Below are 144,179 nucleotides of genomic sequence, written 5' to 3' on the forward strand. Positions count from 1 at the left end.
AAATCCCTTTTCGAACCAGAGAGAGCCCCAATTGCAGCAAATAGGACCCCTGTTCCATTTCTTCCCAGTTTAGAAGACAAAGTTTATATTGTTGTCATGAACTTTGTGCGCATCTTTCCTTCATGGAAAGATTATACCGCAGACACAGAACAATTTCCAGTCTTCCTCCGCAACTTATGTGTAAGTAATGTACTAATGTTATTCATGGTCATTACTGTATATGTTTCTGCTGATAGAAGACACAAGATTTCATTCTTTTAAATGGGCGAGGACCAAACTGGATTGTGAAGACGAGCAAGGGTTGGTTGCGCTTTTCAAGCACTCGTTGATGAAGTATCGTTCCTACCTGAGGCAAGAGCACTTCGATGGCTAGCCTCTAAATGAAATTTCTGTAAAGTCTCCGATGCTACATTTATCCGACGGTGACTAGAATAATCTTGTTACACATTGGTCTCAGCTGCAGCGTAAGGTACTATCTATGATATCACATCACAATTTGTACTACATTTCTGCAATTGCCTTAATGACTCACTTGTACGTAAATAGTTAGCACAAGCACATTCATTCTCAAGGGACCACAGAATCTCGCAACTATATTGCACACTGCATTGCTCTTGTGAGTACCTCTTGCCCTGTTATACTTACTTTCATAACTGTTTGATTATGTAGCATCACTGCACATGTTAGCCTCGTTATGGTCCATTTGGTGGACACTATAAGATGTGTATGGACTCTTACATAAATTTAGAATCAACCCAATGCTTTTGAAGAGGTTTAGCTCTTCAGTACTCTTGTAAGGACTGAACGTCGTCTATCACTGCGATTACATTAACAGCTACTCCCTCCATCCCATAATATAAGAATGTTTGTAAGTACACCAGTGTTCAAAACACTCTTGTATTATGGGAAGAGGGATTGGTTCATTATGTAGCATTCTGCATCTTATCTCCCTTGCCCACCATTTACTAAAAAAGATCAGATCTATATTTAATCTTACCAAAAATTAGAATACATAGACAATGCCAGTGCAGAAGTGTAGCCCATTGCTCTTGTCAGTACATTTTGTCCTGTAATGCTTGTACTTCCAGGGATTGGTAGTTGATTATGTAGCATCAATCTACATCTTATCTTCATTATCCTCTATCCCTTCTGGTATTATCATATCTATAGTTACTCTCTACACAATGTAGAGTACAGGCAATGCTTATGAAGAAGATTCTGTGCTGAAATTCTTGAGTTATCCTTCCCTTGAAATGGAGAAGGGCATTACAAAGACAGTGTTAACTGTTAATGTAAATCAGTCCTTCTAAAGCCTTTATCCTCAACTCCTGTTTAATTTGCTCATACTCCCTCTCGTTTACTGCTGTTTAGTTTGTTGTTTCTACCAAAATGCATGTTCGCAAGAACCGTAAGTTCTAAGTTTTACTTGTAAAACCAAATTCCTTATTCATAGCATGCACATTACTCAATACTCCCTATATGTATGCTTGTTTTTGTGGATCTATAATCCAGTGTGTGGTGAAGCAGCCCATGTTTGCACCTTGTCATCTCCTGTTTTTATCTTACTGATGTGGTTGATGATATGAACAACATGCCATGCACATTAACCAAAATAGATACAATGATCTTCTTTGCCCTTCATCTATGCTTGTTATGTTGACATGGTAATCCAGTAGTGTGGTGAAGCTCCCCGCATTATGAACAATGCCAAATTATGCTATGATATTTTGAACTTACTCTTTATTTTCTAATTTGAAATTGGATGGAATTGACAACACAGTTATCATCTTTAATTATACACGTGCAAAACCTGTCATCTCTCTGCTTTTGTTTCAGGGTGATATGCCTGATGGCATGCACAAGTCTGCTGAAGGTTGTGCGACAAAACCAACATATATTGCAGCAAAGAAGGCAAAACATCTTGAAGACAACGAGACAACCCCAAAGTCTTGTCTTGATGCAGTGTTCAAGTTACTTGAGACTAGCAGTCAGACAAGCTCATAGAATTCGTTGTCTGAATCAGTTCAACTTCTTCAATCCCATGTTCTAGCAGAAAGGCATTCTACAACTCAACTTCGACTTGAAGTCCTATCTATAAGAAAGATTGCAGAGAACGCCAATGAGAACCTCATCTCTAAACAGCTACACCTGGAAGCTATGACCAACATGCTAGGCCGGTCTCACAGCCTTGCTCAGCAGCTTGTGCAGCAGTTCCCGCGCAAGGCTAACCTTTCTTGAACTGTCTTGGAAGTGGTCTTGGTTCAGTATTATTTTCTTACACTGCAATGGTGCCTAGTTTTTGTAATCTGCTTCTTCGTTGCGCTTTATGATCACTGGTGGCGAACTTCGATGCCCAGTGGATGTAATATACCATAAATCCTTTATTGTATAGTGTAGGTTTATTCTTAGTTACTATGCCGTAATTTCTTTATTGTATAGAGTAGGTTTGTTCTTAATTCCTACTAGTTACTACCATCATTCACTATTTGAAAAAAACAGATGTAGTCGACCGGGCCGAAACATTCGCCTCTAATGGGCATGGTGTTTAGCGGGCCACAATTGGGTTGGCCTGCATCTTTCTTGGGCCCGAATGATTGGGGCCTTCACACTTTGTGTGAGGCCCACAACTTACACCGGGCTATATTTTAGTTGGGCCTTTTGTGGACCTAGCGCTTAGTTTAGCCCAGGTAGCGTTGGGCCATTAACATGCTGAATATTGTACTGGCCTGTTATGACCCGGATGAAACCATGGGCCTTTAGCAGGCCGAAATGCATATTGGGCCTCAATTTTCACTAGTCATCGATGGGCCTTCAACAGGCTGAAATGTAGACCGGGCCTTTTTGGGCCCAGTTATATCACGGGCAGTTACCAGGCCGAAACATATCTCGGGCCTTAGTTGGCCCACTGATATCATCGGCCTTTAAGAGGTCGAAAGCTTAGTACAGACATCAATGGGACGAATTATGCGGCAGGCCTTTAACAAGCCCAAAGTCACGTTGGGCTTAACTGTTGCCACCTTTATCACGGGCCATTAGTGGGCCCGATGTCCCGTCGGACCATATATGGCACATGGGCAGCATGGGCCTTCCCAGGCCGAAAGTCACACTGGGCTGAAATGGGCCCATGTCTACATCGGGCCTCTAATAGTTCGAAAGTCACTGGGCTGTAATTGGGCCCAAATATTCGGCGAACAATTAACTGGCCAGATCTGGCTTCGGGCCGTAAATGGGCCTTTATTAAGCAGGTCGTTATTCGGCTGGCCCACTTGTACCTGAGTAAGTACTATGGGCCTTTGACTGGGCCGACCTTTTTAACCTATATGGGCCTCTGTTGAGCCGTGCCACGTGTCGACGTATCATAGGCGCTTTGGGTCCAATGAGTGGATGACATCTATCCCAACGGTGAGCCGACACGTGTTTCCTCCAGCCAATGATGATTTTACACGTGGAAAATCCCCATTGGTCGGGGCTGTTAACGGGTTATCAGATCCAAAACCGAACCCGATAGCTTAACGGCATTCCGTTTCGGTGGATGCCACATGTCGGTCACCCTTGACGAAAGCACTTCTATGACGCACGATATATCGTCATGGAAGTGGACACTTTCGTGATGATAATTTTGATAATGTCATGGAACACTTCTACGACAGCACAGGTATGACTATCTTTATTCTGTCATAAGTTTGTCATGGATGTACATGCATGACCGAAAAAGTGACCTACTGTGACAAACATGTATCATCACTGAAGTGTATTTTTTTGTAGTGATGCAGGCCATGTACCCAAAGAGCCCACACGTCAGTGGAAGAATGGCGCGGTGACCTACGTCAGAGTCGAGGGCGCCACTCACTGCACGCCCGGCTGAACACGCCTCCTTGCCGCATTCAAACGCCTCCATGAAACCCGCTCGTGTGGAAGTAGAGAAACCCACTCTTGACACACGTCCGTTCATGACCGGGCCGGAATTAAACGCAACGCCAGCCGAGCTCCTCCCGTCGGCCGTCTATTTAATCTCCTATTTAAACGAGGCCAAACGCCAGCCAAGAATCACACACCTCTGTCGCTCCCCTATCTCCTCCTTCACCATTTTGTGCACTCTTACATTGGCTTATGAAGAGTAGTTATTCCGCACAAGCCATTTCTCTAGGTTTGTATCTCTCTCTCTCACACACACGTAGGTGGGGGATGTGCACAAAGAGAAGAGGTGCATGCACGGCGCACGTACTCCCGTCTCTTTCCCAACCATACCCGCGCGGGTACACGGTCGAGCTCATTTCTGTATGAAAAGGCATCCCACTTGGTAATTTGACCATGTACTGGTTGTCCACTTGGTGGAGGGAAATTGTCTACCACGGGTGAACAAACAAATTGCGACTTGACACGTTATGTTAAAAAAGAGGCAAACCATGTGGGGCCTACCTTAGAGGCAAGGCTCTATACACTGGAGTACTTTTGATGTGTCCCGTCAACTCGCAGAACAAGGAGAAGCTTGCTTAGTATGCCGTCTCCCCCGCCCATGGGCGCGGTGGCTCAGAGGATGAGGTGAAGCTTGCTTACTAGTAGTAGTACTATACGCCTTACGCCCGCTCCCTCACCCACGCGCGCGGTGGCTTGCGTTACGAGGAGAAATTTTTACTACTCCCTCCGTTTACTCCTCGTCCCTACTACCTTGGTTAGAGAGATTATCATATTGTTTGGAATATATATGTCCTTTAGTACTCCCTCCATTTACTTATACAAGGCCACTATAAAAATACATTTTGCATCTATACAAGGCCACAAATAGTAATTGAGACAAAAGTTACTACTCCCTCCTTTCCATTTTATGGCTCAATTTCAAAATCTCTCCAACCAAGGTAGACGGTGAGTGGTCGAATTAATTTCGTACTCCTAGTTTGCACAAGTAATTAGTACGCTCATTTTTTCTCAAGAAGTTATATTTACCGAGGCATTAATTAGAACGAATGCATGAATGACCACCAAATTTCCATGAACTTCTAGATGCATTGGTGAGTTTTCTCTTGACACTGCTTGCATCGGGTGATCTAACGCACCTCGAAAGCCAACATGTGATGGTACTACTACTAGTAGTAGAACTGAGACTTATAAAATGTAAAAACGATTTTTTTAGATGAGCCCTATAAACCCCTAGTGGGTACGTACTCCGTAAGATCATATTTTCCCAAAACTAAGTCACTCAACCTTTATTTGCTTGTTTCCCTTCCTGCCTCCTTGCCTCGAATAGACTATGCCAAACTCCCTTGCCTGCCATGCGGGAAAAGACCCGCCCTCGCCTTTTTTAGTCCGGGTTTGTATAGATGGATCATGCGAAGCAGCAAAAACCCAAGCTGTGTCTTGTACTCCTCCATCGATGCTCGCTTTCATGAATTCTGTACTTCCTGTCGCCGACATGTGGGACATATAGCAACCGGGTCGATGTTTCAAGCACCAAATAATAGTGTAGAACAGCAGGGGGGACGCACCCTAGTCGTACCGCCTAGGTAGTAGTAGTAATGAGCACTGAGACGTCAAATCACAATGCCGCACCTTCCCAGACGGACGAAGCAACTATTATTTCACACTTCGGTTCGCCATCATCTCAAACCACGTAGTATTGCTTCTACCTCAAGAGGGACATGCACATCGCCTTGGTACATCAACACACGTGGGACCGCATGACAGGCCATGCTCCCCCGCCGATCGCTTAGTAAAATCACCTCATTTTTACTACTATACTTCCTCCGTATCGGTTTACATGGCATGCACGTCGTTCTAGGTTGAGAATTTAACTGGCTATATATTTGATGAACAATATATGTTTAGAAACTACATCCACTTAATAATCCAATGATATACTTTTTGTGACATAGTAACTCATATTTAGTTAGTCAAATGGATGACCTGGAACTATGTGCAAGCCCTATAAACCGAGACACCTAAAAATCGAGACGGATAGGGTAGTTCAGTACGTATATTTTTAGATCAATATAGTCAGCATTCACCAAGGAGAAAAACCAAGTGGTAGGCTGCACCTGTCGTGTTGGCGTAGCAACTCAAGCAGGGTCAGTCCGCACACGAAATGGCAACACACTTAACAGGACCCCTTTGGCTGACATGTGGCTCATCCACCGTCTTGTTCCACGTGCGATGCACCAAATTACAGTTCAGAGTAGTGGTTGGAATTGGAGGCACCCCGGTCGTAGCGCCGCAGTAGTAGAAAATGAGCGATGAGGGTCAAAATCACAAAGCCCCACCTTTCCCGCATTAAGCTGGACGGACGAAGCAACCATCATTTCACTCTAGGGTGCAAGAGCATAAAGAAAAGAGAAAACCAATGATGTGTGCGGCAGCTACCTAGGGCACCCTAGGGTAGGGGTCTCCACTACAGATCATTTTTTTAAAGCGCCTCCACTACAAATCGGCTTCTCCCTCATCCTCTTGAAGAAAACCGATGATGCGTGCAACGGTAGGGTTTGTAGGAGTACTACTATGGCGTGCAGGGCCATGTCATAGTAAACGGGAGAGGGATTGAGTTCGAGTCGATGCCTTAAATATGTGTGGGTCGCTTGGTTTTAGGGGAATGAGGCAGCATTTTGGGTTCGGGGACTAGTGGAGATATAGTACGTACAAAAAATTGTGGACGTAGGTTCGACCGAAAGGCAATGATGCATGGGCCCTTCATTTTGATATACCCGGGGCCGCGTGAAATTTGCTACTCTACTTAAAACTAGTAAGGTACACATGCATTCATATATGCATGTTATAGATGTTCGTTTAGTTCTTATAGTTCATCTCATTCAAAATCAATTAGTTTTATAAAAATGTTAAGATTCATGGGGTTGTGCATTGTAAAGCATAAAGTAAAAAACAAATAATGGAAATTCATTTAGAAAAAATCAATTATGATACGGAAGATTCTAGAACAAAGGAGAAGTGCTTGTGTTTTGAGGTTTGTGCATTATGCTTTAGTTCAACCATGGAGTCTTCTAAATTGTACATGTGGGAGATCTGGTGGAATGTTGATGATATCCAACGGCTAGTAGTGCTCAGATTTGCCATCTCTGCACTGTCGGATTAGCTTCATCCAACAACCATCTTTCAAAGTTATTCGCACACTATATAGTTCGTGTGCCATAGTTGCATGTCTTGGAAAAAAGCTACTAGTGGGTTGTACTAGCTATTTAGGAATAGAAGATGTATACATGGAAGTTGTAGGGAAAGAGATGACATGGACTATCTGAATTCCTATGAGTAGGTATTGGAAAAGAGATGTCATTTGGTTCACATCATAGGAACTTTTCTATTGAATCTAGAAATGACATGTATCTCAATTCCTATGAGGAGGGATTAGAAAAGAGATGTAATTTGGTTCATATCATAGGAACTTTTCTATTGAATATACGCTAATGTTTATTTTACTTTGAAATTATGGGAGTATAGGAATCCATTCATTAGAACCAAGTGGATCTAAACCTATAGAAATGATATCATGTTTATTTCCTTTGAAATGTGGAGTATATGTATCTATTACTATGAACCAATTGGCTCTAAAGGAAAAAAATCCTATAAAAATCATATCATATAGAGTTCGTATGATATTCCTCCACACAAAAGGATTGTTGAAATTGCTGCAGGTCATACGATGGTCTTTCTTTGTACACTCCTCCCCCCATCTTTATAGTTACCTCTCGAAGATGAATGAAATGATATATACAGGGTATTTGATACGTCTCCAACGTAACTATAATTTTTGATTGCTCCATGCTATATTATCTTCTGTTTTGGACATTATTGGGCTTTATTATTCACTTTTATATTATTTTTGGGACTAACCAATTAACCGGAGGCCCAGCCCAGAGTTGCTGTTTTTTTGCCTATTTCAGAGTTTCGCAGAAAAAGAATATCAAACGGAGTCCAAACGGAATGAAACCTTCGGGAACGTGATTTTCGGAACGAACATGATCTAGGAGACTTGGACCCTACGTCAAGCAACCAACAGGGAAGCCACGGGGTAGGGGGCGCGCCTACCCCCCCCCCCAGGCACGCCCTCCACCCTCGTGGCCCCCCTGTTGCTCCACCGACGTACTCCTTCCTCCTATATATACTTATGTACCCCCAAACAATCAGAAACGGAGCCAAATACCTAATTCCACTGTCGTAACTTTCTGTATCCGCAAGATCCCATCTTGGGGCCTGTTCCGAAGCTCCGACGGAGGGGGCATCGATCATGGAGGGCTTCTACATCAACACCATAGCCCCTCCGATGATGTGTGAGTAGTTTACCTTAGACCTTCGGGTCCATAGTTATTAGCTAGATGGCTTCTTCTCTATTTTTGGATCTCAATACAATGTTCTCCTCCTCTCTCGTGGAGATCTATTCGATGTAATCTTCTTTCGCGGTGTGTTTGTTGAGACCGATGAATTGTGGGTTTATGATCAAGTTTATCTATCAACAATATTTGGATTTTCTGAATTCTTTTATGTATGATTGGTTATCTTTGCAAGTCTCTTCGAATTATCTGTTGGGTTTGGCCTACTAGATTGATCTTTCTTGCAATGGGAGAAGTGCTTAGCTTTGGGTTGGGGTTTTTATCATATTGCATGAATTTATCCCTCTACATCATGTCATCTTGCTTAAAGCGTTACTCTATTCTTATGAACTTAATACTCTAGATGCATGCTGGATAGCGGCCGATGTGTGGAGTAATAGTAGTAGATGTAGGCAGGAGTTGGTCTACTTGTTTCAGACGTGATGCCTATATACATGATCATACCTAGATATTCTCATAACTATGCTCCATTCTGTCAATTGCTCAACTGTAATTTGTTCACCCGCCGTAAAATACTTATGCTCTTGAGAGAAGACACTAGTGAAACCTATGGCCCCGGGGTCTATCTTCCATCATGTTAATCTTCCAATACTTAGTTATTTTCATTGCCTTTTATTTTACTTTGCATCCTTATCATAAAATACCAAAAATATTATCTTATCATATCTATCAGATCTCACTCTTGTAAGTGACCGTGTAGGGATTGACAACCCCTTATCACGTTGGTTGCGAGGATTGATTTGTTTTGTGTAGGTGCGAGGGACTCGCGCATAGCCTCCTACTGGATTGATACCTTGGTTCTCAAAAACTGAGGGAAATACTTATGCTACTTTGCTGCATCACCCTTTCCTCTTCAAGGGAAAACCAACGCAGTGCTCAAGAGGTAGCAGTATTCTACATGTGCAATTTGGTACATGAAAACTCGATAAAAGTTTGCGAGGTTCGAATTTTCAATAAAGCTATATGCACTGCATTTTGGAAGGGAGGGAGCATACGGCAGTTGCTAACACTCACGTGGAAGATGTGTGTGTAGGAGGAGTGGCTGTTATGTTAAATGATATGGAAAAATTGACATTGTCGGATGCCGATCTAACGGTTCTTACGGCGTTCGTCAGGAAAGGGCTTGTGGCGAACGTTTGTCGGATAATGATTTAGGGACACATGCATTGCATTGATACGTGCCCCTCTCTCTCTCACGCACACGCACCCTCACGAGTCATGACTCTCTCGAGTCCTCTCGCACCCACTGTCTATCTGCAGGTAGACATCACACACATATGTGCTCTTCACACCCTACCCTTAGAACTTCTAAAAAACAAAAGACGTCATGCACATTTTATTTTAGCTCACACGTCACACACTTATACTATTACTCTTGTGGCGAACGTTCTTTGGGCATAGTATATTGTACTCTCACGAAGAGAAGCGGTGCATGCACGCACTAGTTCTCTCACACCCACTTGCAGGTACACGTAGGAGCGCATTTTTTAAGCTGGTACAACAAAATCACTCCACTATATATATAAGGAGGAGCCTTAGCACTTGCTTTACTAGGTTTCCTCTCGTTCACTCTCTCATCCTCTCCAGATCTAAGCAAGACATAGGTGGCAACACTCTCTCTCAACTCACGGCTGGTCACAAATTCGGCCGGACAACCTCGACCGGGGCAGGGGTGTAGGTGCATCATTCACGCTATCGTCGGCGGCGAGGGAGGAGACCAACGGCTGCCCACGCGTCTCGATCAGTGGCCGTGCCATTCTCTCTGAGAGAGCGGCGGCTCGGGAGGGCCTCCGACCCCTTCTTCCTCCCTGCGGTATTGTGGCCAAGATGCGGCCTCCTGACGCCGTCTTTGCCACATGTCGATGACCCTCAGGTATATATTCCTTCGAAACCTTCCTTGCTCCACTGCCCCATCTCCCCACTTGGGTTCGTGTGGATATTTTTCTACTTCCGTCCACTATTCCAAAGCCACCTAGACTTTTACTATTATTAGAGGTAAAGCTAGTTCATATAGTCGACTCTAAGAGTTGGTTCAAACATGGACGAAAGTGGGAAAGTTGTAGCATGAATCTAGGACTTGGTTCTAAGAGGAAACAGGGGAAAGTAGTAGATACTGGCTACCCAACCGGTCTCTTGGTTGAAAAGATGAAGAAAGCGTGGTGGATGGTGAAGGGTGGGGGAAGTGGACCTATCTCTTGGTTGAAAAAGGAAAGAAAGTGACGGGTGTTGGGGGACAACGTAAATGAGAATGAGCAGGTCTAGATTTCCTGTGCTCACATAGGAAAATGTCGCCGAGGAGATAAAAAATGGGACAAATGCAGACATGCTGCCTAAGTGTTTGCCGCTCTCGGCAACCAAATCTGCCTCACTACTTTATGCCCTTGCTGTCCCTACGCCCATATCGCTATCGTTAATGTAAAATCACATGAAGCATTAAGCAATGCCACCTAATGTCACTATAAGTAATGGTCTAGTGCCGTCGATAAATTGAAGCAATGCCACCACCATTTTATGAAGTGCTTCCATCTTACTTTATTTCCCATGAATTGTGTTTTTGCAGTTACACTTAAATATCACACCGCTAACATTGCTTCATCCCAGTGGAACTGCACAAATTTGATTGACACATTTACTGACCATGTTTTACTCTCATGACAGTAATACTAATGGTATTGTTCTGCATGTTAATCTAGTGGCAGTGTTGATGTGATGTGATGCTACTTACTTAAGGACGCTTTCATACTGTCAATCTAGTGCCAATTATAACACAATAGATGTTGCTGTTAATCATATGCCACTGCAAATATATGTCATTGTTTAAATAACCATATTTCGTATTTGCGCAAACAGGGATGTCTGTCTCCATATCGTTTCGGGATGTCTGTCTCCGTATTGTTTCTATCCGTGCAATCAAAAGCACACACCTCAGTTTTAGTATAACTGCGCAAAATGAGATGGCTATCCCTCGTTTCCGTCGTCTAACCACCCGTCTTCCAGGTATTCCTACATTGGTATTACTAGGTAGAATGACCAACACAATATAAAAGAAGTTGATTCGTACGTTTTACTTCCTGGTTGCAGTGTAGGGACGAGCGAAAACAACTGCATCCTAGTCCGAAATGCACTTTCTACCAGTTCATCCATGGACCACGGACTAGCTGGCATGGCTGCACAATGGTTTTTTGGACAGGTGCGCGGACAAGAGGCATTATGGTCTGCTTATTTCTGCAAATAGCGGTGCTTAAATTTAGTGGAATGCACAAGACTTTCAGTTGGTCAGTACACTACATGGTTCAGTTCAGCATTCCAGCTGAGAACACAATTATAATTGGTTATTCTGGAATGAGAGAACCTAACCCTGGATGGTGGCAACAAGAAAAAACTAGAGTGAACTCCAGGAAATTTAAGCCTGCCGGGAGGCCCTTTGCTCAGAGAAGCCTTGCTTGGTTTTTCCTGATTTGTAAACCTTCTCACAAGTTTGTCTTTTGCTGTGAACTCGTATATGTTTGTTATGTTCTATGAATCATTTAGATGTATAAAATTGCTTAACTTATGCTTTTCAATTTTTTTATGAAGCCGAGTTTAATGTGAGTGTTCCACATGAACGTTGGACTAGTGTGTGAATGTTTGGAATTTACATTGTGGCCTCAGTTAACTGCATGAACCACTGTAACAAGATACATAGTTGCTTATATGTCAGACAACAGATCGTTGATTGTTAGCTGGTCGATAGCCTAGTGTTGAAGCGAGCTGAGCCAATGTGCCGTGTTTTGCACAACTGCTTACAAGTGGGTTAGCACCAACAATGTTTACAAGTACTTATGTATACGTCGGCGCACAGTTCTCGAACAAGTACTCCATTTCATCAAAACACACATTGCTCGTATGATAAACCATGACAACTTATGTCTTACCATGCAATTACCATGCAATATACTGCCTTCTAATTTGGTGGATGGTATTTGGGCCCACGCGCTGCATGGCTCGCATGTCGGTGAACAAAAGTAAAATGACATTCAGTAGAGGGAGACGTTTTGATTACCTAGGAGGAGCCAGAAGCGGTATTGTATCCACTGTACTAGTAGTAATTGTTTTTCTGGGTAGCTGTAGAATGTCTCCACTGTACTAGTAGTAATTGTTTCTCTGGGCCCAAGACAAAACAGCCCATCCACCCTAGTAAATAGTAAAATCAATTCAAAAGTCCATATGTTTACTGAATGAGAGGCACTACCCACACCCAGCACACTGCCCCCAAAACAACCTGGGTGTTCTTCTTCCTCCTCACTCCCACCCACCTCACATCAGCTCGCTCCACTCGTACCCCCAAATTCCTCACCTCACTCCTAAAGAAAACCCCAGCTCCCTTTCTTCCTCACTACTATAGAAAAACCCCAGCTCCCCTTCTTCTTCACTCACACTACAATGAGGCTCGTCATTCGTTACTCTGCTCAAATCCGTGAGCATGACGCGAAGCCCTCGAGGAAAATGGAGTCGGCTGACCCCAGCGGCAAGAAGATGAGGCTCCCGCCAGCGGCGACGCCTGTTGTAGATCCCGCACCCGTCAGCGCGGGGAGAAGCAGCGACCCCGCCCCCACTGGATCCCAGGAACCGGTAGAATCTCAGGTGGACCGCATCAGCGATCTACCGAACACCATCCTTGGGGAGATCATCTCGCTTCTCCCCACCAAGGATTGCTGCCGCACCCAAGTCCCCTCAATTCAGTGGCTCCCTCTATGGCGCGTCCTGCCCCTTAATCGTGACTCTCGTCAGCTATCTCTCTTCAATGATTTTGAAATCCCCAGAGCCATCATCTCCTCCCACCAGGGATCCGTTCAAAGCCTCTACATCCCGTCCAGCTACCTAAGAAAGCATACCATGCCCCGCATGGTGGATGCCTGGCTGAAATCCCCTGAATTCATAGAACTACAGCTGCTTGAGTTCTACTATTCCCCTGGAAATCGCCTACCAGATACCGAATGCCATCTACCTGTGCCCTCAGCACCGATGTCCATCTCGCAGTTTTCCTCCTCTCCACACCGCCACCTTTGCGCTGTGCGACCTACCAGACAGTCTGGTACTAAAACTTCGACTCCCATTTCTCACGAAACTTTCACTTGTGCGGGTTCGTATATCGGAGGCCTCATTACACAGCACCATCCACTCCAGTTGCCCTGCCCTGCAGTGCTTGGTGCTTGTTTTCACAGTTAGAATTTGTTGTCTCCAAATAAAGGTGCATAACCTTCTAAGAATTGGAATTTCTTTTGACGTAAGGCAGCTCATCATCCAACATTCCCTGTCACTACAAAGGTTGATCCTTGATTCTAGTTATTCACCATTGCAAATCACCGTCCTCTCTGTGCCTAAACTGGAGACCTTGGGTGTAATACATGATCTTTGTGCTCATTCCAATATGGTGTTTGGCTCCACAGTTCTTCAGGTACTTTATATTATCATCTACACTTGTAACCATAAGCTACATTTTAAATTTCTGTGCATAAGTTATATTTCATCTTGGAGTGCACATTTTGTACTAATATTATGTTCTATGCACAATGAAGAGTTTCTCCATGGATGGCCTATCAATGGTGCTGGATTCTATCAAGATCTTATATATCCAAATGAATAGTTTTGATCTGAACAAGATTATTGGCTTGCTGCAATGCTTTCCATGTCTGGAGAAGTTGTATATAAAGGTGATAATTTCACGCACATTGGAAGCCCGCATATAGTGTACTAGAATTAACCGTTCAGCTGTTGCTCTTTCGACACTCTTTTTTTAGACCTTGACTGTTTTCAATTTTCATGTCTATTTAGGCAACAGGACGAGGTAAGAAAGTTATAACCAATTGGTGGATTTGTAAGCATCGGGATTTTCTCACTTCTCATGAGATTCGATTAAAGACAATAATGCTAGAATGATATGTAGCCAACCATGCAAACACTAGATTTGTCACATTCTTCCTGCTGAATGTGAGGTTACTATTGTCCATCAGGCTTAAGTTTATCAGCAGCATGCTTTTGACGGATGGGTATGTGGAAGAGCAAAAAAGGAGTTTCAGGTGGGCAAAAGAGCTTCTAAACATGTCGGGCTTCTATTTACAACATATTGTGCTCCTAATCCAGTAAATTTTACGACCCAGGATGTTCATTCTATGGACCTGACCGATCCATTTGATTGTGACTTCTGAAAACAGTGATGGAATTAGATGTTGTTGCCTTTTTCAACCTTGGTTTTTTTGTAAACCTGGTGAACAATTAACCCTTGTGCTTTTGTATAGTTTGTAAGCTGGAGTTAGATGTTCTTCCCCTTTTCAAGTCGGCTGTGACTATCATATTTTCTTTGAAGCAAGGCAAATGGCGTGCCAGTCGTTTAATTTAGAGTGAACTATTGTAACAAGTAACAAATCCCAACCAAGGGAAATATCATCACTCTCGCTGGCTGCTTGAGCTCACTGTGCATTACAGAAGCCAAGTGATTAGCCCCCACTAGCACCCACAAACTTATTTCGAACTAGCACATCAAATGGGCTATAAATTTTCATAGGAAAGGCTGCATGACCGTGACAGATTTGGATTCTGATATTTTGGACCCGCGAGGAAATAGCCTATCCAAGGTGGTGTCGACTTACTAGCCAGTCAACAAACGATTCTGCCTACCAGCCGTTGGATTGACATCCAACATCTGTCGTGTATCTTCTATCTCTTGTCTTCTTCTTCCTCCAGCCACCGAAACCAAACCACCCCATCGGCTCTGCCTGCTCCCGCCTCCCATGGCTAGCTGCGCCTCCGCCACCCTACCATACGTACCCTCCAATGTTGGCCAGTCCATCCCTCTATTTCCCCACACGTCTTGTTATTCTCTGGCGATGTCAGCCCCAACACGCACCCGCACCCGAACCAGTCAACCCTCGTACTCCCCTCCTCCTGCGATTGGACCGGTGCATCTTCCATGTCTCCTGTTCATTTCGTCCGAGGCCTTGCCGTCGTCCTCCGCCTTGCAGCCTTGGTTCGCTCGTCGTGCGCGGTGCGCCGCCCTCTTGCGTTGTCAACGTCGTCAACAACCGAGAGGAACAAGGAGATGAATGTAGGTGGAGAGGATGACAGTAGGGTCCCATCAGCGTCATGGCAGTACGCAAGCAAGTGCCTCTATATTACAAGCCCAAAAATATGGTTCCTCCTAATGGTTGGACATCTGGGGCTCACGCCATTGTCAACGTAGTCAATAAACGAGAGAATTACACTACAAGCAGCTGACACCAGGGACACAGCATGTCACACAGTTTTTTTAGAAACAAGCAGTTGTTATTTATACTAGTTTTAGTGACGGATCAGGGTAACAACAGGGCTGTGCGGGGCCGTGGCCCATCTAGCCAGGGTTTTATTTATGTTTACCACATCATGAGCCCAGTTGTGTTTTTTTCTTGCTGAAAATGGCTAGCTCAGTTCTATTTTTTTAAGAAATACCCAAACGAGGCCTACTTGCTTTATCAGCCCTGCTGGGCTGCAAATCTTTCAAGACGAGGAGAGTTTCATTTGGTTTGCCCAGAAATGGGCTGTACATTTTTAAAACACATCAAACTGGGAATTAGTTTCAATTTTTTTTCATTACAAGATTTTAAATTCCATTGATTTTTATGTGTGGACAATTATTTGGATTTTATATTTATATAAATTATTTTTCAAAATAGTTTGAATGTGAATCGATATTTCGGGATTAAAAACAGTTGACAGCATGGAAATATGCAAAATTTCATATAATGTTTAACCGTGGCCACAATATGGGGTGTAATGCTAACAAAAAGAAGATGGGCTCCAAAAAAAATCTTAAGAATTAGCAAATGGGATGTACATTATTAGAAATAATGCACATGAGAGCAATGACTGTTGGATGTCCATCCAACGGCTGTTGTGCTTCTTTAATCTCTGCTCTTCCTGCTCCAGCCGCTCAAACAAGCGCCGGCAGGACTGCCTGCTCCCTTCTCCCGCGGCTGGCTATGCTGCCGCGTAGGCCTCACCGCCCCATGCTACCTCTTGAGCACTGCGTTCGTTTTCCCTTGAGGAGGAAAGGGTGGTGCAGTAAAGCAGCGGAAGTATTTCCCTCAGTTTTTGAGAACCAAGGTATCAATCTAGTAGGAGACCTTGCGCGACTTACCTCGTACCTACACAAACAAATAAGAACCTCGCAACCAACGCGATAAAGGGGTTGTCAATCCCTTCACGGCCACTTGCAAGCGTGAGATCTGATAGAGATGATAATAATAAGATAAGTATTTTTGGTATTTTTATGATATAGATTGAAAGTAAAGATTAAAAAATAAAATAGATTGGAAACTCGTATGATGGAAAATAGACCCGGAGGACATAGGTTTCACTAGTGGCTTCTCTCAAGATAGCATAAGTATTACGGTGGGTGAAAAAATTACCGTCGAGCAATTGATAGAAAAGCGAATAATTATGAGAATATCTAGGCATGATCATGTATATAGGCATCACATCCGTGACAAGTAGACCGACTCCTGCCTGCATCTACTACTATTACTCCACACATCGACCGCTATCCAGCATGCATCTAGAGTATTAAGTTCATAAGAACAGAGTAACGCCTTAAGCAAGATGACATGATGTAGAGGGATAACCTCATGAAATATGATATAAACCCCATATTTTTATCCTCAATGGGAACAATACAATACGTGTCGTTTCCCTTTCTGTCACTGGGATCGAGCACTGCAAGATTGAACCCAAAGCTAAGCACTTCTCCCATTGCAAGAAAGATCAATCTAGTAGGACAAACCAAACTGATAATTCAAAGAGACTTGCAAAGATAAACCAATCATACATAAAAGAATTCAGAGAAGATTCAAATAATCTTCATAGATAATCTGGATCATAAACCCACAATTTATCGGATCTTGAAAAACACACCGCAAAAAGAAGAGTTACATCGAATAGATCTCCAAGAGAATCGAGGAGAACTTTGTATTGAGATCCAAAGAGAGAGAAGAAGCCATCTAGCTACTAGCTATGGACCCGAAGGTCTGAGGTAAACTACTCACACATCATTGGAGGGGCCATGGAGTTGATGTAGAGGCCCTCCATGATCAATGCCCCCTCCGGCGGAGCTCTGAAAAAGGCCCCAAGATGGGATCTCTTGGGTACAGAAGGTTGCGGTTGTGGAAATAGGGTTTCGTGGTGCTCCTGGATGTTTGCGGGGTATGTGAACATATATAGGAGGAAGAAGTAGGTCGGTGGAGCTACGAGGGGCCCACGAGGGGGAGGGCGCGCCCAGGGGGGTAGGCGCGCCCCCTGCCTCGTGGCCGCCTCGTTCATTGCTTGACGTCCACTGCAAGTCCTATGGATCACGTTTGTTCCAAAAATCACATTCCCGAAGGTTTCATTCCATTTGGACTCCGTTTGATATTCCTTTTCTACGAAACACTGAAATAGGCAAAAAACAGCAATTTGGGCTGGGCCTCCGGTTAATAGGTTAGTCCCAAAAATAATATAAAAGTGTAAAATATAGACCATTAACATCCAAAACAGATAATATAATATCATGGAACAATAAAAATTATAGATACGTTGGAGACGTATCACCCCAACATACTCCCATCGCTGGCCTAGCCATCCCTCTACTCACCCACACCTGCTGTTATTCTCCGGAGACGACACACAATCTAGTAAACCCTCGTGCTCCTCCGCGTGGGAAACAACTGCTGAGTCTTCCCTGGCTCCGTGTCCTTCCCTTCCTAGGCCTCACCGACGTCCACCGCCCTGGTGCTCTCAGCACGGCCTGGTCAACGTGGTCAATGAACGACATCCATGGGAAATGGACTGTACATGGAGAGGCTGACAGCTGGGTCCACGGCCACACGCAAGGAAATGCCTCCTTATTACGTGCAAAGTAATGAATCCTCCACCTGACACCTAGGACCCATGGGAAGGGCTCCTGTATTTCGCGAAAAAAACGTCCCCCCGCTAACAGGTCGGACCCACCAGGTATATCTTCAAACGCAAGGAAATGCCTCCTTATTACGCACAAAAAAATGAATACCCCACTGCTAGCTAGGACCACCATAGTGGGTGGCTGATAGGTCGGACCCACCAGCTATATCTTCGCACGCAAGGAAGTGCCTCCTTATTACGCACAAAAAAATGAATACCCCCATGCTAGCTAGGACCCACCATAGTGGGTGGCTGACTTGTGGGCCTACTAAGTTGACGGGGACGGAGGCCTTTGTCAATTTAGTAAATATGAACGATTCTACCTCCAGTTACCGTACGATGTCCATCCAACGGCCATAGTGCTTCTTCAACCTCTAGTCTTCTTGCTCCAGCCGCCCAAAGCAGCGCCGGTCGTGCCACCTGCTCCTGCCTCCCGTGGCCGGCTGTGCTGCCGTAGAGGCCTTACCGCCCCCATACTACTCCCACTGCTGGCCAGGCCATCCCTCCACTCACCCACACCCCCTGTTATTCTGCGGCGACGACAGCCTCACACCACAGCCGTACTAGTGAACCCTCGTACTCCTCTCCGCGTGGCCATCCACTGTCGCGTCTTCCCCGGCTCTACGTCGTCCCCTTCCTAGGCCTCGCCGTCGTCCACCACCTTGGTGCTCTCGGCGCGGCATGGTCAATGTGGTCAACGACCGACTTCCATCAGAAGAGTACTGTACGTGGAGAGGCTGACAGCTGGGTCCACGGCCGCAGCTGGGTCCACGTCCACAGCCCAGTTTTTTTGTGATTTGCCACGTAAGTCGCTTTGTCAGGCCTGTTGGGCTGCAAATCTTTCAAGACGAGGAGAGCTTCATTCGGCTAGCCGATAAAATGGCCTATCAGTAATGAGAAATGGGTTGTACATTTTTAAAACACATCAAATCGGAAATTAGTTTCAAATTTCTTTTTTTTCATTTCAAGATTTTAAATTGCATTGATTTTTATGCATGGACAATTTGTTGGATTTTATATTGATATACATTTATTTTGAAAATCAGTTTGAATGTGACTCGAAATTTCGGGATTAAAAATAGTTCAGACCACACCGAAATATGCAAAATTTCGTATAATTTTTTAACCGTGGCCACAATATGGGATGTAATGCTAACAAAAAGAATATGGGCCCCAAAAAAACCTTAAGAATTAGCAAATGGGCTGTATATTATTAGAAATAATGGCAGATGGGTTGTATGCTGTTTTCCATAGATGGCTTTCCTAAAAAAAGGTTGACGCACAAGCAGTGACTGTTGGATGTCCATCCAACGACCGCCGTGCTTCTTCAATCTCTGCTCTTCCTGCTCGAGCCGCTCAACAAGCGCCGACGAGACTGCCTGCTCCCTCCTCCCCGCGGCTGGCTGTGCTGCCGCGCAGGCCTCACCGCCGGTCGGTGTTCTGGGAACGGGGGTCCCCAGACTTGCCTGCCTACGGCCCATGGCATGGCTCTGCGAGTGGGCCCGTATGGCCCACCTTCACCAGCAAGGACTCAAGACCCTCGCGAGGCAGATGACACAAGACCTCCTCAGGAGCGGCCTCACTGGGCTGGCTCATGATGGGTAGAGAGATCAAGGCCAGGCAAACCTCGTGAGGTTCCAATGACGTGAGCCATGACGACCGAGACCAGGCGGGTGCCAGGCGGGCGCCAGCAAGCACATTGTCCTTGTTTCCTCTTTGGTGCTAAGGAGACAAGTGCAGACGCAGAGTACCGAGGCGTCAAGCAAAGGTTTCCATATCGGTGCAATGAGACCAAGACCAGCAGGACGACAAGATGGAGGTCACCGTGGAGCCCAAGACGGCGTCACCACCCGAGCCTTTGGCAGGAGAAGACTACTTTTGTCAGGATAAGCTATATTAGTTGTCGCCTTTCAAATTGGCTGTTGTTGGCTCCCTTCCCGCTCAATATTTGGGGAGAGGACCAGGGCCTCTATAAATAGGACTAGCCACCACCATTGTTAAGGGGACAGAGATTCAACCCATCCATACACCCACCAAGCACAAGAACACGTCTCCTTAGGAGGCTATTCTTCCCCTTGTACTATTCATCCTCAGCCCAAGAGGCAATCCGCCGCCACCACACTGGAGTAGGGTATTACACCACAACGGTGGCCCGAACCAGTATAAACCTTGTGTCCCTTGTGTTGCGAGTTCGTCGAGTTAGTCCTTGAGACCTTAGCGAAGCTAGGACATGGATTGGTAGGGGGAGATCCCCGCACGCACCCAAGTGTTTGAACCTTCGGGGTTTTGCCGGAACCCATGATCCGACATTTGGCGTGCCAGGTATTGGGTCATCAGAGTTTTCCTTCTATAGGTTCGCGCTCCACCATCTTTGCGCCCATTCCCCATGGCTGGCGCCGCCCATCCGGCTGGATCTACGGATGCCCACAGTGGTGCTCGGGGGCTCCGAGTCCTTGCACCAGCCTTGCGGTAGGTGCAATGGCCACCCAAGTTCAAGCTGGAGATGCCGCCACGCTACGACGGCGCTGTGGACCCGACGACTTTCCTGCTGGCGTATGAGGAGGCCATCCTTAAGGCAGGGGTGACGACAAGGTCATGGCCAACTGGCTGCCTATGACCCTCACTGGCGCACCACGTGCCTGGCTGCTCAACCCTCCCGGATCCATGGTGGCATCTTGGGAGGAGTCACGCGGCCTTTTCACCGCACGCTACGCGGCGCCGGCGCACCACGCAGTTGCGGCCCTCCTCAGCGGCTCACAAGCACCACCCTCGGATCGTCACGTCAAGTCGTTCTTTCGCCAGAGTGGCGCCACTTCCAAGCGCTCGAGGGCTCCGCCGCGCCCGAAGCCGACCTCACCTTCGACTCAGGGGATCATCCCGCCTCCACCGTCGGCTCGGGTGCGCTCCCAATGCTTTGCATTTCCACCGTCTGCCACGTGTCCATCACCAAGATACTCATCGACGGCGGTGCCAGCCTGAACATGCTCTCCGTCAAGGCCTTCAGCCTTCTTCACGTACCGCTCGAGCGGCTCCGCCCTAGCAAGCCTTTCTCAGGGGTTGGTGGAGGCTCCGCCCGCTCCCTGGGGCAGATCCGCCTCCCATGACCTTCGGCACGTGCGACAACTACCGCACCGAGCTCATCGACTTCGACATCGCCCACATCGGCCTCCCGTACAACACCATCCTCGGGTACCCAGCCCTGGATCAGTTCATGGCGGCGACCCATCCAGCCTACAACCTCATGAAGATGCCGGGGAGAAAGGGTGTCCTCACCATCAAGGGGGACACCAAGGAAGCCTTGATGACGCCCAAGATCACCCTCAAGACCGCCGCAACAGCGCAGCCCGCCGACGTGGATACTTCCAAGGACAAGGGAGCCGCAGCAACCAAGAAGAAGCATATTTTAACTCAGGACAAGGGAGAAACCAAGCGAGTGCCAGTCGAGGAGGACGGGTCCTCAGGGGCAGCCTTTACCATAGGAGCCAACCTCGAGCCTGGTCAGGAGGAGGCATTGGTGAAGTTCTTGCATGCAAACAAGGAAGTGTTCACTTGGGAGCCCGATCAGCTGGTGGGGGTCCCAAGAGGGGTGATAGAGCACCACCTGAAGGTGTGCCCCAACGTACACCCCGTGAAGCAGAAGGCGAGGCGGCAGTCCACAGAGAAGCAAGCTTTCATCGTCCAAGAAACCCGCAAGTTGGAGGCTGCGGGTGTCATTCGCGAGGTCCGGTACCCCAAGTGGCTGGCAAACCCTGCCGTCGTCCCCAAGAAAGGCGGGAAGGAGCGGATGTGCGTCGACTTCACCAACCTCAACAAGGCCTGCCCTCAAGATCCGTTCCAGCTTCCGCGCATCGACCCGATCGTTGACTCCACTGCCGAGTACGACTTGCTGTGCTTCCTGGATGCATTTCAGGATATCACCAGATCAAGATGGCGGTAGAAGATGTGGAGAAGGCAGCCTTCCTGACCCCGTGTGGGGTGTACTGCTACACTTGCATGCCTTTCGGACTGCGCAACACAGGCGCAACCTTCCAGCAGCTCATGCACATCGCCTTGGGTCGGTAGCTCCGGAGGAACGCTGAAGCCTACGTCGACGACATCGTGGTGAAGTCTCGGGAGGTGAGGACCTTGATCCAAGACTTGGAGGAGACCTTTGAAAGCCTCCGCCAGGTGGACTTGCGGCTCAACCAGGAGAAGTGTGTGTTTGGCATCCCCTCCGGCAAGCTGCTGGGCTTCCTTGTGTCCCATAGGGGGATCGAGGCCAACCCAGAGAAGGTCAAGGCCATTGAACACATGAGTCCACCGCAAACCGTTAAGGAAATGCAGTAGCTTGCTGGACGGGTGACTACGTTGGGACGCTTTATTTCCAAGCTAGGGGAGCATGCCCTGCCCTTCTTCAAGCTGATGAAGAGGGAGGGACCATTCGAGTGGACCCTGGAGGCCGACCGAGCATTTCAAGACCTCAAGAGATACCTGACCAGCCCTCAAGTGATGGTGGTGCCGCGACCTCTCGAGTCCCTAGTGCTTTATCTTGCCGCCACTCCCTACTCCGCTAGCACGGCTCTAGTGGCGGTTCGGGAAGAACGCCAAGCCAAGGGCGTATCGCACCGAGCTATGCACCGAGCAGGGATGACGCAAGACTGGGAGGGCGCCACAAGGGCCGCAGCAGAGACAGCAGAGGATCAAGCTCAGCAGGACGACTCCCCTGAACCCACAAAGGCCCCGACAAGCGATAAAGCGTTGGGGGCTCCACCACTTCAGGAGGAACCCCAACTCCCGGAAGGTGCAAGCCTTTTCAGTGCTCCTACCCTCGTCGAGCACCCGGTATACTTCATCAGCACGGTGTTGCGGGATGCAAGAGCACGGTACCCCATGCCTTAGAAGCTCCTACTTGCATTCCTGGTGGCCTCGCGCAAGCTGTGGCACTACTTCCAAGGCCACCCCATCAAGGTCATCTCGGCCTACCCACTGGAGGGGGTTCTCAGGAGCCCCAACTCCGCCGGGAGGGCCGCCGAGTGGAACATTGAGCTGCAGGCATTTCAGTTGGAGTTCAGCACCACCAGGGTCATCAAGGGGCCGCGCTCGCCGATTTTGTGGCAGAATGGACGGACACCCCAGCGCTTGAAATAGGCAAGGACCGGTCCCTCTTGCCGAGAACCAAGGTGCACGATGGCTGGGTCATGTATTTCGATGGTGCCTTCGCGCGCCAAGGTGCAGGGGCTGGAGCAGTGCTCATCTCACCTACTCAGGACAAGCTCTACTACGTTGTGCATCTCTGCTTCCAGCAAGGCGAGAAGGTCTCCAACAACATCGCAGAATATGAAGGCCTCATAGTTGGCCTGAAGGCTGCGACAGCACTGGGGGTGAAGCACCTCACCGTTAGGTGCGACTCGCAGCTCCTTGTCAACTTCTCCAACAAGGTATACGAGGCGAAGGACAAGCACATGGAAGCATACCTCGTGGAGGTGCGCAAGATGGAGAAGCAATTCCTGGGCCTGGAGTTGCAGCACATGCCCTGTGGCACCAACAAGGAAGCTGACGACATCGCCAGAAGGGCATCCAAGCGACAGCCCCAAGAGCCTAGCATCTTTGGGGAGTGGCTCTTCAAGCCATCGGCAACACCACCGCTTTCAAGGATAGCACAGCCTCGGGAGGAGCTCCCGCAGCCACCTGCCACAGGAGCCCCAGCCTGTGGCCCAACTTTGGGAGCGTGTCTACTCTTGGCGCTTGAACCCCAGGAGGGGAGCTGGACCAAGGAACTCAGGGAATACCTGATGCAAGGGACGCTTCCAAAGAACGAGGAGGATGCGGAGCGTGTGTCCCGGCAAGCCACAACATACAGCATTTAGGACGGTGAGTTGTACAGGAAGCGGCCAAATAAAGTTTCATTGCGTTGCATCTCCAGGGAACAGGGGAAGGAGCTGCTAGCCGACATACACTACGGGGACTGTGGGCACTATTCGTCATCGTGAACTCTCATCAGCAAGGCATTCCATGGCGGATTCTACTGGCCTACGGTGCTCAACGACGCAGCTGAGTTGGTGAAGTCCTGTGAGGCCTGCCAATTCCATGCCAAGCAGATCCATCAGCCAGCTCAGGGCCTCCAGACCATTCCACTCTCGTGGCCGTTCGCAGTCTAGGGACTAGATATCCTGGGCCTGTTCCCTCGGGCGCCTTGGGGCTATCGATACATCTACGTCGCCATCGACAAGTTCACTAAGTGGGCGGAGGTGGAAGCCATCCACACCATCCCAGCTGGCTTTGCGGTCAAGTTCATCAAGGGTCTCGTGAGCCGTTTCAGGGTCCCGAACCGCATCATCACCGATAATGGTTTGCAGTTCACCAGTAATCTCTTCAAAATGTACTGTGCTAACCTTGGAACGCAGATCTGCTATGCTTCGGTAGCGCACCCCTGGAGCAATGGTCAAGCCGAACGCGCCAACACAGAGGTCTTGAGAGGCCTCATGACTAGGACCTTCAAGAAGAAGCTCAAAGCCTGCGGCAGGGGCTGGCACGACGAGCTCCAGTCCATGTTGTGGTCCATCCGCACCACCTCTTTCAAGCCAACGGGTGAGACCCCATTCTTCCTCATCTACGGAGTAGAAGCGGTTCTCCCTCACGAGGTCATGCATCGCTCCGCACGGGTCCTGGCGTTTGATGAGATGTAGCAGGATGCCACGCGGAGGATGGACCTCATGCTGGGGGAGGAACACCGCCGTGAAGCTGCACTGCGGGCGGCAAGGTACCAGCAGGCGCTGCGGAGGTACCACTGTCGTAGCATCCGCTCCAGCACGCTCAAGGTGGGTGACCTCATCCTGAGGCGGGTGCTCTCCAGGGAAGGGATGCATAAGCTCTCACCCATGTGGGAGGGCCCGTTCAAGGTCGTCCATGTCTCCAGGCCTGGCGCCGCGTGCCTGGAGACACAAGGCAAGGTACCCATCCAGAACGCCTGGAACATCCAGCACCTCCGAAAGTTCTACCCATGAAGCAAGGCCCAGCGCCTGTGAAGCAAGGCCCTGTGCCTATGAAGAATCGCCGCCCATGACACTCTCACGTAATAATGAGTGGGGTTGTACATGCCCCGGAGTCTCTGGAGTGCCTCCCTCGGGCCTCGGGGGCTCCCTCCCACGTCCAAGTGGCAGCACTTAGCTCCCCGCTGGTGAGAAGACTTGAAGACTAGACTAGGTGTCAGATGCGGCTTTTCATTTGCTTTCCATATTTGGCTCGCCTCTTTTAATTGAAGTTTGCTTCTGGTGTTCTTCACTGATTTGGTTCCGTCACCTTCTGCCTCCGTTTCCGTCTTCAGTTTAGCCTGTACTCTCTCTCTCTCGCATTCCTCGCGAGGTGGCTGGACGGGTGCCCTCGTGAGCATTTTTCCTTTTCTGCCTTTCTTCTGCTTTTCACGAGGCACCCTCGTTCGAGCCCACAAACTGGCGCAGCTCTCCTAATCCGTGCCCCATGGGTACCGCGATACGAAATGCTGGGTCAAGGCCGGCAGTGCCTGTGACCAAGGCTCAGGTGAATGATGAGCCTCTAAATGAAGTTTTTGCAGTTCCTAAGCGCCTACCAGGCCAAGGAGGCCTTGGCAGGCACCAGGAAGCAAGCTCCTTGTGAGGAGGAGGCTACTCCGACCAAGTCAAGCTAAGTTATCCCTACATAAAATGACGATGTTGTGACATAGCACCGGAACAACAAACATAGTTCGATACACGCCCCTCCAGGGCCCATTCTGGTTTCTTTTTGATGAAGGAAGGAAAGGAAGAACAAAATAAAAGCGATGCCTACACCTACAGCGGTCCATGGGGGGCAGGCTCCCGGCGTTGTCCTGAGCTCAGCCGGACCACTCCTCGCGCTTCACGGAGGCGCGACGACGAGACGACCCGCTACCACCTTCGAAGTGGGCGCAACGACGTGGCAGCCGATCGTAACCGCTGTTGCTGGAGCTGTCGCCGGAGGAAGAGCCACCGTAGCTGGACGATACGTGGTTGGCCCCAAGGGTGGGTTCGCCCTCATCCTCATCATGACCATCGCCAAGGCCGAGCACCTCCTCGCTGTCGTTGACCTCGGGGCAGCACCCGGCGCGGCGACCATCTTCCCCAAACACCCTCATGTAGAGGGTCGCGTCACCGTCATACCTGAAATGGAGGGTGCACCTCCTGACCAGGCCGCGCACGCGGGAAAACGTCTGCCTGCCATAGGCCAGGGCTATGTTGCTCGCGGCGGAGACCTTGACCGCGACCCAGGAAGCCCTGCTGCAACAGCCTTCCGCTTGCAGCCAAAGCCCGCCTGGACCTGGGGCTGGCAGCTTGTCGGCAAAGAAGCGCGGGAGCTGAAGCTAGTTGCTGGCCGGGTTCTTCGACCAGACGACGAACTCCGGCAGCACCTCCACCGAGTGGAACGCGACCGGGGAGGCCGCGCGACCACGACATGTCTCCCTTCATCAACAGGACTGCCATGACCGGAGCGGCCCCTGCCACTCGGAATGGCACCACCACGGCTGCGCGGGGCCGCAGGGGGGTCGCGGTGTCCTTGCAGGGACAGCCGCATCCATGCTTGGGCACCGGAGAGTCGGGCCCCTCGCGAGGGGCCTTCCCCTTCTCTGCGGCAGAGAACCTCTTCGGCGGCGCCATTGGTGTCGCAACTGGCGATGGAGCAAAGGGGGAGAAGCGAGCGGAATGGGAAGGGATGGGCGACGGGGGCTCTACACCCCTCCCCATTTATAGCAGTAGAAGGCCAACCAGCTCCCCCACGATCACAGGTAATGATGGTTTTTCCTTGCATGTCACAGGGACTTGTCAAGTTAGGTAGTTGCCAAGGCAGCGTGGGGAAGCGGAGACGCCCACGTCCGATCAACTGCCATGCGTTGACCCAGGACGCATGCTATTGGGGCCCGTGGCGCTCCGCACTTGCCCCTTGGCTTCGCCTCAAAGCCAAGCCCGAGCTGCCTGCCAGTCGGTGTTCTAGGAACGGGGGTCCCCAGACTTGCCTTCCTGCGGCCCACGGCATGGCTCTGCGAGCGGGCCCGTATGACACATCTTCACCACCAAGGACTCAATAGGGGCCAAGCCTCACGAGGCGGACGACACAAGACCTCCTTAGGAGCGGCCTCACCAGGCTGGCTCGCAAGGGGCGGAGAGATCAAGGCCATGCAAACCTCGTGAGGTTCCAATGACGTGAGCCATGACGATCGAGACCAGGCGGGCGCCAGCTAACACAGTGTCCTTGTTTCCTCTTTAGTGCTAAGGAGGCAAGCGCAGACGTAGAGTACCGAGGCGTCAAGCAAAGGTTTTTATTCGGTGCAACGAGACCAAGACCAGCAGGACGGCAAGATGAAGGTCACCGTGGAGCCCAAGATGGCGTCACCACCAGAGCCTTTGGCAGGCGAAGACTACTTTTACTAGGATAAGCTGTACAAGCTGTCCCCTTTCGAATTGGCCGTTGTTGGCTCCCTTCCCGCTCAATATTTGGGGAGAGGACCAGGGCCTCTATAAATAGGACTAGCGACCACCATAGTTAAGGGGACAGAGATTCAACCCACCCATACACCCACCAAGCACAAGAACACCTCTCCTTAGGAGGTTGTTCTTCCCCTTGTACTGTTCATCCTCAGCCGAAGAGGCATTCCACCAACACCACACTAGAGTAGGGTATTACACCACAACGGTGGCCCGAACCAGTATAAATCTGTTGTCCCTTGTGTTGCGAGTTCTTCGAGTTAGTCCTTGAGATCTTAGCGAAGCTAGGACGTGGATCGGTAGGGGGAGATCTTCACGCGCTCCCCAGTGTCCGAACCTCGAGGGTTTTGCTGGATCCCGTGACCCGACACCGCCCCACTGTACTCCCATCGGTGGCCTACCCACCCCTCTACTTACCCACACCTGTTCTTATTCTCCGGTGATGGCAGATGAACCAGTAAACCCTCGTACAGTCGTACTCCCCTCCGTGTGGGAAACAACTGTCGAGTCTTTGCTGGCTCTGTGTCGTTCCCTTCCTAGGCCTCGCCGCCGTCCACCGCCCCGGTGCTCTCGGCGCGGCCTGGTTAATGTGGTCAACGACCGACATGCATCTGAAGTGGACTGTACGTGGAGAGGTTGACAACTGGGTCCACGTCCGCACGCAAGGAAATGCCTCCTTATTACGCGCAAAATAATGATTCCTCCACCTGACATCTGGGACCCACCGAAAGGGCCTCTGTATTTCGCAAAAAAACATTACCTCTACTGATAGCTCGGACCCAGCAGCTATATCTTCGCACGCAAGGAAGTGCCTCCTTATTACGCACAAAAAAAATAAATACTCCCCCTGCTAGCTGGCACCTAGTTTAGTGGCAGGCTAACTTGTGGGCCTACTAAGTTGATAGGGAGGTAGGCCTTTGTCAGCTTAGTCAATATGCACGATTCCAGCTCCAGTGACCGTTCGATGTCCATCCAACGGCCGTAGTGCTTCTTGAACCTCTGGTCTTCTTGCTCTAGCCGCCCAAACCAGCGCCGGTCGTGCCTCGTGCTCCTACCTCCCGTGGCCGGCTGTGATGCAGCGGAGGCCTCACCGCCCCTACTACTCCAACCGCTGGCCAAGCCATCCCTCTACTCACCCACACCCCATGTTATTCAGTGGCGACGGCAGCCCCACACCGCAACGAACTAGTGAACCCTCACACTCCTCTACGCGTGGGCATCCATTGCCGTGCCTTCCCCGGCTCCATGTCATCCCCTTCCTAGGCCTCACCGTCATCCACCGCCCTGGTGCTCTCGGCGCGTCGTGGTCAACATGGTCAAGGAACGGCTTCCATCGGACATGGACTGTATGTGGAGAGGTTGACAGCTGGGTCCATGGCTGCAACAAGGAAGTGCCTCCTTATTACGCGCAAAATAATTATTCCTCCACCTGACAGCGGGGACCCACCGGACGGGCCACCGTATTTCGTGAAAAAAAACGTTTCCCCCTAACTGCTGGGACCCACCAGCTACATATTTCGCACACAAGGAAATGCATCCGGGAAAAAATGATTCCCCCCTGACCGCTGGGACCCACCAGCTACATCTTCGCACGCAAAGAATTGCCTGACAGTCGGGACCCACCTGGTCGAAGTGTACGTAGCGTTGTCATTCTGGTCATGAACGTGTACATACATACTGGTCGATGTAGAGGCGCGCATGTGTCATAGTAGAGGTGCGCATGTAGCATGTACACGTACGTACAGCTGCCAGTGTGCAAGAAAGAAAATATGGCCACGTACGTACATACGGGCGGGGTCTCGAATGCCTACTCGCGCATATGTATGGCCAGGGCTCGTGTACATGGCTGGGTCAGAACGGCGAAACTGCGTCATCGTCGTGTTCATGGGGAGCCAACCGGCTGGGTCGGAACGGAATGCATCGTTGTGTTCATCGGGAGGGCTTGGACGAAACAGTCAATGGAAACAAGGCCTGGCATACCATAGAATGGAGGAAACGGCCTTGTGTTCGACTGGCCACGTTCGAAACGGGATCCTGTTCATCGGGAGGGGTGTGGCGTACTGCAAAACGGAGGAAACGGACCTCCTACGGTCGAAACGGGGTCATGTTGATCGGGAGGGGTGTGGCGTATCGCAAAATGGAGGAAATAGACTCGTGTTTGAGCGCTACGGTCGAAACGGGGGTCCTGCTCATCGGGAGGGGTGTGGCGTACCGTAAAACAGGACTCCATGGGATACTATTCATCTCCACCGTTGACCCCCTCTAGACTCCACGGGCTACTATTCATCCACCGTCGACCTCCTCTAGCTTCCACCTGCGATTGTTCATCCACGGGCTCCTGTTCATCTAGCCTCCACCGCGCGCTACTCCACCGGCTACTGTTCAACCAGCCCTCTCCACGGGCTCCTGTTCAACCACCCCTCCACGGGCTACTGTTCATCCAGCCCTCCACCGTCTACTATTCATCCAGCCCTCCACGGGGTGGTCCTGCTCATCCAGCCCTCGACGGGGTCCTGTTCATCCAGCCCCAACCGGCTCGATCAATCGGGGTCCTGTTCATCTAGAGGCAACACCACGAGGCCCTGTTCATCCACCCCTACCGGGAACTGTTCATCCAACCCCCCCAGCAACGCTCACTGTTCATCCAGAGGCAGCATCGATCGACTTCAGTTAGCAGCAGTAGCGAAGGAATCGCTCGATCGGGTTCAGTTAACAGCCATTGATCGGTCACTTGGGTTCCGTAACGTGTAGCATGCAGTGCAATCGCTCGGGTTCAGTAGGCGAACGCCTCACTCGGGTTCAGTTAGAGCCCAACGCCTCGCACCCACGCGCGTGCGTGTATGAGAGATACATGCAACCTCCATGCATCGCTCGGCCCCGACCACCAACCGTAACCGGGAACACCCCGATATTTTCCTCACCCTTGCTTCTACTATGGTTTTTTCCGTCATGGACGGCCCAAAGAATGTCATGCAGCTATGTCTCCGCCCCGCCCAGGACGAAAAGCCCATTTTCTGTCATGATTTTTTGTCAAAGAAGTAGGAGCCCACCACATCTATGATGATACCGGGTTTTGTCACAATTATCGTCATAGAAGTGTCACAAGTATGACCGAAAAAATCTGTCCGTCCCAAAATGTCACGGATGTGTCTTTTTTTATAGTCTTGGTCCCCCTTCAATCCCGTATGCATCAATTTTTATGCTAGGTTGACGCTTCTGTCACTCTTGCCCTCCAATACATAGTCCTATCAACATAAAACTAACCCTATGGTGTGATCCACACGCGCGCTCATATGATGGGCACCAAAGGACAGCAACATAACCACAAGCAAATTAAACCAATCATAGGAATTCATCAATTACCGACAGGACAACGAAAATCTACTCAGACATCATAGGATGGCAACACATCATTGGATAATTGTCGGATTTCAGGTTCCGGCAAAACCCTTGAGGTTCGAACACTGGGGTGCGCACGAAGATCTCTCCCCCTCTCTAGCTCGCGCACATCATGATCTCACGGCCTAGCTCGACGGAGCGAAGGAACAAGAGACACAAGATTTATACTAGTTCGGGCCACCGTTGTGGTGTAATACCCTACTCCAGTGTGGTGTGGTGGATTGCCTCTTGGGCTGAGGATGAACAGTTACAAGGCAAGAACAGCCTCCTGAGGAGAGGTATTCTTGTGCTTGGCGAACTTGTGTGGTTGGGGATGATCTGAATGATCCGTGATCAGTTGCCTCCTACTGTGGTGGCTAGTCCTATTTATAGAGGCCCTAGTCCTCTTCCCAAATATTGAGCGGGAAGGGATCCCACAACGGCCAATTTTAAGGGAGACAACTAGTACAAGCTATCCCGACAAAAGTAGTCTTCGCTTGCCAAAGGCTCTGGTGGTGACGCCGTCTTGGGCTCCACGGTGACCTCTGCCCTGCCGTCCTACTAGTCTTGGTCTTGTTGCACCGATATGGAACCTTTTCTTGATGCCTCGGGACTCCTCGCCTGCGCTTACCTCTTTGGAATGAAAGAGGAAACAAGGACACTGCGCGCTAGCACCCGCCTGGTGCCCGCCTGGCTCCAGTCGTCATGGCTTGCATCACGGGAACCTCGCGAGGTGTCCCTTGCCTTGATCTCTCCACCCCTCGCGACCCAGCCTGGTGAGGCCGTCCCAAGGGGTCTTGCGTCGTCTGCTTCTCGAGGCTTGGCCCCTCGCGAGGGTCTTCAGTGTTTGCTGGTGAAGATGGGCCGTACAGGGCCGCTGGAGGAGCCACGCCACGGGCCGCAGGCAGGCAAGTCTAGGGACCCCCATTCCCAGGACGCCGACAGTAGCCCCCGGGCCCATGATGCGCTCGGACATGGCTTCGAGGCGAAGCCAAAGGGCAAGTGCGGGGCGCTGCGGGCCCCAACAGCCTACGGCCACGGTTGGCGCGTGGCGACTAATTGGACGTGGGCGTCTCCGCTTCCCCACGCATCCTCGGCAACTGCCTGTCTGACAAAAAGGCCGGTGTGGGCAATGCTTTCCTTCATTGCTTTTCGTTCGTCTTGCTCCAGATCCCCTCTCTCGCTCCTTGCTTCCGAAATCTTTAGATATGCTTCAACCCCTTCCGAGCTTTCGACCAATGGCGCCCCGAAAGGCCAAGGCCATCTCACCGCCTGCCTGGTACGAGCTAGCTCTGGACGCGCCCGGCATCTCGGAGAAGAACCTCGCTACCACGCGCCTGCTAACGGCGGGGGAGAACAACGAGAAGGGGAAGACCGAGCTTTGGGCTGGCTCCGCCGAGCTGGGGGCTTAGAAGAGCTCCTTCTACCCCTTCTTTATGAGCAGCATCATCGCGGGCCTGTTTCCCCCTTCTCCGACTTCTTCTACGATGTCCTCCGCCATTACAGGTTGCAGGCCCTCCATCTCCATCCCAACTCCATTCTTCTCTTGTCGATCTTTGCCTTCTACTGCGAGGCGTATGTCGGGGTGATGCCGTTCGTGGCATTGCTGCGCCACTTCTTCTTCCTCCGAATCAACGACGGTCACACCTTTGGGTGCGGCAACTTTGTCGTAGCTGGCAAGGCCAACGCGATCTCGACGGCTGGAAAGAAGGCCGATGGCTTCAGGAGCAAGTGGGTCATGATGGATGCCAAGAGTGTCCATCCGCGGTCGAGGCTGCCGACGGAGATGCCTCAGTCTATCGAGGGGTGGTCCCGCGCGAAGCTTACTCACGATCGGGCGAAGTCGGTGTTGGAGAAGATGACCGCTGACCTGAGGCCGGGCAACGTGAAGGTGACGAAGCTGATGAAGGCCATGCTCCTGAGAGAATTCCTGATGCTGCGGGTGGCTCCTCTCCAAGCGCGCTCGCGCCCCTTTTGGACGCTTGGGGACAAAGAAGACAAGCTTCGCTTGAGTCCGGAGGCCTTGTGTGAAGAGGAGCTGGCCGTGCCTCTCCACCTCTTGGTAGGGGACGACCAAGAGTATCTGCCGAGTGCCCATGTTCCCTTGTTCCTTCGGAAGGACAGGGCACAGGTTGTGGCTGCCATGCCCATCTTTGACGGGCGCAGCCTGGTGCCGCTGGCACCCCCTGGAGTTCCGGTGGCAACGGCGTCTTGGACGTGTCTTCTAGCAATTCTCGCAGGGATGGGGAGGAGGAGGAGGAGGGGGGCGAGGAGAGCGACTTGGAGGCAACCCCCGAGGGGATGGGGGAGACCTCCCCCTTGTGCAAGGCCGACATCCTCCGCACCCTGCCTGATGACGATGACGAGGCTAGCGTCCTCCTGGAGAGAGAGAGGAGCTGTCCGTGGTTCTGACTAGAGGCAGGTCGGCACTGATCTCCAGGGATGACGCTCCTGCCCTGACACTGCCTGGAGCTGCTTCCGGTCCGCCTGCTGCCCCTGCTTCTATCCCTGGAGCCCGCGTGCTTGCGCCTCAGGCCGCGACGCTCTCAGGCTTCAAGCTTAAGAACCGGAGGGACTACGCCGCGGTGGACCAGTAAGTGTTGTTGCCTTGCCTTGTTCTTGCTTCCGCTACTCGCCCTTGGCGCTTCTCCGTGGTGCAATTAGGTCGACGCCTGCGGCGAAGAAGAGGAAGGAGGACGAGGTGGTACTGCTCGAGCCCAGGTCGCCTCCTACGGCCGCACCCCTCTTCATGGATAAGGGCAGCGACGACGCTCATGCTTCTCCGGCCCGATCATCCTCGCGAGGCTTGGTGGAGCATCCTCGGGAGGAGTCAGCCCCCGTGGCCCCACTGGTTCCGGAGGTGCCAACGTCCGGCTTGGGCGTCGGGGTCCCCGAAGCTCAGGAGCTTCCGGCCTCCCAAGCATGGTGACGACGTCACCTCCTCCTCCTTCTGTCGCATTGATGCCTCCGGGTTCTTCCGCCTCTCCTGACATCCTGGAGCGCGCTCTTTCTGCGATGACCCTGCTGCGACAAGATCTTCAAGGCACCGACCATTGTCTGGTGGCCGGGCGCCTGGAGCCGATCTTTGGTTGGCTTCACTCCAATGTGTCCGTCCGGGCGATGCTAAGCAGGGCTGCTATGGACTCCGAGAAGGACAGGGAGGTCGCCGCCCGTGAGGTGGCGCTAAAGGATGTCGGGGCCGCCCAGGACTGTTGCCGGTCGCTGGAGGCCGAGCTGGAGACCGTGCGGAGGGAGCGCGCGAAAGAAGCCCGAGGATGCAAGGCGGAGGAGGAGAAGATGAAGGCTCAAGAGGATGCCGTCAGGGGTCGCGACACTGAGCTGGAGCAGTTGGCGAAGGCGCAGGAGACGGAGCACAGCCGGCTGAGGAGCTGGAGCAGAAGCTAAAGGCAGAGAAAGCCGACCTTGACATCAAGGCGAAGGTCCTGGCTGAGGACCGCAAGGCCTTCAAGCTCCTCGAGGAGAGCTCTCAGATGGCACTGCGGTCGCTCTACGAGAAGGGCTTGGATGAGCCGCTGGCCGCCAGCGACAAGGGCCCCACCCAGCTACTTCTTTATCTGGTTGATGTGCTTGAGGACGTCATGAGCGGTATCAAACCCATGGCGGAGGAAGAAGCCTGTGTTCTTTCCTCAGTCGTGATGACGCGCGTCTTTGGTCACCTCCATCTTCGCGATCCTGTCTCCTGCCTTGACGAGCTGCTGGAGCCTATGGATGACAAGCATTGCGCGGCCGCGGCCGTGGCCATGAAGGGTCAGGTGGAGGCCCTGCTGGAGATGTTTTGCGCCTTCGGTCCCACGCCGTCTGTCGGGTGGTAGGTGCGACATATGCCAACGGGTGGCTTATCATTGTGGGAGCCAGTAAGACGTCGTCGGCGCCTGGAAACGGGATGAGGCGAAGACATGCACACCGGCGAATCTTACCCAGCTTCGGGGCTCTCCGTGGAGATAACACCCCTACTGCTGCTCTGCGGGGTCTCCGCATGATCACTAGATGAAACAAGTAGCTACATGATGCTCCTTGAGCTGTTCGGCGAGAGGAGGAAGAAGGGCTCGGCTCGCTCTCTTAACCTCCCTATGTGGTGTCTAAAACTAGCAGGGATCCACCCTTTGCATGGGTGTCCCGGGGGGTTTATATAGGCCTACCCCCCAGGGGTCCAATGGTAATCCGGCTGGGCGTGGGGCCCAGCCGTCTGTGTCTACACTCGCCGGCTTCTGCGCCGGCTGCTGGGGCCCGCCGGCTGGTGGGTCCCGCCGGCTGCCGGCTCCTTGGTCGACAGGCAGTACCCACTGTCCAGGGCCCGGTCGGGGGATGGTTACTGTTGCCCAATCCTGGTGACGAGGGCTTCGCCGAGGTGGGCGTGGCTACAGTGCCGCCGTCCGGCGAGTGATCGTTGTAGCCTCACCGCGTCTTGTCTCCTTAATGGGGCATCTCCCTCGAGGGAGGTGGCAAGCCGGCTTTGTCTTGGGCTGACTGGGGGAGGCCTGGCCGCCTTCAGGTGTCTCTCTGCACTGGCGGCCCGTCGTGGATGACATCAGGGTCAACATGGCAACAGTGCCGCGCTGGACGGGCCATGGCCACCCGTACGGCGCACGGTGCCGGGCATGCTCCGGGATTCAGGGGTGGCAGGCTTTACTGTAGCCACGCCCTATCACATCGCCGTTTTGTGGATGCAGACTTCGAGGGTAGGATCTTGACCGCTTTGTGGCAGCCGGCCTCTTGGAGTCGGCCTTCTCGCGGCCGGCTTCTTGGAGCCGGCCCTCCCGCGACTTTCGTCATGAGGGCTGTAGTCGGGCCGCCTTCCGATAGTCGGCCGGGAAGACAGCTGGCAAGGGGAAGGCGGCCCCGCATCTTGGATTCTTGAGGTCCGGATCGGCTCGTAATTTTTTCAGAAGGGCCAGGGGATCCGGCTAGGCTACCTGTGGTCATTTACTCCGACAGTAGTCCCCGAAGCTGGTCGAGCTTCGAGGCTGACAAAGGGACGAGAAGCTTGGTCAGCTTCCTACCCTGAGGGTCTGGCTTTGCTTGTGTGCTCCGTCTTCGGAAAGCTCCGTTTCTCGTAGGCGGGAACGCGGGTCGCCCTGTGAGCTGACCGCGCGCCATACCGCGGGCCACGTGGCAAGGAAATCCTGCCAACGCACGCGCGCGACGGGACACCGCCACAAGCCCGGGCCTGCCACTCGTAGGACTCGGCCCGAGCGCGGATCTTCTGCGGCCCGCACGGACCGCTCGCCTTCCTGCAGCGGTTTTATTACGCCATCAGGGCACAATAATCGCGGGACGTGGGGGAGTGGGCGTAGTTGATCCCCATATTCCCCCACGCCATGCCTCCTCGGCTCCGCCGCGCGGGTCTATATGTAGGAGGAGGAGGGGGGCGGCAGAGGCTCGCACGCTCTCCCTCGCTCCGCCCCTTCTTGCCTTCCTTATTCTTCCCTTCGCCGCAGCAGTAACCCATTGCCGCGCCATTCCGTCGTCGGGCCTCTCGGTTCCTTTGGTCCCGCCGTAGTGGGGTCGTGCGCGTATCCGCCGTCGCTTCGACTTGCTCCCCGCCGCATCACTCCCATGGCGCTGTCGAGCTCGTGGGATGGCTCCAACGTCCACGAGGACCACGTCGAGTTCCTCCGCCGGACGCGGCACCTGCCGGGCGAGAACTTCGTGCGCGTTCATCGGGCGCCGGAGAGGGAGATCTCGCTGGCGCCGGAGGAGGGCGAGCGGGTGATCTTCCGCTCGCACTGCCTGCGCGGCTTCGGCCTCCCGGCGAGCGGATTCCTTCGAGCTTTCCTTGAATTCTACCACCTCCGGCTGCATCACCTCACGCCCAACGCGGTGATGCTGCTGTCGGCTTTCGTCACCCTGTGCGAGGGCTTTCTTGGGGTTCTCCCCACTCTCGAGCTCTGGGGGGAATTCTTCCAGAGCAAGCTCGGCACCGTCGTCGCGGGCGTGCCCGCCCCCTGCGGAGCCTTCATTGCCATGAGGCGGACGGGCGAGAACAATCCGTTCTCGTCCATCCCGCTGATCCAGTCGGTGAAGCTCTGGCAGAAGTCCTACTTTTATGTGAAGAACGTCGCCCAGCAAGGCGACTACGTCAGCCTGCCGGCTTACGTAGCCGGCCCACCGGCTGGGAGGCAACCTTCGTGGAGCTACCGGGCCAGGTCACTATCTCAGGCGTGGAACGCAGCCGTCTCCTGGCTTCGGGTGATGATCCAGTAGGAGGGCCTGACCGGAGCCGACTTGGTGGCCGCCTTCGTGGAGCGTCGAGTACTTCCGCTCCAAGGCCGGCCTCACATGATTTGCCAGATGAGCGGCCGCTTCGACCCGTGCCGGCTGAGCACCAGGGAGATGCCTCATGCAGAGGTGTCTTACATGGTGAACTACATCTCCAACTACAAGCTCGCCGAGGATTGGCGATACGGCAAGGGGCCGTATTCCCGCGACAACCCTTCGCCTGCCGTAAGTTTTTCTTCTTTTTCTTCGTTTTGTAGCCAGCCTCATGATAGCCGACCTCTGATCAGTTGGTTTGCCCTTAGTAGAACCCTCTTCTTTCACCGATGGCCGGGGCCGCAGAGGTAGAGCGCCAGCTCCTCCCTGACCGCACGGTGGACGACTTCGACGATCCGGACCTGGGAGCGGCCGCCATGGAAGATGCCATCATGGGGGAAGGCGACGAGGCAGGAGGCGCGGGGCCCGGATCCGGCTTCAAGGACTGGCCGGACGACGACGAGGTCAAAGCCGCCCCGCACCGCCAGCCGGCGCCTGATCATCAAGGCGCGGGCTCGTCTGCCGTGCCGGCTGCCCGTGGCGGCGCGCAGAAGAGCCGGGCCGCGTCGACCTTCTTCGGTAGCCGGCCGAAGAAATCCAAGGCTTCCATGGCGGCGACCAAGCGGGATGAGGCAGCCGCGAAGGCAGCCCGCTTCCGCAAGGCGGTGAAACAACCGCAGGTGAGCTTGACGTAAGTCGTCGAACGTCTTGTATATTATATATATATTTTTTTTGTTGTCCTTTTTGATTGAAGCCCTTCTAAACCTTTCTTTGCTTGCCGGACAGGGCACCGCTTTCCCTTGAGCGAGGTCCTGGCGGCTCCGTAGTCGGGCCGACTGGAGGGTCCTCAGGATCCCGTCGCGTGGATCCCCGCGCCGACCTCAGGGAGGCCACAAAGCGGAACGCACGGGAGGCGCGGGAGGAGCGGTGAGGCGGCTGAGCGAAGGACCGCCCATGCGGCGAAGGAGCGGGCCGATGCGGCGGCAAAGGCCCGGGCAGAGGCGGCAGCCGCAGAGACGGAGGCGGAGGCCTCGCGCAACCAGCCTCCGCAGCTCGTCGTTCCCCCCCGCGCCGTGGCCCCCGACATCCCCGTGCCCCCGTCGGAGGAGGTCGACCAAGACCCGCCGGTGATGGAGAGGAGGGAGGACCACGTGGTCTCCGTGGAGGGGGCGCCGCAGACGGCACCGACTGGAGCAGGCGAAAGCGGCCAATCAGCCGCGACGCCAGAGCAGCCGGCCGGGGGCGAGTCGGAGGTAGGAGCCGGCCTCGAGGTGTAGCCGACATTGTGCTGGCGCGCAGGGGGAGGCACCTCGGCGCCGGAGCCGCATCAAGCTGCGGGTGCCAGCCAGACGGTGGAGGCCCTGGAGGCGGCCAGCGTCAGCACGTCCGAGTGGACTCCCAGCGGGGGAACGGGCGAGCTGAACGCGGCGGCCCAGGTGGTCCGGAACCGGCTTCAAGCCCAAGCCGCCTCGCTGCAGCAATACACCCAAGAGTTCCTCGCGACGCGGGCCGTCATCCGGGTGAGTCTTCTGACCTTGGTTGTTTTGCTCTTTTGATCTCTTCTGTGCGGGCGCGTCAGCGCACCCACTGGGTGTAGTCCCCGAGTTCCGACTCAGCTGCTGCGCAGGCGGCATGGAACTTACTAGGTCCTGATAACTATCTTATTCTCACCTCCTGTCTGATCTTCCAAGAGTATCATAACCTCCATGCTGCTGCCTTCAACTCCCAGGCTCAGGAGCTGGGCCGGAGAACCGAAGACCTGACCAGCAGCCGGAGTGCGCGCTTTGTTTCGTTCATCTCCTATGGGGGCGCGTCATCGCACCCACTGGGTGTAGTCCCCGAGATTCGGGCCGACTGTTGAGCAGTCGGGTCAGATCTTCCTTGACGACTTCTTCCTTATTGATTTTCCTTTGTCTTCGTGCTTGTCGGAGCCAGTGCCGACTTGAGGGGGCGGCTCAGCAGGGCGCAGGCCGCCCTTCATGCCAAGGAAACCGAATACAACACCTTGGTCCTGGAGCATGACCGCCTGGCCAAGAAATTGGCCGACCAAGACGAGAGCCACAAGGCGGCCCTGAAGAAGGCGCAGGACAGCGAGGACGCCCTGAAGGCCGAGTTCGAGACTGAAGAGGCGGGCTGGGCTGAGACAAAGCAAGCACTGAACGAAGGCTTCGGTCGTATTGAGGATTTGATCGATGGTAAGCCGCCTTCCTCACTCCTTGCTTGCCCCTTGCCCCCTGATTTGTGTTCTGACTTGTGCTGCTTTTTCTTCTCTGCGTAGACTACTTTCCCGTCTACTCCGTCTTCGCCACCCAAACCATCGAGGCCCATCGCGAGGCGCACCGGCAGGCGGGGGCTGAAATCGCGCCGGATGCGAGCCGGACGCTTGAGGAGCAACTCTTGGCGGTCCAAGCCCGGCTGCAGCCGGCTCACTGTATGCTCCGCCGCCTCTAGTGCGCCGGGGCACAGGTGTTGGCCGCCCTCTGGCCAGGCGAGACGATTCCCCGCACCCCGAGTCGGACTGCCGACTGGCTGGAGGTTGCGGTGGGCCACTTCGGGGCCTGGAAGGCATCGGTGGCCCGGCTTAGGGCTGGGCGGGCGCTGGAGTTCTTCCGAGCCAGGTATCCGGGGCTGAACCTGGACTAGCTGCGCACCTGGCGGCTGGAGGCCGATGAGGAGCTGGAGGAGGTGCGGCCGGCTATCGCTCAGCGTGCTTCGACGATCACCGAGTGCACTGACATCAGTGTCTTTGCTCCTGAAATAAATGACGACGGGGTTGCCCAGCCGGAGGAGTGGTTCGGGCTGGACCCGGCGGCGGGTGAGGACTCAGCAAAGGAGATCGCCTCTAGTGATGAAGGCAAAGATGACGAAGGAGAGGAAGGCGAAGACGTTGAGCCGGCCGGTGAAGCGGACAACCAGCCTCAGCCTGACCGTGCCTCCAGCAACGAGGCGCGTGCAAGCGCGCCTTCTGCGGGAGGCGGTGATGATGCCGAGGTTCACCAGCCAGCCACTCCTCCAGCCGGCACTGCCATCTCCACTGACCTGCCCAACTCACCAGTCGCTCCCCTGGCTTAATCTGTCGTCCTTACTTTTCCTGTTTGTTACCCTTTGAACAATTTTTATTAAACTTGCGCAGTTCCACCCACTAGGGGTGTATTCGAACTATGTTGAATGCTGGCCTTTTGAAGGTCTTTTGTGTAAATATGATTGTGTGCGTGTTTGGTTTCCATTCACGTATGCTTTTTGTCCTTAGGCTGTTTCCTTTGCCGCCTTCCCCTTTTGGGGAGGCAAGTACTCGAGCTTTCTTAGATTGAAGTGAGGTGAATGGAAGCCGGCCGGCCGGCTACTCTGGTAGTCGGTCGGCGGTGGGAGAAAAACCGGCTTTTGTTATATTAGTCCGTTAGTCCCTAGCCGTTTTTCATGTGGGCGTCCTTTCCTGCCTTTAACTCTTGCCAGCCGGACAGCCGGTTCTTCGAACTGCGACTTTTGGCAAGAGAAGGCTTGGGTGCCGGCACACTACTTGTCTGACCGCGGGTAGGACTTCTAATATAACTCCAGGCGGCCAGTCCCCGGGCCGACTAGTCGAACCCGGTGCCGGACGAAAAAAGTAAATGTAATGACAAGGTCATAAGCATAATATTCTTCATTTATAGATAAAGATGGCAGTCCCCGAGCTCTCCTCGGGGGGCCTATTGTCTCATACTTAGTACAAAAGTTAGCGTGATACATACTGCATTTCAACTGTGAAATCTTCGGAGGAGGTTGGCGTTCCGTGGTCGTTCCGACTCCTTGCCAGAATCATATCTCTTGCATGCCTTCGGCTTCTGTGCGTCGATTAGGTAGTAGGAGTCGTTGCCTAAAGCTCTGCTGATGACGAAGTGGCCCTCCCAAGGGGCCGAGAGCTTGTGCTGGCCGGCTGTTCGCTGGATCAGCCGGAGCACAAGATCGCCCTCTTGGAAGGATCTTGGCTTGACCTTCCGGCTGTGGTAGCGGCGCAGGCCCTGCTGATAGATGGCGGACCGGCTGAGGGCTAATAGCCGGCCTTCCTCTAGCAGGTCGACACTGTCTTCTCGTGCTTCCTTGGCCTCCGCCTCCGTGTACATGGTTACCCGAGGCGAGTCGAACTCGATGTCGGTTGGGATGACCGCCTCGGCACCATACACGAGGAAGAAAGGAGTGAAGCCGGTTGACTTGTTTGGGGTAGTGCGCAGACTCCACAGGACGGCCGGCAGTTCATCGAGCCAGCAGCCGGCCGAACGCTCCAGTGGTACGACCAGTCGGGGCTTGATGCCGGCAAGGATGAGGCCGTTAGCTCGCTCGACCTGGCCGTTTGACTGCGGGTGGGCAGCAGACGCTAAGTCCAACCGGATGCCCTGCGTCGCACAGAAACGTGCTAAGGCTCCCTTGGCGAAATTCGTGCCGTTGTCGGTGATGATGCTGTGTGGCACGCCGTATCGAGTTGTTATATCTGCGATAAATGTCACGGCAGTCGGCCCATTCAGCTTCTTTATCGGCTTTGCCTCAATCCATTTGCTGAATTTGTCCACAGCGACAAGCAGATGTGTCATGCCGCCGCGCACCGTCTTGAATTGGCCCACCATGTCCAGTCCCCAAACGGCGAAGGGCCAAGTGAGGGGAGTGGTCTTGAGTGCAGAGGCCGGCATGTGTTGCTTGGATCTGAAGAGTTGGCACCCTTTGCAATGTTTGACTAACTCCTTGGTGTCATCCAAAGCAGTCGGCCAAAGGAAACCATGGCGGAAAGATTTGGCGACGAGTGATCTTGAGGCCGCATGGTGGCCGCATTCTCCTTGGTGGATGTCTCCGAGGATTGCAATGCCCTTCTCTTGCTCGAGACATCGCTGGAGGTCTCCAGTGACACTACGCTTGATGAGCTCTCTGTTGACGATTGTGTATGCTCCGACTCGGCGTTGGACTTGCCTTGCCTCTAATTCGTCAGCCGGCAGATCTTGGTTTATTAGGAAGTTGAGGATGGATTGAGCCCAAGATGGAGCTGCGACTTCTTCTATTGCCAACACGGCTACTGCGACCAGGGCAGGCGGGCTGGGTGCATTCTCCGGGCCGACTACCGCAGTCCCCGAGCCGGGCGTGGCGGTCCCCGGGTTGGGCATAACTATGGAAGTCCCCGAGCTGCCTACTGATGTCCCCGGGCCGACTATTGAAGTCCCCGGGTCACCCGCTTGGTTCTTCGAGCCGGACCCGGCTGCATCGGGGTCAGGCGGCACGAAGATGGAATCAGACTCTGGAGACGGCTTGATAGACGGCTTGAGGAGGCGTTGTAGAGAGACGCTGGTTGGTATTGCTTGCCGAGTGGAGCCTATTCGAGCCAGGGCATCAGCTGGCTCGTTGTCGGCTCGCGGTACGTGGAGGAACTCGCATCCTTCAAAATACCCACTGATCTGCTGGACGAGGAAGTGGTAGCTTGCCATATTTGCGTCCTTGGCATCCCAGTCGCCGGATGATTGCTGGACCACCAAGTCCGAGTCGCCATAACATAGGATCCGGCGAATGCCGAGCTCTTTGGCAAGCCGGAGCCCGTGTATGAGCGCCTCGTACTCGGCCACGTTGTTGGAGGCGGCAAAGTGAATTTGCAGTGTGTATCTGAGCTTGTCGCCTTTGGGAGAGGTGAGGATGACGCCGGCTCCCAAGCCGGTGCGCATCTTGGACCCATCGAAGTGCATGCGCCAGTGAGTGGAGTCGGGAGCTGGCGGTAGGTACTGGGTCTCGGCCCAGTCGACGAGGAAGTCGGCCAATGCTTGGGACTTGATGGCGGTGCGAGGCTGGTAGAAGATCGTGTAGGGGGCCAGCTCGATGGCCCATTTCGCCACCCGGCCGGATGCATCCCGGCTGCCTATGATCTCGGCCAGCGGGGCGGTGCATACCACCGTGATGGGATGCTCTTGGAAGTAGGGCTTCAGCTTCTTGGCGGCGAAGTACACTCCGTAGCACATCTTCTGGTAGTGCGGGTAGTTCTGCTTCGAGGTAGACAGCACCTCGCTCAAATAGTACATCGGCCTCTGGACCGGCTGGGCTCGGCCCTCTTCTGGGTGTTGGACTACGATGATGGTGCTGACCACCCGGCTGGTTGCGGCAATGTAGAGGAGCATGGGCTCTTTCTCAGTCGGCGCCGCCAGGACAGGCGGCGTGGCCAGCATCTTCTTTAGCTCGTGAAAAGCTTGGTCGGCTTGGTCATTCCACTCGAAGTGGTTGGTCTTCTTCATGAGGCGGTAGAGGGGAAGATCTTTCTCTCCGAGCCGGCTGATGAAGCGGTTCAGGGAGGCCAAGCATCCGGTAAACTTCTGGACGTCTCGAAGTTTGGTGGGAATCGCCATTCTCTCAATGGCCTTGATCTTTACTGGGTTGCATTCGATGCCGCATTCGGAGACCAGGAAGCCTAGGAGCTGGCCGGCTGGCACTCCGAACACGCATTTCTCGGGGTTGAGCTTGATTTGGAACCGACGCAGGTTCTCAAATGTTTCCTTGAGGTCTTCCAGCAAGGTGCCGCGCTTCTCCGTCTTCACCACAATGTCGTCTACGTAGACGTGGGCATTTCTGCCGAGCTGCTTGAGGAGGCACTTCTGCATGCAACGCTGAAAAGTGGCACCGGCATTTCTCAAGCCGAATGTCATAGTCAGGTAGCAGAAGGCTCCGAATGGCGTGATGAAGGCGGTCTTCAGGCGGTCTGCCGGATCTAACTTTATCTGGTGGTATCCTGAGTAAGCATCCAAGAAACTCAACAGCTCGCATCCGGCCGTGGAGTCTATCACTTGGTCAATCCTTGGCAGGGCAAAGGGATCTTTGGGGTAGGCCTTGTTGAGGCTCGTGTAGTCTATGCACATGCGCCACTTGTTGTTCTTCTTTAGCACGAGGATCGGGTTGGCGAGCCACTCTGGAAAGAAAACTTCCATAATGAAGCCGGCTGCCAGAAGTCGGGCTATCTCCTCTCCCACAATCCTTCTTTTCTCCTCCGACAGTCGGCGGAGGGGTTGTTTGACTGGCTTTGTGTCTTCTCGGATGTGTAGCTTGTGCTCGGCGAATTCCTTCGGAACACCCGACATGTCCTTGGGGGACCATGCAAAGATGTCCTGATTCTCGCGGAGGAAATCGGCGACCTCGCCTTCCTATTTGCTGTTTAGGTTTGCCCCAATGACGGCAAACCTTTCTGGGTGCTCGGGGTCAAGAGGTATCTTCTTCGTCTCCTTGGCCGGCTGGAAAGATCCTTGGGCATCATACTCCTTGGGATCAGGGGACAGGGCCGACTGTTTGCCGACCATGGCCACGACTCAGTCCAACATCTTCTTTTCTTCGGCAATCACAAGGGACTCGGCCAGCCGGCTGCTGGCTGCTGCCAACTCGGAGGACTTCTTGTAATCGCCGGCTTTGGTGATGACGCCCTTGGTGCTCGGCATCTTCATCTTGAGGTATGCATAGTGGGGAACTGCCATGAACCTGGCCAAGGCAGGTCGGCCAAGCAATGCATGGTAGGGGCTCTCCAGGTCCACCACTTCAAACCAGATCACTTCCCGGCGGAAATGCTCCTTTTCCCCAAAAAGTACATCAATCTTGATCTTGCCAATGGGGGCGAAGGACAGGCCGGGTATGATGCCATGGAACACAGTCCGAGTAGGCATGAGTTCCTTCGTCTTGACATTCAGCTTCTCCAGGGTGTCACGGTACAGGATGTTGATGCTGCTCCCGCCGTCTATCAGCACACAGGAGAAACGGGTGGCGCATCTATCCGTTGCAAGGGTGGCATCCAAAACCAACGCATAAGAGCCGGGAGATGGCATCACCTCTGGGTGGTCGGCCCGGCTCCAGCTGATAGGTTTTTCTGACCAGTGCATGTGCTCGGCGGGGTTGGCAGCGACCATGCTGACTTCTTGGTGCTCTCGGCATTTGCTCCACCGGTCTTCGGGCTGGCTTGTAAAGACGATATAAGAGGCATGCTCGTCGGGGAACTCATCGTGCATGGCTCCGACTGCAGGCCGAGCGGTCGGCGGCTGCGGAGCCGGAGGTGGCGGACCGGCAAGCGGAGGCGGCGCGAGCCCTTCGCCTTTGGAGATTCGGGTGAGCTAATGGCACTTCCGGGTTGTGTGGTTGGACGGCTTCGTGCCGCTGTGGAACTTGCATGGGGCGTGGAGAGTCTGCTCGTAGGAGAAGGCCAACTACCAAGCCGGCTTGCCGCCCCTCTGCTTCTTGGGTGCGGGCCGCCCTTCGGGCTGCTCGTCTTCGACTGTGGCCACCTGCCGACTAGTCGAGGGCGGCACAGGGCCCTTGCGCTTGTGGTCGTTCTGGTGTGGGCGTTGGCCGGAGTCCCCAGCCGGCGTCTTGGGTGCCGGGTTGAGTACTTTCCCGGACGCGTCTACCCAGAGTTCGGTCTTCATTGAGGAGTCGGCGATGGCGTACTTGTCTGCTATGACCAGAAGCTCGTTGATGGTAGTCGTCTCGTCGCAGAGGAGCTTGTGCTTTAGGAGGGTGCCTTCTCGGCACCCGGCAGTGAAGTATTCTATAGCTTGCACCTCGTGCACCCCTTTGCAAGAGTTGCGGAGCTCGGACCAATGCGTGAGGTAGTCGCAAGTGGACTCGGCGGGGCCTTGCCCGCACAAGGAGAGCTATCTGGGCTTGGGAGCCCGCTTGTAGGTGCTGGTGAAGTTGCGGACGAAGGCTTCTGTGAAGTCTAGCCAGTTGTTGAGGCTGTATGGCTTGAGGCTGTTGAGCCAGGTCCGCGCCGTGCCCTGCAGCATGAGGGGCACGTACTTCACGGCAACGCGCCTGTTTCCATTGGCTATGCTAACCGCCGTGGAGTAGTCGATCAACCAATCTTCCGGCTTCATGGAGCCGTTGTACTTGGGCGTGTCTCTTGGGAGCAAGAACCCTTTGGGGAAAGGCTCGTCATGGATGCGGGGGCCGAAGCAAGGCGGGCCGACATCGTCTTCTTCTTCCAGCGCCAGGGATCGCGCTAGGCGGTTGATCCGATGGCGGGCGTCGTTCTCGCCGACTCCTTCGCGGCGGCCTAGCCGGCCGCTGAGAGTTGGATGCGCAACAGGCGGTGGGGTGGGATATCTCTCCCCACGGGGCCGATGCGGAGGCGGGTTGCCCCGCCACTCCACGACCCGGGGATGGCCTTCTGCGTCTCGCTCGATGGAGATTCGGGTTCGGCTTCGGCTGGCATCCTGCTCTTTCTCGCGCCGCGCGCGGGCTTTGCCCGTGGTCGGCGTCCGGGACGTCGCGCCGTGATCTCGGCACGGGGGAGGGCTTTCCGCGCGGGCGTCGGCTTCGTGCCGCTGCGCGGCCGCATTGATTAGCTGCGGGATGCGTATGGACATGTGGGGGAGTTCTTCGGCCCCCAATCCATCTAGCTCGTCTACGGCCGCCTGGGCGGTGCGTAGGTTCTCGAGTGGAGTGGCGTAGACTGGGCGGTCGACTCCTAGCGTATCGGCAACGACAGCGCCGCGCTGTCTGAGAACGCCGGCCCGGCTGGGCCCACCTAGGGGCGGCATGCCAAAGGCGGCGCGATCGGCTTCGTGTCGGTTGGCCTCAATGAGGCGTCTCATGGAAGCCAGCTTCCGGCCCTCCGCGAGGAGGGCGAGGCAGCAAGCCTCCAGTGCTTCAGCGTCGGCATCGGCCGGGAGGGGGATGGACAAGTCGTGGACCGCCGCATGCGGGGCGTCGTGGGCGCTCTCGTCAGAGGCGCCGTCGTGGCCGATGACCATCACCTCGGTGGTGACAGCATCGCAGCCATCGCCCAGGGAAGTGGGTCATTGTAGACCGTGACATCGGTGGGGAAAGTGTCGAGTGAGGCCTTGTCGGAGTCGACAGGCATCGGATCGATGGAGCCAACCGACTCCAAGTCCACAGCAGGCTCGCCGGAGATGCGGAGTTGGCCGAGGAGGTTGACGAGGCGGTCGGTGCCCGCGTCGGAGGCGAGCTCGTTGGAGATGAGGGTCTTGTCAAGGAGATCCGCGAGGCCGCTCGCTGCACAGATGTTGGTGATGCCTTGCAGCGCGTCGTGGCAAGCGCCATCGGGCGTGCCGGGCTGGCTACGCTCGCTGGGGAGGAAGAGGGTTCCCGTCCAGAACAGGTCTCCGGACGATGGTGCACCTGGCCTCACGGTGGGCGCCAAATGTCGGGTGGTAGGTGTGACATATGCCAACGGGTGGCTTATCATTGTGGGAGCCAGTAAGACGTCGTCGATGCCTGGAAACGGGATGAGGCGAAGACATGCACGCCGGCGAATCTTACCCAGCTTCGGGGCTCTCCGTGGAGATAACACCCCTACTACTGCTCAGCGGGGTCTCCTCATGATCACTAGATGAAACAAGTAGCTACACGATGCTCCTTGAGCTGTTCAGCAAGAGGAGGAAGAAGGGCTCGGCTCGCTCTCTTCTCCTCCCTATGTGGTGTCTAAAACTAGCAGGGATCCACCCTTTGCATGGGTGTCCCAGGGGGTTTATATAGGCCTACCCCCCGGGGGTACAATTGTAATCCGGTTGGGCGTGGGGCCCAACCGTCTGTGTCTACACTCGCCGGCTTCTGTGCCGGCTGCTGGGACCCGCCGGCTGGTGGGTCCCGCCGGCTGCCGACTCCTTGGTCGACAGGCAGGCCCCACTATCCAGGGCCCGGTCGGGGGCTGGTTACTGTTGCCGAATCCTGGTGATGAGGGCTTCGCCGAGGTGGGCGTGGCTACAGTGCCGCCGTCCGGCGAGTGATCGCTGTAGCCTCACCGCGTCTCATCTCCTTAATGGGGCATCTCCCTCGAGGGAGGTGGCAACCCGGTTATGGAGAGCCGGCTTTGTCTTGGGCCGACTGGGGGAGGCCTGGCCGCCTTCGGGTGTCTCTCTGCCCGAAGGGGCCCACCGCCCGTGGGCCGCACTGCGCGGCCCATCGTGGATGACATCAGGGTCAATGTGGAAACAGTGCCGCGCCGGACGGTGCCAGGCGTGCTCCGGGATTCGGGGGTGGCAGGCTTTGCTATAGCCACACCCTGTCACATCGCCGTTATGTGGATGCAGACTTCGAGGGTACGATCTTGACCGCTTTGTCGGAGCCGGCCTGTTGGAATTGGCCTTCTCGCGGCCGGCTTCTTGGAGTCGTCCCTCCCGCGGCTTTCGTCATGAGGGCTGTAGTCGGGCCGCCTTCCGATAGTCGGGCGGGAAGACAGCCGGCAAGGGAAAGGCAGCCCCACATCTTGGATTCTTGAGGGCCGGATCGACTCGTAATTTTTTCACAAGGGCCAGGGGAGCCGGCTAGGCTACCCGTGGTCATTTACTCCGACACCGTCGGCCGGCAGTGCTACCGACCCCGCAACTCTGGCTGGTGGTGCAGGTGAAGGCGACGCCATTGAGGAAGAAGCATCCCTTGCAGATGATGGAGGTGTCCAGGGGTGACGGGATGACTTGCTGGCGGCTCCTTTCCTGTTTCTGCAATATGTACCATGCCTCATGGAGGCGTTAAACTCGCATTTCACTTCAGGAGAACAATGTGTCTTGTAATATTTGCTTTGAAATTTTGTGATTTCCTTTCCATTTGCTTTACGTTCTACATGGGCAGGGCCCGACCCTGCGCATACATCAGTCGTCATTGGGCCGTCCGGATCACCAGGATAGACCAAGGAGTGAGGGGCTACATGATCAGTTAGGCTCCTGAGTCGCGATGCTCAGGAGTCCCCCTTGACGTGCAAACAGCGTATAGAAAGGAGATCCGGGAGTAGGCCTAGTGTTCTACGTCGGCAGGGCCTGACCCCGCGCATACCTCATCCGCCATTGGGCCGTCCGAATCACCAAGACGGACCAAGGAGTGAGGGGCTACGTGATCAGTTAGGCTCCTGAGTCGCGATGCTCAGGAGCCCCCCTTGACGTTCAAACGACCTTCATACCTTGGCTCCGCTTGGGAGGGCACGCGACGACCAGGTCCGAGGGGCCTGGCAGGGCGGCGTATGCTTGGGCGTGGCCCGAGCGCAGCCCCCGTGCCCAGCCCCCTCGCGCGACTCTCCCAAACGGAGGTGTTGCGATGAGGCCACACACAGAGCTCGGAGGCTCTCTGAGGTTGATACGGGCGTGAGGCCGCCCTCAGTTGTTTATTAGCAGTGCGGAGCATAGCGCTTCCGCACTTGCACGAGCATAGCTGCTCCTCAGCGGTGTCGACTGCCAGCACGGAGCATGGTGCTTCCACTGGTACGTGGTAGGGGACTCCCTACTGCGGAGAGCCCGCGGGGCATGTACAGCCCCACCCTGACGCGTGGCTTGCATGGAAGGGCTAGAAGAGGTGTGTCTAGGCACTCGTGAGCCAGGGCGGGACTCACGAGGCCCTACCTCAAGGCGGGTTACGCCTGGTCTTGGTTCTTGATGGATGTGGTGTTCCTGCGAGATGGTTAGGCAACCTGCGCCGAATGAATTCCCTGAGGTTATCGCACGAGAAGGCCAAGCAACAACGACCCCAGGAGGTGACGTGAACGGGCCGGCCCGCCAGACAGAGCTCAGCCGTTGGATTTATCAACGCTGTGGGGACGGGCCCGAGCACAGACACCGTGCCTAGCCTTCTTATGCGAAGGACCCTAAAGAAAGACGGTCGACGCGTGGCTCCCGTGGTGGGTGACAATGAAGCAGGTGATAACCATAGATGGATTATGCATGAAAAGCAAACTAGCTCAAGTAAATGCAAGAACGGTACACGCCACTAGGTTGGACCCGAGCGGCTTGGGGATGATGCAGCCCGAGGGGCACCCCCAGCAGAGTAAGCTTAAGACATAAAAGGATACATGCCGCAGGGATGGACCCACGCGGCCTGGGAATGATGCAGCCCAGGTGGCGCTCCCAGCTAAATAAACTTGGAAAATGTCACCTGGTTGGGCTGTCGAAGGAGTGTTGGGGTAGCTGAAGACATGCGCTGAAGAAGTCGCTCCTCACGAGCCGTTGAGGCCCAGAGCCTCGGGAGGCTCCGAAGACTCAGGTGGCCTCCTGACGACCATCTCCATCTCTGCCAGGACTGCGTGATGCCTGGCCTCCTGACCTACCAGGATGCTCCGCAGGTTGCGCTCGAAGGCGGCTGCCATTCTCGGCAGGCCGAGCGGCATGTGAACGTAGCTGTGAGGTGGGCCCTCGCAACGTCCCCCGTGCGAAGGCCAGAAGAGCTCCTGAGATGCGGCCCTGTTGAGCCCTGGATGTCGATGCAGATGCGTAGCTCGCCACCCTCGCCTGGATGGGGAGCAGCGCCAGGTGAGCGGTGGTCGCCACATATTGCACTTGCTTCCTGAAGCTCCTGAACGGTCTTGGTGATGAACTCTTGCGTGTCGGGCGCTCCTCGCCCGGTGTCCTCCTAAGGGAAACATGCCGCGAAGCACGTCTCCATGTGGTGCCCGAGTGCCTCCCTCCTGATGTTGGCCAGGTTTGAGGCCCTCCAGAAGAGAGCCCCTGAGCCTTGCCCAAGGAGAGCGCCGGGAGCGCCTCCCTATGCGAGGGAGGTAGGCGCCCCATGCGCGGGCACCGATCCTGAGGTGGCGCCACTGGAGGTGCCGCTCCCTTGAGGCCTAGTGCGGAGTAGCTACTTCTTCTTCTTGGGGTTGGCCTAAGGAGGGTACCGCACACGCGTTGTCTGGGTCTTCGACTGCTGCGGCTTGGAAGGCGCCCTCGAGGGAGCACACCGCGTCTCTTTCTTCGCAGTGGACTATGATGATTCCACCGCTTCCTGGCATCTTGAGGACATTGTAGCCATGGTGGGCGACTGCCATGAATTTGGCCAGTGCTAGGTATCCGAGGATGGCATTGTACGACAGTCGGATGTGGGCGATGTCGAAGTCGATGAGCTCGGTGTGGTAGTTGTCGCGCTGACCGAAGGTGACAGGGAGACAAACTTGCCCTATCAGGGTGGTGGAGCCTCCAGTCACTCTTGAGAAAGGCTTGCTGGGCTGGAGCTGATCGTATGGCACTTGAAGGCTGTCGAATGTCTCGATGGACAGGACACTGAGCCCTACGCCGCCGTCGATGAGGGTCTTGGTGACTTGGACATTGCTGATGACGGGAGAACAGAGCATCGGGAGGACTCCGGCGGTTGCCGCACATTTGAGCTGGTCCACCGAGCTAAAGGTGATGGCGTACTTGGACCATCTGAGTGGGCGTGTGGCCTCGGGCTTGGGGAGGGCTGCATTCACCTTGCGAGAGAACTTCCTGAAGATGCGCTGGTGTAACACCCATGATGCGGCTATATCTCCCACGTGTCGGAGCACGACTTAGAGGCATAACCGCATAGTAGGCATGTTGCAAGAGGGGTAATCTTTACACATCCCATGTACTGAATAAGAAAGGGATAAGGAGTTGGCTTACAATCGCCATTTCACACAATACATAAATATAACATTACATCATCCAGAATACAATCAAGGTCCTACTACGGAACCAAATAAAGAAAGACAACCCCAAATGCAAAGATCCCCGGTCGCCCCAACTGGTCTCCTCTACTGATCGTCCGGAAAGGAAACATAGTAACGTCTCGAATCCTCGTCGAACTCCCACTTGAGTTCGGTCGCGTCCCCTGCACTGGCATCATAGGCACCTGCATCTGGTTTTGGAAGTAATCTGTGAGTCACGGGGACTCACCAATCTCACACTCTCTCGATCAAGACTATTTAATATTATGGGTGGGAAAAGGTAGTGAGGTGGATCTGTAGCAAGCACTAGCATATATGGTGGCTAACTTACGCAAATGAGAGCGAGAAGAGAAGCAAAGCACGGTCGATAAGCTATAATGACCAAGAAGTGATCCTGAAACTACTTATGTTTAAGCATAACACGAAACCATGTTCTCTTCCCGGACTCCGCCGAAAAGAGACCATCACGCCTACACACGCTGTTGATTCATTTTAATTAAGTTAAGTGTCAGGTTTTCTACAACCGGATATTAACAAATTCCCATCTGCCCATAACCGTGGGCACGGCTTTCGAAAGTTCAAAACCCTGCAGGGGTGTCCCAACTTAGCCCATCACAAGCTCTCACGGTCAACAAAGGACATTCCTTCTCCTAGGACGGCCCGATCAGACTCGGAATCCTAGTTACAAGACATTTCGACAATGGTAAAACAAGACTAGCAAAGCCACCCGAATGTGCCGAGAAATCCTGATAGGAGCTGCACATATCTCGTTCTTAGGGCACACCAGATAAGCAATCCGTACAACTAAAACCAAACCTCAAGTTTCCCCGAGGTGGCGCTGCAAGGGGCTCTAGTTTGGACCAACACTCAGAGGAGCACTGGCCCGGGGGTTAAAAATAAAGATGACCCTTGAGTCCACGGAACCCAAGGGAAAAAGGCTTAGGTGGCAAATGGTAAAACCAAGGTTGGGCCTTGCTGGAGGAGTTCTATTCAAGGCGAACTGTCAAGGGGTTCCCATTATAAGCCAACCGCGTAAGGAACGCAAAATCAAGGAACATAACACCGGTATGACGGAAACTAGGGCGGCAAGAGTGAAACAAAACACCAGGCATAATGCCGGGCCTTCCACCCTTTACCAAGTATATAGATGCATTGAAGTAAACAAGATATAATAATAATGATATCTCAATAATAACCATGTTCCAACATGGAAGAAACTCCTTCTTCACCTGTAACTAGCAATGCTATAAGAGGGGCTGAGCAAAAGTGGTAACATAGCCAAACAACGGTTTGCTAGGAATGGTGGGTTAGAGGCTTGTCATGGCAATATGGGAGGCATGATATAGCAACTGGTAGGTATCGTGGCATAGCAAAAGAGCGAGCAACTAGCAAGCAAAGATAGAAGTGATTTCGAGGGTATGGTCATCTTGCCTGCAAAGTTCTCCGAGTTGATGAAAGCTTGATCCTCGTAAGCGTACTCAACGGGTTCCTCGATCACGTAATCGTCTCCCGGCTCTACCCAAAGCAATAAAACAAACAAAGGAAAACAACAATCAACCATGGTGTAATGCACAAGCAACATGATGCAAAACATGACATGATATGCGGGATGTGATATGCAATGCATATGCGTGCTCCAGAAGGAAAAGATTAAACCAAGCCTCGACTTGGCAAACCAAGTGCGCCCCTGGAAAGAGGAGTTGATTTTGGTCGAAATCGATATAAAGATAACCGGAATCGGATGCACGGTTTGCAAATGGCAAGCAAAACAATAATGGCACAATTTTGCGATTAACAACACGATGGCATCTAAAATGCAACAAGAAACTAAGCTACTGCACTTTAACATAACAACAAAGCACATGGCAGTGATCTACTCAAGATGCTTGACAAAAGATGAACACTGAGCTACGGCTAAATCACACAAGAGAAGGTTCAAACAAGCATGGCAAAAGTGCAAAAGATATCAGCTTCACACACTTAGTGAAAATAACATGTCAGGAATTAACATCAGGAAGCAATGTTTAGAGCAAGATAAAAACATGCTACAGGAACAGAACATAGCAATACAAGGGCATGAATCTACTCAAAGCATATAACAAAATTCCCTAACTGACCATAAGCCAAAAATGATCAGAAGGTATGATGGCACCCATGTAAACATAGCAAGTTTCGTTAACAGATTCAGACTTAGCAGAAAACTGGACATGGCATAAACAGAGTTATGAAGGCCTCTTTGCAAGCTTGACTCACTCACCACAACGCATTGCATGACAAGCTAAGAATAGCACCAGCAATAAGACATGTTCATGAAGCTAACCATGGCAAGAATAAGTTTATAGCATGCTTGGATCAACTACAACAACCTTGGCAAAATTGATTAACATGTAAACAATCTGCGAGGAACATTTTATAGCAAAAGTAGAGCAATATTAAGTCATGCTAGGGTACTCCATAAATGCAAATAGGGGCATGGATGGATAGAGCACAACCATATGTCAAAATCATCCTTACTGAACATACTCAAAAGAAACATGGATCTCTCTGTAGCAACATGAATACATGGCATAAAAATAACAGGAGGGAAATGACTTAGTGAAAATCTAAGTCCCTGAAATCAGCAATATCACAAGAGCTATTTTACATGCTTGTGCTAGTCACCATATTGATGACAAAAATACATGGCATACACCCCTGTAGAGATGGAATGGCATAGCCTAAAACACATGCAGAGCTCATGCCCATATGAAGCACACAACAAATGTAGCAAAAATGACAAATGCTCATAATCTGCTAAGTATCAGGAACCAACACTTTATAGCACTCTTGCATCAACAATTTGGGCATCAAGATGGACTCAAACAAGCATGGCACAATTGAACAAAATGAAGAGCACATCCAGATGAACATTTTGATATATCATGCATGCAAAGCGGATCTATGGATGAGGAGTTATGGCATGTTGAACAGTGCTTGAAAATATAGCAGATGAAAATGACTTAGGCGAAAATCTGGATCAACCTCGGTTTCTGGATCTGGGCGGAACGCGAACCGAGGTTCACCTGGACCTCGCTGGAGATGGAGGGGATGGCGGCTGGAGTAGACGGGGATGGCCGGATTTGGTCCGGTGGGGCCACATCCGGAGCCAGGCGATGACGGGGAGCCGCGAGAGGTGGGCGGCGCGCGCGAGGGCGGTAGCGACCCGCAGCGGCGGAGGCGCGCGATAGCATGGCGAGCTCGCGGTGGCGCACCGGCGGGGAGCAGGCGGCACTAGGCGGGAGGAGGCGCGGGCGGCGCAGCAAGTGCGGCGGCGGAGAGACACGCGGGGCGCGGGCGGCTCGGGCCCGCGAGGGCCGGCGACGGGCCTCTGCGGGCCGCGCGGTTCGTGGAGGCGGCGGCGACACGTGGCGGCCGGCGGTTGGTCCGGTCGGCGGCGGCGGACGTGTCCGGCCGTCGCGGACGCGTCCGGTGGCGGCGGGGGAGGTTTTTTAGGGTTTCGTCCGTGAAAATGGAGGAGGGAGCACCTATTTATACATCGAAGTAGGTGGGAGTATCCAAATGGAGAGCAGTTTTTGGCCACGCGATCGTGATCGAACGGCCGAGAGGATGGAGGGGTTTTGGATGGGTTATTGGGCCACTTTGGAGGAGTGTTGGGCTGCAACACACACGAGGCCTTTACGGTTCCTCGGTCAACCGTTGGAGTATCAAACGGACTCCAAATGGCACGAAACATGGCAGGCTGTCTACCGGTGATGTACCAAGGCCGCTTGGCAAATCTTAGTCCATTCCGAGAAAGTTTAACACCCGCTCATGAAAAGAGGCAAAAGGGGGCGCCGGAGGACATAGGCGTGTCGGATTGCAAAACGGACAACGGGGAAAATGCTTGGATGCATGAGATAAACACGTATGCAAATGCGATGCACATGATGACATGATATGATATGCATGACATGAACAAAATGCAAAACGAAGACAAACCCCAACCATGAGGAATCTCATAACTTTGAGCCGAAAATGGCAAGAATAGGAGTACAAATATGGTAAGTTACATTCGGGGTGTTACATCTTGGAAGCTGGGGCCTGAGCGCCACCCAAGATGCAGGCGATGGTGTGCGGCTCCTGGAAGCCCCCATCCCCCTCGTCCTATTGGTGGTCGTCGTTCCTTCTTGGTGGTGGCGGCAGCAAAGGGAGACTAGGATTGCCCTGAGGACAGTCCTCGCGAGGTTGGTCCCTCCAGGCGCCCTCACGAGGCTGGTCCTGCCAGCGGTCCTCGCGAGGCTGGTCGCACCACTCCTGGTGGGGCCTATGGTCATCCCAACATCCTCCACCTCGTCCACTGCCTCGGCCGTAGCCCCGGTCGTTGCGCTCGGGCTGTCGACCGAAGTGTCCATCTCGAATGGCCCTGAGCTCTTGACACTCGTTGGTGTTGTGGCTGCGCCCGTTGTGGAAGGCGCAGTATGTACGGCTGCCCTTGGATGACTCGGGAAGGTATCAGCCGCGCTTGGTGTCTGGCTCTTCCATGAGTATGTCCACTCCTTTACGCTTCACACCCTTGATCTTGGCCTTCTTATCCTCTAGATCCGCAGCAGGGAGCCCGAGGAGGGAGAGACGCCCCTCCTCAGCTCTTGCACACTTGGTCGCTATGTTGAACAGCTCCAAAGACGTGCACAGCTCCTCATGGATGGCGAGCTCCTCCTTCATCTTGATATTGTGGAGGCCACCGGAAAACGCTGAGATGATAGCCTCGTCCATTATCTTGGGGATTGTCGGTGTCAAAACCGCGGATCTCGGGTAGGGGGTCCCGAACTGTGCGTCTAGGCGGATGGTAACATGAGATGGGGGACATGATGTTTTTACCCAGGTTCGGGCCCTCTTGATGGAGGTCAAACCTTACTCCTTCTTGATTGATCTTGATGCTATGAGTATTACAAGAGTTGATCTACCACGAGATCGAAGAGGCTAAACCCTAGAAGCTAGCCTATGTTATGATTGTTGTTCTTGGTCCTACGGACTAAACCCACCGGTTTATATAGACACCGGAGGGGGCTAGGGTTACACAGAGTCGGTTACAAGGAAGGAGATCTACATATCCATATTGCCAAGCTTGCCTTCCACACCAAAGAGAGTCCCATCCGGACATGGGACGAAGTCTTCAATCTTGTATCTTCATAGTCCAATAGTCCGGCCAAAGGATATATTCCGGCTGTCTGGATACCCCCCAATCCAGGACTATCTCAGTAGCCCCTGAACCAGGCTTCAATGACGATGAGTCCGGCACGCAGATTGTCTTCGGCATTGCAAGGCGGGTTCCTCCTCCGAATACTTCATAGAATATTTTGAACACGAGGCTCGTGTCCGGCTCTGCAAAACAAGTTCCACATACAAACATAGAGAGAATAATATTTTCACAAATCTAATCTGCCGACGCATTCCGCATTGTGACATCACACAACAGCCAGGTCACCATTCGAATCGTTTTTCGCAACCAACCTCTGCGTGTTTCGCGAGGCGGTTCCTTGGCATGTCTTGTAGAAGTAGAGATCGTGTCCCCTTATTACGGTTTTCCCATCAGTACGGACATGGGTAACCCAACCACGCCATCAATTACGGCGCTTGGGGGATAAGCGAGATTTACCAGGCTGGTGGGGGCGCATAGTTTCGTCTGCCCTTATAAAGGGATAAGGGTTTGCCTTTTTCTACCCACGCCTTCTTCCTCCTTGCTCATCCATTCTCGCGCACTCGAGCTCCAGCGCCCAAGTCCACATCCTTCTCCTCAACCCTCTCCAAACATGTCAAGAGCGGGAGGCAAGTGGATGGTCTCCTCCGTTATGGAGGGAGACATCAAAAAGCTGTGCGGGGCCAGATACTTAGCCGCGGATATTGCGCACCGGCTGCCAGCCGCGGGGTAGATCGTCCCTACCCCAGAACCTTACCAAAGGGTGGTTTTCCTCACCCACTTCATCTGTGGACTAGGGTTTCCCCTCCATCCATTCGTCCGCGGCCTTATGTTCTATTATGGGCTGGACTTCCATGATCTAGCTCCGAATTTCATCCTCAACATCTCAGCGTTCATCGTCGTGTGCGAGGCTTTCCTTCGTGTCCGGCCCCACTTTGGCCTGTGGTTGAAGACATTCAATGTCAAACCGAAGGTAGTAGGCGGCCAACAAGCAGAATGCGGCGGAGCCATGGTGGGAAAAATGCCCAACGTAACATGGCTCGAGGGCTCCTACGTGGAGACCATAAAGGGGTGGCAATCGGGGTGGTTCTATATCACCGAGTCGCGCGACACCAACTGGGTGGCGGCCCTCGAGTTTCGATCCGGAATCCCCACGCGGCTCACTTCCTGGAAGGAGAAGGGCCTGTCCTGGGGCTCATCGGTGGAGCTGGACGGACTCCAGAAGTGTATCTGGAACATGATAGGCAAGAAACTCAAGCTTGTCAACATAGTCCAGGTCATGCTCTTCCACCGGATCCTCCCGTGTCAACACCGGGCTTTCAACTTATGGGAGATCGACCTGGCCCAGCACCAAACTCTACGCAAGCTCTTCGACACGACGCATCAGGACGTCTAGAAGGTGCTGTTCAAGGGCGCCGAGGTCCCCCCTCCCGTTACCGAGGATCGCGGGCTAAGCGCGACGCGCCCTGCGAATCCGGTAAGTTCTGTATACCTCGTAGGGTATTTATGTTCCATAGTTTAACCATGTGCGGGGTCTGAGCTCCCATGCCTTTGACGGGACTGGGTGGCGACATCGGAGTAGATTGACTATCCGACCACTCTGCCCGAAGACCCTGCAGACGCTCTCCTGACGGAGATGCGGACTCCGGCTCCTTATGAGGTGCCGGAGAAGAAGATCAAGAAGAAGGCCACGGGAACCCGAAAGATTTTCCGGCGCTAGGTGGTAACGGACTCATCGTCTGATAACTCTGAGACGCACTCCTGCCGTGAAAATGAGGAGGAGGAAGATGACGGTTCTCCCCCTCTAGCCGGGGGAGACAGGAAAAGGAAGGCCGCCCCAACCGGGGAGGCCGGAGGGTCCAAGAAGGGAAGGACTCTCCTTCCGGACTATTCCACCACCGCCGCCGACATCGAACACGAGTGGTTACTCAGGGCCAAGCCCCCAGCGAAGTCATAAGTATTTGGATACCAGAGTAACTCATAGCATACTTTTATTGCACTGCTTCTCCTAACGTCGAATATGATCATGCAGTCCGCCCCGAGCCCGCATCGACGTATCCTCGTCGGACGGTTCCTTGGACTCGTCGAATATGAATAGCGAGTCACTTCCAACCGCCTCCTCTCCTCGCCCTATGGACAATGTCGAGGTATTGTCTCAAGGGGCACCGAACCGAGGGAAGGTAGTCCTGGAGGCGCCTCATGGCGACCTTCCGGACTCCAGGCGCAAAGGGAGCAAGACTCCCAAGGGCTCCAAGTTCGGCCCTCAGCCGAACACCGCGCCGGAACCTCTAGTGGTTCCGGACTCCGGCAGGCGGCCCCCTGCCAAGAGGGGTAAGACGCCCGTTCCGGTGACCTCTATTTATCCAGAGGCACCAGACAACCTGCTGGGAGCGCTTGTGGCGCTTCCATCAACGAAGAGCACCGCACTTGTATGAGTGCGGTGATCAAGAAGGTTCAGTCCGCCAAGAGCGGACTGACTGAAGCCTGTGCCAGCCTTCTAACAGGCTTTGAGGTAAGTATTTAAAATATAGGAAAATATTACAGCATAGGCAGTAGCCCCTGATGCTCTGCTTGGTGTTCACAAAGAAAAGCCAAATAGAGGATCAAATAATATCTGCGGGAGTCTAATACAAGTATGTCTATATGCATATCTAGGCTTCGCTGCTGACCTCTACCGCACTGACTGTGGAGGTATCCGCACTGAAGCAGAACCTCGAGCGGTCCGAGAAAGAACTCGGCCTTGCCAAGAGGTAGCTCGAGGAGAACAAAGGTAAGTAATACCTTGTCTATATATATATATATATATATATATATATATATATATAAGATGTGGAAGCAAAATGATAGGATCATCATGGATGTGCCAGGGGCCACGACCGAAGTGGCGACCCTGAAGCGAGCGCTGTCCGAGGCCGAAAACAAAGCGGCTAAGGAGCGCACCGAGTGGGAGAAACAAGAGGCACGGGTGGGCGAGGTCCAGCAAGAGCTCCAGGCTCTCGTGAAGAAGCACGAGACTTTGGACCTTGACTCGAAGACGCGAGAGTCCGAGCTTTTGCCGCGGCCCTCGAGAGCACAAAGCATGCCAAGGCTGAAGCCCAAAAGGCCCTCCAGGAAATTGAGGCGATGAGGAAGATAGTGGCGGGTAAGGCATTCATTATGCAAAGCAAGCATGTGAAAGTAAATTACTTGTTACTTACCCGAGTCCGGAGCTCTCCAGGAGCATTCGCAGATTTGCCCTGCAGTGTGTCGGATGCCGCAAAGTACTACTAGGCCGAGGAGGGAAGCTCGATGGAGAAGTTGTTCTGGTCTCAGTATACTGGGACGAACACCCGATGCCTGTGAGCAACCAGCTGAAGTAACTGGTCGAGCAGCACAAGGCGGCCGAACAGGCCATGAGGGGCCTTATAGTCCGGATGTGGCATGGTGACTCCCTTCCCAATAGCTACTTCGGCCTGGTGAGGTGGCTTGTGGATGCCTGCCCACGGCTGGAAGTCATAAAGCGGTCCGTCTGCATCGAAGGTGCACGCCGGGATTTTGCCCGTGCGAAAGTGCACTAGGCCAAGATGGACGCCTAGAAGCTGGTGAAGGAGGGGCCGCCGCAAGGTAAGGAGCATCGCCACCCTGAAATGTATTATGAGGGTGTCCTGAGGGGTGCCCGTCTTGTGGCGGACGAGTGTGCGAAGGATGTAATTTTTGAATGAACTTGCTCGTGTGATCCTGTATTATGAAAACTTGTTCATGTGAGCTATGCAACGCTTGTTTGAATTTAACATATTACCTTCTATGCGGTTGTTTATCAAATTTGAGGGATGGCCAGTCGTTGGCTTCTGCCCCCATGCCACGAGTGCTGGGGTGTTCGGGATAAATCGGAGCACTCTTTTTCCCATTGATGGGTCCTTCGAGGGAGGTTCTCAGCACAACGAACAAGGCAATCGGACTATAATGCTTTATCACTCTCACTTAGCCATAGAAGTCTACAATTTTAAATTTTAGTGAAGCCCCTAGTATTCGGAAGGCCGAATTCGGGGCCCTATACATGCCTAAGCCGGACAAAGCCGACTCCTCGCCCAAAGCGGCATAAGTCTTTAGGGACTCGAGACCTCTCGAACAGCGACCAGCTCTCGCCTTATCATGACAGTCAGTTTTAGCTTTCTCTACTAAGGTGCTTGCCCAGATGATTCGGGGCACAATCGCAGTAGTTCTCCCAGTGCTACCTTAGCCGATATAGCAGAACGTAAGGTACCAAAACATGGGAGCCGGGCAAACCCAACTATTGACCCAAGACATGATTCGGAGATGATCCATATAATGCTATAAGTTCGAGGTGCCACACTGTCGAAAGTGTTTGGACTTCTCACGCCGTATTATGGGGTACGCTTAAGCCCCTGGCGTATTGGCCCTACCAGAGTGTACGGGTGCTGAATGTCATGAATGAACATATATATATATATAAAAGAATAGAGAATGCAGTAATAGTCTAGTGCTATGCATTGTTTATTCAAAATGGTGTGTCGAAGCAGAATGATACAAGTAGTGCGATAAGCAAAAGTAGGACTATTTGACATGTACCCTCCAAGGGCAAGCTGAGGAATGGTATTTAAAGCAGGTATTTCACTCGTTATCAGAGACCACCTGGGAGTCCCATGGTGCGATGTAGCTTTCTGCCTCCTTGGTTGTTGTATCTAGTGTCCAGCAATCGTACTGCCGGACGGGGTTTCCAGAGAGAAAAGTCCTAAAAGAGAGAAAAATAACAAAGTGGGAAGCCCCTAGTGCGGTTGAGCCGCGTTTTGGGGTGTGCCGTAGTCGTGCCCCCCCCCTATGCCCATGGTATTTTCAATGCATAATTATGTATGCGTGGCATAGATTTTGCCGTTTGGCTGGGACTGGGGTGGGGGGTGCATTGCTATGCGCGCTCGGAATGTGCCAGGCGGTCTTGTTGCAGATTTCTCTGGGTGCGCTTGACGGTGTCCGGGTGTTTAATCACCGAACTGGTGGATTGCCTGAAGAGGCTGCTTTGTGCTTCTGCTGCGAGGGCTGCAGTGTGCTCCTCCGTGCGGAGAGAGCGCTCTGTGTTTCCATTGACTGTGATGACCCCCCAAGGTCCTGGCATCTTGAGCTTGAGGTATGCATAATGCGGTACCGCATTGAATCTCGCAAATGCGGTTCGCCCGAGCAGTGCATGATAGCCACTCCGGAACAGGACTAAATCGAAGATTAACTCCTCGCTTCGGAAGTTATCCGGGGATCCGAAGACCACTTCCAGTGTGACTAAGCCTGTGCAATGGGCCTCTACACCTGGTTTGACGCCTTTGAAGGTCGTTTTTGTGGGTTTGATCCTTGAGGGGTCTATACCCATTGTGTGTGTTGTGTCCTGATAAAGCAGGTTCAGGCTGCTGCCGCCGTCCATAAGGACTCGAGTGAGGTGAAATCCGTCGATGATTGGGTCTAGGACCAGTGCGGCAAATCCGCCATGATGGATACTAGTGGGGTTGTCCCTGCGATCGAAGGTGATCGTACAGGAGGACCATGGGTTGAACTTTGGGGCGACTGGCTCGAACGCATATACGTCCCTTAGCACATGCTTCCGCTCCCTCTTGGGGATGTGGCTTGCGTATATCATTTTCACCGTCCGCACTTGTGGGGGGAACCTCTTCTGTCCTCCGGTGTTCGGCAGCCGGGGCTCCTCCTCGTCATCGCTATGTAACCCCTTATCTTTGTTTTTGACATTTAACTTCCGGTCTGCTTGAACACCCAACTTTCCCTGTTGGTGTGGTTGGCTGGCTTGTCGGGGGTGCCGTGTATTTGATACGAGTGATCGAGTATACGGTCCAAACTGGACGGGCCTGGAATGCTTCTTTTGAATGGATTTTTCCGCTGACCGGGTTTAGAGCCTCTGAATCCGACATTGAGTGTCGTATCCTCGGTATTGTCACTGTTGATGCGGCGCTTGTATTTGTTGCGACGTGTCCTGCCATTGCTATCCTTGGTATCCGAAGTACCATGGTTCTTTGATATGTTATTGCTTCGAGCCAGCCAGCTATCCTCTCCCGCGCAAAAGCGGGTCATGAGTGTCGTGAGGGCTGCCATAGATTTCGGCTTTTCTTGGCCAAGGTTCCGGGCGAGGCACTCGTCGCGGATGTTGTGCTTAAAAGCTGCTAGGGCCTCTGCATCCGGACAGTCGACAATTTGATTTTTCTTTGTCAGGAACCGTGTCCAGAATTGCCTGGCCGATTCCTATGGCTGTTGAATTATGTGGCTCAAGTCATCGGCATCTAGTGGTCGCACATAAGTGCCTTGGAAGTTGTCGAGGAATGCGGCTTCCAGATCTTCCCAACAGCCAATGGATTCTGCTGGCAGGCTGTTGAGCCAATGCCGAGCTGGTCCTTTGAGTTTGAGTGGGAGGTATTTGATGGCGTGTAGATCGACACCGCGGGCCATGTGGATGTGTAGGAGGAAGTCCTCGATCCATACCACGAGATCTGTTGTACCCTCGTATGATTCGATATTTACGGGTTTGAAACCCTCTGGGATTTGGTGATCCATTACTTCGTCTGTGAAGCATAGGGGGTGTGCGGCGCCTCTGTACTGGGCTATATCACGACGCAGCTCAAATGAGTCTTGTCCGCTGTGTTCGGCCCGGCCGGATTTACTTTTACTATATCTGGCGTGACAGTTATCGTCTCGCATAGTGGGCGCCCTCGTGATCCGTAGATCGATCTTGCGTGTTTTGCTTTGTCCTCCAATATGTCTCGTAGGTCTAGCGTGTTTCCCCGTGCCTTGACATTTTTATTTGAGTGGCGTCGGGGTGCGGGCTGAGCTTTTGGCCGAAATGCCTCTCTGTCGCAGCCACGAGGTGGCAGATCAGCCGCGTCATACGCTGGAGATGTAGGTTTTAATGCTTCCTCCTCTAGTCGGGGTAGCAACCTACGCTTTGGGTAACTCTTGGAGGGGCATTCGAGTTCATATTCCTCGGCCGCAAGGACTTCAGTCCATGTGTCAACTAGCACATCTTGATCAGCTCGAAGCTGCTGTTGCTTTTTCTTAAGGCTATTTGCCGTGGCTATAAGCCGACGCGTGAAGCGCTCTTGCTGGACAGGATCCTCAGGCATGACAAATTCGTCATAGTCGAGGCTTGCCTCGTCTTCGGAGGGAGGCATATAATTATCATCCTCCGCCTCTCCATCTGCCGCTCTCTCGGGAGGGCTGGCTTCTCCATCCTCCTGCTCTAAATCTTGCTGGAGGGGATTGTCGTCATCTTCGGCACCGTCCGGGGTGCTATTATCTCCTGTGCTGGTATAACCGCTTTTGCCTTGGCGAGACTTAGAGCGGCTCCGCTGACGTTGGCGCTTGGGTTGCTTCTTTGAGGGGTCATCCTCCGATGTCCCTTCGCCATTGCCTTCTTTGGGTGTGTCCACCATATATATATCATATGATGAGGTGGCTGTCCAGTGCCCTGTGGGCAGTGGTTCTTGTTCGTCTCCTTCATCGTCGTCCATACCATCGATGTCTTCGGAGTCGAAGTCGAGCATGTCGGTCAAATTGTTGACAGTGGCTACTAAGTGGGTGGTGGGTGGGCGGCGAATTTCTTCATCATCCGCATCCCAATCCTGTCGGACATAGTTCGTCCAGGACTCTCTGACAAGGAGAGAGACCTTAATGAGTTCAGTATATCGCCGAAGGGCGAGTGTTGAGAGATATCCGCGGAGGTAAACCCCATGATCGGCACCCAGTCGGATTCGATAGGCACGGGCGCAGGTGGTTCGAAGTCCGTGGCTGGGGAAGAATCCGGCAGTTTGGCGTCACGGCTCTCGTGAAGGGTAAGGTCGATACTCGGCTCGATCCCCACTGAGAATGCGGCCTCCGTGACGGGGTCTATCCACCCGTGCATGGGTGGCGCTATTGTCTCCGAATTGAGGGTCGGAGCAGTTTCCGGTGTGGTCTCCTGAACACTGTCCGATGGTAGAGCTAAATCATGCTCATCGTGACCGTGCAGCGCACTCGGCAGGGGCTCGAATCCATCGAAGATCAAGTCTCCGCGGATGTCGGCCATGTAGTTTAAGCTTCCAAACTTGACCTGGTGGCCAGGGGCATAACTCTCGATCTGCTCCAGATGGCCAAGCGAGTTGGCCCGCAGTGCAAAGCTGCCGAATATGAAGATCTGTCCGGGGAGAAAAGTCTCACCCTGGACGGCATTGCTATCGATGATCCAAGGAAACATCAAGCCTGACGATGACGACACAGAGGAACTCTCAATGAAAGCACCAATGTCGGTGTCAAAACCGGTGGATCTCGGGTAGGGGGTCCCGAACTGTGCGTCTAGGTGGATGGTAACAGGAGACGGGGGACACGATGTTTTTACCCAGGTTCGGGCCCTCTCGATGGAGGTAAAAACCTACTCCTACTTGATTGATCTTGATGATATGAGTATTACAAGAGTTGATCTACAACGAGATCGAAGAGGCTAAACCCTAGAATCTAGCCTATGGTATGATTGTTGTTCTTGGTCCTACGGACTAAACCCTCCGGTTTATATAGACATCGGAGGGGGCTAGGGTTACACAGAGTCGGTTACAAGGAAGGAGATCTACATATCCGTATTGCCAAGCTTGCCTTCCACGCCAAGGAGAGTCCCATCCGGACACGGGACGAAGTCTTCAATCTTGTATCTTCATAGTCCAACAGTCCGGCCAAAGGAAATAATCCGGCTGTCCAAATACCCCCCAATCGAGGACTCCCTCAGGAATCTTGAGGCGCATGCTATTGAAGCGTTGGATGTACTTCTGCAGGGTCTCTCTCGGTTGTTGCTTGTTGCGGTGCACGTCACCCGCGGCCGGGGGGGGGGGGGGGGGCGGTCACGAGTGCCCTAGAAGTTGGCGACGAAGTGGTCGTGCATCTCATCCCAGGAGGAGATTGAGCCGGGGGCAGGTTAAGGAGCCATGAGCGGGCGCCGTCCTTGAGAGGCATGGGGAACCAGTTCGCCATGACCTTTTCGTCGCCGTTGGCCGCCTCGATGCTCAGCTCGTAGAGCTGCAAGAACTTCGTAGGGTCGGGGGTGCCGTCGTAGCGAGGAGGCAGATCCGGCTTGAACTTGCCCGGTCAGATGACGCTGCGCAGCTCAGGGGTGAAGGCGCGGCAGCCCACCATGGCCACCGGGGACCGTCGTGGAGGCGGAGCTTGATCTTGGTGTCCCTGCGCCGCCACGGCAAGCAGCGCGTGGCCCTGCCGCGGCAAGAGATCCTGACGCGGTGGTGCTGGGAGCGGTGGAACGTTTTCTTGCGGACGGGGAACCTCTTGGCAGCTTCTTTCTTCGTGTGCGGGCACACGGCGTGGTGGATCACGCCGCTGGACCGCACATCTTGAAGCGAGGACACCGTCCTGATGCGGAGGGGGCGGAGGCGCTCCATGAGCCGCGTGTTTCGGTGCGAGGGCGCCGTCTTGATGTAGAGGGGGCGAAGGCGCTCCGCGATCCACGTCTCCCGCAGCCGGGGGCGGGCGAGGCAGCGAGAGGGATGGTGTAGGAGAGCCCCCCGCGGCGCTGACGAGCTCGACGATGCGGTCCAACCAGTCATCGTAGAGGTCGTCGACCGAGCGGTAACACAGAAGCTCGCGTGCCATGAGCAGCACGGCCTACGCGTCTGTGGGTGTGCGGCGAGCGTCAGACGATGAGCCGGCCGGAGTCAGCGACGCGGTGGCGGTGCGGCCGTCTCGCCGCACGGAGGGGTGCAGTGAGGAGGCTTGCTGCTTGTTTGTCGTCGGGCCGGTAGCGGCATTGGTGGCGGGTGATGGAGAACGACGGGGAGGCCTACCGACAGGGGCAGTCTGAGCGAGACGGGTGGCGAGAGCATCCCAACACTCAGCGCGGGCCCGGCGAGCATCGGCCATGAGCTTGGTGGAGTGGTGAAGAGCGGATTGACAAAGGGGAAAGCTTCAGCGCACCCCTACCTGGCGCACCAAATGTTGGATTTCGGGTTCCGGCAAAACCCTCGAGGTTCGAATACCGAGGTGCGCACGAAGATCTCTTCCCTGTCTAGCTCGCGCACATCATGATCTCACGGTCTAGCTCGACGGACCCAAGGAACAAGAGACACAAGATTTATACTGGTTCGAGCCACCACTGTGGTGTAATACCCTACTAGAGTGTGGTGTGGTGGATTGCCTCTTGGGCTGAGGATGAATAGTTACAAGGGAAGAATAGCCTCCTAAGGAGAGGTGTTCTTGTGCTTGGTGAACTTGTGTGGTTGGGGATGATCTGAATGATCCGTGATCAGTTGCCTCCTACTGTGGTGGCTAGTCCTATTTATAGAGGCCCTAGCCCTCTTCCCAAATATTGAGCGGGAAGGGATCCCACAATGGCCAATTTCAAGGGAGACAACTTGTACAAGCTATCCTGACAAAAGTAGTGTTCGCCTGCCAAAGGCTCTGGTGGTGACGCCGTCTTGGGCTCCACGGTGACCTCCATCCTACCGTCATGCTGGTCTTGGTCTTGTTGCACCAATATCGAAACCTTTGCTTGATGCCTCGGGACTCCTTGCCTGCACTTGCCTCTTTAGCGCCAAAGAGGAAACAAGGAGATTGTGCGCTCGTGCCCGCCTGGTTCCCGCCTGGCTCTAGTCATCATGGCTTGCATCACAGAAACCTCGCGAGGTGTCCCTTGCCTTGATCTCTCCGCCCCTCGTGAGCCAGCCTGGTGAGGCCATCCCGAGGGGGTCTTGCATCATCCGCGTCGTGAGGCTTGGCCCCTCGCGAGGGTCTTGACTGTTTGCTGGTGAAGATGGTCCGTACAGGGCCACTGGAGGAGCCACGCCGTGGGCCGCAGGCAGGCAAGTCTGGGGACCACCGTTCCTAGGACGCCGACAATAATAGTATGAAGCATAAAACACCATGTTCAAGTAGAGGGTACAGTGGGTTGCGGGAGAGTGGACCGCTGTAGATAGATGGGGGAAGGTGATGAAGATGTTGGTGAAGATGACGGAGGTGTTGGTGTAGATCGCCGTCGCACGATGATGGTCCCGGCGCCGTTTCGGCGCCACTAGGAGAGAGGGGGAGAGGGGGCCCCTCCTTCTTCTTCTTCCATGACCTTCCCCTAGAGGGAGAAGGGTTTCCCCTCTGGTCCCTGGCCTCCATGGCGGCGGAGGGGCGAGAGCCCCTCTGAGAATGGATCTCTCTCTCTATTTCCTTCTGTTTCTGCGTTTTAGTTTCTGGCCTTTCACTATTTCTTATATTCCCGGATATCCGTAACTCCGATTAGGCTGAAATTTTAATACGATTTGTATCCGGATATTGGCTTTCTTGTGGCGAAAGAAGGGGGTTCGGCTCATCTGCAGTCGTGTTGTTACTGTACAGGTGCTGTTGGTATTAAAATCTGCCGTCCATTTCTATCCAAGGGCTCTCCTTCCTCTTCCTTAATCATGTGATTAATCGATAAAACCACCCACGACGACGGCGGTTGCCGGAAAAGGTTGAGAACGCCACGAACGTGAGCAGCAGGTTCGCCGGTATGTTTCGCAACGCTACTAATCTCAGCGCGAGTAGGTATGGTACGTCGCCCCAGGATTCTGGAAGAAAAAGAAGACGCTAACATGGGTGCCGAGCGGCGGCTGCGCGAGCCCATCGCCATGGTGCGGGGCTGTGTGAGGAGATGAGATAGGAGAAGCCTGACATTCTGTCACGATTCATGGTGAGCCAGGGCGATACAGACGAGAAGCGCGAGTAGGTTCGATCTCGACAAGCTGAGGGAGATACACTTGCACGCGGCCATCAAAGGACTCGGTGAACTCGCTACAGGCGCAGGCCGCGGGCGTCCTTCCTGACGGCACAGCCGTATGGCGGGGTGGTTCATGGCGTACAACTCGTACGCGACCGGTCCATCCGTGTGAAGCGAGGACGAGCTGGCGTACATGCGGGAGCAGTGGCTAGACCCAGCGGATGGGACGTTCTCGGCCTTCTGGCCGGAGAGCCCTTCGAGTGCATGGCGTTCGGCGTTCCACGCAAGGCCGAGGATATGCATCAGGACGGCATTGGCGTACATCCAGATGAAGATGTCTATGATGGCGTGCATGTTGGAGGAGTTTCTGGCAGTGGATGGAGCTTCGGCGGCGGCAGGAGGCATCGCTAACGTTGCGGATGACGGACGGGCTCCCAATTAATCACAGGATTAAGGAAGAGGAAGGTGAGTGCTTGGATAGAAATGAACGGCAGATTTTAATAGCAACAACACCTGTACAGTAACTACACGACTGCAGACGAGCCGAACCCGAAAGAAGGGCACCAACCGCCTTACGGGGTGGCCACGAGGGTCAAGGGCGGGCGCCGCCCCCTGCCTCGTGGCCCCCTCGGGCATTGTCTCGCGTTGATTCTTCTTCCCAAAAATCACATATATTCCAAAAAAAATCTCCATAAGTTTTTATCCCGTTTGGACTCCATTTGATATGGATTTTCTACGAAACAAAGAACATGAAACAAACAAGAACTAGCATTTGGCACTCGATCAATATGTTAGTCCCAAAAATAGTATAAAAAGTTGCCAAAAGTATATGAAAGTTGTATAATATTGGCATGGAACAATAAAAAATTGTATATACGACGGAGACGTATCAGCATCCTCAAGCTTAATTCCTGCTCGTCCTCGAGTAGGTAAATGATAAAAAAAAAATTATGTGGAATGCTACCTAGCATAATCTTGATCATGTAATCTAATCATGGAATGAATATTAAGACATGAGTGATTCAAAGCAATAGTCTATCATTTGACATTAAGACAATAATACTTCAAGCATACAAATAAAGCAATTATGTCTTCTCAAAAAAACATGGCCAAAGAAAGTTATCCCTACAAAATCATATAGTCTGGCTATGCTCCATCTTTGTTACACAAAATACTCAAATCATGCACAACCCCTATGACAAGCCAAGCAATTGTTTCATACTTTTGATGTTCTCAAACCTTTTCAACTTTCACGCAATACATGAGCGTGAGCCATGGATATAGCACTATAATTGGAATAGAATATGATGATGGATGTTGTGTGGAGACGACAAAAAAGGGAGAAAGTCTCACGTCAACGCGGCTAATCAACGGGCTATGGAGATGCCCATCAATTAATGTGAATGCGAGGAGTAGGGATTGCCATGCAACGGATGCACCAGAGTTATAAGTGTATGAAAGCTCAAACTGAAACTAAATGGGTGTTCATCCAACTTGCTTGCTCATGAAGACCTAGGGCATTTGAGGAAGCCCAGCATTGGAATATACAAGCCAAGTTCTATAATGAAAATTCCCACTAGTATATGGAAGTGATAACTCAAGAGACTCTCTATATGAAGAACATGGTGCTACTCTGACGCACAAGTGTGGTAAAAGGATAGTAACATTGCCCCTTCTCTCTTTTTCTCTCTTTTTTTGTTTTTTTTGGTGGGCTTCTTTGGCCTCTCTTTTTTGTAAAGTCCGGAGACTCATCCCAACTTGTGAGGGAATCATAGCTTCCATCATCCTTTCCTCACATGGGAGATTGCTCTCATAATGATAATCATCACACTTCTATTAACTTACAACTCAATATTACAACTCGATACTAGAATAAAATATGACTCTATATGAATGCCTCCGACGGTGTACCGGGATGTGCAATGATCTAGCGTAGCAACGAAATAAAAAATAGACAAGCCATGAAAACATCATGCTAGCTATCTTACGATCATGCAAAGCAATCTGACAATAAATGCTCAAGTCATGTATATGATGATGATGGAAGTTGCATGGCAATATATCTCAGAATGGCTATGGAAATGCCATGATAGGTAGGTATGGTGGCTATTTCGAGGAAGATATAAGGAGTCTTATGCATGATAGAGCGTATCATATCACGGGGTTTGGATGCACCAGTGAAGTTTTCACCAACTCTCAAGGTGAGAAAGGGCAATGCACGGTACCAAAGAGGCTAGCAATGATGGAAGGGTGAGACTGCGTATAATCCACGGACTCAACATTAGTCATAAATAACTCACATACTTATTGCAAAAATCTATTAGTCATCGAAACGAAGTACTACGTGCATGCTCCTAGGAGGATAGATTGATAGGAAAAGACCATCGCTCGTCCCCGACCGCCACTCATAAGGAAGACAATCTATAAATACTTCATGCTCCAACTTCGTTACATAATGTTTCACCATACATGCATGCTATGGGATTCACAAACTTCAACGCAAGTATTTATACAATCCACAACTACCCACTAGAATGACTCTAATATCACCATCTTTATATCGCAAAACTATTGCAAGGAATCAAACATATCATATTCAGTGATCTACAAGTTTTAGTTAGGATTCAATGACTAACCATGTGAATGACCAATTCCTGTCATCTCTCTAAATAGATATAAGTGAAGCAAAAGAGTTTAATTATTTCTACAAAAGATATGCCCACACTCTAACAAATATAAGTGAAGCAAAAGAGCATTCTACAAATGGTGGTTTTCTATGTGTAGGGAAACATGCAATCCAAACTTCAAATGATATAAGCGAAGCACATGAAGCATTCTATAAAGCCATACTCAAAAGATATAAGTGAATTGCAAAGAGCATTCTATAAATCAACCATGCACTATCTCATACCAGCATGCTGCATCAAAGAATAGTGAAAACTAAATGCAAAAGATGCTCCAAGATTTGCACATATCACATGAACGAAACGAATCTGAAAACATACCGATACTTGTTGAAGAAAGATGGGATGCCTTCCGGGGCATCCCCTAGCTTAGACGCTTGAGTCTCTGAGGGAGTCCCGGATTAGGGGGTCTCCGGACAGCCGTACTATATCCTTTGGCCGGACTGTTGGACTATGAAGATACAAGATTGAAGACTTCGTCTTGTGTCCGGGTGGGACTCTACTTGGCGTGCAAGGCAAGCTAGGCAATACGGATATGTATATCTCCTCCTTTGTAACCGACCTTGTGTAACCCTAGCCCCCTCCGGTGTCTATATAAACCGGAGGGTTTTAGTCCGTAGGACAACATACAATCATACCATAGGCTAGCTTCTAGGGTTTAGCCTCTCTGATCTCGTGGTAGATCAACTCTTGTAATACTCATATCATCAAGAACAATCAAGCAGGACGTAGGGTATTACCGCTATGAACAGGTCCCGAACCTGGGTAAACATCGTGTCCCCTGCCTCCTGTTACCATATGCCTTAGACGCACAGTTCGGGACCCCCTACCCGAGATCTGCCGATTTTGACACCGACATTGGTGCTTTCATTGAAAGTTCCACTGTGTCGTTACCATAAGGCTTGATGGCTCCTTTGATCATCGCTAGCGATGAGGTTTAGGGTGAGGCTTTCCTCCCCAGACAGATCTTCATATTCAGCGGCTTTGCACTGCGGGCCAATTCGCTTGGCCATGTGGAGTAGATTGAGAGCTACGCCCCTGGCCATCAGGTCAGATTTGGAAACTTGAACCACATGGCCGATACCGCGGAGACTTGATCTTGGATGGATTCAAGCCCATGCTGTCGGACAGTGTTCGGGAGATCGCATCCGCAGCTACTCCGGCCTTTAATCCGGAGCAAGACGCGCCATCCGAGAGCAGAGGGATGGACCCCGCCATGGAGGCTGCACTCTTAGTGGTGATAGAGCTGGATACTGACTTCACCCCTTACGAGAGCCGTGTCGCTGAACTACTGGATTCATCCTCGACCACAAACTCTGAGCCGCTCGTATCTGTGCCTGTCGAGTCCGGCTGGGCGCCGATTATGGAATTCACCTTCGCGAATATCTTTCAGCACTCACCTTTTGGAGATGTGCTAAATTCATTAAGGTCTCTCTCCCTATCAGGAGAACCTTGGCCGAACTCTGTCCGGCTAGAATGGGATGCAGATGACGAAGAAATTCCCTGCCCACCCACCACCCACTTAGTAGCCACTGTCGACGACTTAATCGACATGCTCGACTTCGGCTCCGAAGACTTCGACGGTATGGACAACGAAGCCGGAGACGAACAGGCTCCACCACCCTCGGGGCACTGGACCGCCACCTCATCATATGATATATATATATATATATGGTGCACACCCCCAAAGAAGACAATGGTGAGGAGAAAGCGGAGGATGACCCCTCCAAGAAGCAACCCAAGCGCCGACGTCAGCGGCGCCGCTCTAAGTCTCGCCACAGTAAGAGCAGTCATACCGGCACAGGAGATAATAACACTCCGGATAGCGCGGAAGACAACAACAATCCCCTCCAGTACGGCGAAGAGATGGAGGACGTACAAGCTAGCCCTCCAGAGCAAGCAGCAGATGCAGAACCAGGGGAGGACAATTACATGCCTCTCTCTGAACACGAGGCGAGCCTCGGCGACAACGAATTTATCGTGCCTGAGGACCCTGTCGAGAAAGAGCACTTCAAGTGCCGGCTTATGGCCAGGGCAAATAGCCTAAAGAAGAAATAGCAACAGCTTCAAGCTGATCAAGACTTGCTAGCAGACAGATGGACCGAAGTCCTTGCGGCCAAGGAGCATGAACTCGAGCGCCCGTCCAAGAGTTACCCAAAACGCAGGTTGCTACCTCACCTCGAGGAGGAAGCATTCAAACCTCATTCACTAGTGTACAATGCGGCCGACCGTCCACCACGCGGCCGAGCCAAAGAGGCGTTTTAGCCGAAAGTTTAGCCCGCACCCCGTCACCACTCAATCAAAGATACTAAGGCCTGGGGCAACACGGAGGACCTGCGAGACATCTTGGACAGCAAGGCAAAAATCGCAAGGTCAATATACGGGACAAGAACACATGCACCCACACGGGACGATGATCGTCGCGTCGGATACACCAAGAGTAAATCCGGCCGGGCCGAATACAGCAGACAAGACTCATACGAACTACGTCGGGATATAGCCCGGCACAGAGGCGCCGCACACCCTCTATGCTTCACTGATGAAGTTATGAATCCCGAATTCCCGGAGGGTTTCAAACCCATAAATATCGAATCATACGATGGCACAACAGATCCCGCGGTATGGATTGAGGATTTCCTCCTTCACATCCACATGGCTCGCCGTGACGATCTACATGCCATCAAGAACCTCCCACTAAAACTAAAAGGACCAGCTCGGCATTGGCTGAATAGCTTGCCAGCAGATTTCGTTGGCAGTTGGGAGGATTTGGAAGATGCATTTCTTAACAACTTCCAGGGCACTTATGTGCGGCCACCGGATGCTGATGACTTGAGCCACATAACCCAGCAGCCAGGGGAATCGGCTAGACAATTCTGGACACGGTTCCTGACTAAGAAAAATCAAATTATAGACTATCGGGATGCAGAAGCCCTAGCGGCATTCAAGCATAACATCCTCGACGAGTGGCTCGCCCGCCACCTCGGCCAGGAGAAGCCGAAATCTATGGCAGCCCTCACAACACTAATGACCCGCTTTCTCGCGGGCGAGGACAGCTGGCTGGCTCGCAGCAACAACACATCAAGGAATCTGGATACCTCGGATACCAAAGACATTAATGGTAGGCAGCATCGTAATAGACCAAAGAGCCGCAATAACGGTGATAACACCGAAGATACAGCAGTCAATGCCGGATTCAAAGGCTCTAGATCCGGTCAACGGAAAAGGCCATTCAAAAGAAATACTCCGGCTCCGTCCAGTCTCGATCGCATACTGGACCGCTCGTGTCAAATCCACGGCACCCCTGACAAGCCAGCCAATAACACGAACAGAGAATGTTGGGTGTTCAAGCAGGCCGGCAAGTTAAATGCCGAAAAGAAGGACAAGGGGCTGCATAGCGATGACAAGGAGGAGCCCTGGCCGCCGAACATAGGAGGACTGAAGGGGTTTCCCCCACAAGTGAAGATAGTGAACATGATATACGCAACCCACATTCCCAAGAGGGAGCGGTAGCGTGCACTACGGGACGTCTATGTGATGGAGCCCGTCGCCCCGAAGTTCAACCCATGGTCTGCCTGTCAAATCACCTTCGATCGCAGGGACCACCCCACTACTATCCATCATGGCGGATCCACCGCATTGGTCCTAGACCCCATCATTGACGGATTTCACCTCACTCAAGTCCTTATGGACGGCGGCAGCAGCCTAAACCTGCTTTATCAGGATACCGTGCGAAAAATGGGTATCGATCCCTCAAGGATCAAACCCAGCAAAACCACCTTTAAAGGCGTCATCCCAAGTGTAGAGGCCCATTGCACAGGCTCAATCACACTGGAAGTGGTCTTCGGATCACCGGATAAGTTCCGAAGCAAGGAGTTAATCTTCGACATCGTCCCGTTTTGCAGTGGCTATCACGCACTGCTCGGACGAATAGCATTTGAAAAATTCAATGCAGTGCCGCATTACGCATACCTCAAGCTCAAGATGCCAGGACCTCGCGGGGTCATAACAGTAAATGGAAACACAACTCGCTCCATACGGAAGAGCACACTGCGGCCCTTGCAGCAGAGGCACAAAGAAGCCTATTTAGGTAGACCACTCATTCGGTGTTACAGCCCCCGGACACCTTCAAGCGAGTCCGGAACAATCTGCAACAGGATCGCTTGGCGCGATCAGCGCTCGCCTAGCAATCCGGCCCCCGTCCCAGTCCCAGTGCAGCAACGAAATTCGTGTCGCATGTACATAACTACGCGTTGAAAATACCATGGACATAGGGCGGGGCACAATCAGGACACGCCCCGCATTGTGGCTTAACCACAACAGGGCCTAACTCTTCTGAAGCCCTTTCCAGCAGTCCGATTGCCGGACACATTCCGGAAGCAACAACCAAGGCTGCAAGAAGCTAAGATGAACACAGGAACCGCCAGGTGGTCTCTAGTAATACTTGATATTCCAACTTTTCACTATTTATGTGTAGCTTGCCTTGGATGGGACATTTCGAATTGTCCCACTTTCAGCTTATTGCACTACTTGTACCAGTACGCTTCAACGTATTATTCAAATAACAATGCATATTATTAATCTGTCATTGCATTATTTAAGTTTTTCTCTTTCTCTTATATGTCCATTTACGACATTCTGCACCTGCACACTCGGGTACGGTCAGTACGCCAAGGGCTCTCGTTTTCCCCGTAATACGGCACAAGAAGTCCGAACACTTTCGACACTGCGGCACCCCGAACTTATAGCATTATATGCATCATCTCCGAATCATGTATTGGGTCAAATGTTGGGTTGCCCAGCTCCCATGCTTTGGTACCTTACATTCTGCTATATTGGCTAAGGTAGCGGTGGGAGAACTACTGTGATTGTGTCCCGGTTCTTTCGGACGAGCACCTTAGTAGAGAAAGCCAAAAACTGATTGTCATGATAAGGCGAGAGACTGGTCGCTGTTCGAGAGGTCTTAAGTCCTTAAAGACTTTTTCTGCTTCGGGCGACGAGTCGGCCTTGTCCGGCTTAGGCGTGTATAGCGCCCCAAATTCGGCCTTCCGAATACCAGGGGCTTCGCCAAAAATTTAAAATCATAGACTTCTATGGCTAAGTGAGAGTGTTAAAGCATTATAGTCCGATTGCCTGGTTCGTTGCGCTGAGCACCTCCCTTGAAGGACCCAAAATTGGGGTAAAGAGTGTTCAGATTTACCCCGAACACCCTAGTACTAGTTATATGGGGGCAGAAGCCGACGACTGGCCAACTCTCAGATTTTATATATGGCCACACAGAAGGTAATATTTTAAATTAAGAAAGCATCACATGGCGCAGAAGAACTCGTTGCATATTACAGGATCACATGGGCATGTTCATTCAAAAATTACATCCTTGGCACACTCATCTGCCACTAAGCGGGAACCCTTCAGGACGCTCTCATAGTAACTCTCGGTGCGGCGATGCTCCTTGCCCTCCGGCGGCCCCTCCTTCACAAGCTTTATGGCGTCCAGCTTCACCCAGTGCACCTTCGCCCGGGCAAAAGCTCGGCGTGCACCTTTGATGCAGACAGATCGCTTGATGACTTCAAGCCGTGGGCGGGCTTCCACCAGCCGCCTCACCAGACCGAAGTAGCTGCCGGACAGGCACTCGCCAGGCCACATCCGGACTATATGGCCCCTCATGGCCAGTTCGGCCGCCTGTGAAGTTTGACCAACTGCTTCAGCTGGTCGCTCAAGGACACGGGGTGTTCGGTCCCAGTATATTGTGACTAGAACAACTTCTCCGCTGAGCTCCCCTCCTCAGCCCGGTAAAACTCTATGGCATCTAGCACACTACGGGGAAGATCTACAAACGCTCCTGGAGTGCTCCGAACTCGGGTAAGAAAAAGGAAAGTCTCCTTCACATGCTTGCTTTGCATATTGAATGCCTTACCCGGTACTATCTTCTTTGCCGCATCAATCTCCTGGAGGGCCTTGTGGGCTTCGGCCTTGGCGCTCCGGACACTTTCAAGCGCCTGCGTGAGCTCGGACTCCCGCGTCTTGGAGTCAAGCTCCAAGGACTCGTGCTTTTTGGCGAGAGCCTCGAGCTCTTGCTACACCTCGCCCACTCGGGCTTCTTGTTTCTCTCGTTCAGTATGTTCTTTGGCCGCTTTGTCTTCGGCCGCGGACAATGCCTTCCTCGGGGTCTCCACCTCGGTCATGGCCTCTGAAAAATTAATGATGATCCTATTACTTTACACTGAACTTCTTTTTACCTATATAAACTGGCGTATATCTTACCTTTGCTCTCTTCGAGCTGCCCCTTGGTAAGGCAGAGCTCGTCCTCGGTCCGCTTCAGGGCCTGCTTCAGCGCAGAGACCTCCGCAGTACATGCGGCAGCGGCCAGCAGGGATGCCTGCACATACACATAGACACACTCTAATTAGACTCCTGAGTTATCATTTGATACTCTATTCGGCTTTTCTTCGCGAACGCCGAACAGAGCATCAGGAGCTACTATCTATGTGGTAATATTTTTATATTTTGAATGCTTACCTCAAAGCCTGTTAGGAGGCTGGTGCAAGCTTCCGTCAGTCTGTTCTTGGCGGACTGAACCTTCTTAACCACCGCACTCATGATAGTGTGGTGTTCTTCATCGATGGAAGCATTGTGAAGTGCTTCCAGCAAGTTGTCCGGTGCCTCTGGTTGGACAAAGGACACCAACACGGATGGTTGGCCCACGTTAATGGGGGACCGCCTGCCGGAGTCCGGAACCGTTGAAGGTTCTCGCGCAGTGTCCGGCTGGGGCCCGAACTCGAAGCCCGTAGGAGCCTCGCTCCCTTGGTACCCAGGGTCCGGGAGGTCACCGTTAGGCGCCCCCAAGACCGCCTCCCCTTGGGTCGGTGCCTGCTGAGACACCACCTCGGCGTTGTCCATAGGGCGAGGGGTGGAAGCCGTCGGAGGAGAACCGCTGTTCATATCCGACGTGTTCAAAGAGCCGCTCGACGAGGGTACGTCGAGACGAGCTCGGGCCGGACTGCATAAACAGGTTCGGCATAAGCAAAGACAGTACAATGAAACATACCACAAAGTACTATGGTGTCTGGGCACTTATGATTTTGCTAGGGGCTTGTCCCTGGGTAGCCACTCGTCGCCGCTGTCGGCGACCGTCGTGGCACAATCTGGAGGGAGGGTCTTTCCCTTCTTGGACCCTTCGGCCTCCTCGGATGGGTCGGCCTTCCTTTTCTTCTCTCCCCCGGTTGGGGGGGGAGAACTTTTCTCCTCCTCCTCATTTCCGTGGGAGGAGTGCGCGTCGGACTCATCGGATGATGAGTCCGACATAACCATCTTGCGCCGACTTTTCCGGCACCTCATAAGGTGCCGGGGTCAGCATCTTCGTCAGAAGAGCATTTGCCGGATCTTCGGGCAGGGGGCGGGGCAATCAAGCTGCTCCACTGTCTTTATCCAGTCCTGTTAATGACATAAAACCTTAGATCCAGCACATAACTAAGCCGGGGCACATAAATACCCTAAGTGATGTAAAAGCCTACCGGATGGGCGCGGCGCTTTGCGTTGAGTCCGCGGTCCTCGGTTTGGGAGGGAGGCATCTCAGCACCCTTGAACAGCACCTTCCAGACGTCCTCGTGCGTCGTGTCGTAGAGCTCTCGCAGCGTCTGGTGCTGGGCCGAGTCAAACTCCCACAAAACAAATGCCCGTTGTTGGCACGGAAGGATCCGGCGGAAGAGCATAACCTGGACCACATTGACGAACATGATTTTCTTGTTCTACCAAAGAACCCCAGAATAGGCCCTTCTTTTTCCAGGAGGTGAGCCATGTGGGGATTCCAGATCAAAATTTGGGGGCCGGCCCCAGTTGGAGTCGCGCGGCTCGGTGATGTAGAACCACCCCGATTGCCACCCCTTTATGGTATCCATGTAGGTGCCCTCGAGCCAGGTGACATTAGGCATCTTTCCCACCATGGCACCTCCGCATTCTGCTTGCTGGCCGCCCACCACCTTCCGTTTGACATTGAAGGTTTTTAGCCATAAGCCGAAGTGGGGCCTGATGCGGAGGAAGGCCTCACACACGACGATAAACACCGAGAAGTTGAGGATGAAGTTGGGGGCCAAATCATGGAAATCCAGCCTGTAGTAGAACATGAGCCCGCGGACAAACGGGTGGAGAGGAAACCCCAGTCCGCGGACGAAATGGGTAAGGAAAACTACCCTCTCATGGGGTTCGGACGTTGGGACGATCTGTTCCGCATTCGGCAGCCGATGCGTGATATTCGCAGGTAGGTATCCGGCCTCCCGTAACTTTTTGATGTTCTCCTCCATGACGGAGGAGACCATCCACTTGCCTCCTGCTCCAGACATGCTTGGAGTGGTTTGAGAAGAAGAACGCGAGCTTGGGCGCTAGAGCTCGAGTGTGCGGAATGGGTAAGCGAGAAGGAAGAAGGCGTGGGTGAAAAAAGTAGATCTTTGTCCCTTTATAAGGGCGAAGGAGGCGATGAGTCTCCCCACTTGCCTGGCAAAACCGCTTATTCCCCAGGCGCCGTAATTGATGGCGCGGTTGGATTACCCACATCCGTATTGATGAGAATCCCATGATAAGAGGAACACGATATCTGCTTTGACAAGACGTATCACGGAAACCGCCTCGCGATATGTGCAGAGCTGGTTGAGAAAAGTGGTTCGAATAATAACCGGGCCATGGGGTGATGCCATACTATTGAAACGTGTCAGCAGATTAGATTTGTGGAAGTATTATTCTCTCTACGGTGGTATGTGGAACTTATTTTGCAGGGTCGCACACTATCCTTGTATTCAAACTCTTCCGTGGTGTATTCGGAGGAGGAACCCGCCTTGCAATGCCGAAGGAAACACTGCGCGCCGGACTCGTCGTCATTGAAGCCTGGTTTAGGGGCTACTGACACTACAAAAAAAGGACACATCCATGACATTTTCGACCGAACGAAAAAAAATTCTGTCATACATATGACACTTCTATGACGATAATTGTGACAAAACCTGGTATCATCATAGATGTGGTGGGCTCCTACTTCTATGACAAAAAATCATGACAGAAAATGGGCTTTTCGTCCTGGGCGGGCCGGAGACGCAGCTGCATGACATTCTTTGGGCCGTCCATGACGGAAAAAACCGTGGTAGAAGCGAGGGGGAGGAAAATTTCGGGGAGTCCCAGTTACGGTGGGAGGTTGGGGGCCGAGCGATGCGCGTTTCTCTCATACACGTACGCGCGTGTGTGCGAGGCGTTGGCTCTAACTAAACCCGAGAGAGGCGTTGAGCTCGAACTGAACCCGCGCAATTCCACTGCAGGCTACACGTTACTGAACCCGAGCGATCGATCGATGGCTGTTAACTAAACCCGATCGAGTGATTCCTTCGCTACTGCTGCTAACTGAAGCCGATTGATGCTGCCTCTGGATGAACAGTGAGCGTTGCGGGGGGGTTGGATGAACAGTTCCCGGTGGGGGTGGATGAACAGGACCCCATGGTGTTGCCTCTGGATGAACAGGACCCCGATCGATCGAGCTGGTTGGGGCTGGATGAAGAGGACCCCGTGGAGGGCTGGATGAATAGGACCACCCCGTGGAGGGCATGATGAATAGTAGACGGTGGAGGGCAGGATGAACAGTAGCCCGTGGAGGGGTGGCTGAACAGGAGCCCGTGGAGAGGGCTGGTTGAATAGTAGCCGGTGGAGTAGCGCGTGATGGAGGCTGGATGAACAGGAGCCCGTGGATGAACAGTCGCAGGTGGAGGCTAGAGGAGGTCGACGGTGGATGAACATTAGCTCGTGGAGACTGGAGGGGGTCGACGGTGGAGATGAACAGTATCCCATGGAGTCCCGTTTTGCGGTACGCCACACCCCTCCCGATGAACAGGACCCCCGTTTCGACCGTAGCGCTCCAACACAAGTCTGTTTCCTCCGTTTTGCGGTATGCCACACCCCTCCCAATGAACAGGACCCTTGTTTCGACCGTAGGAGGTTCGTTTCCTCCGTTTTGCGGTACGCCAAACCCCTCCCGATCAACAGGACCCCGTTCCGAACGTAGGAGGTCCGTTTCCTCGATTGTGCGGTACGCCAGGCCTCGTTTCCATCGCCTGTTCCGTCCAAGCCTTCCCGATGAACACGACCACACATTCCGTTCCGACCCAGCCGGTTGGCTCCCACGCGTTCCGTTGCCTCCCCATGAACACGACGCATTCTGTTGCCTCCCCATGAACACGACGCATTCCGTTGCCTCCCCATGAACACGACAACGACGTTGTTTCTCCATTCCGACCCAGCCATGTACATGAGCCCTCGTCGTACGTATGCGTGACTAGGCGTTCAACCACGTTGACCACGCCGCGCAGAGAGCACCACAGCAGTGGACGACGGCGAGGCCTAGGAAGGGGATGATGCGGCAGTGGAAGCCCGCGCGGAGAGGACTACGAGGGTTCACTGGTTCGGCTGCGGTGTGAGGCTGCCGTCGCCGTAGGGCTTGGCCAGCAGTGGGAATAGTAGGGGGCGGTGAGGCCTCTTCGGCAGCACAGCCGGCCACGGGAGGCAAGAGCATGCGGCACGACCGGCGCTGCTTTGGGCGGCTGGAGCAAGAAGACCAGAGGTTGAAGAAGCACTACGGCCGTTGGATGGACATCGTACGGTCACTGGAGCTAGAATCGTTCATATTGACTTTTGACAAATCCCTTCATCCCCGTCAACTTAGTAGGCCTACAAGTCAGCCTCCCAGCAAGGTGGATCCCAGCTAGTCGGGGGAGTATTCATTTTTTGTGCGTAATAAGGAGGCACTTCCGGTGGGTCCGAGCTGACAGCGGGGGGGGGGGGCGTTTTTTTCACAAAATACGGTGGCTCGTCCGGTGGGTCCCAGCAGTTAGGGGGAAAAGATTTTTTCGCAAAATACTGGTGGCCCGTCCGGTGGGTCCCTGCTATCAGGTGGAGGAATAATTATTTTGCACGTAATAAGGAGGCACTTCCTTGCTGCGACCATGGACCCAGCTGTCAGCCTCTCCATGTACAGTCCACGTCCGATGGAAGCTGTTCCTTAACCATGTTGACCACGCCGCGCCGAGAGCACCAGGGCGGTGGACGATGGCGAGGCCTAGGAAGGGGACGACGCGGAGCCGGTGAAGACGCGGCAGTGGATGCTCACGCGTAGCGGAGTATGAGGGTTCACTGGTTCGCTGCGGTGTGAGGCTGCCGTCGCCACAGAATAACAGAGGTTGTGGGTGAGTAGAGGGATGGCCTGGCCAGCGGTGGGAGTAGTAGGGGCGGTGAGGCCTCCGCCACATCGCAGCCGGCCATGGGAGGCAGGAGCATGAAGCACGACCGGCGCTGGTTTGGGTGGCTGGAGCAAGAAGACCAGAGGTTGAAGAAGCACTACAGCCATTGGATGGGCATCATACGATCACTGGAGCTAGAATCGTGCATATTGACTAAGTTGACAAAGCCCTCCATCCCCGTCAACTTAGTAGGCCCACAAGTCAGCCTGCCACTAAGGTGGGTCCCAACTAGCAGGGGGTATTCATTTTTGTGTGCGTAATAAGGAGGCACTTCCGATGGGTCCGAGCTGACAGCAGGGGGAACATTTTTTTGCGAAATACGGTGGCCCATCGAGTGGGTCCCAGCAGTGAGGGGAAAACGTTTTTTTCACGATATACTGGTGGGCGTCTGGTGGGTCCCTACTGTAAGGTGGAGGAATAATTATTTTCCGCGTAATAAGGAGGCACTTCCTTGAGGCTGCCGTGGACTCAGCTGTCAGCCTCTCCACGTACAGTATTCTTCCGATGGAATTTGGTCGTTGACCACATTGACCACGCCGCGCCGACAGCACCATGGCGGTGGACGACGGCGAGGCCTAGGAAGGGGACGACGCGGAGCCGGGGAATACGCGGCAGTGGATGCCCATGCAGAGAGGAGTACGAGGGTTCACTGGTTCAGCTGCGCTGTCGTCGCCGCAGAATAACAAGGGTGTGGTTGAGTGGAGTGGAGGGATGACCTGGCCAGCGGTGGGAGTAGTATGGGGGTGGTGAGGCCTCCGCGGCAGCACCGCCGGCCACGGGAGGCAGGAGCAGGCGGCACGACCGGTGCTGCTTTGGGCGGCTGGAGCAAGAAGACCAGAGGTTGAAGAAGCACTACGGTCGTTGGATGGACATCGTACGGTCAGTCGAGCTAGAATCGTGCATATTGACTAAGTTGACAAAGCCCTTCGTCCCCGTCAACTTAGTAGGCCCACTATACTGGGTCCCAACTAGCAGGGGGAGTATTCATTTTTTGTGCGTAATAAGGAGGCACTTCCTTGCGTGTGAAGATATAGCTGGTGGGTCTAAGCTGTCAGCGGCGGTAACGTTTTTTTCGCGAAATACAGAGGCCGTTTCGGTGGGTCCCAGATGTCAGGTGGAGGAAATCATTATTTTGCGCGTAATAAGGAGGCATTTCCTTGCGTGCGGCCGTGGACCCAGCTGTCAGCCTCTCCACGTACAGTCCACTTCAGATGCATGTCGGTCGTTGACCACGCTGACCACGCCACGCCGAGAGCACCAGGGCGGTGGACGACGGCGAGGCCTAGGAAGGGAACGACACGGAGGCAGGGAAGACTCGGCCGTTGTTTTTGTTTCCCACGCGGAGGGGAGTACGACTGTACGAGGGTTTACTGGTTCGTCTGCCGTCGCCGGAGAATAACAGCAGGTGTGGGTGAGTAGAGGGATGGCTAGGCCAGCGATGGGAGTACGGTGGGGCGGTGAGGCCTGCGCGGCAGCACAGCCGGCCGCGGGGAGGAGGGAGCAGGCAGTCCCGCCGGCGCTTGTTTGAGCGGCTGGAGCAGGAAGAGCAGAGATTGAAGAAGCACGACGGCCGTTGGATGGACATCCAACAGTATACAGGCCATCTGTGGAAAGCCTCAAATCTGTGGAAAACAGCATACAACCCATCTGCCATTATTTCAAATAATTTACAGCCCATTTGCTAATTCTTACGGGTTTTTTGGAGCCCATATTCTTTATGTTAGCATTACAGCCCATATTGTGGCCACGGTTAAAAAATTATACGAAATTTTGCATATGTCGGTGCGGTCTGAACTGTTTTTAATCCCGAAATTTCGAGTCACATTCAGACTGATTTTAAAAATAAATGTATATCAATATAAAATCCAATAAATTGTCCACGCATAAAAATCAATGCAATTTAAAATCTCGAAATGAAAAAAAGATATTTGAAAATAATTGCCGGTTTGATGTGTTTTAAAAATGTACAGCCCATTTCTCATTACTGATAGGCCATTTTCTCGGCCAGCCGAATGAAGCTCTCCTCGTCTTGAAAGATTTGCAGCCCAGCAGGCCTGATAAAGCGACTTACTTGACAAATCACAAAAGAACTGGGCTAGCCATTTTCAGAAAGAAAAAAAACTACTGGGCTGGTCTGTGGTAAACATAAAAGAAAAGGCTGTCTAGACAGGCCAGAGTGTCCCGCACAGCCCAGTTGACACCCTGCTTCCGTCTCAAAAACAAATTAGATAAATGCCACTCCAATTATGGCGATTCATAAAAATGCCACTGCAATTTCCAAACTTTGAAAAATGCCACTGCAATTTTTGCAAACTTTGAAAAACGCCACTGCAGTTTGCAAACTTTGAAAAACGCCACTCCAGACTTCGAAAAATGCCACTAGAAATGGCATGAAATGGCATTTTTCAAAGTTTGGAAATTGCAGTGGCATTTCTCGGATACACCAGATTTGGAGTGGCATTTATCAAATTAACCCAAAACAAAAATAACTGGGCGAGCTGCTGGGTCCCTGGTGTCAGCCGCTCGTTGTGCAATTCTCTCGTTTATTGACTACGTTGACAATGGCATGGGACCCAGATGTCAGAAATCCACTAGGAGGAGCCATTTTTTTATTGGCTTGAAATAAGGAGGCACTTGCTTGCGTACTGCCATGACCTTGGCGGGTCCCTGCTGTCATCCTCTCCACGTACAGTACCAGTTAGTCGTGCTTCAAAACTGATCGGCACGCCATTAAAAAATAAAGGTCGATAACTAATGCGGCACCTCGGGCCAACGCGGCCAGATCGAATTTTGCACGAGAAATTACACACCATGTTTCGTTGACATGTGGTCCCGTTCCAACATATCAGTGAGACGACGGCGAGTAGTAGGAGTATTTCCGAACGGACGTGTAGGCCGGGGCGCCTCTTCGTGAACCGTGGCAAACTCGCAACCGTCCACCGACTCTTCGCCTTTCCCTCTCGATTTGGAACTGCTGTCGCACGCTCTTCCTCTCCCTCCTCCATTTTCCTTCAGCCCTTCACCCTTTCTTCTGCCATTGTTCGATCGTCTTCTCCATGGAGGGAACAGGCCGGAAACGACCCCGTTATTCTTGCCCCGATCTGAAAGATGACGTGGTGGAGGAACTCATTGATCGGTGCGACGTCATCACCTCGGCTAGCATGGCAGGTTCGTTCAAGCCCATTCTCGACTCAACTAATAACATCATTACAAAGAACCCAAGAGTCAAGGAGCGGTTTGATCTCCCCTATCTTCTTCGCCGTGACCCTGATGACTGGCGCCGGCACGACGGAGGCCTCGCCCTGTGCCAGTTGATGCCGCTTGATAATGATACGTATGATGTTAAGATGCCATCGCTCGAGGGCAAGGCTTGGGCGGGCGCAAATGGAGATTGGGTTGTTTACATTGGGTCCAACTGCGAGTGGGAACTTGTGAATGTGTACACTCGTCACCGGGTTCCACTTCCAAAAATCTCAGCACACTGCCCAGAGGTTGAGCACACCGGTAATGTACGCACGTTCAAATACGATCATGGTGACTGTCTTCTACGGAAGATAGCAATTTGTCGAGTTCCCAACCGCTCTTGGAATTACAACAACTATCAAGTTGTTGCTATCTTCGACAAGCTTGTTGCCGTCCTTCGTGGTTCGACTCGATGGATATTGCTCAAAAATCAGTTTCTGTACACGGATGAGTACTGTGATGCAATTCAATACGAGGGCCTTGTGTTTGCTGCCACCACTCGTGGCACTGTTTTTGCATGGCATCCTAGTAGTTTCGGTACGTTTGTCTTCCACCGTAATTATAATTGTTTCATCCACATGCATGCGGGTTAGCAAGTTTCCCTTTACTAATTAACCTTCTTCTTGTGTTTCCAAGGTCCTGTGAACATCCCACCACCTATACTTGAAAATTTTATAACCAAGGGGGAGATGACGATGGTGATGATCACGAGCATGAGGACGAGCAGCGCCGATATACTCTGTGGCGCCTGGCAACTAATTCCGATGGATCACCTCTTCTTGTGTGTATACAACCCACTGATGATGTTACTGCTAAGGAAGCAGGTGTCTCCCATGGTCGCACTCTCCGGACCTATTCCAACACCCGTTGCATGGTATTCGGGATGGATACTAGTGTGCTAGCGCCAACTCCTTCTCCCTGGCACAGAATTGATAGTCTTGGAGAAAACTCGCTCTTCCTTGGACAAAACTATCCGATGATGGTGAAAGGCGATCCAACTGCTGTTGACACATTTATGAGAAGCAACTGTGTCTATACCTCGGACATTTGGGTGGTTCCCTACCCTCGTACTGATATAGTAGGCCGCTTCAGCCTGGATGATCGGTCCTGCGTTGGTCTCCAGATCGACAACAGATGGCCCGTCCCAGAGAATCACTTGTGGTTCAAAGCAAGCGTTTCCAACGCCGCGGAATGGTTGAGTTGAAGTTCATTTCATGGCTTGTTATTTGTTGTGTGGTGAAAACTTTAGTATTTATAATGTATCCTCGTTGTCGATGTGGGTTGATGACCTGTTGTATGTAATAAAATGATATGCCTGTGATAAACTTACTAAATTTATGAATGGCTTTCGAGTCGCTTCTCTAAATTTGTACTAGCTTCACATGCTTCGCGCGTCGGGCGGGTGTTTTTACTGTAGCCATATGTTAATGTGTTCATTGTACGTAACTAGCACCTCGAATCCTCGATACTAGTATACTATATACTAGTAGGAGTAAGTAGTAGGAGTAGTAGGGTGGCATGGGCCAGAACAAGCATTCACGTCCAGGAGTACGGCACACGCCACCACCACGACATCCATCTGACACCATATTATTTCTTGGAGTCCGTGCTAGAGCAATCTCTTCAACCTCGTCGTTTCTCTAACTTCAGCCATCGCGCGGCGGGCGAGGTGGGGGTTTGTCGATAGTCGGTTTCCTTAACTGCGGTCCCACTTGTAAGGCCAACTCCAATGCACGACCCCAAACGGACCTCCGTTTTGCATGAACTCCAACGATAATTTTGACTAGAAAAGCAAGACCAAAGAAAACAAGAACCACAAGAATACATTTTACTACTCCTGTAAGTTGGATTAGTGCCTTCTCGATGCATTCATTGTTGATCTGCGGAGGCTCGATCTTGCGTGCTTCTTTCTTCTTCGAGTGTAAAGAAGTAGACGTTGCTTCCTCGCATCTAGTCTCATGTCTAGCCTCTATTCTAGTAGGAGTATGAACAAGTGCACTAATCTCATCCGATAGAAGAACCGAAGATTTGGTCGGGTTCTTCCTCCTTTTGCCGACACGTGGGACATCCAGCATCCAGGTCGTGTCATGAAAGAAAATAGAGTGGCAGTTGAAGCCACGAGATGTGCATCTTGGGTTAAACTATAAATAGAGTCTTACTACTCTTGAGCAACTCCAAAAGCGGCCACCGAAGATCTTTATTGGATTTGTTTTTCATCACCAGCACGTCGAGGTGAAAGATGTGCAGGTTAAGTGGGTCCTCTTGCGTTTTCATTGACATGTGGGGCCGCATGTGAGCAAACAGACGATGGGCTCTGCGCGTCCGCTGGCTAGCTAAGAAGAGAGATAGAGGAGGGCTGAGCACGGACTGCAGGAAATTTGTTCTACGTACCTCGATATAGGCTCGATATAGTGGGGTGGCATGGGCAATAACTCAGTAGCATTCACGTCTAGCTGTACGGCACACGCCACCCACTCGAGTCCCATCCGACACCAATTTTTTCTTGGAGTCCTTGCTACAGCCATCTCTTCTCCCTCCTATTTTCTCAGCCATCCGACAAGATAATTACTGTAGTATCATATACTACTACATGGATTTGACGGAAAGATAAAAATACATACGGATCCATCAACGTTCAACGACATCCTCACGCCCTAGTGCGCCAGGTCACCAACCGACGTGTGAGGAGCAGCGGTGTTGGCGGCGAGCTCAACGTGCTTCTGAACAGTGCCGTCCAAGGTTTCCCTGCGCTCCAAGAAGGCCAGCGTCCTATCGTCCTCTTCTTGCATGTAGTAGTCCTTGTGGACGATTTGCGCGTAGACGTGGGTGATTATGTCGATGGTGTCTTGCTGCACCAGGCGCTGCGCGGCGAGCGCGACCTCGAGGTGGACATTCTCCGGCGCGACGGCGGGCAGTCGCAGGGCCACCAGTGCGTCGAAGAGGTTGTTACCATAGTGGCCGTTGAGGGTGGCGGGCATCGCAGAGCCTGGGCGCGTCAGCTGGAGGCTTACGTCAAAGTCATCCGCAAGCTTCTTGACGACGGTGAACTTGTCGAGGAAACCGACGAGGACCTCGTCGAACAAGGAGACGAAGCTGTCGTCCAAGCGGCCCCTCGCCCTGGCGGCCTCAAGCAATACTACCTGGAGACGTTCCTCGGTGCCGGTGGACGTGGTAGTACTCCTAAATCCAGACGGTGGTGCTACTAGTACTAGTAGTAGTACTACCAATGTAGTAGTAGGAGTACTAGCACTGTACTACCCGTTGGTCAAATTATTACGTGCTGCTCCTCACAGTGAAGTGACAAGACCCTGCGCCGGAGATGACACCTGAGTATAGGCGCCGTGTTCGGCATACCATAGTCAGCCTCACCGTCTGCAGTCACTATCATCATGGCTGTAGAGCTAGCCTGCTTACAACTAGCCCTGTTCGACATAATTTCCCGTGCGTAGATGCCCGTGCATTGCACGGAACACCAAGATTGGGGGTGGACGGCTCCGGCAGCGGCCATCGCGCCAGATTTTTCCACGGCCTTCTACTCCTAGATTGTGAGAGACAAGGAGTTGTTTGTAAATAGGGAACAAGTGCGGGCATCTTTTTGCAAAAATGGAGAAGCTTGGTTTGTATGCGTCAGATCTAGATCCGACGGCTATTGGTGAAAGATGGGAGGCACAACATCATCACCAACTCAGGACCTGTTTGATTCGCAGGATTTTGAAAACGCAGGAATAGGACACGGCAATATTACAAGTTTCAAACTGATATTACAAATGTTAGGAGTAATGCTGCACCTACGAAGAGGGAATTACTAGGAAGTTTACGTAAGAACTTTCGTTACTTTAGGTGGATGCAGCATTATCGTACAAACTAAAATCCACCGCCCTGACAAGTCACTAATGGGCAAATAAGTTTTCGAGTCTCTGGCCACTTGATGTTTCAAAAACAAATTCAGCTTCTGCGGAGAAATGAGCTCCACCGTGTACCCGCGCGGGTGTGGCTGGGCACGAAGCGTGAGTACGTGCACGGTGCACCTATTCTCTTCTTGTATACGTACACCACCTACGTGGGGTTGTGTGAGAGAGATACAAACCTAGAGAGATATAGTGTGTGGGTTCTTGAGAGTTTTTTTGTGGGGGGGGGGTCAATCAAAAAATTTAACATATGCAATGTGTGTGAAATAGAGTCCTGGATATAACATATATATAGAGGGGGCGATCCACGAGAAGAGAGTGGAGGTATCATCGGCTTGAGGTGTCCATAGAATCGAAGAGAGGGATGATGTGTGTGTGTGTGCGCGCGCGCGATCGATAAAGAGTGCCATCGAATTTGTGTGTGCCCACGTCAAAGATATAGAGTGGCTGGCCTACTGGAACGTGAGATGGGACATGTGCAGTTTGTCTCTGTGGCATGGATACCTACCTGCAGCGCTCGACTATCGGTGTGTGGTGGGGGAAGAGGGAGGCCCAATTAACTATAGAGGTACAATGGCTGGTATATGTGTGGAGGAGGAGAGAGGCCTACCTCATGTATTAAGGAGATCGATCTGCCTCATGTATTAAGGGAGATCGATCGGCATCCATGCATATGTGCAGGAGATGAATAAGGTTGGGAGAGAGACAGAGCTAGAGTGTTGGAGGGGGTGGTAGTGGAGTTGCTTCTAACAAATGGTGGGATAGGCTTGCTAGACAAACGGAGGGCACGCCCGCAATATCAATAAGAGAGGAGATGGCTGCTTGTTGTCTGTGCACGTGCGTGTGAGAGACGGGTCAGGAGGCATGCACGAATGATGAGGGGGGACGATGTGGCTGTGGTAAGCAGACGTAACTACATAGGAAGATCAATCGCCCTTTGTAAGAGAAAGGAGAGACATAACTTGTGAGGTACGTCGATCGATGGGGGGTAGTTAAAGTCGATCTAGGTATATGTTGGGAGATCGATCGGTATACATGCATGTGTGTGTTAGAAGCAAATGAGGCACGAGGAGAAGGATAGAGAGAGAGGGATGCATGTAGGAGGTGGTACGAGAGGCATACTATATCGAGGGGGAGGAGTGTGCGAGTACGAGAACGATGAAAAGAGTGGTGGGAGTGAGGCATGGACGGTGACAAGAGAAGAGGGGAAGCTTGTGTTTGTGCTAGGCACACCTGGCTAGAGAGGCATATCGATCGATGTGTGCCGTAAAGAAGGAGCTGGGGGGCCTACACACACCATGGGTGAACGACCTAAAGTGAAAAGACGAATTTGCGCGATGGAGCTAGAGAATGCTGAGGGAGGGTGAGAGGGATGCGGGCGTGTGCATGCACAAGAGAAAGTTAGCGCTAGCTACAAAGATAAGAGGGTTGTGTGGGTGTAAAAGACGAATAGAGATCATATATACTTCATTATAAAAAGCGAATTCGGATATTTGAAGAATTTATCATAGTGTTTCAAACCGACGGATGTGTGAATATATATAACGGTGATACACATGGTGTGGTTATGAACATGGTATACTACATTTAATATGTTTTATCTCTACTCTTATAAAAAACGGAGTTGTTGATGATGGTGTGCCTGCCATCCTGCATTATAGGCCGTCTGATTTATATCTGGCGGATAGCAAGGAAACTATGATGGTTGAAGTTGGCAACAATCATGATTGTAGATTCTTATTGAAATAGAGAAACGAATTCAAATTTAGTTCGAATTGCAGCGGTAGTATAGACATTTGGAATGCACTAAAATGTTGGTATGAGTAGGTTACATGCATTATACAGCAAGCGAAAAAATTTAATCGGACATAACATGGATTCATACTCCCTCCTTCCATCTATATAGGGCGTAATGAGATTTTTAAGACCGCCTTTGACTATTGACAAGATTAATAGTACATGACATGCACAATGTGAAAATTATATCATTGAAAGAACCTTTCACAGACGAATTTAACGGTGTGCTTTGTGTAAGTTGCATGTCATATATCATTGCTCTAATATTTGGTCAAAGTTAGCATCGAAAAACGCATTAGGCCCTATATAGATGGAAGGAGGGAGTAGCTTTGAATAGCATTTGTATAGTAAAACGGGGCAAGACTCTCTCTTTGTGTGGTGTGAATAGTTTTATTTTTTTCGTTTTCTTTTTGGTTGAGGGAAGTGCGAATTGATTTGGTATGTACAAGTACAATATTACTACACGTTAGGCTTGTCCCTAAAATTCAACCCGCGTCTTGTTATATCCCGAAAATTCAGATATCGTGCTCCCAAAACTAGCGCATTCACAACCCGCGCCTTGCTCTCCCGAAATTACGCGCGCATGAAAACTCCCTCCAGCTGCCAAATCCCGACACGCGAAATCCCCCTTCTAACCTTGAGCCGAAAGGGCCGCTAGTTCAAATCGGTGGGGGGTACATTTGTAACACACCCTACATTTTGGACAAGCGCGTTCCTAAGTCATGCTTCACCCCCTCCCATCGCCCCCTTTTTGCCATTCGAAATCCCAGGCTGCCATAACCTCTCCGCTCCAGCCGCGAAACCCCACCCTCCTCCGTCCGCCACATCACCGCTGCCTAGTTGGAGCCTCTTCCCCGACGACGTCGTCCGGTGCAACAGCTCGACGTCCCTCGTCCACCTCCCCGGATGAGGATCCGTCGTCCATCTCGTCGTCCCGCTGGTTCAGTCGCCCCGTCCTCCACCTCCAAGGAGCTGCTCTGATGATCGCCTCGTCTATCGTGGCTGCTCCATCCCCACAGCGCTGCCTTAACCTACTCCACTGGAACTGCAGCATCCTCATCGACTCCTCGGATGAAGCCGAGGCCTACTCGGTGCCACCAAAGAGGTTGTACACTCATCACATCGCACCTTCTCCTTAACTCGACCTCCCGGCGCCGACGGTGCTCCATCCCACACCCCATGGAGCGGCTACCTTGAAGCCGGCGCCACGGGCGACATCTCCACGGCGGCTCTCCCCCAGTGTGAGGCCCGTTCGGCGGCGGCGTCCATACCAGCCAGATCTGCTGCTGCTGCTCCAGCTCTCGCTCTTTCACTCGCTCGCCCAGCTGCTGCTGCTGCTCTCCCCCTCGCTCGTGCTGCTACTCTGCTCCGATTAAGCCACACTTCAGTCGACTGAATCGACTTTTGGGTCAGTCGATTTTCAGGGGTTGGGGGGCTCGCCGGAGTTAAGGAAGAACCACCCACAGCGGGGACGGGGGCTCGCCGGAGAGGTACCCCACTATCTATCTTAGGGTTCAGGGTGGGGGCGGGGGGCCTAGAGGGCTGGCCGGGGCGGCGGTGGCGAGTTGTTTCGGGGCGGCGAGGCGGCGCTGGGGCCGGCGGTTCGGCCGGTGGTGGCTGGCGGCTCAAGGGGTTCAGGTTGAAGATGAACTGCAGGCCCTCCCTAAACTACATGTCAAGTGCCTCTCTGCTACCATTGCGTTCAGTTTCGACAGTAGCATTCAGATTCCACAGTAAATTTCAGTTTCGACAGTTAAGTTCAGAGTCAACAGTTTTTACCTCATCTGTTGTAGTCAGGTGGTTTTTGGTGATGTTAATTTTACATCCATTTTACATCATCTATTGGAGATGCTATTAGAATCCCACTTGAGATTGACGATGTCTGTCTTGTGCTGCTTCAGCCTTGACGTCTTACGGCTCACCGGAGCTGCTCCAACGACAGAACGATCCGTCACAACAGAGCAGTGCCCTGGACGCCGTCTACAGATTCCTCAGATCTTCCTCCACACCTCCGACAGCCACCTCTGCCTCAACTGCTTCAGCGACCAACCCAATGATGCTGAGGTCGACACGGCTACGGCAAAGAGGTTGTACACTTGTTGCATCACTTATTACTATACATTCACGTCGATCCATTAGGGCTATTTTGGTTCAACGGAAAAACATCGATCCACTGGTTGTTACCATCACTCTAAATTTCTGCATGCTCTCCTTACATAATCTCACCATATTTTTTTCGTATGCATGTCAGATATTGTACACAGTCATGCTGAACATGTAGAGAAAAAGAGAAGAGTTTTGCGCGGCAATACAATGTCATGCAGACATCGCTCCATGGTGGGTTCAATGGCAAACCCTCCCCACCCCTCTCCAGATTGTAATCCAGAGGAAGATATCTGTTCTGAGGCGGATTCGGACGCCGCTGACCACTCCTATTTACCCCCAAGGTGTTTGCTCTACCTTGGCATGATGATGTTAGTCATATCATGCATATGTTGCCTTGCAGTGCCTACTTTTGACATCATATATGTCATCTGCTTAGTTTAGACATGTTCTGTAATGCCACCTGTTTAGTTTCTATATCATATATGGGAATTATGCAGTCTCATGTCTTTTAGCCAGCCATAATATATGTGAAATGTGCAATGCCATCCTGTTTAACCAGGCATCATATATTTGAATGATATCTTGCCCATCCTTTTCTTCATTACATTTCCATTTGTCGACAATGTTTGTACATTAAACTACTCTTCCTGTGAATCAGCCATTTGGGTGGGAGATGGAAAAATCTGGAGTGAAAACAAGGCCTTCAGAGCAGACAGTGCTACCTGTCGAAGCAGATCTCTTGTTGGGTCCCGATAGCTCCTCAGAGATGGATTCAGAGACAGATGACCAGTCCTATTCCCCCACTGAGGTGTATGCTCTAACTTGGCACGGTTATACTGCTCATATCATGCATACGGTGTCTTGCATTGCATAGTTTAGACATCATATACACAATATTCAACACCATGTTCTTAGTTCAGACATCATATCGAATGCCCTCTGTTTAGCATATAAATCACATATGTGAATTAAATGATGCGATCCTGATTACTTAGATAACATGTAGGTGAATTATGTCATGCGATCCTGTTTAGTTATTCATCATATCTTTGAATTATGTTATGCTATGCTATCCAGTTTAGATAGACATCATATATGTGAAATTATGTCATGCTATCCGTTTTAGTTAAACAATATACATGTCAACTATTTCATGCCCTCTTTTTTCCACACTATCTATTGCATCTGTCTCTCATACAATGTCTGTACATTCAACTATGTTTCCTGTTTATCAGCCATTTGAATTGGAGCGGGTGATGCCAGTATCTAGCGGACTAAAAACACGGTCTTCAAATAAAACAGTGCTACCTCTTGGTGGAGATAGCACCCCGGTTGTACATGCACAAGAACCAGCCCTACCACACATAACCCAAACTCTCGCAGATTGTACCCCTACTACGATGGACAGAGAACCAGCTTCACCCAATCTAACCCCAACCCCAGCCGATAGTAACCCAGTTCCTGTTGACACAGCACCATCTCCACCACAGAGCTCCCAAACAAGAGCAGTTAGTAAGGCAGCTCCAGTGCCCAAAGGGCCAGTACTATCACGGCGAACCCCAACTCCACCAGTTAGTACGCTTATTCCTGTGGAGGAAGCACAACCAGCTAGTCGTAGTTTAGCATCTATCGCATTTGATGTTGTTAAATCGTATGTGCGTATCTTCCCATCTTGGAAATATTATACTGAAGATGAAGGAAAATGCCAGTTGCAGGTGTTTGTCCAGGAGTTATGTGTAAGTAATGTTATTCATGGCAATTACTTTGCTTCGTCCCATACATCCTACCTCCATGATGGTTATAATACAACAAATTTTCCCATTTTTCTCTATAGAGAAGGACCGATTTGGAAACTCAGGATGAGGTAACCTGTGCTAATACCTCTGCTATCTTCAAGAATGCTTGGTGGCAGTATCGGAATTACCTGAAGAAAACGTACTTCACCGGCAAAGAAACTCATCAAATTCCCTTACGTTCTCCTGAGACACATTTACTGGACGATGACTGGGAACGCCTTGTTCTGTACTGGTCCCGAACCAAGAATGTGGTAAGGTCTATGAGCTCATTTTCTATTTTTAAGTATTATATTCTTGCGTCTTACTGTACTCTGTTCATGTAGAACAAGTGCCTAAACCTGAAGAACAACTGTTCTAATTTAAGATTCCATTGCTACCATAGGACATAGATATATGTTTGTTTGATGCTTTTATTATGTACTAGTACTTGGCAATAGAAGACTTGGTAGTTTAATCCTGTCCACCTTACTAATGAACTGGTTCACCGAAATGAGTTTCATATACTAGTACATGCTAAACTTGTTATGTGTCTGCTTGTTTCTTCTTTTAGAATGCTGACAGAATATTGGGGAAGAGTGCCTTATTAAGCAACGGTAAAGGAAGTAATGCAGATAAGGTTCAGGATAGTGACACATCCTGTCTTGGTTTAGTGTTGGAGTTACTGGCCACTACCGCTTGCACAAGCTATTCAAACTCACTGTCTGAATCAGTTCGGTTTCTTGAGTCTCAACTACAAGCTGAAAGACATCGATCAGCTGTGCTGCGACAAGAAGCGGAAGGACTGCGGAAGTCCCTGGAGCATTCAGATGCATACTTTCTGGTGCAACAGCAAGCGTTGGAGGATTTTAGCGCCAAACAGGACAAAGCTAATCAGCTTGCTAAGCTTATTGCCAGCATGGTGGATACCCAGGATAACGTTTCTTGAGCTCTTCTGAAGTTGTTTCAGTTATGCTCTTGTTTTGCTGCCGCGTTTATTTGCACTGGTGGCCAATTTTGACGGCCAGTGTATATGATATGCTGCTTTGTTCCCTATATTTGCACTGGTGGCGAACTTTGATGCCCAGTGGATGTAATATGTGTAATAGCCGTGATAGCCTAGCGTTAGTTGCTTGCTTATTTATTTCCTTGTTGTCTTGTTTATTTGTTTGCTTGTAGTCATTGCAGTTCTTTTTCCGCGGTTAACTAGTGGCTGCAATAACCTATTTTTTAAAACTAGGCCACAATAACCATGGGCTAATATTTACTGTAGTGACACTGGGCCTCCTACGGGCCGTAGAAACAGTGGGCCTTCTACGGGCCGTAGAAACAGTAGGCCTTCTACGGGCCGTAGAAACAATGGGCCTTCTACGGGCCGTATCATCAATGGGCCTTATACGGGCCGTATGATCGATTGGCCAAACATGGGCCAATAACAGGCCGCATTATGGCCGTAAACGGGCTAGAGTTGGAATCGTCCGTTCATGGGCCGACCGTAACGGGCCATCGTTAATAGGCCGTATTTGATGACGCTATGAAAACGGCCCAACGTATTAACGGACCACAAACGGGCCGACTGTAACCACGGGCTGAATTTGGCCCACAAGCAGAAAATGACAGTAACGGGCCGTAAGTAAACGAATGCTGGAAATGAGCCCAAGAATAAATGGGCTCTGAGAAGGCCGAAAGATAACATGGGCTGGAAACGGCCCAACGGAATAACGGGCCGTTAATGGGTATAAAGTGATACACTGTTCATTACGGGCCAGTTTCACCACGGGCCGTTAATGGGTGTAAAGTGATACACTGTTCATTACGGGCCAGTTTCACCACGGGCCGTTAATAGGCCAAGAGTTACATAGGGCCTCATATGGGCCGAAAGACGTCATGGGCCATACATGGGCCAGAAGTGAAAACGGGCTGGAATCATATTGGATGGCCAGATGACGCTACTGGGCCTAATTCGGATAGGGCGTAACGGGCCTTGGGTTAGCGGGCTGTAAATGGGCTATATGCGAACATGCCGTTAACAGGCTTTCCATGGGCCGGCCCGCCACCTTTTGACCAAGTCAAACGGGCCGGCCTTTTCACAGGAATGGGCCTCTGTTGGGCCGTGCCACGTGTCGATGTATCATAGGCGCCTATCTGACCCACTGACGAGCTGACACGTGTTTCGTCCGGCCAATAAGAATTTTACACATGGAAATTTCCCATTGGTCGGGGCTGTTAATGGGTTATCGGATCCAAAACCCGACCCGATAGCTTAACGGCGTTCCGTTACGGTGGATGCCACGTGTCGGTCACCCTTGACGAAAGCACTTCTGTGGCGCGCGATTTATCATCATGGAAGTGGACACTTCCGTGATGATAATTTTGATAATGTCATGGAACACTTCTACGACAGCACATGTATGACTATCTTGATTCTGTCATAAATTTTTCATGGATGTACATGCATGACAAAAAAGCGACCTACTGTGACAAACACATATCATCACGGAAGTGTATTTTTTTGTAGTATGAGGGAGTCCCGGATTAGGGGGTCTCCGGACAGCCGGACTATATCCTTTGGTCGGACTGTTGGACTATGAAGAGACAAGATTGAAGACTACGTCTCGTGTCCGGGTGGGACTCTACTTGGCGTGGAAGGCTAGCTAGGCAATATGGATATGTATATCTCCTCCTTTGTAACCGACCTTGTGTAACCCTAGCCCCCTCCGGTGTCTATATAAATCGGAGGGTTTTAGTCCGTAGGACAACATACAATCATACCATAGGCTAGCTTCTAGGGTTTAGCCCCTCTGATCTCATGGTAGATCAACTCTTGTAACACTCATATCATCAAGAACAATCAAGCAGGACGTAGGGTATTACCTCTATCAAGAGGGCCCGAACCTGGGTAAACATCGTGTCCCCTGCCTCCTATTACCATCCGCCTTAGACGCACAGTTCGGGACCCCCTACCCGAGATCCGCCGGTTTTGACACCAATAGTCTCCTTAAATATTTACTTGGGGTGCCTTGGGCATCCCCAAGATTGAGCTCTTGCCTCTCCTCCTTCTCCTCATATCTAGACCTCCTCGATCTTTGATCACTTCATCCACACAAAACTCAACAGAAAGCTCGGTAAGATCCGTTAGTATAATAAAGCAAACCACTACTCTAAGTATTGTTTCAAACCAATTCATATTTTGTTTTTGCACTGTAGATACTGTAATATAACTTTTCCATGGCTTAATCCACTGATAGAAATCGATAGTTTCATCAAAACAAGCAAACGATCTGTTAAAAACATAATCTGTCTTAAACAGGACAGTCTGTAGTAATCCGAACATTCACCATACTTCTGTTACTCCAAAATTTCTCAACAAATTAGGAAAAATAAACAATTTGTATATAAAAACAGTGCAAAACGTTTCAGAACTGTTTGACATTCCAGTAAAAAACGTAAAATCGCGCACTTCACCTAAAGTTTCTGTTTTGCACCGCACAAACCAACATCCTAAAGGCAAATCTTGGCACATTATTTTTATTTTTAAACTTTATAAAAGCACACAACAGAAATAAATGACTCTCTAAAACTTTCGGGTTGTCTCCCTGGCAGCGCTTTCTTTAAAGCCATTAAGCTAGGTATATAGTGCTCAAGTAATGGATCCACCCGGGTCCCAAGGTATATCAAAGCCAATTTTAATTAACAATGATTTGTGATTTAGTAGTGAGCACAAAGTAACATATATCATGCAACAACAAAGTATAAATCTCTTCCTATGCATCGACATGTCATAAATGAACATTTCATGCACACATAGTAAAGGCCAATGCATAGTATAAACAGTTTCTTACAATTTTATCATATTGGAAACATGGAGAGGCGGAGATGTAGTTCCTCTCTCATAATAATTTCAAGTAGGAGAAGCAAGCACAAGCATATTATATCTATCAAAATCATCATGTGTAGTAGTGAAACGCAACCCATCAATATAATCCCTAATAAGGGCAAACTTCTCCGATATAGTGTAGTCGAGAGAATTCAAAAAGATAATAGAACTCTCATGCGTGGGTGCAATAGCAACAATTTCATGATTAACATAAGGAACTATAGCAAGTTCATCTCCATAAGCCTAATTCATATTGGCATCTTGGCCACAAGCATAGCAAGCATCATCAAAAAGGGATATGAGATCATAACAATCATCATAGAATTCATCCTTCGGTAAATTCGAAGGGAAATTAAGCAATGTATGGGATAAAGAGTTACTCTCATTACATGGTGGGAACGGGTGATCAATCTGCTCTTCCTCCTTTTGTTCTTCGCTCTCCTTCTCATATTTTTTCATCCAATGAGCTCACGATGTCATTAATTTCTTCTTCCATAGACTCCTGCAAAATATTAGTCTCTTCTTGGACAGCGGAGGAGTCCTCAATATATGGTTTAATATAGGGATTAGAAGCATAATTATCATAGCAATATTTAAGTATGGCCAAATTTTCAGATTTGTAGAGAGTAGTATCACACTCTTCAATAAAAGAAGCAATTTCACAAGTACCCCTAAAAGCAACAAATTCTTCAATTTGTTGAACATCATAGTAATTATAAACACCCTTAGTATACGAAGATAGGATTCAATTATCACTAAACTCACATTGGTAAGGCAGGTGTTTCTTAGGGTCTTTAGAACAACAAGTACAATCATATATTTCACATAAATACCAAGCATAGAACTGCAAACCATGAATTAGATCCAGTAAAAGTTTCCCTTTTTCAGATATGATGTCACACATAACAAGCATGCTCATCTAAAGAATTGCCCTCAACTAAGCTAGTTGGGGTTTCAGCCCGAGCACATAGGGATCGAAGATTATCCAAGTAAAAACCTTCAGTAGTATGATAGATTTTGAGTGGTTCTTCAACCATTGGTTCAGTAGGTACCACTAATTTGTTTGGTATTTGTGTTTCCTACCCATGACTAAGATAGAAAACAAGAGCACAAAATAAAAACTACTTAGTGACAAAGCAAATAAGTACACACCAGAATATTCACCCCACGCTATAAATCCCCGGCAACGACGCCAGAAAAAGGTCTTGATAACACACAAGTATACGGGATCAATTGTAGCCTCTTTTGATAAGTAATAGTGTCAAACCAAATGAGGAGCAAAAGATAGAACAAATGTTCCCTCAAGTTTTATCGACCACCGATACAACTCTACGCACGCTTGACGTTCGCTTTACCTAGAACAAGTATAAAACTAGAAGTACTTTGTAGGTGTAATGGGATAGGTTTGCAAGAATATAAAGAGCACGTAAATAAAAACTAGGGGCTGTTTTAGGTAAAGAAGCAATAAAGTTAGTAGCGAGTGTGGAAAAGTGGTGGTAGGAGTTGCGAAATTATCCCTAAGCAATTGACTACTTTACTAGTCCGATAGCAAGTTTTATATGGGAGAAGCCACTGCTAGCATGTCATCCCTGAGTTGGAATTCTATGCAACTATTAACAAGCATCCACAACTACTAATGTTCATTAAGGTAAAATCCAACCATATCATTAAGATATATTGGTCCCCCTTCAATCTCGTATGCATCAGTTTCGATGCTAGGTTGAAGCTTCTGTCACTCTTGCCCTCCAATACATATTTCTATCAACCTACAACTAACACTATGGTGTGATCCACGCACATGCTCATATGATGGACACCAAAGGATAGCAATATAACCACAAGCAAATTAAACCAATCATAGCAATTCACCAATTATCCATAGGACAACGAAAATCTACTCAGACATCATAGGATGGCAACACATCATTTGATAATAATATGAAGCATAAAGCACCATGTTCAAGTAGAGGGTACAGCGGGTTGCGGGAGAGTGGACCGCTGTAGATAGATGGGGGAAGGTGATAAAGATCTTGGTGAAGATGAGAGAGGTGTTGGTGTAAATCGCCGTCACACAATGATGACCCCGGCGGCATTCCGGCGCCACCTGAAGAGAGGGGGAGAGTGCCCCCCTCCTTCTTCTTCTTCCTTGACCTTCCCCTGGATGGGAGAAGGGTTTCCCCTCTGGTCCATGGCCTCCATGGCGGCGGAGGGGCGAGAGCCCCTTCGAGATTGGATCTCTCTCTCTATTTCCTTCTGTTTCTGCATTTTAGATTCTGGCCTTTCACCGTTTCTTATATTCCCGGATATCCGTAACTCCGATTAGGCTGAAATTTTAACACGATTTGTATCCGGATATTGGCTTTCTTGCGGCGAAAGAAGGGCACCAACCGCCTTACGGGGTGGCCACGAGGGTCAGGGGCGGGCGCGCCTCCCTACCTCGTGGCCCCCTCGGGCATCGTCTCGCATTGATTCTTCTTCCCAAAAATCACATATATTCCATAAAAATCTCCGTAAGTTTTTATCCCCTTTGGACTCCGTTTGATATGGATTTTCTGTGAAAAAAACATGCAACAAACAGGAACTGGCATTTGGCACTAGATCAATACATTAGTCCCAAAAATAGTATAAAAAGTTGCTAAAAGTATATGAAAGTTGTATAATATTGGCATGGAACAATAAAAAATTATAGATACGATGGAGGGGCGAGAGCCCCTCCAAGATTGGATCTCTCTCTCTCTATTTCCTTCTGTTTCTGCGTTTTAGATTCTGGCCTTTCACTGTTTTTTATATTCCTGGAGATCCGTAACTCCGATTGGGCTAAAAATTTAACACAATTTGTATCTAGATATTGGCTTTCTTGCGGTGAAAGAAGGGCACCAACCGCCTTACAGGGTGGCCACGAGGGTCAGGGGCGCTGACGGTGTCCTGGACTAGGGGGTACTCAACACGTCATCTCCCGATCTGTTAGATTGGGCCATGGACCCCCATGGCCGTATACTCATGGGTCAGTTCGGACAGTTGCCGGATACATGGAAGATTCCACAAGACTTGGTGATCAAGACAAGGACTCCTCCCCACCGGCGTATTCGGCTAGGACTCTTGTTATCCTAGGCCTTTGGTGCATTATATAAACCGAGGCCACGCTAGTCGATAGAGAACACATACATACAATCATACCATAGGCTAGCTTTTAGGGTTTAGCCTCTCTGATCTCGTGGTAGATCAACTCTTGTAATACTCATATCATCAAGAATAAATCAAGCAGGACGTAGGGTTTTACCTCCATCAAGAGGGCCCGAACCTGGGTAAAACATCGTGTCCCCCTGCCTCCTGTTACCATCCACCTTAGACGCACAGTTCGGGACCCCCTACCCGAGATCCGCCGGTTTTAACACCGACATTGGTGATTTCATTGAGAGTTCCGCTGTGTGTTCGGCAAAAGGCTGATGGCTCGCCTGCAGATCAACTACGACTTCGGCATCTTCGTCACCAGCTCGACTGGTCACCTTGGTTCGACCAAGGACTGTGCCCCACCTCCGATCGTCATGTGCAGATGAGGGCCTTTATAAACATCAACTCCGATCTCTATCAAGATCATAGAGGAATCATCCAGGGAGCCCAGGGGCTCAACGTCAACATTGCCCTCGGGCGACCGTGCTATTTTTCTGGACAACAAACTTGTGTCTGCCGCCACCGCCTCCTCAAGTGTTGTTTTAACGATTGCTTCAGTGAAATTGTGCGGAATTGAGTCTACAACAACCCTGAAAAATTTCGTCGAGTTCCGATGGAGGAATCTCTGGCAATCCACGATATACCGGAGCCCTGTCAAATCTGGACGGGAATCTGGACGAGTTTAGGACGTGGTGTCCAGCTTCTAGCTCGGACGTCCTTCGGAATATCCAACCGTTGATCGGCTGCGGAATTCCTATATCCACCACCTGTCAAAATTTCAGCTCGATCCGACCGTCCAAACTCCGGGAACCTTCCGATTAGTGCATCACTTTTCGGATTTGTTTTCTGCGCGAGAACAAATCCGACCCGAACTCATCTTTTTTATGAACGGCATGCCAGACATCCTTTTTGCAGGAAGTTTTGTGTTGGGTATTGTGTTTTGTTCCCAAACACATCCTGCTAATTTTGAATTCTTTTCCAATAAGACCTTCACCATCGCGCTGGTGTCAAACCAGCCCGACAATGTTGCTCTACGGCTGCCGACCTGCGCTAGACACGTCGTCATTTTGTTGAGCCAAGCTCAACTTCTTCGGATCATCAGCTCGGCAAGCCGAACAAGAGTTCGGCATCACGAAACATAAATCATCACCAACATCGCCGCCCCACGGATTACACGGAGCGTGCATACCGGTATTGCCGCACGGTCACTTTATCAAGCCGGCGTCGACCACGTCATGACCTGCATCGGCATGGCCGCACTATTGCTTCTTCAAGCTGGTGTCCATCACGCCGACCTACTTCGACTCATCGGCTAACATCGAGGCTTCGACATCTCGGCTGGACCGGGGGCTTCGCCATCTCTTCATCAACCTACTCCGAACACTTCGACATCACTAGCCGACCAGCTCCGTCACGTTAGCTGGACCGAGGGCTTTGCCTCAGCGAGCCAACCTTTGCCAGCATCGCCATACCGTCGCTTTATCGCCCATCTGGCAATGGGTGTGCGGGTCGAGTCCCAATTTTCAGAATCACCTTTCTTCGGATTGCTACAACAAATAAACCAGGTGCTATTAATCCTAATATTTTTTGCTTGTTCGGGTTCATTTTTCCCAAGGAATCATTACTCTGGGTTGTTCATGATATGTACATAGGTCTATCAAATGATGGCCGCATTAATGACGGTCGCATGGTGGTTTGGTCAATTTCCGTACATGGTCCGGCGAACGCCGCATCCGAAACTCGGACCGACCTGTGAATTCAGGCTTTGCCACGCCTTTACCGCATCACGCCGACGCCCTGCATCGACATTGATTTCGGCGCCAGGCCATATTTCTTTTATTACTCACTTTGCATAAATTATTAATTATGCAACGATTTATTATTATTATTATTATCATTACTATTATCTCCAGTCTGCACTATTTTTTGTGCACTTGAAAATGATCCCGGTCGGGCAGTATCGACAACTCCGCGTACTGACATACCACGTCACCTCGGCTGGACGGGGGGCTTCATCAACACTTCATTACCCCATGCCGGGGACTTCGGTATCACTCTGCTGGCCCGCATTGGTCGTGCTATGTCACCACTTCGGTGTGCCGAGCTCTTTGCTCCGCCACCTTGGGACGGGCTTGGGGGATGGAACCTTGTCCCGTATCAAGCTCGGAGCACGTCGTCAATACCGAACACATTAACCAGCTAAGTTGCCTTCATGCCCCAAGTTTTAAATTTTTAACTTGTGTTCGGTTCGACCAAGCATTATACTTTTTTTGGAAAAAAGTTGCTTGTAAAAAATTTCCTTGTCCAAACTTTGTTTGTGACGCACAAATTCAAATACCCCATTTATTTGGGGGCTTCCTTCATGAAGCTTTTCCTCTTGCATACGATTATACTTGTACGGCTTCGTTCCTTGTTTGTGTATTACACCACAATATGCACCATATTGACTTAAGCAATTTGCAAGCTGGGTTGCCTCGCTCCTGTGCTTACCCCTACGTTCCCGATTGTTCGGCTAGGGAGTAAAGGGAGCACCTCTGCGATTGTCATGACCGGGTCCTCCGAGCTCTTACCTCAGACTAGGTGAAGCCGAAAGCTAGCGCTCTTATTGTTTTCAATCATGGTCGGCACACAATGGAACTCATTTGTACAAAAAATCTATTGCACAAGTCTCATAGTAATAATGAGCACCCAAGAAAGGTATTGGTGGGGTTACTATTTTCTTCGAAGATGCTTCTTACACTTCGTCTGTAATATAGCATAAGTTCCCTGAGCGCGCTTTGTCTGTTACAGCCTTATGGCCCAGTTGCCTGGTTATCAGAAACACTGTTGATATTCTCGACAGGTGGAGTACATAGCACTTTTCGGTCCTTGACCGAAGAGGGAGAAGCCGACGGTCGGTTAAGACGCGTTTAAAGTTCGGGTGAACAAAGATATGAAATTAGTGCTTCGGTACATACAATCATTATACATAAAGTTCTTTTACCCAAGTCACTTGGGGGCTCTTAAATTTATATGAGCCGTTTTATAATAAGTGTTCTTCTTCTTAGTTGTTGCAAAGTTTTTATTACTATTATTATTCATCACTCCTTTTTTTGACACGAGTGTGTGGTCACTAGCCGGGGAGCCTAATTTCTCTCTCAAAGCCGCTAGAGTTTAGTTTGCTAAACTGGCCTAATGAGAAGTACTCCGCCTTTGGGATAGGAGGTTGAAGCCGTACGCTGACCCGCTTGAAGTCTTGAGATAGGATGTGTCATGTTAAAGCACGATAGAAGCACTCTTTTTTTTCTAAGACCAATTTTCGGATTATCACCGCACACTTGATCTTGTTCGGACGTCAAGATTTTACTGACGTTTTTTGGTTTTCCAAGCTTATGACACTTTTAAACTATTTGTGTGTTTTCAGCACAAGTCTCACAGTGCAATGTCGGACACCTTTATAGATTCGGCAAAAACATTCTCGGATCTCACTATATATGCATTGGTTTCGAATTGTGTCTTCGGTTAATTGTTGGGTTGTGTCACATCCCTAGTTCTGGCCTGACCTATGCTTGCTTCCATCTGTGCATCATGTTTAAATTTTTGAAACATGAACTGAGGAATTTGGAAGCCTCAAAACCCTAAATAAAAGAAGGGGAAAACCCCTAAAATCTCATTCATTGTTCCAAAATGCTCTTCTTAAATGTTTGATAATTTTGGCAAAGGGTTCTGGTCCCAACCAAAATATTGAACATTTTTAAGGACTTAATCTTGGGACTTTGAATTTAAATCATTAGCTATTTGAATTTGAATTATATTCATATAATTAGAATATAATTTCAAATACCCCTGAAATATTTTATGAGCTTTTGGAAAAGTCCATCTAGCAAAATAAAAATATTCAGAGGAGTTTTTGGCATTGTTTGAATTATTTTAAATTCAAAACACTGGCAAAATAAATTTAAAAAAATAAAACAAACAGAAAATAAAAAGAGCACTCACCTGTAACTTACCTGGCATTCTAGCCCACCTGGCGGCCCATCTGAGCTGGCCGGCCCAGCCCACCTCCTCCTCTCTGTCATCTTCCTCCCCCTCGCCCCGAAGCTGCTCGTTGGCGAGCGCCGACGCCGCCCCGACCACCTCCTGCTTGCCGCTTCGCCCTGGCCTCTTCGGGTGACGCCACGCAGCCCCCTCGCTCCTCTCTCTCACTCTCTCCCGACCCCTTCTCCCTTCTCTGCTCTCCCCCTCTCGCGCCTGAGTGCGCTCATCGCCGCCGCTCGCTGCTGCCATGACCATAGCCACTGCCTCGCCATGCCGTTGCGCCCAGAGGCTCCGCCTCGACCCCCTCGTCCTCTCCACCAAGCCACGAGGTCCCGGACGCGCTGCAACGCCGCCACCGTCGCCTTCTCCACCACCGGCCGCCGAGGATCTTCACCGTCGATTCGCCACCGTCGTCGCTTCCCCGAGCTCGCTGACCATCTCTACGCGACCATGTGAGCCTCCGGTCGATTCCCTTCTCTTCCCCGCGTCATTTTCGCCTCGTAGCCACCGCCACCATTGAGGCCGAAGCTCACCTCCGCTGAGCTCGCCGCCGGCGTAGCTCCGGTGACCATTTGGTCACCCCGGCGAGCCCTACGCGTCCGTAGTTTCCCGTAGAGCATGCCTAGTGCAAAAACTAGCCCGCTTGCTCTCTGCAGCATCAAACCTGTGGTCGCCCGAACTCCGGCCGCCGCCGTCGTCGTAGTTGCCGTTGCTTCGGGCCACCCCAGCTCCATTCGCTGCCACCAGTGGATGCGCCACTCCTCCAGCTCCCCGGGAGCCAAACCCCGTCGCAAACCACCGTCTGTAGCGCCGTCCCGAGCAACTCCGGCGAGGTCCCGCCGTCGCCGTGGTCGCCGGCGTCACTAGCCGACGTGGCCGCGTGATTAGCGCTAATCACGGCCAGCTAACCCTCCCCAGAGCCACTGACATATGGGCCCCACGCCCTTATTTAATCTTTATTATTTTTCTGTTAAGTTTTAACCTAACCACCATGGGCCCACATGTCAGCTTTGACCAAGCTGACGTGGCCGTTGACTGGGCCCACATGTCAGCGACACATACCAGCCTGAGACAATGATCAGTGGGCCCCGCACGTCAGGTTTGACCCCAGTCAGCCGCAGTTGACTGCTGACGTCGTGCTGACGTCATGCTGGCGCAATATATATTTTCTGGAATTAAAATAATTCAGGAAATTCCAGAAAATGATTTAAACTTCTAAAAATCATACAAATTCAACCGTAACTCCAAATTAAATAATTTATATATGAAAAATTATCAAAAAAATCCAATCTATCCATCTGTACCATTTTCATGCATGTTAGAACAACTTATAGCTGCTGTTTAGGACAATTCAATTAAATGGCATTTAAATAACCACATGTGGAGTTTGAATTTGAATCTTGGATTCAAACCAACTTCATTTAATCTGGTTTAGTTGCATCAGTACAAATCACATCATATTGCCATGTCACATTCATGCATCATATTGTCGCATTGCATTGATTGTGTTCTTCCTTGTTTGCCGGTAATTGTCCCCTCTCGATAGACGTGTACCGGCGATGTGATCGATGACACCGATGAAGAACTATACTATCTTTAGAAGTGCCAGGCAAGCAAAACCCCCTTGTTCATTCCGATAAAATCCCACTCTCTCGCTCCTGCTCTCTTTTACTGCATTAGGACAACAACGACATATTTGTTACTCCCTCCTTCCATCTATATAGGGCCTAATGCGTTTTTCAAGGCTAACTTTGACCAAATATTAGAGCTATAATATATGACATGCAACTTACACAAAGCACACCGTTAAATTCGTGTGTGAAAGGAGCTTTCAATGATATAATTTTCACACTGTGCATGTCATGTACTATTAATCATGTCAATAGTCAAAGGCGGTCTTAAAAAATGCATTAGGCCCTATATAGATGGAAGGAGGGAGTACTTGCTGCGGTAGCTGAACCCCATTATCCTCTGCATGACCTGTCATTCCACAGTAAATAGATGAAACCCACTAGCATGAGTAGGAGTTGTTTGAGCCCTGTTGTGCCTACTCATTCTTGCTTGTTTGTCATGCCTGCTACTGCTTAGAGTTGTGTCAGGTCTGATTCATCGGGAATGAATCAGAGGTGTGTGAACATGTCCTACTGTGTGTGAGCTAAGTGTGTGAACACGATTTGGTAAAGGTAGCGGTGAGAGGCCATGTAGGAGTACATGGTGGGTTGTCTCATTGAAGCCGTCCTCAGGAACTGAGTTCTGTGTTTGTGATCCATGATTCAGCTACTACCACGCATTGGGCCCGAAACCAATGGACCCTCTCGGCTTCTTAATCACCCTTGTCCTCTGTCCAGGAGTTGCAAGTAGTTTCTGGTGTTTGTAGTATGCTGGAGGCCGTGGGCAGCGCTGACCAGAGGGGTGGGCTGTGATGCGGTAGGCACGTGGCACGGTGTACCGGGTGCCCGTTTGGTGTCTCGGGAACCCTGTTCACATCGTTTGGGGCTGTGAGCGAAACTCCGGCCGGATCTCCTCATGGATGGAACCCGAATAGGCGATAAATCTGGACTAGAGACTTGAGTGTTTAGGCAGGCCGTGGCCGACACCCACGTTGGGCTTCCGCTTGAAGGTTGCCGAGTACATGTCATGTAAACGGCGGTAAGTGGTGAGAGCGTGTGTGAAGAAGTACACCCCTGCAGGGTTAACATTATCTATTCGAATAGCCGTGTCCGCGGTAAAGGACTTCTGGGTTGCTTATATCAGTAAATTGACAAGCGAAAGTGGATACTCTAAAATACGCAAGATAAGCGTGAGTGTTATGGATGGCGTTCTCGTAGGGAGACGGGAGCGGATCCATAGTGGTGTATTGATATGGTGAATATGCGGACTCGTGTGCGCCACCTCAAAAGAGTTACTTGCAGTCGTAGTTCAGGATAGCCACCGAGTCAAAGCTGGCTTGCTGCAGTTAAACCCTACCATCCCCTTTGTTGATAATGATGCATATGTAGTTAGTTCTGATGTAAGTCTTGCTGGGTACATTTGTACTCACGTTTGCCTATTTTATGTTTTGCAGAGAGACCTCATTCTCGCTAGTAGTTCCGCGTGGTCTTCGACGCTTAGCTTGTTACCTCAGCTACGATCTTGTGCCCTCGGCAGGATCTGGTAGATAGTCAGGCTTCTCAGCCTTTTTCATTTTATAGTTGTCTATACTCAGACATGTTAAGCTTCCGCATGTGCTTTGACTTGTATGCTCTGAATGTTGGGTCATGAGACCCCTGTTTGTAATATCTCGCTCCTCGGAGCCTATTGAATTAATACTTGAGTCGTAGAGTCATGTTGTGATGCCATGTTGTATTTGCACATATCGAGCATATTGTGTGTATGTTATTGAAATGCTTGGTATGTGTGGGATCTGGCTATCTAGTTGTTTATCCTTAGTAGCCTCTCTTACCGGGAAATGTCTCCTAGTGTTTCCACCGAGCCATGGTAGCTTGCTCCGGAACACTTAGGCTGGCCGGCATGTGTCCTTCTTCGTTCCTGTGTCTGTCCCTTCGGGGAAATGTCACGCGATGAATACCGGAGTCCTGTTAGCCCGCTACAGCCCGGTTCACCGGAGTCCTGCTAGCCCAGTGCTATAGCCTGGATTCACTCGCTGATGATCGACACGTTCGATGCTGGGTCATGGATGCATGTCCCTGTAAGTTAGTGCCACTTTGGGTTTACGACTAGCCATGTCAGCCCGGGCTCCTTATCATATGGATGCTAGCGACACTGTCATATACGTGTCCCAAAAGGCGCAAACGGTCCCGGGCAAAGGTAAGGCGACACCCGTGGGAATACCGTGCGTGAGGCCGCAAAGTGATATGAGGTGTTACATGCTAGATCGATGTGGCATTGAGTCGGGGTCCTGACAACGTTGGTATCAGAGCTTGACTGCCTGTAGGATTACCAAGCCAAACTGGTCGAAGTTGAGTCTAGAAATTCTTTAGTTATATAAGGGAATTGATTGTGGGATGGAACGTAAGGCTCTTTTTACTCCTTATACCTCATGGCCTTCTGATCTGAGTCATCATCTTCTCTTCTACGGGGATTAAGAACTAGGCTATCTCTTCTTTCTATCAGGATCACGTATTACTAATCCGTAGACTTATAAGATTGTTGGTTTAAGCCTCAGTTCAGTTTCTACCTCTGTATGTTAATTATTGATCTCGAGACCTTGATATTGTGCTTCTGAGTGGTTATGCCACCATTTTTGTGAATGTCTCAAATCTTTTCTGAGCATTTACAACCGTTATGCTGTCCGAGTCATCCCAGGTTTCCAAAGAGTCTGATGCATTTGCAAAATCCTTTTCCTCTGGTTTCAATGTCTTTTAGGCCAGGTTAATCACACAAATTGTTAAGTTGAGGTACTCTACTGCCTCGACCTTTATGTTGGAGTTATTATTATGACCCTAGGTGTCTCAGGGGATCATCTAGTAGTCTAGCCATGTTTTGTGTCCCAGTGTGATGATTCTGGCTTTTATTCTCGAAAGCATCCCATGATGCCACTTAGTAGTAGGTATTCTACTCCTTGGGTTTTGAACCCGAGATTCACCCTACTTACTTCATGTTGATAGTAATTGCTAGCTCCCTTAGGTTATTAGTAACCTTTGCGATAGTCCTTGAAGTCCGTGGTATTTTCTTCTTCCAAATACCATGAACTACTTATGGCAGAAGTTCCTCGTTGAACTGAACGATCACAACCAGAGTGCTCTTGATGAGTTCTCCATGCTATATTGTGACTCTGCCAGCTCAATCTTTCTGCATGGGTTATCCGGAAGAATTATGTTGAACCTGGTTCGACATACTAATCTACGCATCCACAACTCAAAAAGTTATATGTTCTTTTGAGTTGTCCCTCTTTAGTTGTCTATTGACCTTCGTCTATCAATTGATAGTCAAGAGTATGCGTGCGTTCGTTTATCGATGCCTATTACTCTTGTGGTCCGTCAAGCCATTCTATCGCGGAATGACTAGGAGAAACAAACTCCGGTACCTCATCCATATCCAGGATTGGGTCAAAGCAGTTGTGTTCCGTAGATCAAATACTAATCCAGCTTTTGTTCTGTTCTACCTTGGAGTATCACCATCTTTATATTAAGGTTATCATGGGAATTGCACACCATCCGACGAACTCTTGATACAGTGATATTTCTCGCCATCGATATTCATTCCTTGGTTCCCGTGTTATTATAACCGGGACGCCGACAAGTGAATCGTGATGTGTGAAATCTATACTCCTATTAAATGGACGATAACCTCATTCTTAGCATGTTGATTATTGAATCGTCACCCTAAGACTGATTGTGCTACCTAGTCCTTGTTCTCGGTGCACTCCTCGATCGATGAGTTAGGATTATTTCAAATCTTCGCTCTATTGATCATATCGTCTTGCCTCAAAAAGCAAGATTGTTCTCGAGCTTACTAACATATCGGTGGTTCGTGACTTTCCAAATATCTTCTTGGAAGTGTTACCGGGTTGTTTCCTGATTGTTATGTTGAACTCGTGATCAATTGGTTTCTTGTGAACCACCCTTTCTCCAAGAATCTGTGTTGGATATCCCTGAGCTAGTTGGTTAAGCTAGACAACAACTTGGAGAATTGGAAGATAAAAGCTTGCCTAACTTAGTTCGTTCCAAAGGGATATTCTTGTGTAGAGTGTGTTGAAGAAAGATGATATCTTCATCGATTGGTCCCTGTGATCAGTTGTTGGACCTATTGTCTTATCAATCCTTTGATTTGAGTGTGGGCTATCGTCAAATCAAATCAGTACCAACGATGCTCATAATGTTGTCTTACTCGTGATTGATCCCTCGAGCATACACCATTATATCTTTTGGGTCTGACCAATGCTATCACTTGTTCACTTAACTATGGAATTCCTTTTGAAAGGAAACCCAGATGAATTGTTGTTGAGCCCATTGACAACATCCTTGTCTTCTCCATAATTTTGCTGAACATTAAGCTAGTGTTGGAAAACTTTTGAAAGCATTTGTTCATGCTAGCTCATGAAGCATATGTTCGGATGTAAGAAGTGACTTCCTCTAGTTCATGTGCATTTGATGCAAGTTGCCGCCGTGGATTCGAGGAAGATTGTTTTGTTTCCTTTGGAATCATCCCATATCAGTCATGCACACGTGCGAAGTATTCTGTAGTCTGGAGGCTTGCAACCTTCATTCTATATGTGTTCCGTAGCACCCCAAGCCACTGACTGATTTGTTCAAGAAAAGGAGTTAAGTGTTAATCCATGGTAATGCACAGGACTCTGATATCCCCGATGATGGTTCCCTACCAGAACTCGGTAGTGTTTTATTGTAAGACTACCATGTGATCATGTTTGTCTGGGACAGCGTGTTCACATGTTGTAGCAGAACCAGCTCATGTTTTGGGGCTTGCTATCGTAATTCATTCCCCGAGAATCTCACAACGCCGTCTCGTCGATTTGTGTTGTAAACTTTCATTTTTCTTTCTAGACTTGATGAGTCTGGAATATTCTGACACCAACCAGATCTGAATCTCAGGCATATGTGATGGTTGGAACATTTCCCAAGAACTATAATATTGGTCTCGCGATAACCGGTAAAGTGGATGTCGTGGCCAACACACCCAGCCGGAAGACCTCCTGTTGTAGTATCTTGATTTGAGGAAGTTGGCCACCTCCCCATAGGGATTTCGTAGGATTTACTCCCTAGTTGCCCCTATGGATTTCTGTGTTCCGAAGTCCGACCTTTTTACTTGATGTTCTAGATATCAAACCATATCTATGAATGGGTTACACTAGCACATCAAGGAGAACATTAGAAGCGGAGTGCTAAATGTCTCTCGGTCGATCATCCAGATTTCGTTCCCTTGGCCTCGCTAAGGTGAAATCTGAGAAAGTGTTATCCTCCTTTGCATCTGCATCGTCCATCGCTATTCATCATGGTAGTATGTTGTGTTGTCAGCACCCTTGACACGGATGTTGATAAAACCTTGATGATTGTGGAAATGCTCAAGTTCTTGAGAGCACGCACAAGCGCTATGTGTTATCATCGGCTCTAACTGGGATTCCTCTCAGTTTCCTCGGCAATGCTATGACCTTTCAAACAGTGAATTCACTCTCTATTTTTGGGTTCTTCCCCAGTTACCAGAATCATTCCCAGCATTTGCATTCTGTTCCCAGCTTGCACCGCCATTGTGCCATTCTACCATGGGTCTCTTCCATTTCCGGTGGTAAGCAAAATCATCCATTATGTTGTCTTCAACAAGGTAATCCACATCATCCAAGTCCGAGTATGCCATTCTACCGACCCCCTCCAAACGATCGCTCGAGAATTGCCTTAGGCTGGTTTAAAGAGTTTCAATGATCTCTGAATCAAAAGTAATTCTTTTGCCACCTAAGGGGATATATCTACAAGTCACCTTCCTTGAGGTGCCCCGTTTTGGAATCATGGCAATTTCCCTTGCTACTTTGAAACCCTCGTCAAATTGTTTCTTCTGTTGCTCCTGATGCATGTTTTGCCTCTCAGCTCGAGAGATGTTGCTATGTCTCATTCCGTGAGTTAATCCTGAGTTGTTCGACCTTCGAGAAGTTTGATCCTTCAAGAGTTTTCTTTCCCCTCTCGTTGTCATGTCGGTTGGCGTTCTCGGAGCAAGACATCAAGACAATGATGGTGATCGAATCAATGTTCTTATGAAGGGCAACCTGGATCGTGAAGATTGTGTTAGGTTGCGTTCCCCATCGTCTTACCCTACACTTGAATCTCGGGTCGAGATTCTTGTTTAGTGGGGGTGAGTTGTCACATCCCTAGTTCTGGCTTGACCTATGCTTGCTTCCATCTGTGCATCATGTTTAAATTTTTGAAACTTGAACTGAGGAATTTGGAAGCCTCAAAACCCTAAATAAAAGAAGGGCAAAACCCTAAAATCTCATTCATTGTTCCAAAATGCTCTTCTTAAATGTTTGATAATTTTGGCAAAGGGTTCTGGTCCCAACCAAAATATTGAACATTTTTAAGGACTTAATCTTGGGACTTTGAATTTAAATCATTAGCTATTTGAATTTGAATTATATTCATATAATTAGAATATAATTTCAAATACCCCTGAAATATTTTATGAGCTTTTGGAAAAGTCCATCTAGCAAAATAAAAATATTCAGAGGAGTTTTTGGCATTGTTTGAATTATTTTAAATTCAAAACACTGGCAAAATAAATTTAAAAAAATAAAACAAACAGAAAATAAAAAGAGCACTCACCTGTAACTTACCTGGCATTCTAGCCCACCTGGCGGCCCATCTGAGCTGGCCGGCCCAGCCCACCTCCTCCTCTCTGTCGTCTTCCTCCCCCTCGCCCCGAAGCTGCTCGGTAGCGAGCGCCGACGCCGCCCCGACCACCTCCTGCTTGCCGCTTCGCCCTGGCCTCTTCGGGTGACGCCACGCAGCCCCCTCGCTCCTCTCTCTCACTCTCTCCCGACCCCTTCTCCCTTCTCTGCTCTCCCCCTCTCGCGCCTGAGCGCGCTCATCGCCGCCGCTCGCTGCTGCTGTGACCACAGCCACTGCCTCGCCATGCCGTTGCGCCCAGAGGCTCCGCCTCGACCCCCTCGTCCTCTCCACCAAGCCACGAGGTCCCGGACGCGCTGCAACGCCGCCACCGTCGCCTTCTCCACCACCGGCCGCCGAGGATCTTCACCGTCGATTCGCCACCGTCGTTGCTTCCCCGAGCTCGCTGACCATCTCTACGCGACCATGTGAGCCTCCGGTCGATTCCCTTCTCTTCCCCGCGTCATTTTCGCCTCGTAGCCACCGCCGCCATTGAGGCCGAAGCTCACCTCCGCCGAGCTCGCCGCCGGCGTAGCTCCGGTGACCATTTGGTCACCCCGGCGAGCCCTACGCTTTCGTAGTTTCCCGTAGAGCATGCCTAGCGCAAAAACTAGCCCGCTTGCTCTCTGCAGCATCAAACCCGTGGTCGCCCGATCTCCGGCCGCCGCCGTCGTCGTAGTTGCCGTCGCTTCGGGCCACCCCAGCTTCATTCGCCGCCACCAGTGGATGCGCCACTCCTCCAGCTCCCCGTAGAGCCAAACCCCGTCGCAAACCACCATCTGTAGCGCCGTCCCGAGCAACTCCGGCGAGGTCCCGCCGTCGCCGTGGTCGCCGGCGTCACTAGCCGACGTGGCCGCGTGATTAGCGCTAATCACGGCCAGCTCACCCTCCCCAGAGCCACTGACGTATGGGCCCCACGCCCTTATTTAATCTTTATTATTTTTCTGTTAAGTTTTAACCTAACCACCGTGGGCCCACATGTCAGCTTTGACCAAGCTGACGTGGCCATTGACTGGGCCCACATGTCAGCGACACATACCAGCCTGAGACAATGATCAGTGGGCCCCGCACGTCAGGTTTGACCCCAGTCAGCCGCAGTTGACTGCTGACGTCGTGCTGACGTCATGCTGGCGCAATATATATTTTCTGGAATTAAAATAATTCAGGAAATTCCAGAAAATGATTTAAACTTCTAAAAATCATACAAATTCAACTGTAACTCCAAATTAAATAATTTATATATGAAAAATTATCAGAAAAATCCAATCTATCCATCTGTACCATTTTCATGCATGTTAGAACAACTTATAGCTGCTGTTTAGGACAATTCAATTAAATGGCATTTAAATAACCACATGTGGAGTTTGAATTTGAATCTTGGATTCAAACCAACTTCATTTAATCTGGTTTAGTTGCATCAGCACAAATCACATCATATTGCCATGTCACATTCATGCATCATATTGTCGCATTGCATTGATTGTGTTCTTCCTTGTTTGCCGGTAATTGTCCCCTCTCGATAGACGTGTACCGGCGATGTGATCGATGACACCGATGAAGAACTATACTATCTTTAGAAGTGCCAGGCAAGCAAAAACCCCTTGTTCATTCCGATAAAATCCCACTCTCTCGCTCCTGCTCTCTTTTACTGCATTAGGACAACAACGACATATTTGTTACTTGCTGCGGTAGCTGAACCCCATTATCCTCTGCATGACCTGTCATTCCACAGTAAATAGATGAAACCCACTAGCATGAGTAGGAGTTGTTTGAGCCCTGTTGTGCCTACTCATTCTTGCTTGTTTGTCATGCCTGCTACTGCTTAGAGTTGTGTCAGGTCTGATTCATCGGGAATGAATCAGAGGTGTGTGAACATGTCCTACTGTGTGTGAGCTAAGTGTGTGAACACGATTTGGTAAAGGTAGCGGTGAGAGGCCATGTAGGAGTACATGGTGGGTTGTCTCATTGAAGCCGTCCTCAGGAACTGAGTTCTGTGTTTGTGATCCATGATTCAGCTACTACCACGCATTGGGCCCGAAACCAATGGACCCTCTCGGCTTCTTAATCACCCTTGTCCTCTGTCCAGGAGTTGCAAGTAGTTTCTGGTGTTTGTAGTATGCTGGAGGCCGTGGGCAGCGCTGACCAGAGGGGTGGGCTGTGATGCGGTAGGCACGTGGCACGGTGTACCGGGCGCCCGTTTGGTGTCTCGGGAACCCTGTTCACATCGTTTGGGGCTGTGAGCGAAACTCCGGCCGGATCTCCTCATGGATGGAACCCGAATAGGCGATAAACCTGGACTAGAGACTTGAGTGTTTAGGCAGGCCGTGGCCGACACCCACGTTGGGCTTCCGCTTGAAGGTTGCCGAGTACATGTCGTGTAAACGGCGGTAAGTGGTGAGAGCGTGTGTGAAGAAGTACACCCCTGCAGGGTTAACATTATCTATTCGAATAGCCGTGTCCGCGGTAAAGGACTTCTGGGTTGCTTATATCAGTTCAATTGACAAGCGAAAGTGGATACTCTAAAATACGCAAGATAAGCGTGAGTGTTATGGATGGCGTTCTCGTAGGGAGACAGGAGCGGATCCATAGTGGTGTATTGATATGGTGAATATGTGGACTCGTGTGCGCCACCTCAAAAGAGTTACTTGCAGTCGTAGTTCAGGATAGCCACCGAGTCAAAGCTGGCTTGCTGCAGTTAAACCCCACCATCCCCTTTGTTGATAATGATGCATATGTAGTTAGTTCTGATGTAAGTCTTGCTGGGTACATTTGTACTCACGTTTGCCTATTTTATGTTTTGCAGAGAGACCTCAGTCTCGCTAGTAGTTCCGCGTGGTCTTCGACGTTTAGCTTGTTACCTCAGCTACGATCTTGTGCCCTCGGCAGGATCTGGTAGATAGTCAGGCTTCTCAGCCTTTTTCATTTTATAGTTGTCTATACTCAGACATGTTAAGCTTCCGCATGTGCTTTGACTTGTATGCTCTGAATGTTGGGTCATGAGACCCCTTTTTGTAATATCTCGCTCCTCGGAGCCTATTGAATTAATACTTGAGTCGTAGAGTCATGTTGTGATGCCATGTTGTATTTGCACATATCGAGCATATTGTGTGTATGTTATTGAAATGCTTGGTATGTGTGGGATCTGGCTATCTAGTTGTTTATCCTTAGTAGCCTCTCTTACCGGGAAATGTCTCCTAGTGTTTCCACCGAGCCATGGTAGCTTGCTACTGCTCCGGAACACTTAGGCTGGCCGGCATGTGTCCTTCTTCGTTCCTGTGTCTGTCCCTTCGGGGAAATGTCACGCGATGAATACCGGAGTCCTGTTAGCCCGCTACAGCCCGGTTCACCGGAGTCCTGCTAGCCCAGTGCTACAGCCTGGATTCACTCGCTGATGATCGACACGTTCGATGCTGGGTCATGGATGCCTGTCCCTGTAAGTTAGTGCCACTTTGGGTTTACGACTAGCCATGTCAGCCCGGGCTCCTTATCATATGGATGCTAGCGACACTGTCATATACGTGTGCTAAAAGGCGCAAACGGTCCCGGGCAAAGGTAAGGCGACACCCGTGGGAATACCGTGCGTGAGGCCGCAAAGTGATATGAGGTGTTACATGCTAGATCGATGTGGCATTGAGTCGGGGTCCTGACAGGTTGCCCGACTCCTGCGCTTGCCTCCTGCGTTCCGCTTTGTTCGGCTAGGTGTGCAAAAGGAGAACCACTGCGATTGTGCTTCCAACTTACATGGTTAAGCACCTCAGTGGAGAAAGAGAAAACTGACTGTCACAATAAGCGTAAACTGGTCAGCGATCCGATGACGGTGTTAAATGATGGGCCATTCATAACAATGGTCGAAGTGTTTATGGCTTGACCTTGACTATCGCCGAACACTACCGGGGGCTATTAACTGTCCTCCCAAACTAAATCCTCGATATTTTGCTCTTACATTCGAGCTGAGGTTTCATGATCATGCTTAGCATGACAACCCAAAGAAAGGAATCAATAGCGAGACTATTTTCTTTGGAAGACATTTCTTATGTTAAACAGTAATATAACATATCTCTCTGTGTAACTTTGTTTATAAACGTATGGCCAGATTGCCTTGTTTGTCGTAAATCTTTGCCCTCATAAAGGCTTTATAAAGTAGGACAAACACTCCTCGGCTCCTAGCCGAGGAGGTGGAAGCCGATGGTCGGTCAACAAAGTTTTGTACAATGCGGATCCGAGCATTAATGACGTAAAGTACTTGGATACATAGAGTCATTACACATAATTTGTGATTTTACTATGGATATCGATCCTTAATTCGGCCACCCGTGCCCGCATTAAGGCTCGGGGGCTACTAGGCTTCGGGCTTGTTATTTAAAAATATTAAAGGGGCACATCGATCACCTGATCTGGTGTTGCCACCCGACCAGTGTCTCGGGGGCTACTGCATTGCATGTCCAATGCAGAAAATTTTATGTGCAATATAGTTTCCGAGGAGATTTTGATCCTCAGGTTCGTCGGCCGCACCCAACCTGAGTCTCGAGGACTGAGCACGCCGCTTTTAGTGTCCCGAAGTATTCTGCCGAGCTAGGACTTGATCCTCAGGCCGATTTTGCAAATCAACCTGAGTCTCAGCGGCTACTGGGACCAGCGGTCTTACGTCATCCTTCAGGTGCATCTCGGTTTTTAGACCGATACACACCTTGAGGGCTACTGGCTATATATCTTTGCAGAGAATAAATTGCACCAATCAAAAATACTGATAAAAAATCGGCCCACAGTCGGGGTGGTGCACCACCCCGGAAGCAGTCCGGCTTAAAGCTCGGGCACTAGTGCTGGCTCCATAGAGGGGATTTCCGGCATTAAGCTCGGCTAAACTCCTTCAACTTTTTTGGACCAAGATGATCTATGACATCTTGGATATAGTCCGGCATTGAAGCTTGGACACAGTCCGGCGTTGGAGCTCGGATACATTTCGGCGTTGGAGCTCGGAAGCAGTCCGGCATTGGTGCTCGGCTGCAAAAGATACCTCGAATGTAGTCCGGCGTTAGAACTCGGACACAAGAGGACACTGCCTCCCGGGAACAACTTCAAGCCCGAGGTGTGGCATAAAAATAGCAAGGCATCGATAAAGGTCGGAAACTTAAAGGGGCTCCTCGGATACCCGACGTGTAAACTTGTCGAATGCATTTCAGCGATCCTCAAGATCAAAGATGAGAAGATTTGTTGAATCAGTTTTCATGACCGACAACCAAAGATGAAGAACAGTTCAGAAGAATCGAGGAGCGTCCCTAACTTGAAGACCGGTTTAGGGGGCTACTGACGGTGTCCTGGACTAGGGGGTACTCAACACGTCATCTCCCGATCTGTTAGATTGGGCCGAGGACCCCCATGGCCGTATACTCATGGGTCAGTTTGGACAGTTGCCGGATACATGGAAGATTCCACAAGACTTGGTGATCAAGACAAGGACTCCTCCTCACCAGCGTATTCGGCTAGGAATCATGTTATCCTAGGACTTTGGTGCATTATATAAACCGAGGCCAGGCTAGTCGATAGAGAACACATACATACAATCATACCATAGGCTAGCTTTTAGGGTTTAGCCTCTCCGATCTCGTGGTAGATCAACTCTTGTAATACTCATATCATCAAGAATAAATCAAGTAGGACGTAGGGTTTTACCTACATCAAGAGGGCCCGAACATGGGTAAAACATCATGTCCCCTGCCTCCTGTTACCATACACCTTAGACGCACAGTTCGGGATCCCCTACCCGAGATCCGCCGGTTTTGACACCGGCAGGCGCGCCCACCCCCCTGGGGCGCGCCCCCTGCCTCGTGGCCCCCTCGGGCATCGTCTCGCGTTGATTCTTTTTCCCAAAAATCACATGTATTCCAAAAAAACTCTATAAGTTTTTATCCCGTTTGGACTCTGTTTGATATGGATTTTCTGCGAAACAAAAAACATGCAACAAACAGGAACTGGCACTGGGCACTGGATCAACTTGTTAGTCCCAAAAATAGTATAAAAAGTTGCAAAAGTATATGAAAGTTGTATAATATTGGCATGGAACAATCAAAAATTATAGATACGACGGAGACGTATTAGCCGCAAGGTCCTGAACGGAAGAAAGCCCTCAAGTTAGCTCGAATAGAAATGAATTCACGGCGATTTTGGCTGGGTGATTAAAGGAGGCAGATGAACTAGGATAAGAGATGAGATAGTATTTCATTAAATTAGTTACCTGGTTGTCCATGAGAAATAACCCTCAGTACGGCAGATTCCCCAACCGAGCGGAGCTGGGTCGACCGTGAGCAGCATCGAGAAAGTCGATGGCGATAGGTGGCGGCAAGCGGAAGAGGCTAAATGCGGTGGGCTTTGCCGGCAGCCTGGCGGCGGCGGCAGACGTCGAGCTAAGTGTTTACCACCGTGATAGGCGGTGCCGTGCATAGACGCGGAGGAGCTTGTACAGGTGTGAATGGGGACCACAGGGGGTGGCGGGCAGGGTGAGGGTTTTAATTTTTCTTTTTTGAATTGGGTGGTGAGGGTTTTCTATCCCACAAAGAATTTTGGAGGCGATGGTTTGCTAGAGCCAACCATGTGTGATTGACGCAACAGGCAAAATGGAAGTCATTGCACTTGGTTCCAATTTTGGGAACCGTGTGTGATTGATGTACTACCTCTGTCCTGGTTTATTTGTCCCCTTCGTAATTTTGACCAAATATTTAACTAAGAAATGTTTATGCATGTCGCCAAAAATTATATCATTCAACACTATGCTCAAATACCCATCCAACAATATAATTTTTGTTGACCTGCACCAACATTTTGTCAGTTAAATCTTTTGTCAAAATTTAACACAAACTACAAAGGGGGCCAATAAACCAAGACAGAGGTAGATTCCATCAACCGAACTGATTGCATCCATATCCCACGGTTAGACATAAGTAAACATAGATTAAACATAGTCAGACATATATAATAAGCGTACACGTACACAAGCATAGTTCAACCATAAGTACATAGTTCAACCATCATTAAGCATACTCGAGCATAAATAGTTCGATCCCACATCTCATCTCACATGCCGGCACGATCCTGAAACTTCTCTAGGTACTCGGCGTACGCGACGTGCGCCACCCTGCGAGAATACTTCTACTTGAAGGAGCCAACGACCCGTCCTCTTTTGCATGCGCCAGAACACTTAGATACGTGTCATGAAGCTTGTGGTTGCAAAATGAGCATCGATAGCCGCTGTTCCAGGTCCTAATACGCCTGTTATGCATTCCCCCATAAAGCTCCCTCAGGATTTGCCTCTTGTACCTCCTCTGGACATCTTCATCCTCGCTGTCCACATTGTCAAACAACACCTATACAAATAGTAAAACAAATTTGGCTTGAAAGCAATGATTACATGCCATGAAGTAGGATTAGGAATTTATGGCTATTTATTTATACATATCCAGATATTAAGGTTCGATTTTAAGCACAGTCATCTATGTACAGACTAATCTTGAAGAAGATAATGACACAAACATATGTAGGTCATTCAAAATCAATTGTCAAGTCCTCGCTAGGAATTATTAGCATGAACACTAACCCTAGTCGGATTACTAGCAGAAATCATTTGCACAGATGAAACAACTAATCACTTATCACTTGTACCATTCAAACATCAATACACTACACGGATCTAACGAAACTTACTCAGATTTCATGGATTGGGAGAACATAACCATGGATTTTTACTCCAAAAAGGGGGAGGCAGGAGTAACCATAGAAACCCAATGATCTATTTGACACATAAATGGGTATAGATGACTAACCAGCTATCCGTCATTGTCATAGTCGTTGCTGGAGTGGCCATCGGAGTCGTCGCCGGGGTGGTCACCAGAGTCGGTGTGGAACTCCGCCTCCAGTTGTGGAAGCTCGACGTCGTAGACGATGTCAGGGTGCAGTGATAACTCGCCGGTGGTGACGGCAAACTTTGTCTCCATCTCCACGTCGTGCTCCAGTGCTTTAGCAGCCCCGGCGTTGCCACTCCCTTCGATGGGGCGCTTCGGCGGCATCCTCATACACTGACGGCTTTGAGGACTGAGAGCAGCGTCGAGGATGCAAGCGGAGAGAGAGGATTGTGTGTGTGGCGAGGATGGGGGGTGCGGCCACTCGGGCGCATCATTAATATGGAGTAGTGGGAGTTGTGGGAGAGAGGCGGGCGGCGGTCAAACCGATGGCTCACCTCCCGGTGAGCCTGTGCACCGAACTGCTGGCATGCCTACCAAAGTTTCACACAGCTACTCGCACGCCTCCCGATGACACTGCATAGCGAGCACGCCTCCATCAATTCACACACCTGCACACACGCCTCCCGGTCTGCCTGCACGGCGGACTGCTCGCATGCGTCCCGTCAACTCACGCCTGCTCGCATGGCACGCGGGTCGCGCGGCGGCATGTATATTGTTTTTCTATTTGGATGATTAATTCCACCGCTTTATTGCTTAACCGAAGCATGGCACGTATCCATTGTTGGTCTAATCCTCACGGTTCGAACAAATAATCCGTTTGGGATATTGGTTCCCAATTATTAATAATATCCCGTTTATAATTGGATTACATCAAAACTGGTCTCAAATTTGACAAAAAAATACAATGCAACTTTGTATTGGTGTCCATATGACAACATGATAAGTTTCATGACCTTCAAATAAGTTTTGGATGTACTAGAATTTAAAACTCAAGATTGTCAATGTTTGAAATTTGCTGCAGGGGGAGTAAACATGCATCCAGGGAGACACATGTGTTTTTGCAATCCATTTAGGTGCACTGTCATGTGTGCATGTAGCTCAAATTTGATTTTTGCACATTATACCCGTAGAAAATCAATCAATTAATGTACTAAAATTTCTTAATGATCTATGTGGTTTTTTCAAAATTAAAACGTCCCTCCTTTGGTAACATATGTTCATTGCGGGATAATTAATTTAACATGCATTGTAGTTGCGGTGGATTCGCGGTGTGTGTGTGGGTGTGTGCGTCTGGGGGTGGCGGGTGGCTCGCAGTACACTACGAGTTGTGAGCCACCGTGTGGGTTCGACGTTTTGTTAGGCAGTTTGGCGCCACATCAGAGTCATGAATTTGTTATTTAAAACATTACACAACCCTTTCATACATACATGTTTTGGCCACATGCAGTCGATGGTTGTCCTACACGACACTCCATAATCGCGTGTGACGCTTTCTATGGGCCCGCGAGGTCGTCGTCCATCACTTTGATGAACAGCCGACAGTGAGGTTAATTTGACCAGCAAGGTAGAACCTTTTTTGTTTGTGTTATGGTGCTATATAGTACGCGTCGAAGAGGTGGGAGGGGACTAGCATATATACTATACGTACGCGTCTGTGAACAAGTACACCTCACTCATTGTCGGGACTTTTCAGTTTCGGAGGCATGTGCCAAATCAAAATTGTGAAATTGGCTATTCAAACATCACACAACACCTCTTTGGGCCACATGCATGCACGTGGTGGTTATCCTAGCTAGGACACTGTCACAGCCCTAGAACTATTTGCAGATAGTTGTATCAGTGAGCATCATGCATCCTATTAATTTGAAGTAAACTTGAAATGGGGATTGATCAAACCCTAGCACCTAAAAGAAATCAAATAGGTTCAAATAAAATCTTTTCCAAAAAACCCAAAATGCCTTCGAAAATGTTCATGATTCCTGATAAAGGTGAAAACCTCTGCCAAAAATGATGAGCATATTTCTAGGTCATTTATGGATTTTTGGATTAAATCATATTGTATTTGAATTGGGGCATTAGAATTCTATAAATGTTTTAAATGCTCCAAAATAATCTTGAAAGTACTTGAGGGCTGTTGGGAATAATTTCACAAGTGCCCACAATTATTTCCAGGGCTATTTAAATGATTTAGTATTTTTACTAAATCCAGAAAACAAAGACAAAAATAGAAAAAAAGAAATAAAATTAGAAAGGGCAGAAACTCACCTGGCCTTACCTAAGAGGCCCAGCAGCAGCTAGCCCACCAGAGCCCAGCTGCCAGTCGTCCTCCTCCTTGCGCCAGAAGGACGCGGGCGTGCGCTCGCCGCGCGCCGGCACGCGCCGGCCACCTCCAGCCTCCCTGCTTGTCTCCCCATCGCCCTGAGGATGCTACGCGACCCCTTCGCGCCCTCTCACTCCCTCCCGTGTCTCTCCCCCATCTGCCCACCTCCCCCGAGCACCACCGAGCGGAGCTCATCGCCACCGACACCGTTCGCCGCGGCCACCGACCCTCCCTCGCCCATCCATTGTGTCCAAGAGCTCTGGGTCGTCTTCCTCATCCTCTCCACCGAGCCTTGGAACGAAGGATGCACCACAACGACGCCAGCATCGCCGTTTCCATCGCCGGCACTGTGGGTCCTCGCCGTCGATTCGCTCCATCGAGTGCGCCCCCGCCCTCGCCGTCGCCTCTGCTTGAACCGCCGTGAGCCACCGCCCCTTCTCCCTCTATCTTTCGCGCGAAACCGCCCTCAAGTGAAGTTCCCCACCGTGGCCAAGCTTCGGCCGCCGCCGTAGCTCGCCGCTGGCGTTGTTCCCGGCCACCCTGCGGCCTCTTGGCCGGTCCAATGGATGCGGGCGAGCAGGAGCTCCTTGGCCGCTGGCGTTGTTCCCGGCCACCCTGCGGCCCCGCAGCGCGATACCGGCGTGTCTCTGCCGCACTGGATGGTCGCCGACGGCCTCTTCCCGGCTGTGCTGACGTGGCTGGCTTAATTAGCCACTAATCACCTCCCCGTGCCATTGGCAGTGGGCCCCGCATGTTAATTAAACCAGGGCAATTTTAGTTTAGGTTTAGTTAATTGGGTTAGCCACTATGTCAATGACATATGGGTCCCACACGTCAGGTTTGACTCTAGTCAACCCGTTTGACCTGCTGACGTCACGATGATGAAATGTGGACGCAATAATGTATTTTCTGGATTTAGTCTAATTTAAAATAGCCAGGGAATTCCAGAAAATATCCCAAACTTCTAAAAATCATAGAAAATAATCTATAACTCCAAATGGAATAAGTTATATATGAAAAATGATCAGAAAAATCCAATCTATTCATCTGTACCATTTTCATGCATGTTTGAGCAAGCTAACCTCACTGTTTTGGGTGAAACATGATTTAAAACAAATTTGATAATAGATTTGGAGTTGGAATTTGATCTAGCTTTGAATTCCACTTCAACCAAACTGACTTCATGTTGCATTAGCCCAAATCACAGCATATTGCCATGTCATGATCATGCATCATATTGTGCATTGCATTGGTTGTGTTCTTTCTCTGTTGCCGGTGGATCTTCCCTCTCGATAGACGTGTTCCGACGTTGAGTTCGATGACACCGATGAAGAACTATATCATCTTCAGGAGTGCCAGGCAAGCAAAACCCCCTTGTTCATTTCGTCACAACCCCACTCTCTCGCCCCTGCTCTCTTTTACTGCATTAGGACAACAACGTTTCAACTGTTACATGTTGCAGTAGCTGAACCCCTTTCCTCTGCATGACATGTCATTGCCATAGTAAATAGATGAAACCCACTAGCATGAGTAGGAGTTGTTTGAGCCCTGATGTGCCTACTCATTCATGCATGTTTGTCATGCCTTCTACTGCTTAGAGTTGAGTCAGGTCTGATTCATCGGGGATGAATTGGAATGTGGTGAACATGTCCTACTTTTGAGAGCTAAGTGTGTGAACACGATTTGGTAAATGTAGTGGTGAGAGGCCATGTAGGAGTACATGGTGGGTTGTCTCATTGCAGCCGTCCTCAGGAACTGAGTTCTGTGTTGGTGATCCATGAACAGTTACTACCACGCATTGGAATGCTTAAGTGCCCCTCTCAACTTAATAATCTACCTGATCTCCGTCCAGGAGTTGCAACTAGTTTCTGGTGTTTGTAGGTAGTGTTAGTAGTCTACCAAGTGGCACCCGGTATAGGTGGGCTTGGGACAGACTAGGCACAGTGGCCCGGTGTACCAAGTGGCACCCGGAAGGTGGGCTTGGGAACCCTGCACACATCGTTTGGGGCCGTGAGCGACACCCCGGCCGGATCTCCTTGTGGATGGAACCCGAATAGGCGATAAACCTAGACAAGAGACTTGTGTGATTAGTCAGGTCGTGGCCGACTCCCTCACCAGGCTTCCGCTTGAAGGTTGCTGAGATACACGACGTGTACATGGTGGTAAGTGCCAAGAGCGTGTGTGAAGAAGTACACCCCTGCAGGCTTATCATTATCTATTCGAATAGCCGGATTCCTCGGATATGGAAACTTGGACCCCTTGCATGGTTCATACACAAGTGAAAGTGGATACTCTAAAATGCGCAAGATAAGCGTGAGTGCTATGGATGGCCTTCTCGTAGGGAGACGGGAGCGGATCCATAGTGGTGTATTGATTGGTGAATATGTGGACTAGTGTGCGCCACCTCAAAAGAGTTACTTGCAGTCGTTGTTCAGGTTAGCCACTGAGTCAAAGCTGGCTTGCTGTAGTCAAACTCCACCACCCCTTTATTGATACTGATGCATATGTAGCTAGTTCTAATGTAAGTCTTGCTGGGTACATTTGTACTCACGTTTGCTTAATTTATGTTTTGCAGAGAAACGTCAGGCTCACTAGTAGTTCCGCATGGACTTCGATGTTTAGCTTGTTACCTCAGCTACGATCTTGTACCCTTGGGAGGGTCTTGTAGATAGTCAGGCTTCTCGGTCTTTTTCATTTGTAGTTGTCTGTACTCAGACATGTTTATGCTTCCGCTCGATGCTTGTATGCTCTGTATGCTGGGTCATGAGACCATGATTGTAATACTTGGCTCCTCGGAGCCTATTGAATAAATACTCTGAGTCATAGAGTCTTGTTGTGATGCCATGTTGTATTCACACATATCGAGCATATTGTGTGTATGATTGGAATGCTTGATATGTGTGGGATCCGACAACTTAGTTGTTTATCCTTGGTAGCCTCTCTTATGGGGAAATGTAGTCTTGTGCTTCCATGAGCCATAGTAGTCTGCTACAGCCCGGTTCACCGGAGTCCTGCTAGCCCAGCACTACTGCTCTAGAACACTTGACTGGCCGGCATGTGATTCACTTCGTTCCTGTGTCTGTCCCTTCAGGGAAATGTCACGTGGTGACATCTGGAGTCCTACCTAGCCTGCTACAGCCCGGTTCACCGGAGTCCTATTAGCCCAGTGCTACAGCCCGGATTCGCACGCTGCTAACCGACATGCTCGATGTTGATTCATGTATACCTGTCCTCGTAAGTAAGTGCCACTTTGGGTTCACGACTAGTCATGTCGGCTCGGGTTCTCTGTCATATGGATGCTAGTGACACTATCATATACGTGAGCCAAAAGGCGCAAACGGTCCCGGGCCAAGGTAAGGCGACACCCGTGGGAATATCGTGCGTGAGGCCGCAAAGTGATATGAGGTGTTACAGGCTATATCGGTGTGACTTAGAATCGGGGTCCTGACAGACACTCACGTGTGATGCTTCCATCTGTGGGCCCATGAGGCCATCATCGATGCAAATGCGTGCGTCACTTTGACCTACATCGGGAGAGGTTAATTAGTTTCACCATCGATGAGGATTCTTTTGGGTTGTACATATTACGGCAGTAGCATATAGTATGCGGTGAAGAGGGGGGAAGGGGACCATCATATCTAGTACGCTTCATGAACCTCGCTCTGTGTGGGTGCATGGTTTACGGTTTTTGAGGCATGTGGCACATCAAAGTTGTGCATTTTTGGTATTCCGCATATATATATATATATATATATATATATATATATATATATATATATGTTTGGCCAACATGCAAAGTGGTGGTGGTTGTCCTCTCGCACCCACTTAAGCGGTTATCAGCGATATCGATGCTTTCCATCCTCTCGCACCTACTTTTTGCCTGACAACACAAGAGAGGTTAATTTGACTTAGGAGGGGATTATTTTTTTGCTTGTAATATGGTATATATATATAGGTCATGCTTTGGGATGACATGCAAGTGTAGGATCAAAAGTATGTCTAGAGGGGGGTGATTAGACTACTTGACCAAATAAAAATCTAGCCTTTCCCCAATTTAAAGTCTTGGTAGATTTTAGCAACTTAGCACAATTCAAGTAATCAACCTACACATGCAATTCTAAGAGTATAGCAGCGGAATGTAAAACAATTGCATATGAAGGTAAAGGGAGGAGTTTGGAGGGAGCAAACGCAATGTAGACACTGAGATTTTTGGCGTGGTTCCGATAGGTGGTGCTATCGTACATCCACGTAGATGGAGACTTCAACCCACGAAGGGTAATGGTTGCGCAAGTCCACGGAGGGCTCCACTCACGAAGGGTCCATGAAAGAAGCAACCTTGTCTATCCCACCATGGCCATCACCCACGAAGGACTTGCCTCACTAGGGTAGATCTTCATGAAGTAGGCGATCTCCTTGCCCGTACAAACTCCTTGGTTCAACTCCACAATCTTGACGGAGGCTCCCAAGTGACACCTAACCAATCTAGGAGACACCACTCTCCAAAAGGTAATAGATGGTGTGTTGATGATGAACTCCTTGCTCTTGTGCTTCAAATGATAGTCTCCCCAACACTCAACTCTCTCTCATAGGATTGGGTTTGGTAGAAAGATGATTTGAGTGGAAAGCAACTTGGGGAAGGTTAGAGATCAAGATTTATGTGGTTGGAATGGAATATCTTGACCTCAACACAAGTGTAGGTGGTTCTCTCTTAGAAAATGTATGCTGGAAGTGTAGGCATGTTCTGATGGCTCTCTCCACGAATGAAGATTGGGTGGAGGGGTATATATAGCCTCCACACAAAATCTAACCATTACACACAAATCACCAAACTCAGTGGGACTGAATTATAAAACTCGGTCAGACCGATTTAGTTCAAAATGTGAACGTTAGGATTTTCGGTAGGACCGACATGTCAACTCGGTGGGACCGATTCCATTAGGGTTAGGGCATAACGCAATCTCACTAAGACCGATTACAAAAACTCGGTGGGACCGATTTTGGTAATAGGCAAACAGAGAGTTGGTCAGGCAAACTCTGTGGGACAGATTCGCTCATCTCGGTTAGACCGAAACATTACGAAGGGGAAACAGAGAGTTTGCATTGCAATCTCGGTGGGACCGATCGCTCAACTCGGTTGGACCGAAACATTATGAAGGGAAACAAAGAGTTTGCAATCCCATCTCAGTGAGACCGAGATCCCTATCGGTGTGACTGAATTGACTAGGGTTTGTGGCAGTGGCTATGTCAAGTGAACTCGGTGGCTCCGTATAGAAGATTTTGGTGGGGCTGATTTTGACTTTTGGTTAGCGACATATGTGGATATGAGAAAGTAGTTGAGGGTTTTTGTAGACCAAGCATTTTGGGCAAGTAACTCATTAAGCAACACCTCATCCCCTTTTAATAGTATTGGCTTTTCCTATAGACTCAATGTGATCTTGGATCACTAAAAGTAAAATGTAGAGTCTTGTGCTTTGAGCTTGAGGAAATCTTTTGTCCTTAGCATTTTGAGGGGTCCACTTTCTAATCCATGCCATACCAATCATTGAGCTTTCCTGAAATATTTATCTTAAAATAGCATTAGCTTAGTGAGCTATATGTTGATAGGAATTACCAAAACCACCCAGGGATAGTTGCACTTTCAATCTCCCCCTTTTTGGTAATTGATGACAACATATAGATCAAAGCTTAGACAAATTATCATAAGATTGAAAAACATCGTCGCTTTGAGAAGTATGTGATAAGCAAGAGCTCCCCCTAAATTTGTTTATTATTTAAGATTTGCTTTTGAATGCAAATGCACAGTCGATTAGGATCATGGGTTACTATTCCATGTCACATACATCTTGGTGGAGCGCTCAAAATGATAGAAATTAAAAGCATGCATTCATCACCAAGCAAGTGAATGATCATATAAGAGATATAAAAGATAGTATCATCCAAACGAGCATTAAGGTAGCAAATGATCAACCACATGATCACACAAGTATCTCACAAGGACATAAAGTATCTCACACAATAAAAAGTTCAACCAAAAGCAAGAGAGATAAAAAGCAAGACACTCTCTCTCGAAGCCTATGATCTATACATATTTCTCACCCTTTAGCAACAAGTTACCAAAAAGTTTGAAAATACATAGTGCTATGCGTCTCTCAGGCTTGGTCTTCGGGAGGTGGTGTAGAGAGAACTCCAAGGACGAAGGCATCTGTCGATGTAGTTGGAGCTGGGGGAGTGGGTGCTAGAGGTGGCACTGGAGTTGTAGCTGCTGGTGCTGACACTGTAGCTCTAGCATCTGAAACTGGCACTGCAGCAGACCTCAGACCTTGTGGCACTCGCTGAAATGCATCCGTAGTTGCCTTTCCTCTCCTCTCCTCTGCTTCCTCCTGAAGCTGCTCAACTGCAGTCTGAATCTCAGTTACCTTCAGGTCAAGATCATAGACTTTTGTCTCCACAATCCTCTCGAGGCTCTCCTGATTCTGAGTCAGGGTTGCCAAGCCCTTCTCAATCCTCAGTGTAGCTTGAATCAGATAACCTAGTTGATCTTGCTTGCTCTTTAGGAAAACTTGAGATGCTTCTTCTGCACTTGGCATCCTTGCAGCTTTCTCTTCATTTGCTTTGGCTCTCTTCTCTTGGAATTGAGCTGATGATGGTTCCTCCTCATTCACCACTACTGTGTTGTCTTCAAATTCAGATTGTAAGGGTAGATGCTCCTTGTCCAGCAAATAAGTTCATGTGCCCATCTTGGAGTTGATGAGCTCCTGAATGTGTGGAGCATACCCACAACTTCTCTTTTGATCAGCAGCAGTCCTCTTGATCGTTTCTACAATCAAACTCGTAACCTTGCACTTCTGAGGGACATCAAAAAGCTATAGCAGGTTGATAGAATGTCCTCTGATCATCTTGTGATCTCGTGACTTGGGTCGCAATGTGTGCCTTAAGACCCAATTAATGGTAGGCAGACCAAACAACAAGAAGTGTATAGATCCAAGCATGTGTGTCTCCAAAGCTTTATCTGGGATCTCTTTGTACATGTTTTCCATGGAGTTGTGGTCTTTCTTCTTATTGGCATACACATCCAAGTCATCTTCATGTTTTTTGCAGGCATTGATTAGTTTGGCCCATTCCTCAACTTTGGATTGGTACCTTGTACGATCAGACATCCAAACTATCCTTCCATCTGGATAGAAGTGGGTAGTGGAGTGAAACTGCATGATCAGCTCATCATTCCATTTGGTGAGCTTCTGTCCAACAAATTTATCTACTCCACATGCCTTGAAGCTATCATATACTCCTGGGAAGTGATCTTCATTCTCCTGGATGTATTCCAAATCCACCCATTTCATGTCACATACAATGGGCTTCTTGTCAAGCAAAATTGTCTCATAGAAGTCATGTTGTTCCTTAGTGTGAAACCTGTAATCAACTGCAGTCGTCCTCCTAACAGCATAGGGATCAGACTGTATCCACAATCTCAGTCCTGCATCTTTCCTGGTGTGCATGTCCTTAGCGACTAGATGAGCATCGGTAAGGAATTTTGAGCTTCAACTTCCTCAAAACAAGTGAATCATCTTCCTCTTCTTCAGATTGAGGCATTGGTGCCTTGTTCTTCTCAATTGCAAGAATGCTCCTGGTATTTCTCTTGGGCTTTGGGGGTTTCTGAGCTTGAGCTTTGGGAGCAGACTTGGGCTTTGATGGATCAGCCCTTGATTTGATACGATCTCCCATAAGCTTCTGAGCTTTGGGTACTGGTGCAGCGTCCTCTTCCTCCTACTCTTCTTCTGGATCTCTCATAATGGAGGATCTACCAAGCACTCTGGCAATGGTCTTCTTGACCCTTTCCTTCCTCTTCTTTCCTTCGCCAGCAGCCTCTTCAGTTGGCTTGGAGGTTTCAACAGTTGAGGCTCTAACTTTTAAGGTTGGCACCCTCTTGGCAGGGGCCTTTGTCGGTGTCAAAACCAGCGGATATCGGGTAGGGGGTCCCGAACTGTGCGTCTAGGCCGGATGGTAACAGGAGGCAAGGGACACAAAGTTTTACCCATGTTCGGGCCCTCTCGATGGAGGTAAAACCCTACGTCCTACTTGATTAATATTGATGATATGGGTAGTACAAGAGTAGATCTACCGCGAGATCAGAGAGGATAAACCCTAGAAGCTAGCCTATGGTATGATTGTTGATGTGTATGATGTCCTACGGACTAAAACCCTCCGGTTTATATAGACACCAGATAGGGTTAGGGTTACATAGAGTCGGTTACAATGGTAGGAGATCTGAACATCCATATCGCCAAGCTTGCCTTCCACACCAAGGAAGTCCCTTCCGGACATGGGATGGAGTCTTCAATCTTGTATCTTCATAGTCCAGGAGTCCGGCTGAAGGTATAGTTCGGCTATCCGAACACCCCCTAATCCAGGACTCCCTCAGTAGCCCCTAAACCAGGCTTCAATGACGACAAGTCCGGCGCGCAGTTTGTCTTCAGCATTGGAAGGCGGGTTCCTCCTCCAAGTACTTCATTGAAGATTTTGAACACAAAGATAGTGTCTCGCTCTGCAAAATAAGTTTCCACATATTGCCATAGAGAGAATAATATTTACACAAATCTAATCTGCTGACGTATTCCGTAGCGTGACACACCATGGCCAAGCCTTCATCCGAGTCGTTTCAGTATCCCACCTCAGCGCGTTATGCGAGGCGGTTTCCTTGGCACGTCTTGTCAAAGCAGAGATCGTGTCCCCTTATTCCGGGATTCTCATCAATATGGGCGTGGGTAACCCAACCGCTTCTAGGACTCTTAGATCATAGGCAAGTCCAAATGGACACGAAGAGGACGCTCGATATCCACCCTCTTTATAAAGGGACGAGGCCTTTTATTTTTCCATCCCGTGCTCAATCGAATCCTTCCCCCACCTCAAGCTCAAACGCCCAAAGTTCAGGTCAGGTGCTCCGAACCTTCAGTCATGTCCGGATCTAGCCTTCAAGGCCGATGGGTGCCTTCTTCCGTCACGGAAGAAGACGTCAAAAAGTTGAGGGAGGCCAGATATCTGACCGCCGAGATTCTGCATCGGCTGCCTCCCCGGGGGCAGGCCGTCCCCTCCCCCGAACCCAACGAGAGCGTCGTGTTCGTCTCCCACTTCCTCCGAGGTCTAGGCCTTGCATTGGATCCTTTTGTCAGGGGCTTGATGTTTTACTACGGGCTAGATTTCCATGATCTAGCTCCGGACTCCTTTCTTCATATCACGACATTTATTGTTGTGTGCGAGGCCTTCCTCCGGGTTACCCCTCACTTTGGCCTATGGCTCAAGACCTTTGAAGTAAAACCGAGGATGATCGAGGGGCAACATGCGGAGTGTGGAGGCGCCTCAATACACAAGATGACGGGAGCTGCATGGCCCAAAGGTTCCATTCCAGAGGTGTCTGAATTGTGGCAACAGGAGTGGTTCTACGTCACGGCTCCTAGAAGTGCCAAGTGGGCGGCCGCCCCTGTCTTCCGCCCGGGCCCTCCACCACCGCTGATGTCATGGATTAGCAGAGGATTGAGCTGGGGTCCGGCCAAGGACGTGCCTATACTGCAAAGCCGCATTCAAGATCTCTTTAATGGAGATTTCAGTTTGGTCGCGGTAACACAAGTTATGCTGGTTCGTCAAGTCCAGCCTTGCAAACGCCGGCCTCTTCGCTTGTGGGAGTTCAATCCCGAGGGACCGCGCGCCATTCGAAATTTCCTCGGCCTGACGCACGAGGAGATGTACAAGTTGTTCTTCGGACCTCAAGTGGAGTGTCTGGAAATTACCGAGGACGTGGGCCTGAGTAGCAACCGTGCCGCCGAGCAGGTAAGGCATCTTCCGACCGAGCGTACTACCTCTCCTTTGATGCGAAGTTATTTCTGAGAGTTTGCTTTTTGACCAGGACTGGCTAACGAAGGCGAAGTTGATTCGGTGCTCGGCCCCCCTCCCTGAGGGTTTGGAAAATCCGATATTGGAAAAGATGCTCCAGACCGCACCTTGCCCGGAGCCCTTGAAGGAAAATGCGGGCGGTCGCGGGCCCCAAACGCTGGCCGCTCCAGCCGAGGGAGCGAGCGTCTTCATGAAGGAAGACGACCAGAAGAGGAAAAGGATTGCGTCTGGGGATTCGGAAGCCGAAGCTTCGAAATGGGAGAAGAAGTCTCCCACAGAGGGTCCTACCCCGGGGGGTGCGGTTGCCGCACAAAGTCCTCGGGGGGATCAATTCTCCCACGAGTCGTAAGTGACCCAAAATACCTTAATAGTACAGATATGTCGTCTTTTCTTCTGAGAAGATAACCACTGCATGTATCTTTGCAGTTCGGGCCTTAGCCCCTCTCAAATGAGCTCGTCTTCGGGGGATCTTCTTCCAGAGATGATGGAGAGCGAAATGCCTCCTCCGGACTCCTCCGCTCAGGAAGCGGGCGACCCTGAAGTGTCGTCGCGGAGGGCCTCTCCGAGTCCGGCGAGGCCAGAAGATAATCCCGTCGACCCCCGAAGTTCCCAGTGTCCGGCTCCCGAAGAGAGCAGACAAACGAGTCCGGCACCGTCTAGTGTGCGGTCGGATGTTCTGAGGGAGTTGGTGGGGCAAGCGGCCATCTCAGATGAACACCGTGTGCTGATGAATACGGTGATGGAGAGAATCTTGTCCGCCGAAAGCGGATTGCATAAAGCTTTTATGAGTCTACTGACAGGTTTTGAGGTACGTAAAATAATGTATGATAGTCCTGCACATGCTAAGTGTGCCCTGTGTAGATAGTAGCCCCTGAGACTCTGGTTGTCGTTGGGAACGACGACGATCAGAGGATCATAATCCCAGGTAGTAACCATACTGTTTGTATGAGCAGGTGATGGAAGCTCCGGTGGCTAGCCGGACTAGCGAGTTTGCCCATTTAAAACGGCAGTTGGATGCGGCAGACGCCGACATCGAGCTTGTCAACAAAAGGCTTGACGAGGCACAGGGTAGGTGTTATTATCTGGTAAACGCCGCATAGTAAGAGCAGCATGAAGCCAGTATATTTAACATGTTATTACTGCAGATGGAGCTGCCACTGTTGAAACCTTGCGGGTGGAACTTGCCCGAGCCAAGGAACAAGCAATATTGGGTAATGCGGCTACTTTGAAGGCGGCCGAAGAGTTGCGAGCCGAGAAGGCCGCGCATGGCGAGAGCCGGGATAAGATGGCCAATATGGCCGTAGAATTAAAAGCCGCCGTCGACCATTGCCGGGCTCTTGAAAAGGAAAACCAGGCGAAGGCATCGGACCTTGAGAAGGTTGCTGCAACGGGAAAAGACCTCCGCTCTGCTATGAGGGCAAAGAAGGAGGAGCTGCGGGAAGCCGGGATATTGTAGCCGGGAAATCCTTTATGCTTCAGAGGAAGTTCGGAGATCCACGGTATGCCCCTCTGGATCGGCTGTGGAGTTCGGAGGATGCGTATATGGATTTGGCGGCAAGCGCTGCTGATGCGGCCAAGTACTTCAAGGGTCAGACGGACCGTGAAGTGGACCAGCTGTTTTGGACACAATTCCATTCTCCCGAGCGTCCACTTTCGTTGTCTGACCAACTAGCCGAATGGGCCGAACTAAATAGGTTGTCCAGACTCGCCATGAGGTCTGTTGTGGATCAGCTATGGCCGGAAAGGCTAAAACCGAACAGCTATTTTGGCTTGGTGCAGCAGTTCCTTGACGTGGTGCCGCGCATTAATGCGATGAAGAGGTCGGCGTGTATAGAAGGCGCACGAATGGCCTTTGCCCGTGCTAAAGCATACTGGGCGGAGATGGATGCTACCACTGTTGCAGCGCAGGATTCGGCCATAGGTCGAAGGGCTGCTGAGCACTACTTTGAGGAAGTTCTTGAGGGTGCTCGTTTGATAGAGACCCAGTGCTCAAAAAATATTATGTTTGAGTGACATGTAATCTCATTGTAAGCGAAATGCTTTTATAAATTTTCATAAGGCTACTTTTATACTTTTGCCTGAAAGTAATGTGATGCCTCCTGGGCGGCCGTTTATGTATACATGTGTATAACCTGAAAGATTGCAGTCGTCGGCTTCAACCCCCACGCATATAATGCGGAGGTGTTCGCAGAAACACGCGTTCACACTTAACCCAACGTCTTGGTCCTATTAAGGAGGTGATAGCGGAGCGAGCGAGGCAACCGGACTATAATGCTTTAACACTTTCACTTAGCCATAGGAGTTTGACAGTGGGGCTACTAGATAGCCCCTGGTGGCTCCGCACTCTCCCGATCCCGGGGTGCGTATATGCCTGGCCGGAAAGCGGCCCTTCGTTAAGGCGGAGGAATTCTAACATTCCCATGGGTCATCGAGTGGTTGACCAGTCTCGCGCTAGATCATGACAGTCAGTTTTCGGCTTTCTCTACTGAGGTGCTCGTCCGGATGAACCAGGGCACAATCGCAGTAGTTCTCCTGGTGCTACCTTAGCCGGTAAAGCGGAACGTAAGGCACCAAAACACAGGAGCCGGGCAAACCCAACATTTGACCAAAGACAATGATTCGGAGCTGATGCATATAGGGCCAAACTCGCGACGCCGAACACTCCCTAAGGTATTCGGTCTTTGTGGTATAAACCGGGCCTAAATAATGGCCTTCGTAAGAAGCCCCTTATGTCCAGGTACGTGCATTGGTCTGGCGTGGCCACATGCCAAGACGTCAGCATCCTTCTCAACGGTGGATATGTATCAACAAGAGACAGTAAAAAAGGTTTACGCAGGGTCTTAATCTAAAAAGAATCCTTGGAGCGGGTCCCTGCTGCACGTCTGCGCCTGTGTCTCCGTTGTGCCGTATCCTGGACGGGTGTGGCACGATGATCGTCTGTAAAAGAGAGGAATTTAGGTGAAAAAGGTTGTCGTGCAAAAAGATAATTAAAGAACTATTCATAATTTGAAATGAGGAGGAATGGCCACATGTCTGCGCGCGTTGAGCCCCTTGTAAATAGGGGTGTGACCATTTATTCGGTATAAGTAGCGGCGCCGGACTCGATTAGTTGTGTCTGAGGTCTTGACGACCTATGGGGCGCTTTGGCTAGTCCGGGCGCCTTTAGTGTGTGGCTGCCAAGGCAGCCTCACTCTCTTCGGCGCGCAGAGATCGCTTGATATTTCCGTGCACTGAAATGATGCCGCGTGGACCGGGCATCTTGAGTGTGAGGGAGGCGTAGTGTGGTATTGCATTAAAGCGAGCGAAAGCTTCGCGCCCGAGCAGTGCTTGATAGCCACTTTGAAACGGAGCGATGTGGAAGGTTAAATGCTCGCTACGGAAGTTATCGGGGGAGCCGAATATAACTTGTAGTAGGAGGGAGCCCGTACAACGAGCCCCTGGGCCTGGCGTTACTCCTTTGAAGGTAGTATTGCTATGGCGAATTTGTGTTGGGTCTAACCCCATCCCGCGGATTGTATCCTGGTATATTAGGTTTAGGCTGCTGCCGCCGTCCATCAAGACTCGTGTGAAGTGATATCCGCCAATTACTGGGTCTAATACCAAGGCAGCCCATCCTGCGTGTCGGATACTTGCTGAGTAATCGCGATGGTCGAAAATGATCGGTTGAGACGACCATTGGCAGGACTTCGCGGTGACAGGCACTTGGGTATATTTTCCTGGGGGTGCCGCATTGTTTTTTCCTTGATCATGTGTAGTACGTTTACTGTTTTGACTTCTGGTGGGAATTTCTTTTGTTCCCCAGTGTCTTGCTTGGGAGGCTCGTCCTCGTCTTCACTTGGTGTATCCTCCCCCTTGTGTACGGCGTTGAGCTTGCCGGACTGCTTGAAGACCCAACATTCTCTGTGGGTATGATTAGCGGGCTTGCTAGGGGTACTATGTATCTGACATACCTGGTCCAGAATTTTGTTGAGGCTGGACGGTTCATCCCTGGTGCCTTTAGTGGGCGGCTTTTGACCTGGCCGGGAGCTTTTGAATCCGGCATTTACTGTCGTGCCCTTCGTGCTGTCTTCTTTATTCCGGCGTTTGCTATTGCTGTTGCGCCGTGATTTCCCGTTTCCATCTCTAACTTCAGATGTACTGGGGTCGCTGGTGCTGCATCTGGCTAGCCAGCTATCCTCACCCGCGCAAAAGCGGGTCATGAGGTTTGTTAATGCGGCCATCGTTCTCGGCTTATTTTGGCCGAGGTGTCTGGCGAGCCATTCGTCACGGACGCTATGCTTGAAAGCTGCCAAGGCTTCGGCGTCCGGACAGTCGACAATCTGGTTCTTTTTAGTGAGAAACCTGTTCCAAAGCTTTCGGGCTGACTCTCCGGGCTGTTGAGTTATATGACTCAAATCGTCCGCATCCGGAGGTCGGACATAAGTTCCTTGAAAATTTGCCCGAAAGGCGTCTTCGAGCTCTTCCCAACTTCCAATGGAGCTTTCGGGGAGGCCTTTGAGCCAGTGACGAGCTGGCCCTTTGAGCTTGAGGGGTAAGTATTTGATGGCGTGGAGATCATCTCCTCGAGCCATATGGATATGAAGGATATAGTCCTCAATCCAAACCCCAGGGTCTGTTGTCCCATCGTATGCCTCTATGTTTACGGGCTTGAATCCCTCTGGAAATTCATGGTCCAGCACCTCATCGGTGAAACATAGGGGGTGTGCGGCACCCCTGTAACTGGGTGTACCGCGTTGTTCTGATGCTTGTTGTGTTGCATTGTATGCTGGGGCGCGCTTGCGTGGTCCATAGATGGATCTTATTGCGCCGTCCTTTGGGTGCGAGCCCTCGCGTGGGTCACATGTTGTATTGTGAGCGGCATTGTATGCCGTTCTATGTTGATAGAGGGGTCGTCTATCCGACCAGGTGGTTGCTTTGATATTTGGTTGTGGGGGGTTGGAGGCCTCCTCATCGAATTCGGGTAGCAGCTTCCGCTTTGGGTAGCTCTTTGAGGGGCGATCGTCGCCGTACATTGCTGCTGTATTAAGTATTTTACTCCATCTGAATTGGAGTTTGTTTTGCGCGGCCTTGAGCCTTTGCTTCTGCTTTTTAAGGCTCCTTGCGGTGGAAACGAGCCTTTCGCGAGCATTCTGATGCTCCGGGTGCCTGTCTGGCGTTATGTCGTCCGGACCATTATCCCTGGTAGGATTTGTTTGTTCGGTTTGGATATCCGGATTGCCGTTGTCTGGCAGCGGTTTGCCCTACTCCAGCACTGGGTCTGTGTGATCGCTATTTCTGTCGAAGCGAGATTTGGGGCGGCGCTTGCGTCGCCGTTTTGACTGCTTTTCGAGGGAACAGGCCTTCGGTGCGTCCTTCTGCTCCTCGTCGTCATCTTTTGGTGCATCCACCATGTATACGTCATATGACGAGGTGGCATTCCAGGGCCCAACAGGCGCTGGTTCTTCATTGTCTCCTTCATCAGCGTCCATACCGTCGATGTCTTCGGAGTCAAAGTCGAGCATGTCGGTTAAATCGTCGACATTGGCTACAAACTGGGTGGTGGGTGGGCTTTGAATTTCTTCATCGTCCGTACTCCAACCTTGCTGACCGTAGTCCGGCTAGGGCTCTCCTGATAAAGGGAGAGACTTCAGTAACTTCAGGATATCGCCGAAAGGCGAGTGCTGAAAGACGTCTGCGGCCGTGAACTCCATGATCGGCGCCCAATCGGATTCGATCGGCAGGGGCGCGGAGGGTTCGGAGTCCGGAGAAGAATCCGGCTTCATGGAGTCACGAGTCTCGCAGAGTACGGGGCTGGTGTTCGGCTCAACCGCCATTGGGATCACAGGCCCCGAGGTGGCATCCAACCGCCCATCCTCGATCGGCGCGGCTGGCTCCAAACTAAGGGTCGGAGCCGATGCGGGTGCGGCCTCCAGGGCACTGTTCGGCGGCAGAGCTAGATCATGCTCGTCGTGACAGTGCGGCGCGCTCGGCGGTTGTTCGAGTCCGTCGAAGATCAAGTCCCCGCGGATGTCAGCCGTGTAGTTTAAATTTTCGAATCTGACCTGACGACCAGGGGCGTAGCTTTCGATCTGCTCTAGATGGCCAAGTGAATTGGCCCGCAGTGCGAAGCCGCCAAAGATGAAGATCTGTCCGGGGAGGAAAGTCTCACCCTGGACTGCATCGCCATTAATGATCGTAGGAGCCATCGGGCCTGACGGCAACGGCACAGAGGAACTCTCAATGAAAGCACCAATGTCGGTGTCAAAACCGGCGGATCTCGGGTAGGGGGTCCCGAACTGTGCGTCTAGGCCGGATGGTAACAGGAGGCAAGGGACACAAAGTTTTACCCAGGTTCGGGCCCTCTCGATGGAGGTAAAACCCTACGTCCTGCTTGATTAATATTGATGATATGGGTATTTCAAGAGTAAATCTACCGCGAGATCAGAGAGGCTAAACCCTAGAAGCTAGCCTATGGTATGATTGTTGATGTGTATGTTGTCCTACGGACTAAAACCCTCTAGTTTATATAGACACCGGATAGGGTTAGGTTTACATAGAGTCGGTTACAATGGTAGGAGATCTGAACATCCGTGTCGCCAGGCTTGCCTTCCACGCCAAGGAAAGTCCCTTCCGGACATGGGACGGAGTCTTCAATCTTGTATCTTCATAGTCCATGAGTCCGGCTGAAGGTGTAGTTCAGCTATCCGAACACCCCCTAATCCAGGACTCCCTCAGCCTTCTTGTGCAAGACAGGCTTAGTTGATGCAACTGTGCCATATTCCTTTTTCAGCACCTTCTTCTTGGAGTTGACTTCCTCCTCAACAGCCACATAGTCCTCATTTTTAGAATCTGAGGTTTTCTTCTTCCTTGACCTGGTGGCTGCTTTGGGCAAGTTACTTGGTGTGCTCCTGCTGCCATCATTAGAAGTGCTTGAGGGACTAGTGCCCTCACTCAATTGCACTTGTTCCTCATACCTGTTCTGGCTGTCGCTTTGATCAGTCATCTCTGCAAACTTACTGACAGCAGACCCTGTGAATAGATATAGATGAGGTAGAGTGGGTGAGTGATGTCTACTACACAACCTTCTTGTAGACGTTGTTGGGCCTCCAAGTGCAGAGGTTTGTAGGACAGTAGCAAATTTCCCTCAACTGGATGACCTAAGGTTTATCAATCCGTAGGAGGCATAGGATGAAGATGGTCTCTCTCAAGCAACCCAGCAGCCAAATAACAAAGAGTCTCTTGTGTCCCCAACACACCCAATACAATAGTAAATTGTATAGGTGCACTAGTTCGGCGAAGAGATGGTGATACAAGTGGTATATGGATGGTAGATAATGGTTTTTGTAATCTGAAAATATAAAAACAGCAAGGTAACTAATGATAAAAGTGAGCACAAATGGTATTGCAATGCTAGGAAACAAGGCCTAGGGTTCATACTTTCACTAGTGCAAGTTCTCTCAACAATAATAACATAATTGGATCACATGACTATCCCTCAACATGAAACAAAGAGTCACTCCAAAGTCACTAATAGCGGAGAACAAACGAAGAGATTATGGTAGGGTACAAAACCACCTCAAAGTTACTCTTTCTAATCAATCCGTTGGGCTATTCCTATAAGTGTCACAAACAGCCCTAGAGTTCATACTAGAATAACACATTAAGACACAAATCAACCAAAACCCTAATGTCACCTAGATACACCAATGTCACCGCAAGTATCCGTGGGTATGATTATACGATATGCATCACACAATCTTAGATTCATCTATTCAACCAACACATAGAACCTCAAAGAGTGCCCCAAAGTTTCTACCGGAGAATCATGATGAAAACGTGTGCCAACCCCTATGCATAGGTTCATGGGCGGAACCCGCAAGTTGATCACCAAAACATACATCAAGTGAATCATGTGATATCCCATTGTCACCACAGATACACACGGCAAGACATACATCAAGTGTTCTCAAATCTTTAAAGACTCAATCTGATATGATAACTTCAAAGGGAAAACTCAATCCATTACAAGAGAGTAGAGGGGGGGAAGAAACATCATACGATCCAAATATAATAGCAAAGCTTGTGATACATCAAGATCGTATCACCTCAAGAACACGAGAGAGAGAGAGAGATCAAACACATAGCTACTGGTACATACCCTCAGCCCCGAGGGAGAACTACTCCCTCCTCGTCATGGAGAGCACCGGGATGATGAAGATGGCCACTGGAGAGGGATTCCCCCTCCGACAAGGTGCCGGAACGGGTCTAGATTGGTTTTCGGTGGCTACGGAGGCTTCTGGCAGCGGAACTCCCGATATATTGTGCTCCCCGAAGTTTTTAGGGTATATGGGTATATATGGGAGGAAGAAGTACGTCGGTGGACCTCCGGGCTGTCCACGAGGCAGGGGGCGCGCCCACCCTCGTGGGCAGCCATGGACTCTCCTGGTCCAACTCTGATACTCTGTGGGCTTCTTCTGGTCCAAAAATAAGTTTCGTGAAGTTTCAGGTCAATTGGACTCCGTTTGATTTTCCTTTTCTGTGATACTCTAAAACAAGGAAAAAATAGAAACTGGCACTGGGCTCCGGGTTAATAAGTTAGTCCCAAAAATAATATAAAAGTGCATAATAAAGCCCATAAACATCCAAAACAGATAATATAATAGCATGGAACAATCAAAAATTATAGATACGTTGGAGACGTATCAGCATCCCCAAGCTTAATTCCTGCTCGTCCTCGAGTAGGTAAATGATAAAAACAGAATTTTTGATGTGGAATGCTACCTAACATATTTATCCATGTAGTTCTCTTTATTGTGGCAAGAATATTCAGATCCATAAGATTCAAGCAAAAGTTTAATATTGACATAAAAATAATAATACTTCAAGCATACTAACGAAGCAATCATGTCTTCTCAAAATAACATGGCCAAAGAAAGTTATCCCTACAAAATCATATAGTCTGTCTACGCTCTATCTTCACCACACAAAATATTTAAATCATGCACAACCCCGATGACAAACCAAGCAATTGTTTCATACTTTTAATGTTCTCAAACTTTTTCAATCTTCACGCAATATATGAGCGTGGGCCATGGATATAGCACTATAGGTGGAATACAATAGTGGTTGTGGAGAAGACAAAAAGGAGAAGATAGTCTCACATCAACTAGGCGTATCAACGGGTTATGGAGATGCCCATCAATAGATATCAATGTGAGTGAGTAGGGGTTGCCATGCAACGGATGCACTAGAGCTATAAGTGTATGAAAGCTCAACAAAAGAAACTAGTGGGTGTGCATCCAACTCGCTTGCTCATGAAGACCTAGGGCATTTTGAGGAAGCCCATCATTGGAATATGCAAGCCAAGTTCTATAATGAAAGATTCCCAGTAGTATATGAAAGTGACAACATAGGAGACTCTCTATCATGAAGATCATGGTGCTACTTTGAAGCAC

This window comes from Triticum aestivum, chromosome 7A (assembly GCF_018294505.1).
Source record: "Triticum aestivum cultivar Chinese Spring chromosome 7A, IWGSC CS RefSeq v2.1, whole genome shotgun sequence".
NCBI classification, from domain to species: domain Eukaryota; kingdom Viridiplantae; phylum Streptophyta; class Magnoliopsida; order Poales; family Poaceae; genus Triticum; species Triticum aestivum.